Here is a 133,829-nt window from a genome sequence, read left to right on the forward strand (position 1 = left end):
GACAACATGGTCAACCACAGTCGCTCTGATTTCATCAGTTATTGTGTTCCTGACTCCCCTTTCTCTTCCTTTTCCCTGTCCTCTCCTTCTCCTCTTGTCATGCCCTGATCTGTTTCACCTGTTCCTGTGATTGTCTCCACCCCCTCCAGGTGTCATTTATTTTCCTCAGTGTATTTATTCCTGTGTTTCCAGTCTCTCTGAACCAGTTCGTCTTGTATGTTTTCAAGTCAACCAGTGTGTTTTTCCTGTTCTCCTGATTTTTGCATTCTCCTTTTTCTAGTCCTCCTGATTTTGACCCTTGCCTGTTTATGGACTTTGTACCCGCCTAGACTCTGATCTGGTTTTGACCTTTTGCCTGTCCACAACCATTCTCTTGCCTACCCGTTTGGATTAATAAACATTGTAAGACTCCAACCATTTGCCTTCTGTGTCTACATTTGGGTCTCGCCTTGATAACGCTGTCCTACTTCATCTCTTCCTCCTCTTACTTCTTCACCATCTCGTCATCCTCTTCCTCCTCTAGTTTTCACCCCTCTTACTCTCTGGCCAATATTGGCCTCCATAGTTGTCCAAACCAAATGTTTACCTGTGGCCTATTATTTTTTAATTTAATTTCACCTTTTATTTAACCAGGTAGGCCAGTTGAGAACAAGTTCTCATTTACAACTGCGACCTGGCCAAGATAAAGCAAAGCTGTGCAACGCAAACAACAACACAGAGTTACACATGGAATAGACAAACATACAGTCAATAATACAATAGAAAAGGTCTATATACAGTGTGTGCAAATGAGGTAGGATAAGGGAGGTAAGGCAATGAATAGGCCAGAGTGGCGAAATAATTACAATATATCAATTAAACACTGGAGTGACAGATGTGCTGAAGATGAGTGTGCAAGTAAAGATACTGGGGTGCAAAGGAGCAAAATGAATAACAATATGGGGATGAGGTAGTTGGATGGGCTATTTACAGATGGGCTATGTACAGGTGCAGTGATCTGTGAGCTGCTCTGACAGCTGATGCTTAAAGCTAGTGAGGGAGATGAGTCTCCAGCTTCAGTGATTATTATTATTTTTTTTGCAGTTTGTTCCAGTCATTGGCAGCAGAGAACTGGAAGGAAAGGTGGCCGAAAGAGGAATTGGCTTTGGGGGTGACCAGTGAAATATATCTGCTGGAGCGCGTGCTGCGGGTGGGTCCTGCTATGGTGACCAGTGAGCTGAGATAAGGCGGAGCTTTACCTAGCAAAGACTTATAGATGACCTGGACCCAGTGTGTTTGGCGACGAATATGAAGCGAGGGCCTGGCAACGAGAGCATTCAGGTCGCAGTGGTGGGTAGTATATGGGGCTTTGGTGACAAAACGGATGGCACTGTTATAGACTGCATCCAATTTGCTGAGTAGCGTGTTGGAGGCTATTTTGTAAATGACATCGCCAAAGTCAAGGATCGGTAGGAGAGTCAGTTTTACGAGGGTATGTTTGGCAGCATGAGTGAAGGATGCTTTTTTACAAAATAGGAAGCCGATGTTAGATTTAATTTTGTATTGGAGATGCTTAATGTGAGTCTGGAAGGAGAGTTTACAGTCGAGCCAGACACCTAGGTATTTGTAGTTGTGCACATATTCTAAGTCAGAAACGTCCAGAGTAGTGATGTTGGACGGGTGGGCAGGTGTGGTCAGTGATCGATTGAAGAGCATGCATTTAGGGTTTTGCATTTAAGAGCAGTTGGAGGCCACGGAAGGAGAGTTGTATGGCATTGAAACTCGTCTGGAGGTTAGTTAACACAATTTCCAAGGAAGGGCCAGAAGTATACAGAATGGTGTCGTCTGCGTAGAGGTGGATCAGAGAATCACCAGCAGCAAGAGCGACATCATTGATGTATACAGAGAAAAGAGTCGGCCCGAGGATAGAACCCTGTGGCACCCCTATAGAGACTGCCAGTGGTCCAGACAACAGGCCTTCCGATTTGACACACTGAACTCTATCTGAGAAGTAGTTTTTATAGCGCTCAAGCTCTGATTTTTAAGTGAACTTATCTAAAAGTGTTTTCACATGTGTCAATGTGGAAAGGCAATTGGTGAAATAGTGTAGCAATGCAGAGACCAATGTTTACAGTTTTGCTAGAAGTGTGTTATTAATTTGCAAACTGAGTATAAAGCAGTGAGTTGTGTTTACAGTTTTGCAAAAAGTGTGTTATAAAATTACAAACTGAGTGTAAAGCGGAGAACGTGCATTGTTTGGCACACATAGTAAATGCATTGGCTACAAGTGTTAATGGTTTCAGAGAGAGTGCGTCAATAATCACTGTCAGTGTTTAAGCATTATTTTTTTTAAATGTCATTGGTCCCTTGGCACTCCTGTAAATCTGAAAGCATCAGGTGGGTTTGAGGCAATATGGTAATTGCTTCACTTTGCCCTGGGTGGAATTTTCAGCAGAGTCCACACATTTATTCAATGATTTTAGATCTGCAGGAGTGCCTAGGGGTAAGCAGTTAGGATTTGATTTGGATGCCAGCAATCCAGAGGTTAACATGTTACAGTATGAGGTTTCAAAGGGTCTCTCTATAACTGTGAGTGGCTGTTATAGACCCCCCTCTGCTCTCGGTGATGCATTTTCTTCTTTGATGCACCTTATGTTTAAACTTCTTTACAGTGAAATGATCTTGATTGGTGTTCTCAACTGGTGTTGGTTAAAGCCGGTGTCTGATGATTTAAAAATGTTTTGTAATTCTATGAATCTTGCCCAGTTAATTAACTTGTTGCGACGAGCAATCCCGTATCCGGGAGCGTAATTATAGCCTCAAGCTCATTAGCATAACGCAACGTTAACTATTCATGAAAATCGCAAATGAAATGAAATAAATATATTGGCTCACAAGCTTAGCCTTTTGTTAACAACACTGTTATCTCAGATTTAAAAAAATGCTTTTCAACCATAGCTACACAAGCATTTGTGTAAGAGTATTGATAGCTAGCATAGCATTAAGCCTAGCATTCAGCAGGCAACATTTTCACAAAAACAAGAAAAGCATTCAAATAAAATCATTTACCTTTGAAGAACTTCGGATGTTTTCAATGAGGAGACTCTCAGTTAGATAGCAAATGTTCAGTTTTTCCAAAAATATTATTTGTGTAGGAGAAATTGCTCCGTTTTGTTCATCACGTTTGGCTAAAAAAAAGAAAACGAAAATTCAGTCATTACAACGCAAACTTTTTTCCAAATTAACTCCATAATATCGACAGAAACATGGCAAACGTTGTTTAGAATCAATCCTCAAGGTGTTTTTCACATATCTTTCGATGATAAATCATTCGTGGCAGTTGACTTTCTCTTCTGAAACAAATGGAAACGTGCATGCAGCTGGAGATTACGCAATAATTTCGACGGAGGACACCAGGCGGACACCTGGTAAATGTAGTCTCTTATGGTCAATCTTCCAATGATATGCCTACAAATACGTCACAATGCTGCAGACACCTTGGGGAAACGACAGAAAGTGTAGGCTCATTCCTGGCGCATTCACAGCCATATCAGGAGATTGGAACACAGCGCATTCAAAATCTGGGGCATTTCCTGTTTGAAATTTCATCTTGGTTTCGCCTGTAGCATTAGTTCTGGGGCACTCACAGATAATACCCTTGCAGTTTTGGAAACGTCAGAGTGTTTTCTTTCCAAAGCTGTCAATTATATGCATAGTCGAGCATCTTTTCGTGACAAAATATCTTGTTTAAAACGGGAACGTTTTTCATCCAAAAATGAAATACTGCCCCCAGAGTTTCAAGAGGTTATTAACTCATCCACTCGTCCAAATCTTAAATGCCCAGATAAATCTACCCTGATTGATTTGATATTGACAAATGCTCCACATAATTATTCTGCAGTTGGTGTTTTTTCAAAATCAAAAAATCAAATCAAATCAAATGTATTTGTCACATAAACATGGTTAGCAGATGTTAATGCAAGTGTAGCGAAATGCTTGTGCTTCTAGTTCCGACAATGCAGTAATAACCAACGAGTAATCTAACCTAACAATTCCAAAACTACTACATTATACACACAAGTGTAAAGGGATAAAGAATATGTACATAAAGATATATGAATGAGTGATGGTACAGAACGGCATAGGCAAGATGTAGTATATGGTATCGAGTACAGTATATACATATGAGATGAGTAATGTAGGGAATGTAAACAAAGTGGCATAGTTTAAAGTGGCTAGTGATACATGTATTACATAAAGATGCAGTAGAGGATATAGAGTACAGTATATACATATACATATGAGATGAGTAATGTAGGGTATGTAAACATTCTATTAAGTAGCATTGTTTAAAGTGGCTAGTGATATATTTTACATCAATTTCCATCAATTCCCATTATTAAAGTGGCTGGAGTTGAGTCAGTGTGTTGACAGCAGCCACTCAATGATAGTGGTGGCTGTTTAACAGTCTGATGACCTTGAGATAGAAGCTGTTTTTCAGTCTCTCGGTCCCTGCTTTAATGCACCTGTACTGACCTCGTCTTCTGGATGATAAAGGGGTGAACAGGCAGTGGCTCGGGTGGTTGTTGTCCTTGATGATCTTTATGGCCTTCCTGTGACATTGGGGGGTGTAGGTGTCCTGGAGGGCAGGTAGTTTGCCCCCGGTGATGCGTTGTGCAGATCTCACTACCCGCTGGAGAGCCTTACGGTTGTGGGTGGAGCAGTTGCCATACCAGGCGGTGATACAGCCCGACAGGATGCTCTCGATTGTGCATCTGTAAAAGTTTGTGAGTGCTTTTGGTGACAAGCCAAATTTCTGCGCCTTTTTCACGACGCTGTCTGTGTGGGTGGACCAATTCAGTTTGTCCGTGATGGGTACGCCGAGGAACTTGAAACTTACTACCCTCTCCACTACTGTCCCATCGATGTGGATAGGGGGCTGCTCCCTTTGCTGTTTCCTGAAGTCCACAATCATCTCCATTGTTTTGTTGACGTTGAGTGTGAAGTTATTTTCCTGACACCACACTCCGAGGGCCCTCACCTCCTCCCTGTAGGCCGTCTCGTTGTTGTTGGTAATCAAGCCTACCACTGTAGTGTCGTCTATAAATTTGATGATTGAGTTGGAGGCGTGCATGGTCATGCAGTCATGGGTGAACAGGGAGTACAGGAGAGGGCTCAGAATGCACCCTTGTGGGGCCCCAGTGTTGAGGATCAACGGGGTGGGGATGTTGTTACCTACTCTCACCACCTGGGGGCGGCCTGTCAGGAAGTCCAATACCCAGTTGCACAGGGCAGGGTCAGAGTTTGGAGGGTACTATGGTGTTAAATGCTGAGCTGTAGTCGATGAACAGCATTCTCACATAGGTATTCCTCTTGTCCAGATGGGTTAGGGCAGTGTGCAGTGTGGTTGAGATTGCATCGTCTGTGGACCTATTTGGGCGGTAAGCAAATTGGAGTGGGTCTAGGGTGTCAGGTAGGGTGGAGGTGATATGGTCCTTGACTAGTCTCTCAAAGCACTTCATGATGACGGAAGTGAGTGCTACGGGGCGGTAGTTGTTTAGCTCAGTTACCTTAGCTTTCTTGGGAACAGGGACAATGGTGGCCCTCTTGAAGCATGTGGGAACAGCAGCCTGTAATGATTTAAGTGACCATTGTGCTGTTGTTGCTGTTAGAAATACTAAGGTTCCTAAGACAAACCCACGTTTTATTCGTAAGAGAAATTTGAAGTGTTTTAATGAGCAGGGTTTCTTTCATGATTTGTTTTATTTTGACTGGAGTAAGATTGAGTTTATCCCTGATGTAGAAACTGCCTGGAAATTCTTTCATTATGGTTTTTCCCAAATAGTAAACAAACATGCCCCATTCCGCAGGTTCAGGGTTAAAAGGTGGGATAATCCGTGGTTTTCTTCTGAGCTGTCTTGTATTATTCACGACCGTAATCTAGCCTGGGCTAAAGCAAGGAAGTCATGTTCTGATGCTGATTAGCTTATTTTTAGGCAGTTATGAAAAAGTGGTATTTTCTTCTCAGGAAGGCCAAGTCTGAATATTTTATGTCTGTTACCACTGATAACCTGAATGACCCTAGTATGTTTTGGAAGGCTATTAAGTCTATTTCTGGTAATGTTAATGAATTACCGTCCTGTGTTTTGAAGGACTCTGTTGCTGTTTATGACAAAACTGAAATGCTGAATTGTTTCAATGAGCACTTTGTATCATCTGGTAGGCTGTTTGATTCAGTGTCCTCTGTCTCTGCACAACCCTGTGTGGATGAACCAGTGAGAGTATTCGGCCCCCTTAAACTTTGCGACCTTTTGCCACATTTCAGGCTTCAAACATGAAGATATAAAACTGTATTTTTTTGTGAAGAATCAACAACAAGTGGGACACAATCATGAAGTAGAACGACATTTATTGGATATTTCAAACTTTTTTAACAAATCAAAAACTGAAAAATTGGGCGTGCAAAATTATTTTTTTTGCCCAAACCATGATGCTGCCACCACCATGTTTGACAGTAGGTATGGTGTGTTCAGGGTGATGAGCTGTGTTGCTTTTACGCCAAACATAACGTTTTGCATTGTTGCCAAAAAGTTCAATTTTGGTTTCATCTGACCAGAGCACCTTCTTCCACATGTTTGGTGTGTCTCCCAGGTGGCTTGTGGCAAACTTTAAACGACACTTTTTATGGATATCTTTAAGAAATGGCTTTCTTCTTGCCACTCTTCCATAAAGGCCAGATTTGTGCAATATACGACTGATTGTTGTCCTATGGACAGTCTCCCACCTCAGCTGTAGATCTCTGCAGTTCATCCAGAGTGATCATGGGCCTCTTGGCTGCATCTCTGATCAGTCTTCTCCTTGTATGAGCTGAAAGTTTAGAGGGACGGCCAGGTCTTGGTAGATTTGCAGTGGTCTGATACTCCTTCCATTTCAATATTATCGCTTGCACAGTGCTCCTTGGGATGTTTAAAGCTTGGGAAATCTTTTTGTATCCAAATCCGGCTTTAAACTTCTTCACAACAGTATCTCGGACCTGCCTGGTGTGTTCCGTGTTCTTCATGATGCTCTCTGCGCTTTTAACGGACCTCTGAGACTATCACAGTGCAGGTGCATTTATAAGGAGACTTGATTACACACAGGTGGATTGTATTTATCATCATTAGTCATTTAGGTCAACATTGGATCATTCAGAGATCCTTACTGAACTTCTGGAGAGAATTTGCAGCACTGAAAGTAAAGGGGCTGAATAATTTTGCACGCCCATTTTTTCAGTTTTTGATTTGTTAAAAAAGTTTGAAATATCCAATAAATGATTGTGTCCCACTTGTTGTTGATTCTTCACAAAAAAATACAGTTTTATATCTTTATGTTTGAAGCCTGAAATGTGGCAAAAGGTCGCAAAGTTCAAGGGGGCCGAATACTTTCGCAAGGCACTGTAAAGCCCTGAAATCCTTAGATCAGTGAAAGCCTGCAGGTCCTGATCTTTTGAATCCCTGATTTTTAAATCTGGCAGCTGATTTCATAGCTGAACCACATACATGTCTGTTCAATCTAACCCTGGAATGTAATGAAATCACGAAAATTTGGAAATCAGCATTTGTCCTACCACTTTTAAAAGGGGGAGATCCAACTCTTTTAAATAATTATAGGCCAATCTCAAAGCTGTCACCTATGGTGAAAATAATTGAAACCCTTGTGAGTGAACAGCTAATAGAGTTTTTATTTACTAACTCTATTTTATCAATGTACCAATGTACCAATTCGGGAAGAAGCATAGCACAATTACAGCAGCCATGAAGGTTTTAAATGATATCACTGAAGCCCTTGACAAAAAACAGCACTGTGTCTCACTTTTTATTGATCTCTCTAAGGCTTTTGATACAGTTGATTATGCTATACTATGGCAGAGATTGCCGAGTGTAGGTCTTTCAGTGCATGCAGTTGCATGGTTTGCTAACTATCTGTCCTAATAGAACTCAGTGCACTCAATTTGATGGGGTTATGTCTGTTAAATTGTCTGTTCTGAATGGTGTGCCACAAGGCTCTGTACTTGGTCCTCTCCCATTCACTATTTATATAAATGATTTAGACAAAAATGTAAAAAATGCGCAACTTAATTTTTATGCTGATGACACTGTTATTTACCGTTGTGCCTCATCTCTTACAAAAGCTTTCCAGAACTTGCAAACTGCTTTTTATACTGTTCAACATACCTTGTGTCAATTGAAACTAATGGTGTTTTCTAAAGCAAGAAATAGACCTCTGAACCTTTCACCTATTACTACCTGTCAGGGCAAGGAGATTGAGGTTGTAACCTCATGTAAATATCTTGGAATTTTAATTGATGACGGCCTCTCTTTTAAATTGCATATTCAACAACTTACAAAAAATTGAAGCTGAAATTGGGATTTTATTTTAGGAATAAGGCCTGTTTTTCATTTGAAGCCAGAAGGAGGCTAGTTTCAGCTACATTTATGCCTTTACTAGACTATGGGCATATTTTATATATGAATGCTTCCACTCAGTGTTTGAGATCAATTGACACCCTTTACCATGGCACTTTGAGATTTATTTTAAACTGCAAAACCCTTACGCACCACTGCACTTTGTATACCAGAGTTGGCTGGCCTTCTCTAGTCACTTGTAGGCTCAGGCACTGGTATACTTTTATTTACAAAGCCATTTTGGGTTTACTGCCTTTTTATTTGAACATTTTTATTGTTCAGAAATGTGGTGGGTACTCTCTTCGTTCGCTGGACTTTTCCTGCTAACTGTTCCAAATGTACAAACTGAATTTGGTAAAAGGGCTTTTATGTATTCTGCGCGATCGTCTTGGAACGCCTTACAAAATACTTTTAAACTGGAAGAACTTGTCCCGATTGGTATTTTTAAATCACTGATGAATGATCTTGAGACTGATTCCCTGACCTGTCAATGTTTTTAATTTGCTGTTTTTGATTTTGTTATACTCTTGTGAATTCTATGGTTTTTACTAGATTACTTGTAGTTCTTCATGTTGTTTGTCTGTAATTTTTGTAATGACTTGGTGCTTCCTATCTTGGCCAGGACGCTCTTGAAAAAAGAGATTTTAAATCTCAATGAGCCCTTCCTGGTTAAATAAAGGTTTAAAAAAAATGCTTTCAGGAACAATCGACAAGACAGTTGGACTATTGTGTCAATGTGAGTTATATCTTCTCTTCAGTTAAAGTTTCTTTACTGTTTTATGTTCTCACATGGTGTGTCTGTCTGCTTGTCCACTGTATCTACTGTCTGGAACACCACTTGTTCCCCTCTCTAACATATGGCAGTCTTACCAAAGTGTTTGCTGCCTTATCCGTATTTTGTAGTATGGGTTTTTAATCAGGAGTTAAACCTCGTAATCTATTTAGAGTCAGTATTTAATGTGGGTCCCATGTTGACACACCACATTTAGAGGGGGCCGGATTATAGAATGAATTTGGGCAACCGTAAATGAGTGTTTTTTTTTTGCAAAGACGACGCGGGGCCAGTTGAAACCTACATACTCCATCAGATCTCCCTATGTGTGATTGTTTGTCCCTTTCTACCCTACTGTATGTCGACGAGAGGTTAATGTCAGATTAGGCCAAACAGCACGTCTAATTGTGGTGTTAACATATTTCCCTGTCAGCCGGGGCAATGGTTTTTTCAAACAAGTGTTTTTGAGTGATAACAAAACCTCACTTTGATCTATAGAGACAGGGCCGCTGCCAAGAAAATCTGTCCATCAATTAGATGTGAGAAAATGCCTATGAAGGGATAACAAAGCAGGTATCTTTAACCACATTATTTTAGACTCCCTGTCCCTTAGAGCAGGGGTGGGCAACTCCAGTCCTAGAGGGCCTGATTTGGTGTCACACTTTTTCTCCAACCCTAGCAAACACAGCTGATTAATCAAATTGCATACTAAACTGAAGATCATGATCAGGTGATTGTTGAAGTCAGGTGTGTCAGCTGGGGTTGGGGCAAAACTGTGACATCTATCAGGCCCTCAAGAGGAGGGGAATTGCCCGCCCGTCTTAGAGGGATGAACAACCTGACGTTATTGGTGGCCCAATGTAAGCATGCTTTTTACCTGCATGGTTAAGCAACTGCCAGACAACCATATGAGTGGCAGAATGTACCTGTACTGGCTGCAGTTCTCATCAGCAATCAATCCATCAATGTTTGCGTTAGCACAGTTTTTCTTTGCCATGCATGCTATTCGCTTAATAGCCAATTAACCAAACTATTTTACTGGAATGTCAGGGGAATCTCCAGTGCTGTAAACAAAGAATATGGCCGAGATTCAATGCATGGAGCTGCACTATAATTGACGTTAAAAAGTCATTTTAAAGGTTATTTAAAAGGAACAACTGTATTGCTCTCTTAGACTGAATCCTGGCCTATGTCTTCCGAATGGTTGGGAAGGGCAAGGGTTGTGTTCATTAGGCACCAAACTGCCTAATGAAGAAAACTGACTGAAAGAGGGACTTCCTGGACATGTTCAATATGAATCGCGGATAACATTTTCCACTAATGACCATGACCCAGGTTACACTGCTGTGCATCACCCTCCTGTATCTGCAGTGTTTTGAGCGGTCCCTCACCCATGTAGCTGTAATTTCCTGTCATGTAATCAAAAAAAACTTTTCAGAACCCTTAATCCCCACCTCCTTTGATGGAGAGCTTTGGTCACGCATGCTTTCATATGGGGTCAGGAAGTCATTCAGTGTCTCTGTTGGAAATACTTTGAAGAGGTGTTCTTCCTCCCTTTCATTGGAGGAGTCATTGATTTAACATGACTGTTATGTGTAAGTTCTGTGTAGCCATGTAAAACAATACTTCCCCTCTCTTCCTTTCCACACAAAAATGGCCAACCATTAGAGAACATGTCGTGGATTTACAGTGGGCATGTTTGAAATTAACCTGTAATCTATTGTAGGAAATCACCACTGAATAATCACTACAGAGGAAGTAGTGTTCAAGTAGGTGCTTCACAAGGGGAATACTTTGACAGAATGTTTCAGGGAAATATGGAACTTTACAACGGCCTTTGTTGGGCCAATAGTTGACAAATACAGTATTCAAAAGGTTCATATCTAAATCACACTGCTGGCTCAAGCAATGTGCATTAAGGCACTGAGATTAAATAATGCATGAGATAAGTCACACAGCATCCTCTCTCAAAGCAAGGTACAATGAATATAATGTAACATAATGCAGTTGGTGGACTACTGCAGTGTTGCGGTGCTGCAACCCTCCAGATGCCTTCTCTGTTTTCTGTTGATCTCTTGTCCAGTTGCAGCGCCCACCTTCACATGAATGATTTAGAGCAGGCACCGGAGAAGAACACTCTGGCTTGCACATTTTGTGCCCTGCATGGTCCTCTGATAGTACAGCTGCTCCATGGATGTTAACGAGACGTTCGGTGCAGGGGACTATGTCGCATTTCATTCCTACTAGTACATTTCATTCCTACTAGTACATAATGCGTACCTACCATTGCAAAACCACTGCCTTGCGCACAATTAGCGCTTTACTCTAGAAGAAAAGCAGGCTACCGAAAACAGGTTGACTTCTTGTGTTTGTGGGTTATTTTTGAGCAGAAGTGGTAGATCACTTCTGGGAAAGATTCTGAATGTGTTTGAAACGTACAGTACAGTACTGCAGTTAGAAAGATGACCTGGTGGCTAGGGAATTTGGATAATGAAAACAAGGGAAGCATTGTGTCTGAATTTAGAGTAGGGGACATAACCGGGAACTGACCCCTATCAAGGTGCACTTGACCCTGACAAACTGTAGAAAAGTAATGTTTATATTCTGTGATGATTTTTCCTGTAATCTTAATTTTAGGATTCATAATTCTTTGTTGATGAGAGTCCTAAAAGAGAAAAGTAATCGACATCAGCATCAGCAAAAAAACTTGCTTCTCACTGAGCGACAGATGCATTTCTCATATTTGGAGTCCGCTTTCAATATCAAGCAATACGTTGATGGCAGGGGTTAATTAGAAACACACACACACACACCATACACATGCACACAGACACACATTCTAAAAATGAAAAAGTGTCCACAGTCATCATATTCTTCCCATAAAGGGTGACAAAGCTCTTATTTTCACTGTACAATACTGTACATAGGGACTGAAGAACCCTGAGCAAGAGTCTGCTTGTTTTGGAGGCACTACCTCATCCCATTGAGTAACAGTCAGTTAGTGAACAAAGCTCCCTAACCAGGTTTTCTTGTCTACTCTTCCTGGGGTTAATCGAAAAGCAGGATAAGATGACTTCAAGATTTTAAATGCGGAACCTGTGGCCTTGCCATCATGATTATATCAGTGGTTGATAATGTAACGTTCTATTTTACATGACATGGCTAAGCCAGCTCGGGTTATAAGACCAACGTGACCCAGTTTAATATTTAATCGTGAATAATTAATTAAAAACAGTGTAATATAACGTTTATGGTAAATAACCAAAAAACTGTTGTGAAACCCATAATTTACAGATGGTAAAGCCTAAAATTTGCATCACTTACATGAGTAGCATAGTGTTTGTGATTTTATACAATCGCCTGATAGGCCTATTGCACATATAGTATCATGACATATAGTGTCATGTGTTGGCCAAGTGCCAAGCAATGGGTTCCTTTGCACGTCATAGAGGGCTCAGTTACCGCTGTTGCCAAACGTAATGATATTTAACAGTGAAGATTGCGATTCATATCAAGAAAACTGTGGCTCTGCACGCCTGCATAGGGTTGCAGAGCTACGGGTAATATACCAATGTTTACCAGAATCTTCAGTAATATTGGTAATGAATAGAAAATGCATGGCAATCTATCATTGGTCATTTATACTAATAACTTTTATAAAATGTATTCATATGGAGTATTCATGTTTTATATCTGTGTCCATATTGTCCATGAATTTCAAGAGATAATAGCCTAATTAATGAAAAACAATTGCATTATTTTAAATTGCCTCTGCAACTCATCCAACTATTGACTTTTTCGCAACTGCCACCAGTTGGACGCCAAAACATTGACAACAACTAGATATTGACATAATAAAATACAAATACAAATACAAGTTTGTAAAAAAATATAAAGGATATTTAATGCTGTAGCCCTCATATTAAACAGCAATGGTATTTACTAAGTTGATGGTTTATATTTAGGATAATATTTTACAGCTTTGTCATTCAATTGTTTATTTAAAAATAATATTATTTCATTATTTTACATGTGATAAGACCAGAGAGAGGGCCCGAGATAATTACACCTGTAACAATCTGCCACTAGATGTAGGCCACTAGATGTAGGCCACTAGATGTAGGCCACTAGATGTAGGCCACTAGATGTAGGCCACTAGATGTAGGCCACTAGATGTAGGCCACTAGATGTAGGCCACTAGATGTCCTGTGATGGATTAAATAAAATCTTTGAAAGATACCAAAATTCTGATAGTTTACTGGTAAACGTCGAAGGTTCCAAGTAATATACCTTCACTTTGCAATGCTGTGCCTGCACGTGCATGTAAAAATATATGGGTATATTTGTCCAACATAAACATTACTCCAATTAACCATTAACTTGCCCCAAAGAAGCACCAAGCTCCAGCTGTTGACACACATTTTGACACTTGAAGACAGGATAGTGGTTTTGATTAGATGGCTGCTTATTTTTAGCCATTACAATAATATACAGTGTCATAATAAAATGTAGCATTTGACAGAATATACAGTTCAAGTCAGAAGTTTACAAACACGTAGGTTGGAGTCATTAAAACTAGTTTTTCAACCACTCCACAAACTTCTTGTTACCAAACTATAGTTTTGGACATCTACTTTGTGCATGACACAAGTCATTTTTCCAACAATTGTTTACAGACAGATTATTTCACTTATAATAAATTGTATCACTATTCCAGTGGGTCAGAAGTTTAGATACACTAAGTTCACTGTGCCTTTAAACAGCTTGGAAAATTCCAGAAAATGATGTCATGGCTTTAGAAGCTTCTGATAGGCTAATTGACATAACTTGAGTCAATCGGAGGTGTACCTGTCGATGTATTTCAAGGCCTACTTTCAAACTCAGTGCCTCTTTAATTGACATCATGGGAAAATCAAAAGAAATCAGCCAAGACCTCAGAAAAAAAGTTGGAGACCTCAAGTTGGGTTCATCCTTGGGAGAAATTTCCAAATGCCTGAAGGTACCATAATAATCTGTACAAACAATAGTACGCAAGTATAAACACCATGGGACCACACAGCCGTCATACCGCTCAGGAAGGAGACACATTCTGTCTCTTAGAGATGAACGTACTTTGGTGCGAAAAGTGCAAATCAATCCCAGAACAACAGCAAAGGACCTTGTGAAGATGCTGGAGGAAACAGGTACAAAAGTGTCTATATCCACAGTAAAACGAGTCCTGTGTCGACATAGCCTGAAAGGCCGCTCAGCAAGGAAGAAGCCACTGCTCCAAAACCGCCATAAAAAAGCCAGACTACGGTTTGCAACTGCACATGGGGACAAAGATTGTATTTTTGGAGAAATGTCCTCTGGTCTGATGAAACAGAAATAGAACTGTTTGGCCATTATGACCATCATTATGTTTGGAGGAAAAAAGGGAAGGTTTGCAAGCCAAAGAACACCATCCCAACCGTGAAGCTTGGGGGTGGCAGCATCATGTTGTGGGGGTGCTTTGCTGCAGGAAGGACTGGTGCACTTCACAAAATAGATGACATCATGAGGGAGGAAAATTATGTGGATATATTGAAGCAACATCTCAAGACATCAGTCAGGAAGTTAAAGGTTGGTCGCAAATGGGTCTTCCAAATGGACAATGACGCCAAGCATACTTCCAAAGGTGTGGCAAAATGACTTAAGGACAACAAAGTCAAGGTATTGGAGTGGCCATCACAAAGCCCTGACCTCACTCCGATATAATTTTTTTCGTCAGAACTGAAAAAGCTTGTGCGAGTTAGGAGGCCTTACAATCCTGTCTCAGTTACACCAGCTCTGTCAGGAGGAATGGGCCAAAATTCACCCAACTTATTGTGGGAAGCTTGCGGAAAGCTTCCCAAAATGTTTGATCCAAGTTAAACCATTTAAAGGCAATGCTACTAAATACTAATTGAGTGTATGTAAACTTCTGACCCACTGGGAATGTGATGAAAGAAATAAAAGCTGAAATAAATCATCCTCTCTATAATTCTGACATTTCACATTCTTAAAATAAAGTGGTGATCCTAACTGACCTAAGACAGACCTTTTTTACGAGGATTAAATGTCAGGAATTGTGAAAAACTGAGTTTAAATGTATTTGGCTAAGGTGTATGTAAATATCTGACTTCAACTGTATGTGCAATGAAGGGGAATCTGAACTCGGTCACTGAGTTCATATGGAGCTGTCTATACATACAGTAGGCTAAGCTTTAAGTAAAACTTGCTCATGCACCGTGAGCTTTTTCCACGTTTTCCCTGCAATATGGCTATAGCCTACTGTATAGGTAATGGTTATTATCACAGCCATGGCGGCCATCAATAAACTATGACTGAAGTCCTAGAATTTAGATTATTACAGGCTAAGGCTATACAATGCTTACATAGTCTATGCATAACCAATGCAAACATTTTTTTAATGAATAACAATATTGCTTGCCTTGTATGGACGACCTAAAGTGGAGTTCAACAATACTTCTGAGCCAAATCCCTGTTTTAACAATCCTATTTTAGTTCCAAAATTGCATATTGAAACATTTACATTCGACTGGGTTATAGTTCGTTAAGTAGGTCAGCCAGTGGAAGGCATTTTATTGTTCATAATTGATTATTTTGAGTATAGTTCTATTGTAGCCTAAATGATAGGCTACTGATGTTACATGGTCATATGTATGAATATGAATGTGCAAGCCCTATATGTAGAATATGTATATAGGCTATATAGCCTATATTTTTTTTATACAAATCCTAAATTGTGTAAAAAAATATACAATTTGAAAATAGATCAATTATATAACACCAAATTGTGTTATCTTATTTGCGCTTTTGCGCATATGATTTACTGCGGTATCAAGCGGTTGATCTAGTGTTCTTGGTAGAAAGGCGATACAACAAGTTAATTGAAATAAAATCTGTTGGAAAAAGATACTAGGTTCAAGATGAGTCATAGAAACGGCATTGTTCCTCGGAAATTCAGTCGATGACCATCGCCGAATGAAGAGGGAGTTCATATGGCTGTCCACTATCTGTCAATGTTGTAAGCTTGCCTGGTGCTGCCGACACGGCGCGCATAACAACCCATTTAGTTACCATCATTGCACTGCTTCTTGTCCCCTCCCCTCCAGACATAGACAACAACACACACCTTAATAATAGGGGCGCGCCTTCGACATAGCCGGCGACCAATAACCCGTCTGTCTGGACTGAGACCAAGGGGATGAGCGCTCGCCGAGGCCCAATCAGCGCTTTTGTGTTGCCTGCCGGTGCCGGGGACTGGTCGCGAGGAGCTACTGCAGCGCTTCAGGATCTGAAAGAGAACCCCGAGCTTGTGGAACCCGAGGGGAAAGTCGAGTCAGGTGAGTCCGAGGATATGGATAAGGCCTAGCTGAGATGGAATATAATTTTTGAAATTGCGGCGGCAGGATTTGGATTCTTTCGGTTGGAGTAAACTCTCATTGGGTAGTAATAATCGCATCCAAGGTTATGGGGGGTGATAGGAGAGGGGGGGGGGGGTGATAGGAGAGGGGGGGGGGGTGCTGCAAAGACAGACAATACAATAACATGCTTCATATATTGATGCAAGCTGATTTGCAAGCGACCAACAACCAACGGTTCAAAGTGACTAATCAAGGTCTGGGATCATTTGATAGGCATATTTTGGATACATGTCGCGCTTTGTGATAAAGGACTCATGTGAAAGAAACAAAAGTTTAGAGAAATATTAAAGATTCGTGCAATGGCAACAAATCCGTTTCATTGTTTAATTTCGCGTCTCTGGGGGTTAACTCAGATTGGCGGAGAAAGCCCTGCGTGTGCCGGGGTGGATACACAAGCAAAGCATGTGCAGACGGTGAATCCTCTAAGTATACACAAATATTTCGCTTTAAAACACCTTGTATGAAGCATATCCGTGTGTAAGACCAACGTAGTTGTAGACACAAGACTAAAGTGATAGCTTCACAGAGCTGTGTGGATGAGGTTACGGTGCACTGTAGTTGAGGCTGTACAATATATATTTTTTTTAAATCCGAAAATCTATCAGCCATATACGTAAGTGAGGACGTTCTTAACTTGTTCCATATGCACTCAAATGGCTGCCTGACGCATGACATGTTGTAAGACTTGAAATGTAATTCTAACGCGAATGCATGCATTGATTGTCACCAAGGGGCAACCACTGATTAGCAGCGGTAGATGTCTAGATGACTTTAGGAAAGAAACGCAGATCAATAGCTAATATGGGCCGGCTATTATTCTCGGTGCGGCAGACAAGTCAATAGTGAGACAGCGCCTAATTTATTTAGATAGGCAGACTGGGTAGAGCTGAGTCTACTCAACTGGGCCAAGCCTAACTGTCTGATCCTTATGCGGCTTTGGCAACATTTTGGGGAGTCCGTGTGTAGACTCTCTTGCCAGGCATCTGTTGGAATATATATATATACATTGGTTCCCACTGAGAATAGTTTTCACCCATTTATTAGCCTATCGATGGGATTTCCAAAATACTTGGATTGAATTCAATTTAAATTATTCTACCCTTCCCTCGTTGAATTACTCTCTAAGATTTAATCTGACAGCGGGAGCGCAGTGTCTATGTAGGCCTGGCTATTGCCTGCAGTTTACAGAACAATGTAAGGAAAAGTCTGCTGAATTGATGAAGACTAGTTGGAATACAGGAGAGACCATTCGTAAAAGTTCCAAATAAAGCCTATATCCATAGCCACAGGAATTAGGGGTGCTAAGCACCCCCCTGAATAATCATAATTGAAAAAAAATAAAAAATACAAAATAATCATGTACAAAACATATTTTTCACAAAAATAGTGCACTGGGCCTTTTACATTATATATATTATACACGTTTGAAGCATCTCCAGCACAGGGTAAACCTTTTTTTCTCTGCTTTGGCAAAAAGGTAGCTGTATAATTAAGAACAGTATCTTGCAGGATTCAGTAGTTGTAATTGTAAGAGTTGTTGCTTTGTTCCTTTCTCTGTGATTGTCATTATAATGGGATCCAGAACAAACAAACTCAGTCCTCGAGTATTTACATCAGAAGGTGCAAAGTTATGGGCAAAGACACAAAACAACCACATCAAATTAAAAATGGGAAACAACCACTTTTTGTGCAGTATTAATTTACCATCCTTACAAACCACTTAATGTACATTACTGTATTGTAAATAGGCTAGTCATCTAGGTTTGTACCTGTAGACTTTCCATCAACAAAAAGAAAAACAATGCACAATATAGTAATTGAGACACCAAGTGATTTGAAATGAGATGTGATGATGTGGCTCAGTTGGCAGCATGGCACTTGCATCGCTAGGGTTGTGGGTTCGTTTCCCACAGGGGACCAGTATGAAAATGTATGCACTCACTAGTGTAAGTTGCTCTGGATAAGAGTGTCTACTAAAATGGAAAAGGAATGAATAGATCATTTCAGTTTTCACATAGAAATAAGTTGCATTTGCGAAGTATTTAAAGAAACTGGAAAACATATATATCAAGCAAGTATTTTTATATTCCGCAAGTATTATCAGATTAACTGATTTGTGCAGATAAGTATAAGACTCAAATTACAAATGCTGGTAAATACTAAAATACATTTCGTTTTTTTTTTTACATCACAAAAGTAGTGCTCTGGGCCTTTACTAGTCCTGTGTTAGCAGACCAATATAGACATCTTCAGCGTGGGCAAAAAAATAAAAAATTGCACCACCCCCAAACTACTTCCCCTGGCTATGCCTATATCTGTTCTATTTTGGGATCTCAACTTCAGAATGACGCAGGGGTACTCGGGCGCAATGAACAAGTTCCTTTTGGAGTTAAAACGCTGAAGCCAAGAGGAAGTATTTTCTTTCAGATCATAAATGGAAATAAGACATGCATAACCTACTGTAATCTATACCAATCCAAGATATGCAGGAATTAAGGATAAACACGTCTAAACATGGATCCTTCATCATGGGTCTTGTTGTCTGAATATTGTATTTTTGCTTATTTAATGTTCCCAGTCTTTATAGGCCTACAATACTCTTTGAGAAGTATTTCAACCTGTGCTTTTCCACCAGACACTATATTCTACCAAGTAATCCAAAAGTACAGTACTTTCTGAGCCCTGGAAAATCTAGTGCTCAGCTCTCTCTCTCTCTCTCTCTCTCTCTGTGTCTACCTACCTCTCTCTCTCTCTCTCTCTCGCTCTCTCTCTTTCTGTATGAATGAAAGTCTGCAGTCTGTGAATGGGACTCCCTGGTGTTGAACACTGTCTAGCAGTATGAATGAATGGTTACGGCACTGCTTTGTCAATGATGGACCATCCATGGCCATGTCCTCTAATGTGTATCACTCTACCATCCATACGCTCCTTCCCATATGTGTATGGAGAGACCTGTGGCCCTGATCACGCTCAACTACATGGGGTAGAAGAGGAATCCATTACAAATCTCTTTTTTGGGTGGCTATGGCATATTCTTGAATTCTGTTCCTGATATAGAGCATCAATAGTTCATCATCAAGGAGGTTTTACCCAGTTTAGGTAGTATGTGACATATAATGTTATTTATTTATTTGATTTCTTTGCGGTTCTTTAACACAATTGATGTGCTCCAGTACACTGGCGCTGCCCGTGAAGGGATTTCACACAGTGTGCACACTTTAATTTCCATGGTGCCTTATCGCTACTGACTGCCTGGTGTCGCAAAGCCCATGAGGCCTCTGTCCTCCTGCATTTCTGATGCGACATTGTGCCAAGATTCAACCCTGACAAGTTCCTATTGATACAGATTCAGTTCCGCAGAGAAAGGTATGCTATTGCCTTGATAAATGTTCCACTGGTCGGTTTCTGTAGATGTGTATCATCAATGCAATATTTCAGATTGATCACAGATTATGGCTACAGCCAGTCCCTTGGCTCAGTAGAACTTGCCGATTGAATTTTTATCATCCGCTAAAACTATCAGGTTCTGCATCATTCTAATTTTAAGGATAAGCAACCGCTTCCTCTCCTGGGAACAAATCTGTTCCAAATAAACATTGCTTATAAATGAGATTTTAGGCCTATATCGGACAAACTGGGCAGTTTTATGTAGGCCTTTATCATTTTTTGAGGGAAACATCACAAAAGCACTCAATGTAGGTGGCCTTGGCTGTGCTTCAGGGTTGTTGACCTTGGTCAAAAGAAAAAAAGGTTTGAAAACGGACGGGCTGCCCTTTTAAACGCCCCCTTTGTCCCAGACACAACAAAGTGACAGCCTCTAAATAAACGACCAGTGCACCTGCGGTTGGATAACAATAAACCAGGTGCCCTCCACTGATGTGCTTAGGATGCAGTCACAATGACCTCTGATGAAAGGTTCATGTGTTGGAGAAGCTTCAATGTTGAATATCCTAATATTGATCTCATGACCTTCAGAGGGAGGGGATTTGTCTCTCATGGTGTTGGGAAAAAATACGGTGTTGATTGCACTCACCCATTGATTCAGACACTGTGCTTGTGTTTCAAGAGACCTGTGTGTGTGTGTGTTTGATGACCCTACTACCATGTTGGCATGTCCAGATTGACTCAATGGCCCTGGGTTGGGCAGGGGACTGATGTGCTCTCTCTCACAGATAAAGCATGTGTGTCCTGACACCAGCTGTTCACATTCCCTGTTGGTTCTATACAAAAGCAGAGTCATGACAACACCATTACCTCAGACTTTCCTATGACAGAGTGTACAGGAAAGCTCTCTGAAAAATATCATGAGTGTACGACTTATTGGTCTGGAGAAGCTATGGTCCGGCAGCTTTCCCACTTAAGTTTTTATCAGAGCTGATTATGAGGGGGTAGGGTATATTTTAAGACCGTGGCCTTTAATGTTTTACTTAAAGGAGGTCAAATTTGCGGTTGAGTCAGTCAGCTTTGGTACCACTATGTTGCTATGTTATTGTCCAGCATTCAAAAGTTGGCCTATGTTTTTGAGCTCAAAAATATTTGCAGTGCAAAAGGATTGTCATACCCAACACAGCCTGTGGTAAGTTCTGAAAGCTGCTGTGTCCAACAACTCCTTCCTTGTGTTTTCAGTCATGGGAAGAGGGATCCTTAGCACCCTATTAAAATCTATGCTCATTTAGTGGTCCATACTTATTTGAAATTAAAAGATAAATGCTCTATGTTCGAGGGGAGAGAAATCTGTATAATTAGCTCTTAATCAGGAAAATTTAGTTTCTTTAAGAATCCGCCCAAGTGAAACTCCTTTGAGGGCAAGAAGCCTTGTCGGTAGCTGGCACGTGGCGCTAATTGATATGTGTGATGGTAATGAATGCATGTAAAGTGTAACTATAAACAAGGGATTTATCTTGCATAGCAACGTGTGTACAACGGGAGTGTGAAAAAATGTCTTCACAGGCTTCTAATTTGTTTCTGACATACCCAGGAATAATGTTTTGCAAGCGATATCGCAGTTGATTCACATTGCGATTGTGCACATTCAAGCTTGTACGGAAAATTGAGTATTGAGAAGATCACTGTGATGCAGTGTTGGTTTTAGCCATTTTCTCCCTTTCTACGGGTCATGAAAGGTCAGCCCAGCTACTGATGTCCCGTTAATTACATGTGTAGTTTGTGTTATGTTTTAACCTATTTAACCTGTGCTGTTCCTTGAAATAATTGTAATTCAAAGCAGTACCGGTCCAAGCCAATGAGTAAGCCTTCAGTTTTAGTGAGAGCCAAGGCATTCCCAAAGAGGAGTGTTGAGGCATGCATTGGGGGATATCCTTGCTTGTAATGTGGGTTCTGTTCAGTGGAAGTCCTGAATCAAAAATGGGTAGACTAAATGAAATTTCCAGCAGCTGCAGGCTTTACATGCTTACACATATCCATTGGTTTACCAAAATCCGTCATTTTGAATCCAGAGGTGAGAGGGGAAGGTAATTGGCTAGACCTTCCTGCAGATATTACACTGGTTGTTGGGGTGGCAGGTAGCCTAGTGGTTACAGCGTTGGGCCGAAAGGTTGCTGGATCGAATCCCAGAGCTGACAAGGTAAAAATCTGTAGTACTGCCTCTGAACAAGGCAGTTAACCTACTTTTCCCCGGTAGGCCGTCATTGTAAATAAGAATTTGTTCTTAACTGACTTTCCTAGTTAAAGGTTTAAGTAAATAAATAAAGCATTTTTCATTTTTTTTATTTTATTACATTGGCCCATTTGTTGTCAATTATAGAAGAAAGTACCTTACTACTCACCTTGGAATGCCCCTTCTTTCAATGGGCAAAGCAACCTTAACCAGCAAACTGAGAAGAGTATCAATTTAATGAATTAGCAGCATGGGATGTAATTGGTTTGTGAATGGGTCTCAAGAATGCTTGGTTTTGCGTGTTAAGTGTGTGTGTGTGTTTGGCGTCGCATCCTTGTTAACACCTGAATCGGGGTGGCTGTGTTCAGTGGGCTTCACGCAAGGCTTATTAAATCCTACGCAGAAACAAACAGCCCAGATGAATGGCTCCCTGCAACTCTTAATTAGCGGGCCGCCCCAACGTTTCGACTCGATAAGCTACAGCGGGAAACGCAGCAAAACGCAGTTGTGGAACACGTGGTCACCAAGAATCACCAGGTCTCGGCTGACTCATACCCTTTCACACTACCATGCCCACCCGAACCTTGCTGTGCTGGAATATATATTTTGTTTTCCAGTATAGTTCCAGCAAAGATGGTGGATGCGTAATCAAGCCAGCCCAGTACGACTTGGCTCAGATGAGTAGTGTGAACAGGATAGCCTTTAATTGGTTCGATCAGACGAAACTGAGACCTTTTAAATGACTCCTTTCATAAGAACATTTTAGGTCCACGGGGGTCCTAATGCCACCATGTTCTGTTGTGTTGGACCTCTGTGTCAGTGACCAAAAGGTTAAAACACGTAGGGCACCATGATGGCTAATTGGCACCCTTGTTCTGGATGAGTAGTTTGCCTCTGTTGGCTTTCACAACATCCCCATTTCTGGGTGTTCCTCGTTGGGTTAATTATGTTTTTTGTTAAGATGAGCTTAAAATGCAAATGAATGGACTACAAAGGTAGGCTGGGAGGTTGGCACGAAGTGGGTGAGTTGGTAAAATGAACGATAATGAAAGGCTGATGGACTGAGAGAGAAGTGGTTCTATGCTCGGTCCGTTGATCATTTGCATGACACTCGAGTGAAGATGAGTTGACAGTGGAAAGAAGATGTAGGGATAACAAGGCTACAAGAAAATGCAACTTTTACTTTGGTGTGTATAAAGTGCTGCTTAATAGACTTGTAACATCTCCATTTAGGTGAGAAGACCATTATGTACCAATATCCCCTCAGACTTGGTTTGATGAAGAGAGGTGGTGATATGTATGCAGGTTTTGTATCAGGAACTTGCTTGCTGTATTGGACTCATAGACTGAAGTGACACTGTAGATTGACATTGGTAACTCACTTCCCACCTGTCAATGCAAAGATGGTTCCCTTCTCATACCACTTCCCAGATTCAACAGGCAGTAATTTCTCAGATTTTCTCAAGGTTGATTGTGCAGCTGCAGGGCTACACTACTGTAGCTCTCCTTTTGTTGCACTGTGTACATTTCACATCTGAAAAAAATACCTTTTGAAAATTGCTTAGACAGGAAATCACTGTGACTCCCTGCAAAAAAACAAATTATTTCAGTTTTATGTTGTGCCATGTCTTGTTAAATGAAGTGAATTTAATTGTATCCTCCCACAATGTTTTTTTTTTGGGGCGGCAGTGTAGCCTAGTGGTTAGAGCATTGGACTAGTAACCGAAAGGTTGCAAGTTCAAATCCCCGAGCTGACAAGGTACAAAAGCTGTCGTTCTGCCCCTGAACAGGCAGTTAACTCACTGTTCCTAGGCCGTCATTGATAATAAGAATTTGTTCTTAACTGACTTGCCTAGTAAAATAAAGGTAAAAAATAAATAAATAAAAAATAATTATAAAAAAATCCACAAATTTGCCATTCACACATCATACCACTTTGACCCTGTGACCTTTTGTAGAACGTGTATCCTGTCACGGCTTTGCTCTTTTGACCTTTTCTCCCTGTGTTGAACTGTTGTGTCCCATGTTCCCAGGGGGAAGTGTCCTGGCTGTCATGTGTATCCCTTATCGTCACCCAAACACTGTCCCCTTCATTTACTGTATCTGTAGTGATGTCAATGCTGTTACGATTCAGCCGGAGATGTAAAGTAGTGTGAACAGAACTGGTTGGTAAACACTGAACGCAAGTTCAGTCTAGTTATAGTTGAATTTCTTTGCTCTCGCTGTCTTAGTTCTCTACACTAAGGTCAGTAGGTGAAGGAGAATCTTGCACTCCATTTTTCTGTCAATAACTGTGCTGTTATCAATGGCGTCCATCTTGGACTCTCCTTCAGGACAGCGTTTCTCAACGTATGTGTTTGATTCCAGCACCACCTGATTCAACTAATCAGTCCAGCCTTTGATTTGTTGAATCCGGTGTGATGAAATGGAACAAATAGCTGCAATGGTTGGGGGTCCCCGAGGACTATGTCCTAGTCGTCTTCACCCACAGCCCCCCCCTCTCATATGAGCATGTTTATGCACTGGAACAGATTGCTATTCTACCCCTTGAGTTATTTCCTCATCCGTGTCCTTTATGGCAGTGTCAGCCCACCATGATTACAAAACTACGGTTTACCTTCTGCAATAGGGCACCTTTGTGTGGCTGTGGCCAGACCTCAAATGTATTTCGTTCGTACAGTTAGTGGCGTCAGCCCACAGAAGGCATCGGAAACGAGCAAGATGTTTTCATATGCTCTGTCTTGTAGCTACCTTCTCTCTTCCTTCCTGTAACCTATTTTCACCTGGCCCTGTATAGTGGGATCTTGTGTTGTCCTTTGTGTGTATGTGTGTGAGTGTATACGTGCCCATTACTCTTAGGTTGAGACAAGTGATTCTGCTGACGCTATCTCCACTTGATGAAGCATCCCTCCCGTAAGAGTGTCAGTTGTGTGATTCAAGGGGTTAGTGCTCACAGGGTTTAATGTAGAAAATCAGTCTGGGTGCGTCTGTGTTGATGTCTTCACTGTACCTATTATTCTCTGCTCTCCTCTCATTTCGTGGAAGACATCGATACCCCCACTGCCCCATTCAACCCCATTTTACAAATCTCTCAGCTACCTCAGTCTTTCCAGGCCTAAGTTCCAGCATTCCCCCCCCCCCCTTTTTTTTTGTTTAAACAACGAATGCCCCACCCTGTGGTCTGAAGTTCCGCAATGATCCCATTTTGTCAAGGTGCCAGGTTTTAGAATCAACGTCTTGCAAGAAGTAGATTTTCCTCTTTCTGCCCTGAAAGCACAGGGGCTTCATTGCCCCTCCCCCATCCCCTCTCCCTCCCTCAGACTTTTTCTCTCTCCCTGTCTTCGTGTGACGTCCTGACCACTAACGGCTACATATTAAGAGATAATTCCATACCCTGAGGTTACAAACCGGCTTAGACTGGCTCTCTCACGTTTTTGACTGTGCTGGGTACTCTGGGTAATAAAAAAAGAAAAGTGAACAGAATTCTGACTTTTTTTTAAAGGAACAGGAGACATTTATGCCAAGAGTGACATTAAGTCAGTATGCTGTGTCTGAGAAACACAGGCACATCCACAAATACAAATGGTGGATGGAGTAGACAACAGATTCTCATCACAAAATATGGTAATCGTGGGGATAGCCACATATTCTCAATGAACGAGACTCAATTCATTAGAGTAGACTTGTTTGCATGGTGAACCAATGACTTGAGATGGTTTCTGATGCCCTCTTAAAATGCACTTATCTTTTGTTCCACCCTTGCCTCTCCAATTCCTCCTTGAGGAGGCAGAGTACCTCAAGAAACAGTGTCACCAGTCATTGTTATGTAGTTCCATTACGGTAAGGTAGGTCAGGGAGAATCCAGTCTCAGTGAAAATTGTAATTAGTTCATCTGTATGCTAACCTACTGTATACGCCACAGTGCTGCATGTCAGCATGCCCTCTTAAAGTGAAAGGGTTCCATGCTTGATATGCACACAAAATCAGAATCTATAAAAGCACAACGTCATGTCCATATGACCAACACTCAAAAATGAAACTCATTGGTCTGAATAGACTGGAAAACAGCATGATATTTCAGTAGAAACATAGATGGAGTATCAATGTTTTTTTTAACACATTTTATGTTAGATAAATTATAAACATTATCAGCTAAATATTCACACCTCAGTACCCAATCATTTTCTAATTTGAGCGTATCATGGTTTTCTATGAAGTGCTGAATAAAAGATGGGTTCCATTGAAATGAATCCCCAGTCAGGTTCAATTAAATTAATGAAATGAGTTTACGCTCAAATTCAATGTAGAGACGTTACTGGAACTGGAGGTACTGTAACCAATTTCATTTCGATCCCAGTGTATAGGTATGTGTCCAATCTGTTTGTTGTATTATGGAATATGGTGTTTAGGATAAGTTTTATTTATTTATTTATTTTTTCCCATTTATTTTTTTCCATTCGCACTACCCCCAAGCACGGAAAATCCCACACCTGTCTTTGAGACAACACATTTTGTTAATGGGCATTCTTCAGAACCCATCTGACCCATGTGACCATGGGTTATGTAATTTATATCTTTCCCAAATGAAACATGGGAAACTAGCCTATGCCGTAGGGCCTCGGGTGAGCTAGATTTGTTCTCAGCAATGTAACCTAAACTTATTGGGTCCTGGACCAATTTGGTCTGTGATTGGTAACCATGATGACCCATTGGGTTCTTGTCCGTTACCGCCCGTATGGTAGTCTCCAAAAACCCAGACGGTGAGGCAGCCCTGCCGTCTGTCGGGACTTATTGGAATTAAATCCTGGATTGTGTTCATTTGGCACCAACTGGAAGAAAAATGACTGAACTGAAGGGAAGGACAACATGGACTTGTCCAGTAAGAAACGTACATTTTTGTTTTGTGTTGCAAAAATATTCTCAAAACAGTTTAAAACTGATGAACACAACCCTAGTTGAAGATTCATTCCTTTTCTCGATAATGCTGCTACTGCTTGCTGCTCACCGCTGATGGTCCCTCAAGGCCACTGTCGAGCTCCGCCATGTCAGCTACCTCAGGGCTTGCGTTTGTGCGCTCGACTCTTTGTCTCCAAACTTCACACCCCCACACACTTCCTCCACTCTGCCCCCTGCCACTGCCCACCCCTCCACCCCTCTTCACCACCACCCTCCTCCTCCTTCCTAGCCGCCCCTCTCTCCCTCCCTCAGGCGACAGCAGAACAGGAATTGATTAGTGGCATGGCTTAAAAATAGAAGGGGGTCGGTTGTCATGGCGATGACCACAATGAGCTGTTGTCTTGTTTAATGAAGACCAGGGGTGTGTTTTAAGTATTGTGGCTGAGCAGGGGTAGTGCGAGCGGGAGGAGAGACGTAGGTGTGTATCGATGTGGGTGTGTTCGCTGCCTGAAGGAGAGATGTGCGTTTGGTGTTCAGTAGATGAGGGAGACTTGCTTGTATTTTATGTTAGTGTGCAGGTGTGCACATATATGTTTGTACAGTTGAAGTCGGAAGTTTACATACTCCTGAGCCAAATGCATTTAAACTCAGTTTTTCACAATTCCTGACATGTAATCTTAGTAAAAATTGCCTGTTTTAGGTCAGTTATGATCACCACTTTTATTTTAAGAATGTGAAATGTCAGAATAATAGTAGAGAATGATTTATTTCTTTCATCACATTCCCAGTGGGTCAGAAGTTTACATACACTCAATTAGTATTTGGTAGCATTGCCTTTAAATTGTTTAACTTGGGTCAAACATTCTATAGGATTGAGGTCAGGGCTTTGTGATGGCCACTCCAATACCTTGACTTTGTTAAGCCATTTTGCCACAACTTTGGAAGTATGCTTGGGGTCATTATCCATTTGGAACACCCATTTGCGACGAAGCTTTAACTTCCTGACTGATGTCTTGTGATGTTGCTTCAATATATCCACATAATTTTCCTCCCTCATGATGTCATCTATTTTGTGAAGTGCACCAGTCCCTCCTGCAGCAAAGCACCCCCACAACATGATGCTGCCACCCCTGTGCTTCACGGTTGGGCTGGCGTTCTTTGGCTTGCAAGCCTCCCCCTTTTTTCCTCCAAACATAACAATGGTCATTATGGCCAAACAGTTCCCTTTTTGTTTCATCAGACCAGAGGACATTTCTCAAAAAAATTATGATATTTCTCCCCATGTGCAGTTGCAAACCGTAGTCTGGCTTTTTTACGGCGGTTTTGGAGCAGTGGCTTCTTCCTTGCTGAGCTGCTTTTCAGGTTATGTCGATATAGGACTCATTTTACTGTGGATATAGATACTTTTGTACCTGTTTTCTCCAGCACCTTCACAAGGTCCTTTGCTGCTGTTCTGGGATTGATTTGCACTTTTTGCACCAAAGTACGTTCATCTCTAGGAGAGAGAACGCGTCTCCTTCTTGAGCGGTATGGCGGCTGCATGGTCCCATGGTGTTTATACTTGCGTACTATTGTTTGTACAGATGAACGTGGTACCTTCAGGAGTTTGGAAATTGCTCCCAAGGATGAACCAGACTTGTGGAGATCTACAATTTTCTTTCTGAGGTCTTGGCTGATTTCTTTTGATTTTCCCATGTCAAGCAAAGAGGCACTGAGTTTGAAAGTAGGCCACAGGTATACCTCCAATTGACTCAATGATGTCAATTAGCCTATCAGAAGCTTCCAAAGCCATGACATAATTTTCTGGAATTTTCTAAGCTGTTTAAAGGCACAGTCAACTTAGTGTATGTAAACTTCTGACCCACTGGAATTGTGATACAGTGAAATAATCTGTCTATAAACAATTGTTTGAAAATTACTTGTGTCATGCACACAGTAGATGTCCAATGTGACTTGCCAAAACTATAGTTTGTTAACAAGAAATTTGTGGCAGTGGTTGAAGAACAAGTTTTAATGACTCCAACCTAAGTGTATGTAAACTTCTGACTTCAACTGTATTTATTTGGAAGCCCCCCCCCCACGCCAATTGTATGTGGATGTTGTTGCTTTTGAGATGTGAGACTGATTTTCTCTGTCACAGTCTAGCCCTTGATAGGCTTACTCAACCTGAGGGTAAACAAAAACCACCAAATGAAATGAGATGTTGTCAGTCTGTCAACATCTCACGGTTGCAGTGCTTACTATTGACTTTGAACTCACATCCTCTTATCCATAACTCCTGAGCAGTTCAAGCCAACCAATTACAACTCTGTTGCCATGGGCGCAATCTGCCAAATTGGCCTCATTAGTGTCAGAAACTAGCCGTATGCAAATTCTGGTCATATTCCCAGCAGAGCCCCCCATCTGAGTAATATACGTCAGTGTGTGGGTCGATCAGGATGTAGGTCCAATTAGTACATTAACCAATGAGCTGAGCTGCTGCCTCCTGCCCAGACCTCCCATTGGCTTTAAAAAAATTGCTGTGCCTTGTTGTTTTTGCTATTCCCTGACAACTTTATCAGCACAACATTTATGATACGGTTGACCTCAAATTCCCTTTCTAACAACAAAAATGTGTTACTGATCAGTCCTAGGCTATAGTAACATTATATATCTACATTTGTGCGAAAAGAGCACATTAAATGTGAGCTATGGACTGCCACCTTTTGTCCGTCTAATGTGAACTTTACTTGTGATCTGTGTCTACCAAACTCACAGCACTGATGGTCTTTCCAGAAAATATGTATTTTTACATTTTTAGATTTTATTGTGTTGATGAATTGATTGTATATTTATTTGTAAATGGGATCAAATAATTCAGCATTAGCTGCTATTGATACCATGTAATGTTGCTTCATTGAAAAGAATGTATGACCTATTCTCTCTATCTTGTAGCTCAATCAATTGGCCCACTTACCATCACCAGTTTGTTTTTCTATGTAGTTGCACAACATTTAGTGCAAAAGCCAAGCTAGCGGTATACCTCCCAGCAACTCGTAAAGCTAATTGGCGCATTGTTCCAATTCTCTGCCCTGCCTTAGTGTGCCAGTGAATTTGTCAATAATCCGTTTTTAACAGATTTGGTGACTAATGAAAATGGGCTAGTCTACATTTCCTCTCCGTTTTCTTGAACGATGGGATTCAGACGTTCTCGCTGTATGCTTCCACTTTTCTGCTGACAACATTTGCAGATCCAGGTAGTTTTCCAACCTGCATCAAGGTTTATTCCAATCGTGAGATCAATACTAATCAAAGTATTGATTTCTATCAGCTAGATTCGTTTTTTATTTTTATAAACTCATCAATCAATGTTGATTTGAGGTACTAAGCCTGGAAACCAATATAAGGTTATATAATTACTAAGGAATGGGTATGGAGCTCTTGTCGGAAACCTTTGTAGAAACCAAGCTTTGGCCCCAAATGAACCCACATCTCTGGCATTTTGGTGCTGCTCACCATTTGGTAAGCTCATGTTCCCCTATAATGCATTTTCCTTAACTATAAGCACTATAAAAGAAAAAAAGGTGGCTCATCTGCAAATGCTATTACACCGAAGAGATCTTATTGAGTGAAATGGAGGGAAAGGTGGAAACAGGACGTCTGCAACGCCAGCGTTTCTGACCTGTATGGTGTTTTGTCTCCTGCAATACATCTCCTGCGCCGTTACGAGGTGCATGAATGGCTGCAGCATGAGATCATGAAACCAGTGTCTGTTGCTGAAGTAATATTTCTGCTTTATGTGCCCTTGGGGATGTCGCACTCTCGCCTGGTGCGTTGTCGCCTGTGTAAGCGAGTTCACAGTGTCTGTGCCCTGCTGTGCAGAGCCCCATCGGACTGCTCTCCTAATCACAAAGGATTGGCTGTTTGTCGTGACGACCTTCAACCCCGAGCAGGGCAGCTCAACTGCCTTAAATCTGGACTTTGTCTCCATTGTGCAGAAATGCGGGTCTGCCGGCGAATGTTAATCATAAATATCCCTCAGGAGTTCAGAGCATACAGCTACGCTAATGAAAATAGGCCCTTATCTGATCCGTTGATACTAGGGTCGCAAACGGCCTGTGGAATTCAGAAGAACTCCAAATCTGAGGATGCGTGAGGGATACTCGGGGATTACAGCCAATTTAAACACCAGTCACGTGTAGGAAGCTATTTTCAGCAACTCAAATCATATGACAAAATTATATGACCTCCACATGATGTCATTATTCCAATAGCATTATTGCCATGTTCAACTGGCTAATAAATGTTCACCAGTTCGTGAAAGGTTCATAGGAGTTCTCTCAGAAATCCATCAATCACAATGTAAAGCCAGTATTTCTATGTTCCATGTTATTCCTCAGACAGTTTATATTTATCTGTGGTACAAGCACACCACCCTATGTCTATAGTTACTCTATCCTGCTTTGGAACTGGGAATGTGGAACTAGAGATTAGTCAGCCATCAATGGCCATGGGCGCTGTGCTCAAATTAAAGATGTCTGCCCTATAGCCTTAGAGAAGCTGACTCATGCCAACACTTACCTTTTCACTTCACCGACCATTATCTTCAACAAATAGGTGCCTATTCCTCATCAGCATTAACTTCCATGAAACACTATAATACAACTTTGAATGAAGTTTGTTTATTATGCAAGCTAGTTAATCAATTAGACTCCTTTTAATTTCAGCATATGTACATAGTTGTGGCACTATCCCTCCAAACCACATACAAGGCCAAGGGGGATCGCAGGACTGGATTGTGCGTTTCCAGAAAGTTCCCAGAGCCCAGCAGCCACCTCGCATCCCCAGAGACTTGAAATGCTCACCCTGTCTGACCCTGTGACAAGGCCAGGCTTTTATAACTCCTAACTGGGTCACAGCCCAAAGCTTTGTGATACCATACCACAAATTACGTACATTACTTAGAACACCATACATAAGTGACTTATAAGGCCATGGTGATAACGGTAATGATACAGATGATTTGTAATGACAAATATGTTGACTCGATTAGGGATTCAGCCCCAGAGCATTTCACAAGGGTGAGTGTCCACTTGTGTTATGGTGATGGCGGCCATTTTGTGTGCCTGCAATACTCGCTCGGCATCAGATGCGGTGAAGAGGAAAAGGATTAATCGAGCCAATTGAGCTGGTGGGTGATCAGACAAGCTGGATGGGTAGAGCCAGAGATTTTTTAGGAGTTTGGCCAGGATCACAGGATAGAGATGAGGGGGCAGGGTGGTGTTGGCACCGCCCCCCCCCCGCGCCTCTGCGATAAGCACCCCTACCATCAGACGAACGTAACGGTTAATAAATATATACATATATATATTAGTAAAAGAGGATGCTCTCATAGTCTTGTGTGAAGTTGAGTCATAAGGGGGTGAAAAATGTCATTCTGCTCTTTCTCTCCGTCTCTCTAGCCCTGGGTGGAAGATGCAGTGCCACCAGCGTTTTGGGTTGGGGAAGGTGGGGTGCAGGAGTTGCGTCAGCCAAATGAAGTGGCATGATGCAGATCATGTGAAATGAGCTGCGGATTCCACCGTATTGTTGCAAATGGCCTTATTACTGTTGTGCCCCACCATCTGGAATTTGGCCTGTTTGGTAAACTCTCCAAACCAGTTATGTCTAGTAGCATAGGACGATTGATTGTGTGGACGTTTTGACGTTAAGGTGTCTGGAGGTGGTGGATTTTTGGGGTGCAAAATAAAGAGGCGGACATTTTGCTGTGTGTGTGTGTGTGCGTGTGTGTGTGTGCGCTCTGATCTGATCGACAGGCAGCAGTTGTGTGCACATAAAGAAAATGGTGTGTGTCGGTGAGGGGGATGGTGGGAATTAATGGTTGGCATTATGACAGGGTAGCGTGTCAAGAGAGCGTTTTTCGTATTTTTTTCTGCTCGATCTTCCTCTGTCCTCGCCCCAACCCTCCCACCTATCTCTTCCTCACACATCATCCCCCACCACGCAGGCACACGTGCTCACACACTTTTTTAGATGGGGGTAGTGTAATGTAAATGCATTCATAAAAAATAAAGCCCTCCGCTGTCAGTACCTTCGAGGGCCCCCAAAATGTAAGCATGTGTGTTTATTTTTACAACGAGGGGGGAGAGATGGGGGGGCAGGCATACTTCTATTTTTTGGGGAGGGGGGGGGTGCAGAGGAAGGGAGGAGTCACTTATGCACACTTCTTTGTGGTGTGGCACAGCTGTAGTAGAATGCTGGAGAGGGGAAGACGAGGGTGGAGCATGGATGAGGGGAGGTTACAAAAGAGTGCCTTATTTAGGAATGGTCTGTTATGTTCCAGTGACAAATCTTTGGGGTAGGATGCTCGTCTCAGCCCACTTACTGTCCCTGGGTTCTGACTGCTCCGTGTGTGTGTGTGTGAGGGAGTGAATGACAGGGTATATTTACAAAAAATGTGATTTTCTTTCAAAAACAAGGACATTTCTATATATACTACCGTTCAAAAGAAAAACACTTTTTTTTGTCCATTTAAAATAACATCATATTGATCAGGAATACAGTGTAGACATTGTTAATGTTGATGTAAATGACTATTGTAGCTGGAAACGGCTGATTTATAATGGAATATCTACATAGGCATTCAAAGGCTCATTATCAGCAATCATCACTCCTGTGTTCCAATGGCACATTGTGTTAGCTAATCCAAGTTCATCATTTTAAAAGGCTAATTGATCATTAGAAAACCCTTTTGCAATTATGATAGTCCAGCTGAAAACTGTTACTAAAAACTGGCCTTCTTTAGACTAGTTGCGTATCTGAAGCATCGCTGGTGTTTTGCGTCTACTATTTAATGAAGCTGCCAGTTGGGGACTTGTGAGGCGTCTAGTTCTAATATATCCCATTTAGCAGACGCTTTTGTCCAAAGCGACTTACAAGTCGGCTGGGGCCACTACTTTTACATATGGGTGGTCCCAGTGGGAATCGAACCCACGACGCTTGGCGTTGCAAGCGCCATGCTCTACCGACTGAGCCACACAGGACCCTCAAACTAGACACTCTAATGTACTTGTCCTCTTGCTCAGTTGTGCGCCAGGGCCTCCCACTCCTCTTTCTACTCTGGTTAGAGCCAGTTTGCTCTGTTCTGTGAAGGGATTAGTACACAGCGTTGTATGAGATCTTCAGTTTCTTTGCAATTTTTCACATGAAATAGCCTTCATTTCTCAGAACAAGAATAGATTGATGAGTTTCAGAAGAAAGTTCTTTGTTTCTGGCCATTTTGAGTCTGTAATCGAACCCACAAATGCTGATACTCAACTAGTCTAAAGAAGGGCAGGTGTATTGCTTCTTTAATCAGCACACAGTTTTCAGCTGTGCTAACATATTTGCAAAAGGGTTTTCTAATGATCAATTCGCCTTTTAAAATGATAAACTTGGATTAGCTAACGCAACATGCTATTGGAACACAGGAGTGATGGTTGCTGATAATGGGCCTCTGTACGCCTATGTAGATATTCCATAAAAGAAATCAGCCGTTTCCAGCTACAATAGTCATTTACAACATTAACAATGTCTACACTGTATTCCTGATCAATTTGATATTATTTTAATGGACAAAAAATGTGCTTTTCTTTAAAAAACAAGGACATTTCTAAGTGACCCCGTGTGTGGGTGTGTGTGTGCGTGCGGTGCGTGCGTGCGCACACGTGTCAATGGCAATGTGAGGTGAGGAACTCTGCCCAGAGAGGGGGGGTGGGGTAAATGAAAAATGGCGATTTGGGGTAAAGGGGGATGATGTTCTTGTCTCAAATTATCTCTCCTCCCTCTCTTTCTTTCTTTTTCGATTCCCTTAGCTGCTGCTGCGTTGGCTGGCAAAGTGCCCAAAGCCATGAGTCTGTCACGGAATGCGCGTGTGCAGGTTTCTGTGAAAGGAGGGATGGGAGGGCGTTTAGGCGGAGGGATAAGGGGGAGAGTGGTTGGGGAGAAAGAGTCTGGTTTGTGTAGCAGCTGACTGAAACAGCCATTATATTATGTAAAGGCAGACGGGAGAACAGTGGGGGCAAGACTGACGCGCACCACAGAAGCCGCACTGATTGGCTCGGCCTGTGCCATTGTTGGCCATGCGCGTGCTTGTGCTCTTTTTTTAATTTTTATTTTCTGTCTCTCATTAGAGGTGGGTGGCTTGGCATGGAGGTTGCAAGGGTGTTTATACATGAAATGGAGACTGTGATTCACATCATGCCTTTTGAGGCATCCAAAATGAAACGAGGCGAATGTGCACTCGCATTGCCCCGACACTCCCTGCGTTCTTATTATTGAGGAGGGGATATTACGTTATCGTAAAAGATTCCTCACTTTTTTTTTTACTTTTTAAAGAGAACGCTTCAGATCTGGAGATGATAATATTGAGATGTAACAGAATGACAGGCTGAATAGATTTAATGGTGCCAGCCAGAAGAATAAGATAATGCTATAGACGAGGGGGAATTATAGAAAGACATCACAAGGAATAATCCATTAATAGGGAAGTGATTAAGCGATAAAAGGGGCCAATTAAATCTCTTATTTGAATTCCAATTGATGAGGCGCTCGCTACATGCCATTTTTGTAAAGTTAGATGTAGGGCCTTTGGGATGAATTAGACAATGGTTCCTGTACAACGCTGCAGGGGAACTACTAATGGTGATGGCACAGTCTTACAAAGGTCAGTTCGAGGCAGGTGTTTGCATACTGTGACCCTTTTGTGAGCCAAATCTTCTAGCGAGATTCAGTGCTGAAGTTGAGAACATTTTGGACTAGAAAAAGAGTCTTCGCACTCTTCGAACAATGCACATTTCAGTCATTTCATGTGCCAAGCTTTTGACCTTTGTCAGAGCATCTGACTCTCTGATCGCTTAAAACAGAATGTGACTGTTTTGAGAAGCCAGTGAAACAAACTTGCCCTTGAAGAGCCTGACCTCCACATTGCCCTTCACTTGGCAATGACCAGCAAGCATTACTTTGACAGTTGAAATCACAGCAAATTGGGAGCCATTTTGTCTTTGAGACCCTTAACTTTTGGGCATTACTTTACTGGTGGTGGGTACTTCTGGCTCTTTATTTGGTTTCAAGTTTTGTGAGACTCATTTGCACCAGGACTAAAACCTTAGTGCTAAAGTGGTAGGCTATAAACGGAATACTTCACAAGAAAGTAGACCATTGGTATGTGTTGTGAGGACCAAGGATTCAGTGTAACACAGTCACCAGTCTTCTTCAGACGGTGTGTCTGGAGACTGTTTTCTTCTTACCAGACCTCATCAAACACCTCCATCTCTGTGAGGTCAAGTGCGAATCAGACTACATCCGTCAACATGGCTGAACACACATAGCGGTTACAGTCTAGCATCCTCTGTGCCTGTCACCAAGGCGAATAAGGTCAGAACGTCAGCAGAAAAAAACGTACTATACAAGGTTGTCCACTGTTGACATATCTATTTATTATGGCCATTAAAATGTTAGCTATTCAAATCAGATCCAACATTATTATGAAGGGTCTAGAAATCAAAGGTTTAAAAACAATCAACAATCAATCAAATTAAAGTCCTATGCTGCTAGACAAAACTGGTTTGGAGAGTGACGACTCATGTTTTCTCTTAAATCCGCAATCTGGATCACTGCACAGCCTCCTGGAGTATCTAGATCATTTCTCTAACCTCTCTGGATTATAACTGAACTATGATGTACCATATTGCGTATTAGATCACAAAAATGTAAACTTTTTCAGATTCCTGTGTAGTTACCAATAAAATAGTTTGACGGTGGACATACTCGATATTCATATAAATGATCTCACTACAATACATTTTTCTAGAGTTATCAAAAATGGATAAGATCTTGCTACCACGGAATGGTAAATACCTGTCTTTTTGTGGAAAAATCTCCCTGATTAATTATTTAGTCTTCTCCTAACTTACCGATTTACTTACAGTGCATTCAGAAAATATTCAGACCCCTTGACTTTTTCCACATTTTGTTACATTACAGCCTTATTGTAAAATGAATTCAATCGTTTTATTTTTAAATTTTTTGATGTTGAAATTTTTGCAAATGTATTAAAAAAAAGTCCACAATTACATACAGTGGGGGAAAAAAGTATTTAGTCAGCCACCAATTGTGCAAGTTCTCCCACTTAAAAAGATGAGGCCTGTAATTTTCAGTATAGGTACACTTCAACTATGACAGACAAAATGAGGAAAAAAAATCCAGAAAATCACATTGTAGGATTTTTAATGAATTTATTTGGAAATTATGGTGGGAAATGAGTATTTGGTAACAAAAGTTTATCTCAATACTTTGTTATATACCCTTTGTTGGCAATGACAGAGGTCAAATGTTTTCTGCACCTGAGCTCAATTAAGTCTCATAGCAAAGGGTCTGAATACTTATGTAGAAAATGGTATTTCTGTTTTATATATAATACATTTGTCAAAAAATTGTCATTATGGGGTATTGTGTGTAGATTGAGGAAACTTTTATTTAACCCATTTTAGAATAATGCTTTAACGTAACAAAATGTGGAAAGGGGGATGGGGTCTGAATACTTTCCGAATGCACTATATGTGGCCCTGCCTACACCGAACAACTTGTTTATTTTAATTATATTGGCAGAAAATAATCTACATTTATTTTGGCAAGCCAGACAAAATTCAATGGGCTTATTTTATATAATGAATATGAATTCGGAGAGGGCTTTAATGATTTAAATATTAAAGCATAGAGAGAGGTTCAAAAGGCTTCAGTCATACAATAGTTATACTTAAATCCAAACTTGTTCTCTAGCAGATTAGTAAGAATGGCTCACCCCGTTTAAAAAAAAATAATAATAATAAATGTTTGTTTTTCCCTTTATCCAGATTACAACATCCTCCACTTTCAGTTATTTGAAAATGAAATAATGTACAAAATGTGTTCTTTTTTTAAAACAAGTCATAGAAAGCTGGTTGCAATTTCAGTTTCATCCACCAGAAAAGACAGAACAGATGTAATGGTTAACTTATATTTTAATTGATCTAAAAAATGTCTACTTTTTCTTAATGATATCATGAATAGCACTGGTGGAGTTATGTCACACATCGAGCTAACAAAATGACAACCAATTGATTGCAGCATTACTGCAAAAATGGAGGAGGCAAGTCAAATGGGGGAGAAGCTAAGGAACTTGTCTGTCAGCCCTACATTATTGACCAAAATTAGTATAACATGTTTCGAGTGATAAATAAAAAAAGTATACCAGTTCCATTTAATAAGGACCAAAAAATTCACATCTACGCCATTCAGGTTGCAAAATATTTCATAGATTTTCAATGTGCCGATTCCATGCTGCGTGGTTTATGAATTTATGCACAAACAACGCCTGATTCAAAACTTATTGTTTCAATTTAAATTATAATACAAAATTCTTGCAACCAATACAATGTTTTGTATATGGAGGATACAATCATCCCAGCTCTGCAGATTTTGCTGCAAAGACACAAAATCATTTGATCACTTGTTTTGGTACTGCCCATATGGAGCTTGTTTTTGGTCACAGCTTCAGGAATGGCTGAAAATAGCAACATGTACCTAAAACTAACACTGCAAATAGCACTGCTGGGTGATTTGAAAATCCGTAGTCAATCGATCAATAATCTAATAATACTCTTCGTAAAAATCTAAAAAAATTGATTTCGAATGTATAGCAACTATGACAATCGAATGGTTCAGAACTGTTGTGAAACATTACAGCATAGTTGAAAAAATATATGGCAAGAAGAAATCAAAAGTGGGTGGTTTTCAGAGATAAATGGGAGGTGCTAAGAGTAGCGGAAGGGCGGGACTAATGGAAAAGAAGGATAAGTAAGGTCACATGTATATGTATACTTTGGAAGTAAAAGTCAAAGTATTGTTGTCCATTAGTTTACTCTAATTAGAGGGGTGATAGAGTTAGGGGAATATAATAATGAAAGAAAATACATTGAGCACGAATATAAATGCAACACGTAAAGTGCTGGTCCCATGTTTCACGAGCTTGTATAAAAGATCCCATAAATGTTCCACAAGCCAAAAAATAGTGTTCACAAATTTGTGTACATCCCTGTTAGTGAACATTTCTCCTTTGTCAAGATAATCCATCTACCTAACAGGTGTGGCATATAATGAAGCAGATTAAACAGCATGATCATTACACAGGTGCACCTTGTGCTGTGGACAATAAAAGGACACTCTAAAATATGTAGTTTTGTCACACAACACAATGTCACAGATGTCTTTTGGGGGAGCGTGCAATTGGCATGCTGACTGCAGGAATGTCCACCAGAGCTGTTGCCTGAGATTTGAATGTACATTTCTCTACCATAAGCCACCTCCAACATCGTTTTAGAGAATTTGGCAGTACGTCCAACCGAACAACAACCGCAGACCCCGTGTAACTACCCCAGCTCAGGACCTCCACCCGGACAGTTGATGAAACTGTGGGTTTGCACAACCAAAGAATTTCTGCACAAACTGTCAGTAACCGTCTCAGGGAAGCTCATCTGCGTGCTTGTCATCCTCACCAGGTTCTTGACCTGATTGCAGTTGGCTTCATATCTGACTTCTGTGGGCAAATACTCACCTTTGATGGCCACTGGCACATTAGAGAAGTGTGCTCTTCACGGATGAATCCCGGTTTCAACTGTAGAGGGCAGATGGCAGACAGCGTGTATGGCGACGTGTGAGCGAGCGGTATGCTGAAGTGTCAACGTTGTCAACAGAGTGCCCCATGGTGGCAGTGGGGTTATGTTATGGGCAGGCATAAGCTATGGACAACGAACACAATTTAATTTTATTGATGGCAATTTGAATGCACAGAGATACCGTTGATACCTGATGCCCATTGTTGTGCCATTCATCCGGCGCTATCACCTCATGTTTCAGCATTATAATGAACGGCCCCATGTCGCAAGGATCCGTACACAATTCCAGGAAGCTGAAAATGTCCCAGTTCTTCAATGGCCTGCATACCCCCCAGACATTTCACTAATTGAGCACGTTTGGGATGCTCTGGATCGACGTTTACGACAGCGTGTTCCAGTTCCCGTCAATATCCATTGAAGAGGAGTGTGACAACATTCCACAGGCCACAATCAATCAACAGCCTGATCAACTCGATGAGAAGGAGTTCTGTCGAGCTGCATAAGGCAAGGCGGTCACACCAGATACTGCCTTTTCTTTTCTTCTTTTAAAAAGAAGTGTCTGGAGCCATCTGTATTCCCAGTCCCAGAAATCCACAGATTAGGGCCTAATGAAATTATATAAATTGACAGATTTTCGTTATATGAACTGTAACTCAGTAAGTCGTTAACGAACTGTTGCATTTTGCGTTCGTATTTTTGTTCAGTGTATATTTAAAAAAATGTATTGGGGGATTGTAAATTATGCGGAATATATCTGCAGTATTAAAGCTGATCTACCCTCTTAAAAAATAATAACTCTGTAGCATCATAATGCTACTGTCACTTACAGGCCCTGGCGCTTCCCCTATGAACATTTGTAATCTCTCATCTTCAAACCAGAACAGAAAGGGGAATGGGATGGGGAAGCATCGTGTCACAGAACACCTGCATTGAGGTGGTATGTGCGACTACAGACAAGTCATCCTCCATGGCGGTACGACTACAGCACTGTTTGACTGTTGGTGCAGTGCGCTCATGTATGCATCACTGAAGGCCTCATCTGTTAACTGAGAATGAACTTGGCTCTCCCCGCACATTGTCTGAATATGAATCGCAACAGTTTCTTAATTTGGATGGGTTTTCATCAGATACTGGCTGTATCTGCAATGGGAATCAATACATATATGCTGCCACGGGAAACTTATCATTGTAGAAAATCCTGGAAATACCTGAAGATCATAACAGAGCCATACATCCACAGATTTGAATGTAATCAGCGTGTTTTTCTGAAACATCTTGTGTTTATACTATCCTTTGATGTGCTGTTGTTTATGTTATGTTTGTATGTCTGGTTGGGATGTTTTATCTAATATATTACTGACAGCTATCTTGTGTTTTGTCTACGTATAGACAGCAGAAAGCATTTTGTAAGTTCAGTTCTGAACTGTCTGCTTATTGTTGGGTCTTTCTACCTCAGAAAGTCCTCTCTATGCAGAGCAAGATCTCAAGGAACCAATGCAGACGTCAGAGCACTATGCAGTGCAACGCCTGATAGTAATGCACTTAATCTCAGGTTTGCTATCTATGCTGACTGGAATACAAATGTATTGGGCAGATAGGGAGTTGCCAGCAGACAAAAGCCGACACACACTGTCTGGGGGTGTGGGTGTGTGTCCTCGGGCCTTCCCATAGCCCACCCAAGCGTGCTTAACTTAGTGTGACTGGCACGCACACACATGATCATTTAGATCGTTTGTACGTGACACATGGTCAAACCCGGAGCAGACTGTATGTATGCACACAATTTAACTCACGGGCACTTAAACACGTACGACCTCATGCGCATATGTTCTCCACACACATTGATCATCCACTATCTAGTATGATCTGGATTGCTACTGGCCTCTGAGTAATGTTTCTCCCTATGTGTGTATTATAGGACCGTTCTTTAGAATCTAAATCTTACGGCTCTGCTGTGACTGTACCGAGGGCTCATTTCATGTGCGTTATGAAGATGTATGTGTAAACACGTACAATCTGAAATTGCTGCCTTATTCAGTAAACATGCAATTACTGTGACAATGTGTGAGTTTTTTATTTTTTGGGGGACTTCCAGCTTGCATTCCTGACACAGGCTTTTGATTGGACCAAATGTTCAGTCAGTCTACTTATAGCAACCAGTCACATGACAAAGCCGTGTTTGTTAGAGGTCATTGGTTGCCACCCAGCCGAAGTCTTCCTCACTGATGTGATCCACATAGTAGCTCTGGATAAGAGCGTCTGCTAAATGACTTAAATGTAAATGTAAATGTAGTAACCACGCACAATTTGGCTCGCATGTGATTTGATTTGATTTGAAGTTTTCTGAGCAAAAATAAATACAAATTAAATGTGTTTTTTATTTTATTTTATTATTATTATTATTTTATTTTATTTTAATTGTTGGACTTAAGACTATTAAAAACACTAGCATATCTGCTCCAAGTGAAATGATTGATTGTTTTAGTCAAATATTATCTGTTTGGGCTTGCGGTCAATTTGCAGTCGACAAATCATTTGCAATTATGCTCCGCCACCCTGACCATCCGCTAAAGAAAAATCGGCCCACGCCCGAATCTAGTTGAGGATCCCTGTCCTAAAGAGATGTCTTGAGCACCACAATGTAGGTGACTTGAAAATGTCAAGTCAATGTGTAACACGCATTCATTTTATTTGTGTGTTCCTTCTCATGCATTCATTTGCTGGATAGGAACTTGTTTCAATATAACGACATGACATGAATAACCGTCATCCACTTGTTAACATAATTGTCAGTTAGTCACGGGTCAATGCACCTGATGTCATCTGGTGCTGTAGCAAAATAAGGACACCCCCATTCACTGAAGGTGGAAGAGTTCACTCTCACAGATTCACCATTGAGAATGATAATTCTCTAGGCTTTCAAATATTTTACAATTTCCCTCTTTTGAAAGACTCAAACATTTTTTTAAATATCTATGTTGACTTCAATATTCGTGCCTTCAAGTGGTGAATATGACTGGTATCTAAATGTAATGCTTGTGTATTTAGTTCATTCGATGCTGTCAGCGAGTTGCCTGATTGCGTAGTTAGTCAGTGGGCAGTCAGGAATATAGCAATCCCACACACTCATTTTTACATGGACACACACATAAAGAGCAACAAAGGCCCTATTTTCACTATAAAATACACAGCTCCAGGGCGAGACTGTTCGTTTCGAGGTGTTATCTTCACATAGGCCCCTACTCAACCATGGTTCATAACTATCTGTGATGTGTGAAATGCTTTCAAATATTTTGTTTGAATTGAATTGCGTTGAATTGAACCTCACGTTCCTCCCTCCCTTCCTTTGTTTCCAGGATGGAGCGGATGTCTGAGGAGGCGCTGCGGCTGAACCTTCTCAAGCGGGGCCTGGAGACGTCCGAGGAGCGTGAAGAGGCCCTGGCCAAGCGCCTTAAGATGGAGGGCCACGAGGCTATGGAGCGCCTCAAGATGCTGGCCCTGCTCAAGCGCAAGGACCTGGCTGCATTGGAAGGGGCAGCGGTGGCAGCCGGGTCCCTGGACGGCGGCAAAGGCGGACTGGGGGGGAGCCACCACCACCAGAGTATGCTGGCGGGCGCGGCGGCGGCCTATGAGGAGAAGATGAACGGGAGGCTGGGGGGCCACGGAGGGCCGAGTAAGAACGGCAAGGAGAATATGGTGGACGAACCAGTGGACTTCAGCGCCAGAAGAAGGTAAGAATCATATAATTAATCATGATTTAAAATGGACGAAGAACAGGTGATGGGTGGAAATGAGTCATGCAGAAGATGTGGACTTTGGAAGTGTATTTAGTTGGTGTGTTATGCAGATTTGAAAAACAAAAACACCTTATACACGTATTCATGCGATGCGCACTGCAGAGGACACCAGAAGAAGAATTATCACTGGAATATCACAGTGAATTATTGTAATGTTGGTCCCATTAATCCCATGAGGGATGGGTTGCCAACTAATGTAATTCGACATGTAATTCATTCATTGTACAATGCATATTGTTGTAACCTGTTTAGTATTGTGTTACTCAGTGTAGCTCCATGTAGAGGAGGCAATGCAGTGTAGCTCCATGTAGAGGAGGTAATGCAGTGTAGCTCCATGTAGAGGAGGTAATGCAGTGTAGCTCCATGTAGAGGAGGTAATGCAGTGTAGCTCCATGTAGAGGAGGTAATGCAGTGTAGCCCTATGCAGTTCTAAACAGCGTACACCATTCATCCTCTGTTGGACGTCATTCGCCGCTGGTCCCCCTCTCTCCCACCTCCAGCGATGTGGACCGTGAGCGACACACTCCGTCCCCGGACGTGATCATCCTGTCGGACAACGAGGCTTCCAGTCCCAGGGGGACGCCCCACCCCGAGGAGAGGCTGCACCAGGCCAACCTGGAGATCTTCAAGGTACGTTGTCACCACTTGGCCTGTGTGGTCTAGGGGTAAAAGCCACTGACTCTGACCCCGGCACACATGTAGACCAGAGTGGACATGGTTCGAATCTGTGCCACCGCCCTTCATACTCACACTCCTCCTACCTTTCCTGTCAGCCCTTTACTGTCCTATCCATAAATGTGTGTGTGTGTGTGTGTGTGTGTGTGTGTGTGTGTGTGTGTGTGTGTGTGTGTGTGTGTGTGTGTGTGTGTGTGTGTGTGTGTGTGTGTGTGTGTGTGTGTGTGTGTGTGTGTGTGTGTGTGTGTGTTCTAGGGGAAGACTGGCGAGGAGCGGCAGCAGATGATCAAGGCTCTGAGGGAAGAGCTGCGTCTGGAGGAGGCCCGTCTGGTGCTGCTCAAGAAGCTTCGGCAGAGCCAGATCCAGAAGGAGAATGTCGTGCAGAAGGTTAGTACCAGAGTTGACGCTAATACCATTCCGTATTCAATTCAGAAAGTTGATTGAAATATCGTTATAGAAAATGAGACCCAGCACCCCTAGTTTGTGACAATATATTGGTGTTACAATAACCTTAGCCAGCTACCTCACTTTACAATGGATAATCACCTGGTAAACAAAAATCGCAATCAGGGACGCATTATCGCTAAAATCAGCATCAAATATCATAATGGCTCCTATATCCCACAAAATACAGGCACCGAAACAGCCTGATACTAGTGAAATGGGAATGGCTCAGCAGGTAGCAGTGTTACCTACGTCCCCTGTTTGAAGTGGTAGTGAGATTGTGCTGACACACAGGCTAAACATCTCAATGTCTCAGAGCAGGAGTAAACATGGCAGAGATCAGTGGCGTTATTGTGTGCGTCTCTGTTTTGAAAGAGAGAGAGAGAGAGTTTTGCGTGTGTGTTCGTTCGCCTGCCAGACCTGACCCGGCCACGTGTAAAGCATGATATATGTACATATGTACATGATATACATTGCACAAATTGATTTGTAACGTCGGTGTGTAATGTTCTCTATTGTTTTTTATTGTTTTCTATTCTAACTGTTCTATTCCAACCCATACAGATACCAGTGGTCCAGAATACCCCCTCTTTAGTGCAGCCATCCCCCATCCACAGTTCACAGGGGATGGGAAAGCTGCCGGTGCGCCCTGGCATGCATACCCCGGAGCCCCAGAACTTTCGCAGTGTACAGGTGTGTGTGTGTGTGTGTGTGTGTGTGTGTGTGTCTGTGTATTGCAGTGATTTTGGCAGTAGCCTGACCGGAACTCTACCTGCACCTCGGGTCTGAGCCAAACCTGCTATCCACAGCTCCAAGAACATTGTTGCTCCTTCAGTTGGAACGTCTTGTAATGCATTACATACCAACACTGTAGGATCAATACTCAAAGCTAATTTGTGTTTGAAGGCTTAGGCAAATCTATTTCACTACTCTTTGGATCATGTTTGTGTTTAGAAAAGTATATCGTTCCTGGTTAGGATGATATCTTACATCTATGTTAGGAAGACATTGTTAGGAAGTCATTGCCATGATCCCTTGAATTGCACATGGGTTGGTCAGGTCAGCTTTTTATCTAAGCTGTTCACTGTCTGTCTGAACTGTGACAATAAGGCCAAGTATCTATTGCCCTCTAGTGACCACAAACGGTACAACATATACCCATTCATAGAATCATTACATTCATGAATGACTAGCTCTCTCTGTTTCAATGGCACACGCCATGTAGCAAATGTGGATTCCTGATCAATTCAATTGCGGAATTAATTCAAATGCATCCAAATGTGTATTGTTCTCATAATTCTCCCCATTTTATTAACCCACTCCTCTTCATCACTTTCTCACCTTTTCCTGTCCCTCTTCCTCCTCTATCCCTGCTGGATATCCCTTCTCCTTCTATATCCTCTAACCTTTCCTCTCCTCTCTCCACAGGGTCACACAGTCATCAGGTCGGGGGCCAATGCCTCCCTGCCACCGATGATGATGTCACAGAGGGTCATCGCCCCCAACCCATCCCAGCTACATGGCCAGAGAATGACCTCCAAGCCTGGCATGGGCCGCTCCAGCACGGGCAGTATGAGCAACATCAGCTACCAGCAGGTATGGTGCCACCCCTCTGCACTCCACGTTTCAGTTAACACTGGTTGCATTCCGATTCTCTAACCTTCACCCATGAGTATGCACTCGGTCACGCCCCCTCATGCATTTAAAAGCATTGGATCATTGCAAGCATGACTGGAGGATGTTCCCACTATATTCCTTATACCACTTCATCCCTTGAGCATGTTCAAATGTCATAAAAGCCACCCAGAGGACCATTCCGTGTGAATAATAGCAATCACTTCATCTTGTCTCACTGTCTTTCCACTGTGCCCCTTTTCTCTTGTGTGTTGAATGCACCACAGGCCACCAGCCAGCAGGTGGCGGCGTCCCAGCGTTCGGGTTCCTCTGCAATCTACATGAACCTGGCCCACATGCAGGCGGCAGGGGCTGGTGGTGTGGGCGGTGTGGGGATGGGCGGCAGTGGGATGGGCGCTGTCAGCCCTTCCACCATATCGAGTGGCACAGGTGGCGGCAGCAGCTCCGGCGTGAGTTCCCTGGCGGACCAGGCCAGCAGCCAGGCGGCAGCCAAGCTGGCCTTGCGCAAACAGCTGGAGAAGACCCTGCTGGAGATTCCCCCACCCAAGCCTCCGGCCCCACTGCTGCACTTCCTGCCGTCGGCCGCCAACAGCGAGTTCATCTACATGGTAGGCCTGGAAGAGGTGGTGCAGAGCGTCATCGACAGCCAGGGTGAGCCACTGGACAGGCACCACTACAAATCTACAAATCACACTGCATCCCAAATAACTACTCATTATATGATCAAGATTAGTGATTCTGCACCTCACCATACTGTCCAGTGAAAATCTAACTGGTTAAAGTTCATATTCTGTTAACTCATACCCAAATAATGTTGTTAACTCATCCTATACTCATATTTGTGGCCAAAGCATACATTTATGAAAATAATGAAACAACTTTGGAAGGAAACTATTTTGTAATTAATTATAGGTAATATTTCATAGACATCTGTAAACACAGGACAGTTAGTTTAAACTGACCCCCTGAAGAATCAAAACCTTTAATAAATGCCTCTCTCCTGCCTCTCATCAGGTAAGCTGCGGGGGACGCTGTCGCGCATGGAGCCCTTCTTCTGCGGCCAGTGCAGGATCGACTTCACACCCCACTGGAAGCAGGAGAAGGGTGGGCGTATCCTCTGTGAGCAGTGCATGACGTCCAATCAGAAGAAGGCCCTGAAGGCGGAGCACACCAATAGACTGAAGAACGCATTCGTGAAGGCCCTGCAGCAGGAGCAGGTTAGCACGACCCCTTTTAACAGGGCTTTAACAGGGCTTGCTCTACAGTGCATTTGGAAAGTATTCAGACCCCTTGACTTTTTCCACATTTTGTTACATAACAGCCTTATTCCAAAATGTATTAAATTGTTTTTTTTCCTCATCAATCTACACATAATGCCCCATAATGACAAAGCATAAACAGGTTATTAGACAGTTTAGCAAATGTATATATAAAAATGGATATCACATTTACATAAGTGTTCAGACCCTTTACTCAGCACACAGCCAAGACAACGCCTTCGGGACAAGTCTCTGAATGTCTGAGTGGCCCAGCCAGAGCTCGGACTTGAACCCGATCAAAAATCTGTGGTGAGACCTGAAAAAAGCTGTGCAGCGACTCTCCCTAACTAACCTGACAGAGCTTGAGAGGATCTACAAAGAAGAATGGGTGAAACTCATGTGCCAAGTGTGTAGCATCATACCCAAGAAGACTTTGAGGCTGTACTCGCTGCCAAAGGTGCTTCAACGAAGTACTGAGTAAAGGGTCTGAATACTAATGTATATGTGATCTTTCTGGATTTTTTTTATATACATTTGAAAAGTTACTAAAAACCTGTTTTTTCTTTGTTATTATGGGGTATTGTGTGTAGATTGTTTAAATGTTTTATTTTTAAATCAATTTTAGAATAAGGCTGTCATGTAACAGAATGTGGAAAAAGGGAAGGGGTCTGATCACTGTAATCTTATCTAAAAGACAACTGATCCTAGATCCACATTCCAATTTATGAATAGGTGCCCAGATTTTATTTTTCACATGTAATGGCATGGATTAAAGAGATACAGTGCTGTGATCAGGTACAGTGCCTTGCGAAAGTATTCGGCCCCCTTGAACTTTGCGACCTTTTGCCACATTTCAGGCTTCAAACATAAAGATATAAAACTGTATATTTTTGAATCAACAATATCCAAAAATTTATTGGATATTTCAAACTTTTTTAACAAATCAAAAACTGAAAAATTGGGCGTGCAAAATTATTCAGCCCCCTTAAGTTAATACTTTGTAGCGCCACCTTTTGCTGCGATTACAGCTGTAAGTCGCTTGGGGTATGTCTCAATCAGTTTTGCACATCGAGAGACTGACATTTTTTCCCATTCCTCCTTGCAAAACAGCTCGAGCTCAGTGAGGTTGGATGGAGAGCATTTGTGAACAGCAGTTTTCAGTTCTTTCCACAGATTCTCGATTGGATTCAGGTCTGGACTTTGACTTGGCCATTCTAACACCTGGATATGTTTATTTTTTAACCATTCCATTGTAGATTTTGCTTTATGTTTTGGATCATTGTCTTGTTGGAAGACAAATCTCCGTCCCAGTCTCAGGTCTTTTGCAGACTCCATCAGGTTTTCTTCCAGAATGGTCCTGTATTTGGCTCCATCCATCTTCCCATCAATTTTAACCATCTTCCCTGTCCCTGCTGAAGAAAAGCAGGCCCAAACCATGATGCTGCCACCACCATGTTTGACAGTGGGGATGGTGTGGTCAGGGTGATGAGCTGTGTTGCTTTTACGCCAAACATAACATTTTGCATTGTTGCCAAAAAGTTCAATTTTGGTTTCATCTGACCAGAGCACCTTCTTCCACATGTTTGGTGTGTCTCCCAGGTGGCTTGTGGCAAACTTTAAACGACACTTTTTATGGATATCTTTAAGAAATGGCTTTCTTCTTGCCACTCTTCCATAAAGGCCAGATTTGTGCAATATATAACTGATTGTTGACCTATGGACAGAGTCTCCCACCTCAGCTGTAGATCTCTGCAGTTCATCCAGAGTGATTATGGGCCTCCTGGCTGCATCTCTGATCAGTCTTCTCCTTGTATGAGCTGAAAGTTTAGAGGGACGGCCAGGTCTTGGTAGATTTGCAGTGGTCTGATACTCCTTCCATTTCAATATTATCGCTTGCACAGTGCTCCTTGGGATGTTTAAAGCTTGGGAAATCTTTTTGTATCCAAATCCGGCTATAAACTTCTTCACAACAGTATCTCGGACCTGCCTGGTGTGTTCCTTGTTCTTCATGATGCTCTCTGCGCTTTTAACGGACCTCTGAGACTATCACAGTGCAGGTGCATTTATACGGAGACTTGATTACACACAGGTGGATTGTATTTATCATCATTAGTCATTTAGGTCAACATTGGATCATTCAGAGATCCTCACTGAACTTCTGGAGAGAGTTTGCTGCACTGAAAGTAAAGGGGCTGAACAATTTTGCACGCCCAATTTTTCAGTTTTTGATTTGTTAATTTTTTTTGAAATATCCAATAAATGTCGTTCCACTTCATGATTGTGTCCCACTTGTTGTTGATTCTTCACAAAAAAATACAGTTTTATATCTTTATGGTTGAAGCCTGAAATGTGGCAAAAGGTCGCAAAGTTCAAGGGGGCCGAATACTTTCGCAAGGCACTGTATTTGCCCCTTTTCTGATTTTCTCTATTTTTGCATATTTTTGATACTGAATGTTATCAGATCTTCAACCAAAACCTGTTATTAGATAAAGGGAGCTTGAGTTTACAAATAACAAAAAATATATATACTTATTTTATTTTTAGCCCTTTAATTATTATTTTTTTTAAACATTTACTTGACTAAGCAAGTCAGTCTAGAACAAATTCTTATTTTCAATGACGGCCTAGGAACAGTGGGTTAACCTTGTCAGCTCGGGGATTCGATCTTGCAACTTTTTGGTTACTAGTCCAGCGCTCTAACCAATAGGCTACCTGCCGCCCAAAAATGCTTCCTGTAGTTGTTGATCAGTCCCTCACATCGCTGTGGAGGAATTTTGGCCCACACTTGAATGCAGAACTCCTTTAACTCAGTGACATTTGTGGTTTTTCAAGCTGCTTGTTAACTGCTTGTTGCAAGTCCTGCCACAACATCTCGATTGGGATTAGGTCTGGACTGCGACTCGGCCATTCCAAAACATAAAATTTGTTGCCTTTTAGCCATTTTCATCTTAACCTGATTGTGTGTCTTGGATCATTTTCTAGCTGCATGACCCAGCTTTGTTTCAGCTCACAGATGGATGTCCTGACATGCTCCTGTAGGATTCTCTGATACAGAGCAGAATTCATGGTTCCTTCTAAGGCAAGTCATCCAGGTCCTGAGGCAGAAAAGCATCCCCGGGCCTCCTGATTGGCGCAGTGGTCGAATGCACTGCATCGCTGTGCTAGCTGTGCCAATAGAGATCCCGGCCACGCCGGGAGACCCATGGGGCGGGGCACAATTGGCACAGCGTCGTCAGGATTAGGGGAGGGTTTGGCCGGCAGGGATGATCTTGTCCCATCGTGCTCTAGCGACTCCTGTGGCGGGCCGGTTGCAATGCACGCTGAGACGGTCGTCTCAGACACATTGGTGCGGCTGGCTTCCGGGTTGAGCGGCCATTGTGTCAAGAAGCAGTGCGGCTCGGCTGGGTTGTTTCGGAGGACGCATGGCTCACGACCTTCGCCTCTCCCGAGCGATGGGACAAGACTAACTACCAATTAGATACCACGAAATTGGGGAGAAAAAGGGGTAAAACAATTAAGAAAAGCATCCCCAAACCATCACACTGCCACCACCTTGCTTGAGGTTCTTACTGTGGAATTCAGTGTTTGGTTTTCGCCAGGCATAATGTCTTCTAAAAAGTTATACTTTTGACTCAGCTGTCCAAATAACATTCTTCTAAGAGTCTTGATGATCATCCAGGTGCTTCCAGATGCTTTTTGGCAAACTTGAGTCAACATTTTGGACAAGTCAAGGGGTAACATTTATGTCTGGCAAACACTGCATTCCACTTTAAGAACCTCATAACAAGTGTCAAGTATAGTGGTGGTAGTGTGATGGTTTGGGGATGCTTTGCTTCCTCAGGACCTGGACAACTTGCCTTAATAGAAGGAACCATTAATTATTCTATATATCAGAGAATGTCAGGCTATCTGTCTGTGAGCTGCAGCACAGCTGGCTCTAGCAGCAAGACAATGATCCAAAACACACAATCAAGTTTACAGGAAAATGGTTAAAAAATGTTTTTCAGTATGGCCTAGTCACAGTCCAGACCTAATCCCAATTGAGATGTTGTGGCAAGACTTGAAACGAGCAGTTAATGCTTGAAAACCCACAAATGTTGTTGAGTTAAAGCAGTTCTGCATGCAAGAGTGGGCCAACATTCCTCCACAGCGATGTGAGAGACTGATCAAAAACTACAGGAAGCATTTGGGGCTGCAGTCATTGAAGCTAAAAGTGGCACAGTTATTGAGTGTACGGGGGCAATTACTTATTCACATAGGGGAATTGGGTGTTGCATAACTTTGTTAAATAAATACATATAATAAGCATCAATGATTTTTTACAAGTGTGTGTGTGTGTGTGTGTGTGTGTGTGTGTGTGTGTGTGTGTGTGTGTGTGTGTGTGTGTGTGTGTGTGTGTGTGTGTGTGTATGTGCTTTTGTACTTTAATTTCTTGTCTGTTTCTCTCCCCCACTCCTTGTTCCACAAATTATTTTCCCATCTGTTGTTCGTTGTCTCAACCCTTATCTGTTTCTCTCCTCATGTTTAATAGGAGATTGAGCAAAGGCTCCAGCAGCAGGCGGCCCTCTCTCCCAGCACAGCTCAGACAGTTCCCAACGTCAGCAAGGCCGAGACCATGATCCGACATCATGCCCTGCGTCAGGTAACGGGCCTACACTTAGACACCTTAATGTGACAGTTCACTGCAAAACCTTAATTTGTCAGCTGTTGTCAGACCTCAAAAGTAGACTGAAAATCTTAAGTGTTATTACATACAGCCGGGAAGATCTATTGGATATAAGAGTGACCTCAACGTACCAACATAATGACCAGGAAAACTACTTTCCCGAAGCGGCTCCTTTGTTCGCACCACCACCCAGGACATTGGATCTAATCCCAGAGGCCGACCCAAAACAACATCACTGCAGAAGAGGTAGACGGAGGGGCCTCCTGGTCAGACTTCAAAGGCGTGCACACCACCCACCGCTTCCGAGTATATTACTCGCCAATGTCCACTCTAGACAACAAGGTAGACTAAATTAGGGCAAGGGTTGCCTTCCAGAGAGACATCAGAGATTGTAACATTCTCTTTTTCACGGAAACATGGCTCTCTCGGGATATGTTGTCAGAGTTGGTACAGCCACCGGGTTTCTTCATGCGCCACGCAGACAGAAATAAACATCTCTCTGGGAATAAGAAGGGCAGGGGTGTGTGCCTCATGATTAACGACTCATGTTGTAATCATAACAACATACAGAAACTAAAGTCCTTTTGTTCACCTGACCTAGAATTCCTTACAATCAAATGCCAACCATATTATCTCCCTTCAGCAAATCCGACCACGACACCATTTTGCTCCTACCGTCCTATATGTAGAAACTCAAGCAAGATGTACCTGTGACAAGAATGATTCAATGCTGGTCTGACCAATTGGAATCCACGCTTCAAGATTGTTTTGATTACACGGACTGGGAAATGTTCTGGGCAGCCTCTGAGAATAACATCCATTAATACACTGATTTGGTGAGTGAGTTTATAAGGAAGTGCACTGGAGAAGTTGTACCCACTGTGACTATTAAAACCTACCCTAACCAGAAACCGTGGATAGATGGCGGCATTCACGCAAAACTGAAAGCGTGAACCACCTCATTTACCATGGAAAGATGACTGGGAATATGGCAGAATATAAAGAGTGTAGTTATTCCCTCCAAAGCAATCAAACAAGTGAAATGTCGGTATAGGGACATCGTAGAGTCGCAATTCAACGGCTCAGACACGAGATGTATGTGCCAGGGTCTACCGGCAATTACGGACTACAAAAAGAAAACCAGCCACTTCACGGACACCAACATCTTGCTTCCAGACAAACTAAACACCCTCTTTGCCCGCTTTGAGGATAATACAGTGCCACCGTCACGGCCCGCTACCAAGGTGTACCGGACCCCCTTCTCCACTGCCGACGTGAGTAAGACATTTAAACGTTTTAATCGTCGCAAGGCTGCTGGCCCAGGCGGCATCCCTAGCCGCGTCCTCAGATCATGCGCAGACCAGCTGGTTGGTGTGTTTATGGACATATTCAATCGCTCCCCATCCCAGTCTGCTATCCACACATGCTTCAAGAGTGACACCATTGTTCCTGTACCCAAGAAGGAAAAGATAACTGAACTAAATGACTATCACCCCGTAGCACTCACTTTTGTCATCATGAAGTGCTTTGAGAAACTAGTCAAGGATCATATCACCTCCACCTTACCCGCCACCCTAGACCCACTTCAGTTTGCACACCGCCCCAACAGGTCCAGAGACGATGCAATTGCCATCACACTGCACACTGCCATATTTCCATCTGGAAAAGAGGAATAGCTATGTAAGAATGCTGTTCATTGACTATAGCTCAGCATTCAACACCATAGTACCATCCAAGCTCATCATTAAGCTTGAGGCCCTGGGTCTCAGCCCCGCCCTGTGCAATTGGGTCCTGGACTTCCAGACGGGCTGCCCCCAGGTGGTGAAGGTAGGAAACAACATTCGCATTTTGTTGATCCTCAACACTAACGCCCCACAATGGTGCGTGCTCAACCACATGTACTCCCTTTTCACCCATGACTGCGTGGCCATGCACGCCTCCAAATCGATCATCAAGTTTGTAGACTACACAACAGTAGTAGGCTTGATTACCAACAACAATGAGACAGCCTATAGGGAGGAGGTGGGGGCATGCACAATTGAGAGCATCCTGTCGGGCTGTATCACCGCCTGGTACGGCAACTGCACCGCCCACAACCGCAAGTCTCCCCAGAGGGTGGTACGGTCTGCACAACGCATCACAGGGGGTAAACTACGTGCCCTCCAGGACACCTACAGCACCCGATGTCACAGGAAGGCCAAAAAGATCATCAAGGGTAACAGCCACCCGAGCCACTGCCTGTTCACCCCGCTACCATCCAGAAGGTGAGGTCAGTACAGGTGCATCAAAGCTGGGACCGAGAGACTGAAGCTGTAACACAGAGAAGCTGCTGCCTACACACAGACTTGAATCATTGGCCATTTTAATAGATGTATCGCTGGTCACTTTAAATAATGTCACTTTGATAATGTTTACATATCTTACATTACTCATCTCATACATATATACAGTATTTTATACCATCCATTGTATCTTGCCTATGCCGCTCGGTCATCGCTCATCCATATATTTATATGTACATATTCTTTTTCCATCCCTTTTAGATTTGTGTGTTTTAGGTCGTTGTTGTGGAATTGTTAGATTTACTTGTTAGATATTACTGCACTGTTGGAACTAGAAGCATAAACATTTCAAATCAAAGTTTGTCACTTGCGACGAATTTCACCTTACAGTGAAATGCTTACTTACAAGCTCTAACCAATAGTGCAAAAAATGTATTAGGTGAACAATAGGTAAGTAAAGAAATAAAAACCGTTGAAGACTTTTTGTCCTAGACTTGGCGCTCCGGTACCGCTTGCCATGCGGTAGTAGAGAGAACAGTCTATGGCTGGGGTCTTTTGACAATTTTTAGGGCCTTCCTCTGACAGCACCTGGTGTAAAGGTCCTGGATGGCAGGCAGCTTAGCCCCAGTGATGTACTGGGCCGTTCCCACTACCCCCTGTAGTGCCTTGCGGTCGGAGGCCGAGCAATTGCCGTACCAGGCAGTGATGCAACCAGTCATGATGCTGTCGATGTTGCAGCTGTAGAACCTTTTGAGGGTCTCAGGACCCATGCCAAATCTTTTTTGTTTCCTGAGGGGAATAGGCTTTGTTGTGCCCTCTTCATGACTGTCTTGGTGTGTTTGAACTATTCTAGTTTGTTGTTGATGTGGACATCAAGGACCTTGAAGCTCTCAACCTGCTCCACTACAGTCCCATCGATGAGAATGAGGGCGTACTCTGTCCTCCTTTTCCTGTAGTCCACAATCACCTCCTTAGTCTTGGTTACGTTGAGGGATAGGTTGTCATTCTGGCACCACCCAGCCAAGTCTTTGACCTCTACCCTATAGGCTGTCTCGTCGTTGTCGGTGATCAGGCCTGTCTGTTGTTTAGTCTGCAAACTTAATGATGGTGTTGTGGCTGGGAAGACACCTGCCAGTTGGTCAGTACATGTACAGAGCACACGTCCTGGTAATCCATCTGGCCCCGCAGCCTTGTGTATGTTGACCTGTTTAAAGGTCTTATTCACGTTGGCTACGGAGAGCATGATCACACAGTCGTCCGGAACAGCTCTCATGCATGCCTCAGTGTTGCTTGCCTCGAAGCGAGCATAGAAGTGATTTAGCTCATCTTGTAGGCTGGTGTCACAGGGCAGCTCGCGGCTGTGCTTCCCTTTGTAGTCTGTAATAGTTTGCAAGCCCTGCCACATAAGACGAGCGTCTGAGCCAGTGTAGTATGGTTCAATCTTAGCCCTGTATTGACGCTTTGCATGTTTGATGGTTTGTTGCAGGGTATAGCAGGATTTCTTGTAAACGTCCGGGTTAGAGTACCGCACCTTGAAAGCGCCAGCTCTGCCCTTTAGCTCAGTGCGAATGTTGCCTGTAATCCATGGCTTCTGGTTGGGGTATGTACGTATAGTCACTGTGGTGACGACGTCCTCAATGTACTTATTGATAAAGCCAGTGGCTGATATGGTCTACTCCTCAATGCCATCGGAAGAATCCCGGAACATGTTCCAGTCTGTGATAGTGAAACAGTTCTGTAGTTTAGCATCTGCTTCATCTGACCACTTTTTTATAGACCGAGTCACTGGTGCTTCCTGCTTTAATTTAATTTCGCTACACTCGCATTAACATCTGCTGAAGTTGTGTATGTGACCATGATTTGATTTAGTTGGCAGCGTTTGTAAACCATACTCCGGCACAGTATCATATTATGTTTTAAATTGTAATGTTACAAAAAAACAAACATTTTTTGACTGGACTAATGTGTCTAGAGGTCACTGATTTCCTCCACTTTCTCTCCACTCTCTGCTCCCTCAGGCTCCCCAGCCTCAGGCCTCCATGCAAAGGGGTCTCTCCAGCTCGGCGAGGGGCGTCCTCTCCAACTTCGCCCAGGCATCCCAGCTCTCCGTGGCCAGCGGCCTTCTGGGGATGACGGGGAAGCAGCGCTGCGGAGGAGGAGGTGGCAGCAGTAGTGGTGGCGGTGGCAGCAGTCGGATCCAGCATGATGGCCGTCGCCAGATCTACAACATCCCCGGTGGGTTTTTGAGAACCCCTTATGGTAACACTTCAATTAGGCCTAAAGCCTGCAGATACAGTGCCTTCAGAAAGTATTCACACCCCTTGACTTTTTCCACATTTTGTTGTTGTACAAAGTGGGATTGAAATTGATTTAATTGCATTTTTTTTGGTCAAAAAATACAAAGAGGAATAAAAACTCTTAAATATGAAAAACAAAACTCTAATATATCTTGATTAGATAAGCATTCAACCCCCTGAGTCAATACATGTTAGAATCACCTTTGGCAGTGATTACTGCCGTGGGTCTTTATCGGTCAATCTCAAAGAGCTTTGCACTACTGGATTGTACAATGTTTGCACTTTATACTTTTACAAATTCTTCAATCTCTGTTAAGTTGGTTGTTGATCATTGCTAGACAGCCATTTTCAAGTCTTACCATAGATTTTCAAGCAGATTTAAGTCTGACTGTAACTAGCCCACTCAGGAACATTCAACGTCGTCTTGGTAAGCAACTCCAGTGTATATTTGGCCTTGTGTTTTAGGTTATTGTCATGCTGAAAGGTGAATTTGTCTCCCAATGTCTAGTGAAAAGCAGACTGAACCAGGTTTTCCTCTAGGGTGTTGCCTGCGTTTTAGGTCTATTTCGTTTCTTTTTATCCCAAATAACTCCCTAGTCCTTGCTGATGGCAAGCATACCCAAAACATGATCCAGCCACCACAATGCTTGAAAATATGAAACGTGGTCCTCAGTGGTGTGTTGGATTTGCCCCAAACATAATGTTTTCTATTCAGGACATAAAGTTAATTTTTTTGACACATTTTTTGCTGTTTTACTTTAGTGCCTTATCGCAAACAAGATACATTTTCTTGAATATTTGTACTTTGTACAGGCTTTCTTTTACAGGCTTCTTTTCATTGTCAATTAGGTTAATATTGTGGAATAACTACAATGTTGTTGATCCATCCTCAGTTTTCTCCCATCACAGCCATTAAACTGTAACTATTTTAAAGTCACCATTGGCCTCATGTTGAAATCCCTGAGCTGTTTCCTGCCTCTCCGGCAACTGAGTTAGGAACGACGCCTGTATCTTTATAGTGACTGCGTGTATTGATACACCATCCAAAGTGTAATTAATAAGTTTTCCATGTTTGAAAGGGTAGTCAGTGTCTGCTTTGTTTTATTTTTACCCATCTACCAATAGGTGCCCTTCTTTGCGAGGCATTAGAAAGTCTCCCTGGTCTTTGTGGTTGAATCTGTGTTTAAAATGTACTGCTCGACTGAAGGACCTTAAAATGATCTGTATGTGTGGGGTACAGAGAGGAGGTAGTCATTAAAAAATATTTGTAAACACTATTATTGCACACAGAGTTAGTCCATGCAATTTATTTGTGACTTGTTAAGCAATGTTTTACTCCTGAACTTATTCAGGCTTGCCATAACAAAGTGGTTGAATAATTATTGACATTAGTAAACAATTCTAAAAACACAATTTAACTTTGACATTATGAGGTATTGTGTGTAGGCGAGTGACATAAATCTAAATTTAACCAATTTTATATTCAGGCTGTAACACAACAAAATGTGGAAAAAGTCAAGGGGTGTGAATACTTTCTGAAGGCACTGTATAATGCTATTATGTGTGTTTGTGTGTGTGTGTGTGTGTGTGTGTGTGTGTGTGTGTGTGTGTGTGTGTGTGTGTGTGTGTGTGTGTGTGTGTGTGTGTGTGTGTGTGTGTGTGTGTGTGTGTGTGTGTGTGTGTGTGTGTGTGTGTGTGTGTGAAATATATAGAAGTAACAGTCATGTTTGGAAACCTACTCATTCCAGGGCCTTTCTTTATTTTTACTATTTTCTACATTGTATAATAATCGTGAAGACATCAATACTATTAAATATCACATATAGAATCATGTAATAACCAAAAAGTGTTAAACAAATCAAAATGGGTGCTGTGTGGCTCAGTCGGTAGAGCATGGCGCTTGCAACGCCAAGCGTCGTGGGTTCGATTCCCGCTGGGACCACCCATATGTAAAAGTAGTGGCCCCAGCCGACTTGTAAGTCGCTTTGGACAAAAGCGTCTGCTAAATGGGATATATTATTATTATATTAAAATATATTTTATATTTGAGATTCCTTTGCCTTGATGACACTTTGTACACTCTTGGCGTTCTCTCAATCATCTTCATAAGTTGGTCACTTGGAATGCCTTTAAATTAACAGGTGAGCCTTGTTAAAAGTTCACTTGTGGTATTTCTTTCCTTCTTAATGCGTTTGAGGCAATCAGTTGTGTTGTAACAAGGTAAAGTTGGTATACAGAAGATAGCCCTATTTGGTAAAAGACCAAGTCCATATTATGGAAAGAACATCTTAAATAAGCAAAGGGAAACGACAGTCTATCATTACTTTAAGACATGAATAGTCAATATGGAGAATTTTTTTACGTTTCTTCAAGTACAGTCGCAAAAACCATCAAGCGCTATGATGAAACTGGCTCTCATGAGGACCGCCACATGAAAGGAAGACCCAGAGTTACCTCTGCTGCAGAGGATGTTCATTAGAGTTACCAGCCTCAGAAATTGCAGCCCAAATAAATGCTTCACAAAGTTCAAGTAACAGACACATCTCAACATCAACTGTTCAGAGGAGACTGCGTGAATCTGGCCTTCATGGTCGAATTGCTGCAAAGAAACCACTACTAAATGACACCAAAATGAAGAAGAGACTTTCCTTTGTCCAAGAAACATGAGCAATGGACATTAGACTGGTGGAAATCTGATGAGTCCAAATTTGAGAATTTTGGTTCCAACCGCTGTATCTTTGTGAGACGTAGAGTATGTGAACAGATGATCTCTGCGTGTGTGGTTCCCACCATGAAGCTTGGAGGAGGAGGTGTGATTGTGTGGGGGTGCTTTGCTGGTGACACTGTTAGTGATTTATTTAGAATTCAGCATGGCTACCACACCATTCTACAGCTATACACCATCCCATCTGATTTGCGCTTAGTCCCACTATCATTTGTTTTTCAACAAGACAATGACCCAACACACCTCTAGGCTATGTAAGGGCTATTTGACCAAGAAGGAGAGTGATGGAGTGCTGTTTCAGATACCCTGGCCTCCACAATCACAGGACTTCAACCCATTTGAGATGGTTTGGGATGAGTTGGACCTCAGAGTGAAGGAAAAGCAGCCAACAAGTGCTCAGCATACATATCCTTCCAGAAAGCATTCCAGGTAAAGCATTCCAGGTGAAGCTGGTTGAAAGAATACCAAGAGTGTGCAAAGCTCTCATCAAGGCAAAGGGTGGCTACTTTGAAGAATCCCAAATGTAAAATGTATTTAAATTTGTTTAAAACTTTTTTGGTTAATACATGATTCCATGTGTTATTTCATAATTTTGATGTCTGTTACTCTACAATGTAGAAAATAGTCAAAATAAAGAAAACCCCTTGAATGAGTAGATGTGTCCAATCTTTTTACTGTTGCTGTGTGTATAAATAGAGTACCAGTCAAATGTTTGGACACACCTACTCATTCAAGGGCTTTTCTTTACTTTGACTTTTTTCTACATTGTAGAAGAAGCTGCAATGCTGCCTAAAAACCCAGCAGCATTGCAGTTTTGACACAAACCTGTGCACCTGAACTTACCCCGTTCAAAGGCACAATACATGTCTCTCTTGTCTGAAGGCTTAACAATCCTTCTTTAACCTGTCTCCTCCCCTTCATCTACACTGATTTTAAGTGGATTTAGCAAGTGACATCAATAAGGGATCATAGGGATCAGTCTGTCATGAAAAGATCTGGTGTCCTTAATGTTTTGTACACTCAGTGTATAAATGGTTGTGGGATCGATTTCTCCAAGGGACCAGTATAATGTGTAAGGCTCAAAATAAGTTTTGTCTTTCTACAGTGCCTTGCGAAAGTATTCGGCCCCCTTGAACTTTGCGACCTTTTGCCACATTTCAGGCTTCAAACATAAAGATATAAAACTGTATTTTTTTTGTGAAGAATCAACAACAAGTGGGACACAATCATGAAGTGGAACGACATTTATTGGATATTTCAAACTTTTTTAACAAATCAAAAACTGAAAAATTGGGCGTGTAAAATTATTCAGCCCAATTCTTCACAGTGCAGGTGCATTTATACGGAGACTTGATTACACACAGGTGGATTGTATTTATCATCATTAGTCATTTAGGTCAACATTGGATCATTCAGAGATCCTCACTGAACTTCTGGAGAGAGTTTGCTGCACTGAAAGTAAAGGGGCTGAATAATTTTGCACGCCCAATTTTTCAGTTTTTGATTTGTTAAAAAAGTTTGAAATATCCAATAAATGTCGTTCCACTTCATGATTGTGTCCCACTTGTTGTTGATTCTTCACAAAAAAACTACAGTTTTATATCTTTATGTTTGAAGCCTGAAATGTGGCAAAAGGTCGCAAAGTTCAAGGGGGCCGAATACTTTCGCAAGGTACTGTATGTAGCACATTTTAAACATCTTCCAAATGGCTGTTTTTAATTCAGTCAGGATCATTATGAGATGATGAGATGATAATATGAGGGACGTACCTGCTTATGACAGGTCTTACAATGCATTATAATGCATTATACCTGAAGGTGATGCCCAATGTTGAGCATTCAAAGAAAGCGTAAGAGTGATACACGATGGGTTTTACACATTTTTCACAAAGATGGCCATACTGAGAGCATAAATAAAGTAGTTATTGCAATAATAATTGTCATACCTTATGATTGTCTAACAAACTCTGAAATCTCTGGTGAGGTGGACAGCAGGGTTGGGATTAATTCAACAAATTACATTCTAATTAAATTCCCTGTCCCTGTAGACTGAATTCAAAGTCCAGGTTAGTCTATGAATTCAGAGAAAATTCAATCCCTCCAAGTTCCAATGTTAGGTTATAAAATAATTGCCAATTCAATATTATCCACAACAATTCCACAAATTCCAATTAAATTCCCTCAGGCTGTTAGGCTGAACATGTCATTGTTCAGACAGTGTAGTTATACTGGACATAAAAATGCAACTTTTAAATAATTTTAAAACAAATCCTGCTGTCAATTTTTGATACTAAGTGCATTAACTGTGAAATTAAATTCCTTTTTTTTTTTTTTTTTACAATTCCAATTCAAACACACTAATTCCAATTCAATCATAATTCCATAACTTGAAGATAAAAGGTAAAATTGAGTATTACATTTTGAATTTCAAATTAAATTGGAATTGACCCCAACCCAGGTGAACAAAACAGACATAGCCGACTGGAACATTTTTTTCATTTTTAAATATGTTGCTGGTACAAAGGTTTTATTGAATGTGTTCCTCTTTCTTCCTCATTCTTTTTTCTCTCTCTTTCTGTCCTTTTTTAACTTCCCTTTCCTTGTTCATTCTCTCAACTTCTTGTTTGAACTCTGTCTCTTTCTCTCCTTCTCTATTATTCTTGATCTCTTTCTCCTTTTCTGTCAGGGTTGAACATTGCATACCTGAACCAAGGAGGGGTTGGGGCCCACAAGGGCTCCAGCTTAGCTGATCGCCAGAGGGAGTACCTGTTGGACATGATCCCGCCACGCTCCATATCGCAGTCCATCAACGGACAGAAATGAACCCCGCCCTTTACCCCCACCTTCCCAATTCTCTCCCCAAGGGCCACCTTCTCCAACCCCCCCCCCCCCCCTCTGCCGCCATGCCCTCACAAAAAAAGACCACCTCCCCCACCCCATTGCATGCAGTGCCTGTCCGTGTGCCTACCTAAACTAACCCATGGAAAACGACACAATCAGCCTGAGAAACGACACAATCAGCCAGACAAAAGACAACCAAACTGTCAGTGCATCTTCTCGACTTTCTTACTATAGCAAAATGATTTAGAAGACTCTCAAATAATTTGTACTACTATTATTGTCGCTGTTACTATTATTATTATGATAACTGTTACCGCTTCAGTTACTATTACTCTTATTAAGCTTTTTTATTGTTATGCTATGTAGAGCGCCTTTCAGTTCATACCTTTACTTTTATTTATTGGGGGGGGGGGCGACTATTGCAGGGTTGCTTTCGGATTTCATTGTTTTTCTTTTGGCATAATTGTATTTTTAGTTACTCCCCTTCTACACTCCATATGTATGGTTATTTTAGTTTTCAAAATGTTTAAAGCCACCTTCTGTTATGGATTGGATTCTGGTGAAGTTTCAACGCGGCAAAAGAGATGGACATATCGCTATGTAAGAGGGCGATCATGTGGAATGAACCGGATCTAACTGGACACTGGTCCAAATGACTGACTGCCCTGCTTTGAGTCGACCAGCAAAGATGACGGATCATAACCAGGAAGCACTATTCATATTTTTATTTGACACAGTATTAATGGAAGCGAGAAAATCCAGAAAGTGCACGCTATGGAGCAGATAGATTTTTAAAAAATCTATGAACTAAGCACAGGAAAGTCCACTGGTGTTTGCGGTGAGAAAAAAAAACTCTGCTATGTCACCGGTGGAGGCCAAGGCCTGCATAGAGAAGGAGCGTGGCAGCCATTTTGGACTGTGGCGTATCGTCCCATCTCGCTGCTTGGCACAGGCCTGAAAATGGGGTCATGAAACCTGCCCCCAAGATTCTCCATTGCCCCTCAATGCCTTCACTTTCAGAGTATGCAGAGACTTCAAACCTTTCTAAACCCAACTGTTCCTTGTGGTACCGCGAGGGAAATGAAGAGGACTCGAGCAGGAGGTGGCAGTGGCATGTTATTTGTTTTCTTGTTGATGTAGGGTTTCTTGATTTGTCGTTGTTTTTTTTGCGCCGTCTCCTGTAGAAAAGGCTGCGTATCTGTGAGGTACTTGCCCCAGGAGACGATAATTATCAAAAAATAGTGAACAGATTGAAACTATTCAAATATCTATATGGATTATGTATTGATGGCTAGCTTGAGAGAAAGGAGACTGAAATGGATTTATCTAGCAAATGGGATAGATGGATCAATCATTGTGTTCAGGCAATGCACACGAGATGCCTCATTCTCGAGGAGCACTTTTCTTATTATGAATAAAATGAAAATAAAAGGTTAAAAATTGTACAATTCCCAGGTACCCCAAGGTGCGGATGTCATCCGATTGTCTTCGGGAGAGAGAGACCATTGTCCAGAGTGTTCATGTGGACTGTATCAGACAACATTCAATTGGTTCACCCTCTTATCTTTTCAATGATTTGAACAGTTTTGTTAACGCTGGCACTGACACCAAATAGTTTTTATCCTTTTTCTTTTTTGTTGCTCCCCCCCGTTGTCCTTTGGGGCATCGGTCATACAAGCAGGGTCTCTCACACCTGTCAACACTCTTTTACCACTGCCACACACATTTCACCAGCAGCACTTTCTATGTTTGTCTTTCGGTTTGGTTTTGAAGTCAAGTTTGCTACACGTCATACAATACATTAAAGCAGTGTTCAGTAAATGTGCAGTATTACTCCGAGAGAGGTAGACCAGCAGATATTCAATTGGTTTAGGGTTTGTCTGGCTGGCATAGGAGATCGGTTTTTACATGTGTCTCCATGTAGAAGCTATAGGGAGTTTATGGCTAGTCTTGGGAAGATCAGACAGGGCTTTTAGTTTGTGCTTGGTTCAGCGTCACAGTTTTCAGTCTTTCAGGCTTTTAGCGGATTGTTGCATTATATACTGCTATAACCTATCTTTGCAATTTCACCTCTCACTGTATCAGGAGTTTAGGTCAACCGTTGGAACGACATAAAACATTTGCCCCTGTAGGCCATTGGCTCAACAGCGTATTATGTCTGTTTTTGGTCAAAAAGGTTATTGAATAAAGGGTTGGGGCACATCACCGTCCCAATGGCCATAGAGAGTCTTAAGTAAAGCCAAAGGACCATCGAAGACCCTGCAATAATATTGTCACTTAAAAATGTCTCACCTGTATTGTTCACTGGCCTCAAGAAAGAGTTTGGGGTTTTTCACCCTCTTATGCACTGACAACCTGTATGGTGTGGTTGTGAGATTATGACCTACACTGTTAGAGTGGAAGCTATGAGGAGCTGAACCAAACAAGATGGATTCTTTGAAATGGGGGTAATCTACTGATTTGGATCAATCTCAGGATAGTTAACACTACTATCACTGGGTGTGTGCAGTTTAGCAGGCCTGACATGACGGGCTTACATTTAGTCCTACGGCAGAGTAGTCTGAAAATTGGATACAAGCTCTACCCACTGGATACACAGATTTGGTGTGTCAAGTGCACTCATGCAGTGGCCTATGAAATCTCAAGTTCCCATTTCCTAGTTCTTGTAAGTTATTTATACTGAACATACACCAAGTCATTATGAAACTACCTTGGGTTTGATTGGCAGGTGCAATATGTAGATGTGAATGGAAGTTTACATTCAGAAGAGAAGGTTTTTTGTTGTTGCTTATACTATTGTCAATCAATACCTTCTTTTGTGGTTGGTTACTATAGGATGTCATTTGAAAAAATGTTTGTTGGGGTACATTTTCTTTCCCACCCCATCATATATTTGATTTGACTGTCGTTTTTTTTCTATGTCCTTTTGCTACAAAGCTGGACTTGTATATTGAAGATCCTTTCTCTCTCTTGCAGACTTTAATAGATGAATCCACACACCTTGGTAATTTCAACCACAATCTTTTATTTTTATGTCAAATGTTTTAGGGTTTTTAAATGTCATTCTTCTATTTCTGATGTCTCAATTCAGTTAATTTTTTTGTTTGGTTTGTAATGTTTTAAGTTTTCAAGAAAAAATCTAAAAAATTATCAAACAACATTTTATTGACTGAAATAAAAATGACACGATATTTGCTAGGTCAGAAGTAATAATGACTTATTGTACATAAGCTTTTTTTCTCCCTTCAAAAAAAAATGGTATATTGTGTAGAAAAGCAAACAAAAAGCCATGAATATAGTGAAGCTTGCCATTTCGTTTTGTGATCACTGTGTATTATTGTGTAACAAATGTGCAAAATGTATGGGATTCTCTTATTATTATTTTTTACACATTTTCTCCCTGGATGTCTTTTTTTGTTGTAGTGAGTAGTGTTTGCCAGAAAAGTGGTCATTGTTCTGATGGATTTAGATCTATTCCACAGGCTTTGAGCATGAAGGATGTCAAGTTCACGTATGTTTGTTGTATGTTCTATTAGAAACTCAACGCTGTTCAGTGTATTTCTTACTTTGGTTGAGCTCATGCAGACTTCATTTGTGAGGACGTGGCATGGGTCAAAACGCTGACGGACAGTACTACCCCGGGATAGTCATCAAATCCACAGATCTCTCTGTGTTTTGTTGATTTCAATTTCTGTACTGAACTACAGGGCTACCCATGTCTGAAATTACAAGTTAAAAAAGTTACATTTCCTTTGCTTTCTTCCATATTTCTATGAATATGAAAAGGTGACATTTTGTAATGCTCCTGCTTTCCATTGGAACATATAAGTTGTCAACAAAGAAAAATACAAAATAAAATAAAAAGTATTTGTTTTTAATCTAGTGTGCTAGGAGCTGTTGGAGATGAGTGAAATATTGCCCTCGTCACCATTTTGTTCTGGTCAACATCTGTTTTGGGGAATTTTCATGGAGTTATCAAACTGACAACACTATATTGACTGCCATATAAGTGAGTTAAATAATAATGGGGTTGTGTCTAAAACCTTTTAAGGCAGATAAAGCTGCCCATCAGGACAGTGTTCGTTATGGGGTTTACTAATCGTGATGTCATTCTGATGGAGGACTGATCACATTTCCTGGCTACACAAATGTATTATTTTATTGGTATAATTTCATTTACTCTTTGGCATTTTAGTTATTGTTGGAAATACAGGTAACTTTTTGAAGGGGAGGGAGGGGGGATTTATTGCAAATCATTTTCTAAATTTGATGTGAATATGCTGAAAGCGTTTCTTTTTATACATATAAAATTAACTGCAATTCCTCAGTTTGAACATTGCATAATGTTGATGTTGTATATTACATTTGTGAGAAAAAAATGACATTGATAATGACTCAATCTGTATCAATTGAATGGACATTGGGGAATGGGTGAAAAGATTAAAATGAATTTTGATCCTATAAAAAAAGCCCTTTTGTTTTATTTTGATTTCAAATGTAAATCCTGACCTTTTGCACATACTTGATATTTAACTGTCTTCAAAAAAACAAAACAAAAATGAAAGAATATTGATGCTGTTTGAAAACTGCCAGTTGGTTAATAATGATTATGCATTGACTGAAAAAATAAGCTAATTTTGGAGGAAATAACTTTGTAATATTTATCTCTTGCAAGCTATGTTTAATAAAGGATGGAACGATTTACTTCTGTAGTGTGACTTGTGCTCTGTTAAAGGAAATAACCCCAGTATTTCCTGTGAAGTCACTATAGGGGTAGATGTGAAATGTAAAGTAATTATTTGGCATTGCATACCATTTAAGAGTCTAACCTTTTCAGCATAACAAGCACAAAGCTAACAGGGAAATCTAAAATTCACTCCGAACTAAACACCACACCCTCATTTTCTCAATCAGTCATAAATCATTGTACGTAATATTGGCAAATAACAAAAAATGCTAGGAATAATCGCGCCATCAGGTGGAAGCACTGACCGGGCTATTTTGGGGCGAATGAGAAGAGCATCAATGTCTTGTGAGCTGTTTTTCCTTATTGCCCAGACAGAATAATTAATTAATTAACAATTACTACATTTTTTCCTATGATATGGCTCACCACAACTGCTCAAAAACACTAACACATTTTTGAGGGGAAATTGTATCATGGTAGATTAAATTGGAAACATTCCATATCAGTACTTGACAGTAGGGCGGAAAAATTCCTCAGAGAATATGTTTCATGAGACATTCAAGGCCGACGGAACACACGTTTACTCCAGTTGAAAACATCCGGCAGTCTGCACGTGTGGATTTATTCCTAAAATGTTGATGTTCTACAGTATAAGCTACATGTGTCAAGAGAAAAAAAGCAGCATATGTATCATAGCCTGCAGTTTATTAAAAGGCTCAACCTGCACGCTTCATCGTTAGCTTCATCGCTATCAAACCATTTAGGTAACGTTAAGTGGAAACAATACCATGCCAGAATGATACTTAGTGGCGAAATATAGATAGCTAGCTTGAATGCCAGCCAATACTAATGTTAGCTAGCTGGCTATACAACAACCACAATGCTGCACTGTAGAGGTCACTAAATGGTAGTTAAAATATCACGGCGAGCTAGCTAGATATTTTGCCTGCTAAAGAATGTGATGTAATCATGTGTGAAATTAATTCTCGAGAACTCAGGCCCATACAGCAGTCAATAGGGCAAGGGTGAAATGCAATAGCTACTATAACTAGCTTTCCTATTCTGTATGGACTCCCATGTAGTTATTGTGTGCTAGCTACCTGACTAGTTACTAGCAATTTATAAACAAAGGTAAATTGGGGCCCAAGTGTTGGGAACCCTGTCTCAAATGCTAGTTAGATATCCACAATACTGGCTGCTATGTGCATTTGTGTTTGTTAGGCTACGTCTATATCAGTTTTCTATCATGCATTTAGCTACAGACTCATCACCATGGCTGGAAGAGGCAGGGGTCGTGGAAGGGGTCAGATGACCTTCAACCTGGAGGATTTGGGCATAGGAAGGGGAGACAGCCTGCCCCCCACCACCTTTAAGCCCTCACCCCTCTTCCCTGTGAGTGTGCACATGGAGTCAGGGCTTGTAACATAGCCTAGACTTACCTTGCCGCTGTTGCTTATAGTGCTCTTGTCTTGAGAGTCACAAAATTAAAATAATTACAGTTATCTAATATTACTAGTAATGTAATGGATACATGTTTTGTTTTTCTCTTAGAGGCATTTTTTCTCTCTGAGGTACAATATCATTTGTATGGACACTGACTGGTTTAGACACACAGTATTGCCTACCATCCTCTAACTGGGTTGCAGTATTTTGAAATACTGTATAGTAATTTAAATGTAGTAATGTCTTTACTTAGTGCTAGTATTGTGGCGCTATAACAACCCAGCCTCTTGATCTGTTCCCCCTCCCTAATCTCAGCCCATGGCAGTCCAGCCTGTGCCCCTGCAGACAGGAGAGGAGGTGGAGTACATGCTGGCTCTGAAACAGGAGCTGAGGGCTGCCAACAAGACCCTGCCCTTCTATATCAGACGGGCCGCTCCCAAAAGAGGTAAGCCAGCACACACAGGATTGAAGGCAGCGTTAGCAATGCACAAAGTAAACGGCAATATCAGGGCAATTTCCACGAACAAGTAAGGGCATTGAAGCGTGAGGCTCTGCCATTTTGGTCCCATAGCTATCACATTATAGCTATTGAATTGCACATGCACAGCTACTCTATGATACTCGGTGAGTGCATTGTCTTGCATTGTGCTCATCTGCAACATCTGCGGTGCTGCTCGTTGCAATGTCATATTGCAGAGTCTCATTTTAAGGAGTGGAGAAATCATAGAATGTTATTAACCGTGATTGAGCTAAGTTCCAAAGTCATGTGGTTAATGTTATTTGTAAACATTTAAAGAAAATTGCAAGTTTTTGTTGTGTCATTTGTCGCGCGTGAAATAATTTCGTAAGTCCCTTTAGGTAACCAATTGATCAGCTGTCCATGTAAACCGGATTGTAAGGGCAAAGCATGTAAATGTTTAAATCAATCTATTATATTGTCAAAGTATTCACAATAATCAGGTTATTGAATGCATGTAAAAGTACCTAGTTATGATGGATGTTAATGTGTCAGACAAATGGTATAGAAGGTTTTGTAATGGAGTGTCATACTTGTTTTCCTTTGCTAGTATTATATGAGTAGGACGTTGTTAGTTGTAATTATGCTGTTGTTTCCATTGTAGATGTTGATCGCTACTCTGATAAGTACCAGAGTGGAGAGCCCAAGGACAGTGCCATCGAGTGGAGCCCAGGTGAGTAATGATGGGCTGGTTTGTGGAAATACTGGGGGTTAGAATCTGCACCCAACTGATCACAGAACAGCTGTCTCTTTCATTAACTATTTAGTTCTCTGTACCACTTTCCTGCTGCTTGTAGTCTTCAGCGGCAACGCCGAGCCAGGCTGAGTTTGTTCTTTTTCTGTTTTTTTTTCTTTTGATGCAGTGTTGGTATATGTCCAGCAGATGGTGCCAGACAAGTCCATTTCTGGTCTGAATTTGTCAGATTTTTTATCTTGTGCTGTGGTGTCATTATTCCTTATACCGTGAATAAGATCCATTATGGCGTGTTTTTTGTGATGTGTATTTTTCTGTGTTAACATGTTTCTCTTTTTCTATGGTTCTGTTTCAGACTGGAGCAGATTACCTAAAGAGCTTTGCATTAAAGTGAGGAAGCCTCTGGCTAAAAGTGAGTACTTTGTCTGAAAGGCCTTGAGATTTGTGTGTGGAATTCAAACTTTGTGGACGCCATGTATTGTTTTCAATTGAGAATTTATTTTCCCCCAGATACTCAATAAGTGAACTTTCATCCACATATTTTCTTAGCTACTTACTTTGGCCTTTGAATTCCTCGCGAAACACTTTTGAACCGCTTCCCACCCCTTTCTGTCAAGGGCTGTAACCAGGGTTTGAGTTTTAGCAAAAATGACCCCAGCCATTCTCAACTTGGCTGCTGTAGGTTTGTTCACCTTAGTCGTTCTACAAACACATCGCCTATTAGTTTTATAATTGTAATGTGATGTGAGAAATTGTTCACACTGACATGTAGCGTCAGGGACGAAATGGAAAACGTATGGCATTTTAGAACTTTGTTTGCATGTTAACCTAGGCCTATAGGGAAGATAGGCCATGTGAGGATGTTCATATTCAAACATATCATCATTTACATTTACATTTAAGTCATTTAGCAGACGCTCTTATCCATCATTTTTGTAAGTTCTTATCTTGTTTGATAAGATAAGTACATATTTTCTGAGGCCCAAGTTTAGGAAGCACTGTATTAACTTCTCTCTCTGCTTGCTTCCTCTCTCCTCTGCTACCTCCTGCATGAATTGCAGCCTGCCTCAGCCTCAACACTGAGTGCCACACGCCCACATCACTGTCTGTCTCAGTAGCCTACTCTCTGTAAAGGAAACCTATTATGAGAACGTATTGGTGTATCGTTTGCTCCTGCTGAGGTAGGATGAAGTAAGAAGCTAAGTAATACTAGCCAGAGACCTTCAACGTTACTGCAATAGAAGTCTCTGCCGGCAGCTAGCCACCTAACTGGCTGACATAACTGACTCTTTACCAATTGTGCATTATCCGAGGGTCAGTTTTCGTTTGGGGGATGTCTGTAGATACGAACGGAGTCGCGAGACGGTTTTAAAATGGCATTTTGTCCGAAGTCTCGCAAACGCACTTTCCGCAGCATCTCTCCTTGTTTACTCGAACTGACTGTGGGCTGGGGTATTTCGTTTCACATCTCAGGCCCTCATGAGGCCTGTGTCACGAGAGGGTGGAGTTAGCCTTTTGAGAGACTGGTGAATGTTTTCCTAAAAAGTCAAATCCAGGAGGCATATCCGGGGGACGCAGGTGAACATAACGAACAAACCACTGTTCATGCAACGCTGCTGTGTTTTTCACGCTCAACTATTTCCTGTGTGTATCAAGAATGGTCAACTACCCAAAGGACATCCAGCTATACTCAGTATATACAGTGCATTCGGAAAGTATTCAGACTCCTTCCCCTTTTCCACTTTTTGTTACCTTACAGCCTTATTCTCCAGTGGAATTTAATCAAGTTGTAGAAACATCTCAAGGATGATCAATGGAAACAGGATGCATCTCAATTTCAAGTCTCATAGCAAAGGGTCTGAATACTTATGTGTATAAGGTATTTACGTTTTTTATTTTTAATAAATCTAAACAAAAATCTAAAAACCTGTTATCCCTTTGTCGTTATGTGGTGTTGTGTGTAGATTTTTATTTAATTTTTATTTAATAAATTAAAGAATAAGGCTGTAATGTAACAAAATGTGTAAAAAGTTAAAGGGTCTAAATACTTTCCAAAGTGTGTGTGTGTGTATTAGAGGTCAACCGATTCTGATTTTTCGATACCGATTATTGGATGACCATAAAAAGCCGATACTGATTAATCGTCCGAGTTTTTTTGAAAAATGTATTTATTTATTTATTTGTAATTATGACAATTACAACAATACTGAATGTACACTTTTATTTTCACTTAATATAATACATCAATCAAATCAATTTAGCCTCAAATAAATAATGAAACATGTTCAATTTGGTTTAAATAATGCAAAAGCAAAGTGTTGGAGAAGAAAGTAAAAGTGCAATTTGTGCTATGTAAGAAAGCTAACATTTAAGTTCCTTGCTCAGAACATGAGAACATATGAAAGCTGGTGGTTCCTTTTAACATGAGTCTTCAATATTCCCAGGTAAGAAGTTTTAGGTTGTAGTTATTATAGGAATTATAGGACTATTTGTCTCTACCATTTGTATTTCATTAACTTTTGAATATTGGATGTTCTTATAGGAACTTTAGTATTGCCAGTGTAACAGTATAGCTTCCGTCCCTCTCCTCGCCCCTACCTGGGCTCGAACCAGGAACACAACAGCCACCCTCGAAGCATCGTTACCCATCGCTCCACAAAAGCAGCGGGCGGCCCTTGCAGAGCAAGGGGAACAACTACTCCAAGTCTCAGCGCGAGTGACGTTTGAAAAGCTATTCGCGCTCACCCCGCTAACTAGCTAGCCATTTCACATCGGTTACACCAGCCTAATCTCGGGAGTTGATAGGCTTGAAGTCATAAACAGCTCAATGCTTGAAGCATTGTGATGAGCTGCTGGCAAACGCACGAAAGTGCTGTTTGAATGAATGCTTACGAGCCTGCTGCTGCCTACCACTGCTCAGTCAGAATGCTCTATCAAATATCAAATCATAGACTTAATTATAACATAATAACACACAGAAATATGAGCCTTAGGTCATTAATATGGTCAAATCCGGAAACTATAATTTAGAAATGAAAACATTTATTCTTTCAGTGAAATATGGAACCGTTCCGTATTTTATCTAACGGGTGGCATCCATAAGTCTAAATATTCCGGTTGCATTGCACAACCTTCAATGTTATGTCACAATTACCTAAAATTCTGGCGAATAGGTTCGCAACGAGCCAGGCGGCCCAAACTGCTGCATATACCCCGACTCTGCGTGCAATGAACGCAAGAGAAGTGACACAATTTCCCTCGTTTAATATTGCCTGCTAACATGAATTTATTTTAACTAAATATGCAGGTTTAAAAATATATACTTGTGTATTGATTTTAAGAAAAGCATTGATGTTTATGGTTAGGTACATATTGGTGCAACGACAGTGCTTTTTTTCGCTAATGCGCTTGTTAAATCACCCGTTTGGCGAAGTAGGCTATAATTCAATGATAAATTAACAGGCACCGCATCGATTATATGCAACGCAGGACAAGCTAGATAAACTAGTAATATCATCAACCAAGTGTAGTTAACTAGTGATTATGTTAAGATTGATTGTTTTTTATAAGATACGTTTAATGCTAGCTAGCACCTTACCTTGGCTCCTTGCTGCACTCGCATAACAGGTAGTCAGCCTGCCACGCAGTCTCATTGCACTCCACCGATTTTTATGAAAACTTGAAATTGGCCCTAATTAATCAGCCATTACGATTAATCGTAATTAACCTCTAATATATACACAGTTGAAGTCGGAAGTTTGCATACACCTTAGCCAAATACACTTAAACTCTGTTTTTCACAATTCCTGACATTTTATCCGAGTAGAAATTCCCTGTCTTAGGTCAGTTAGGATCACCACTTTTTTTAAGAAATGTGAATTGTCAGAATAATAGTAGAGAGAATGGTTTAATGATTTCATTAATTTAATGAATTAATTGTTTATTTCTTTCATCGCATTCCCAGTGGGTCAGAAGTTTACATACACTCAATTAGTATTTTGTAGCATTGCCTTTAAATTGTTTAACTCAAGTCAAATGTTTTGGGTAGCCTTCCACAAGTTCCACAATAAGTTGGGTGAATTTTGGCCCATTCCTCCTGACATAGCTGGTATAACTGAGTCAGGTTTGTAGGCCTCCTTGCTTGCACACGCTTTTTCAGTTCAGCCCACAAATATTCTATAGGATTGAGGTCAGGGCTTTGTGATGGTCACTCCAATACCTTGACTTTGTTGTCCTTAAGCCATTTTGCCACAACTTTGGAAGTATGCTTGGGGTCATTGTCCATTTGGAAGACCCATTTGCGACCAAGCTTTAACTTCCTGACTGATGTCTTGAGATGTTGCTTCAATATATCCACTTAATATTCCTCCCTCATGATGTCATCTATTTTGTGAAGTGCACCAGTCCCTCCTGCAGCAAAGCACCCCCACAACATGGTGCTTCCACCCCCGTGCTTCACGGTCGGGATGGTGTTCTTTGGCTTGCAAGCCTCCCCCTTTTTCCTCCAAACATAAGGATGGTCATTATGGCCAAACAGTGTATATACTGTGTATATAATATATATGTACATGTGTATATAGATGTAGATACATTTATTCACAAGGTCCTGACCTCTGTGTTCTCATATGTTGTTACGGCCATACTTCTGTCTTGTGCCATTTGTTGTCATGTATGTTCTCCTTTTTTATCTACTTACTTTTCCGTTCTTCTCTTCTAGGACATCCACCCCACGTTAAACAGCCAAAGAAACCTCTTGTGGGAAAAGAGGAGATTCTCACCAAGCTGGAGGTTGGATACTACAGAAATTACTAACCTTTCTTCGAAAGACTAGAGATCATACATTTATTCCCTTTAGTTACTCCTAATTGAGGGAGATTTGCATATACCCTGCTCTGGTTTTGATGTTTCGTGGAAATTCCCACTCTTCAGACTCTCGAAAAGAAAGAAGAGGCGGTGAACTCTGAGGAAGAGGAAGACGGGGAGAAAAAGAAGACGAACGAGGAAGAAGAACAGCCAGAGGAAGAGGACTACGAGGAAGACTTTGAAGAGGTAAGGGGTATTGGCGACTGATGTGGCCCATTTACGTTTTGTAACCGTCTCCTCTTGGAACCTGATTGCTATGGTCAGGGTTTTATGTGTAAAAAATAGTTCAAATGCCAGTTGAGATAAAGGGCGGCGAGTAACACTGATGCTAACAACACTCATTTATCATAATAGATACTCAAACGCTATTCACAAAATATAGAAGTGCATAAACAGTGTTTAAGGTGTGTTTAGGCTTCTTAAAATCCACACCTTCTCATCAGAGGTCCATGAGCTGGTAATAGCCGTATTTTGGTGGTTAAACCCCCCCCCCTCATATAAGCCGAAAATAAAAACATTGCCAGGCGCATTGTCCAGCAGAAAATATCCTGATGAAAATACATATCTTCTATAAGTCACTTTGGCTATGCATGGAGATTGGTTCAGGTTGTCTTTCAATCATCAGTCGATTATTCCTGTCTGTCTTGAGCTCGTGCTCTTGCTTGCAAACTTGGCCACATTTTATCAACTGGATCCGGCCTTCAGTTTCCCGTGCCATTGAGTTTGTGACAGACATGGCTGTATTTACTCAGGCCGTAAGTGTTCTATGATGTTTTGCGAGATTCACCTCTCCAAATGAGGACTCACTGAAATGTCATGCAAGTTCACAAAGGGGGAGTATTTTGATTAAGTAAGATGCCTTCCTCTAATGTATGGTTGAATAGCTATGTCATACATGCTAAAAACAGTGCAAATTAAACTAGCTAGCTACTATACCAAGAAGGTACAGACAAGTGGAAAAATGAAGCGACACTGAAACAGAGAATGTTGACAAGCCAGCCGGACCGAGGGAGAAGTGCATAGAGCCATTGTTCCCTTGGTAGGCTATCATTACTCCTTGCATAGCTCAATATTAATTGCAACCGACTCGATTCCATATGTGGTGTCATTTGGCAGCGGGGCACCCTTGCAAATTCAAATCTGGTCTTACAGTGGGTCTCACAAGTTTTTCCTAATGGAAACGCTGCTTCTCATCTGCGTTCCAGGATACCGACTACATCATGTCTTACTTTGACAACGGAGAGGAGTTTGGAGGGGACAGCGAGGACAACATGGACGAAGCTACTTACTGAGAGACCGTGCGAGTGCTGATAACACCAAATAGACTAGAAGAGGAGGCCTTAAGTAATCGTCCCCGTGGACGCAGTTACAGTATTTGAATTACTTGTGGAGTCACTGGCCATGCTGCTGTTCAGCCATGACAGATATAGTCTAAAACATGGAAAGAACTATATGCTGCTGTCTGATAACCTAGGTCCAGGACATGGAAGGTGGTGACTGCTGTTGGAAACAGTTGCTCAATGTAGATGTCGAGGGAAAATACTCCGACTTGTTGTATGTGGTGGTCCCAAAGATACTAACTAGTCATGCTGACTGTTCCCCTTTCTTCAGCTATGTTGAGGTAGTAATGGGAGCGGATTTATTTACAGGCCATTGTGGCCTTTTATAACTTTAATAATTGATTTTATGGTTTTAATTAGCAGATAATGTGCAATTGTAGTGATCGTTTTTTTATGGTAACGGCATGTTTTAGAGAAAGGTAATTTAGCTTTTACAATTCCTTGGTGTAACAATCTTTTTTTTAAGTGTATACGACAATCAAAGTTTTTAAATACAGTTTTCCATGTCTTAGCTAAACGAAAAATGACCTTTTGTTCATTTTAAATATTTTATTTCTGTAATGTGACATTTCTGTTATGCGAGTTAAACATTTGAAAGTGTTGAATTTGATTCTCTAAATACATTTTAAAGAACCCGAGCAAATAGTTGTGTTTTGTATCAACCAGCAGATGGCATATTACTCCAAGGTAAATCAAGGGGCGGTTTGTGTTCACTGTGTGTAGTTGGTAGGTTATGCAGCTAACAAAAGAAAAGGTTATTCACCATTGCCAGGTAAAAGGCAATTTATAGTGGTGAGCTCCCAGAATGTTTTTTTTCTTCTTCTATTTCTACCCCTGAAATAGTGTGATCCTCCATTTCATTGAACAGGGTTTAACATTGTTGCCGTCAGCAGTGAAAAGAAAACCCTAAGGGCAGAAAGTTTCCATTGCGTGACAAGTTTTGAAAAAAGGCATTGTTTATTTGTTTACTCCCAAGTCTTCTGCTCTCTTACCATTGGATTTTGAGAAATTCTCTTTCCAAACAACATCAATAACACCACACCACGGGGTGGCAGGTAGCCTCAAGGTTAAAGCGTTGGGCCAGTAACTTAAAGGTTGTTAGAATCCCAAAGCTGACAAGTTGAAAAATCTGTCGCTGTGCCCTTGAGTAAGGCACTTACCACTAATTGCTCTTGGGACACTAGACAATGGTGACCCTGGCTGTGACCCAACTTCCTGCAGGTTTCTCAGGGGGAGTTTCTGTTACATACTTATGCGTAACAGGACAAGTATAAGCCGTCCCCTCAAATAATAATTATTATTATAAAAAACAATGCACAGTCTGTTTACTACTCATTTAATCATAATTTATAGATCGGCAGGTAAGGGTGCTGTTGAGCGGCTAAATGTGCTTTACCATTCTGCCATCAGATTTGCCACCAATGCTCCTTATAGGGAACATCACTACACTCCTCTGTAAACTGGTCATCTCTGTATACACATCGCAAGACCCATTGGTTGATCCTTATTTCTAAAACCCTCTTAGGCCTCACTCCCCCCTATCTGAGATGTCTACTGCAGCCCTCATCCTCCACATACAACACGCGTTCTGCCAGTCACATTCTGTTAAAGGTCCCCAAAGCACACACATCCCTGGGTCCGCTCCTCTTTTCAGTTCGCTGCAACTGCAGCTAGCGACTGGAACGAGCTGCAACAAACACTCAAACTGGAGAGTTTTATCTCAATCTCTTCATTCAAGGACTCAATCATGAACACTCTTACTGACAGTTGTGGCTGCTTTGCATGATGTACTGTTGTCTCTACCTTTTTGTGCTGTTGTCTGTCCCCTGTCATGTTTGTACCATGTTTTGTGCTGCCACCATGTTGTGTTGCTACCATGTTGTCATTTTGTGTTGCTACCATGCCGTTGTCATGTGTTGCTGCCTTGCTATTTTGTTGTCTCTTTATGTAGTGTTGTGAAATGTTTTGTCCAATATTTATATATATATATAATATTTATTTTTTTAATCCCAGCCCCCGTCCCTGCAGGAGGCCTTTTGGTAGGCCGTTATTGTAAATACAAATCTGTTCTTAACTGACTTGCCTAGTTAAATAAAGGCAGACAAGTGGGTTGAGACCTTGTGTGATTCAAAATCATCCTCACACAGACCTGACGTGATCCAGACGAGCCTACTGCGGCTGCACTCCATCTGCTCTGCTGCTGGCTGTACATCAAGGAGGTATACCAAATGCCGAAGATATTCTTTGGTATTTTTGTTTGAGCCATAGCACTTGTCACGTTGTGCACGTATGCAAAATGTGCATCTATGCAAAAGTGTTAGCTTACATGTTGGCATGGTTGCATCTGCAATCTTAGCATTCCCTCGTTGGAGGCTCTCGGGGCAACCTGGGTCCGGTGCTTCTCCTTTTCAAAGGCACGTTGTAGTTGCTAAGGGAGTTGTAGTTGCTAAGGGAAGTGATACCCATTGCTACAGTGTTGGGACCTAGACCTAGGGTTAGTTCCTTTTTAGGAACAGAAGACTGTAGTCAGCATAGGCTGTGCGCAACAAATTGACCGCTTGTGTGTGTGTAAGCCCACTCTGCATAGCCCCCTGGCTGCCGTTTAAAGAGGATACCCATAGACTTCCAGTCATTGCTCATTGGCTCGCAAAACTACCTCAACTTCCTTTGTACTGGGCACATAGACATAAAAATGGTATCGACAAGTTCATCTTGTATCACTTTTAAGTAGACCAAATGTTTCGGGTGTGGACTTAAACATTTACAGTTGTCCTTCCTACAGCAGCAATGTGGGCTCCTGAGTGGCGCAGCGGTATAAGGCACTGCATCTCAGTGCTAGAGGCGTCACTACAGACACCCTGGTTCGAATCCAGGCTGTATCACAACCGGCCATGATTGAGAGTCCCACAGGGCTGCGCACAATTGGCCCAGCGTCGTCCGGGTTTGGCCGGGGCGAGGGCCTCATTGTAAATAACAATTTATTCTTAACTGACTTGCCTAATTCAATTTAAAAAATACTTCCTTTCATCCAAGGTGTGGAAAGACATGTGAACAGCACAACTTCCTCAGACATTTGCCTGAACTAACCAGTTGAGCAGCAGTTGATGTTGCTTCAGATAAGGTTAACTTAGCATTCTATTGCCTATGGTTATGTGGTTTAGCCTGAGCTAAGGAGTACAGTTCCTCCAAAGTCATAGTTGCTGCAGTCTACTTGGTTTTCAGTTCTGAAAAGCGCAGCCTATATTGAGTCATGTTATAGGACGAGTTTCACATCACTAAGCATGTAGCTCATTTGTGCCTTCGCATACACAGACCTAACCCCTAGGAAAGATGTCCCCTCCCGCTATTGTCAACGCAACTCAGCAAGAGCGGGCGGCCTTCACATTCATAAGTTCAGTATGGGAACCATAGAGCCACAGCCAGCGGTAAACAAAGGCAAAGCTCTGTGGGCCTTTCTATTCGTGGTGGCAGCCCCACCTACTGTCACATACACAGAAGGAGTGAAGGCGACGGTGCTCCTTTGTCGGTTGGTCACACCGCCATGAGTTCTGTTTACACACCTGCATATCTCATCTGCCGAATGACTCTTCGCTGTGCAACGTGTTTTTCTTGGAGGGAAGACGGTATACTACACATGTGTGGCCCACGCACAGTTGTCTATAGATTGCACAGGATTGTTCTGGACACCATTTGTTTTAGGGTGAAACACCGCTCTATCAGGGGCTCTGGTGATAAATTTATTACATAAAACTTCATCCTGTGATCTTCGCTGAGTTGGTTCTGCAGTTGTGATACTGCTGGGGATTCAACTGTTCTCATCTTTGACTCATGTAACTCTTTTGATTGAGGGAAATAATGTCATTGAGTTTATGATTAAATGTCACCAATTCAGTTTCATCACTTTATTGTGCATTTTATCCACTGTCAATACAGAAGAGATTCTATTTGATTACTTTATTACCCAATTTGAGATTGAACCTAAATAGACGAGGACATGCAAACAAACTGCCTCTTGACTGATTCTGAAGAGTTTGTCGTCAAAATCACAGAATGCTCCTTCAAAACAAGGTTGTGTTAATTTGGCACCAAACAGAAAGGGAGTACCTGGGCTGTTGAGAGCAACACAAATGTTTGTTTTCCGTTTGCAAAATATTTTCCGTTGCGTGTCCCCAATGAACATGACCGTGGACTTGTTCACCACACTCCTTCCATGGGTATCCCACTTTCTGCCAATCGAACCATGCTGCTCCCCCTTGAATCAGGGTCATGGGACGTAACCAGAGAAGATTCTAGGGTCTGGCCAAGCAGGCAACAATTTACAGCTCTCGACAGCCCCTACATTTGAACTGCCTACAAGAATGTCAGCCTTATGGAGTGGAATGTCCTGTGTCCATAGTGCTGGCAACCCTTTTCACAACAAGCGACACCCTCCAGTTTTTACAAGGGCACACACTTATTTCTTTATCCACAACCTAGTGTTTGAACCATATATAGGTTAGTCCCTGTTACACTCTGTCCCCTACCATGCTCGTCCATTTTCTCAGTGTCTTCTACTGGGTTTATGTTTGGGTGCTATCTCAAAACATTTGGGGAAATAATTGGTGGTTGTTGATGCAAGCCTAACAGTGCAATAAGGCATGCTAAAAAAAAAAGGTGAGCGATATCGCGTTTCCTCTTTAAGGGCGGAAGTGGTATTGCGGTTTGCCTTTTGTTTATGATGGGAGAGAACATGGCTGGAACATTGTGTGCTGTGTACTCTACTGAAACCTTTCATGGGTGGGTGTCTGCAGAGAAAATGAACTCTTAGAACAATAGACTCATCAAACTTGTGTATAGGGACAAGCAATGGAAAGTGCTTGTTAAGAGTGTGATAGTGCAATGCATCTGACTGTTTTACTCCATGTGTCATTGTGTTTTCCCAAGGATATGGCACAATATTGTGCGGCTGCAATGCTTCCCTAGCTTTGCTATCACAACTGCTTTCCTTAGCAAGTGACTAAGACAACACATTTTTGCCTCCTCTGATCAGATGTAGTAGATTTGTACAATGCTTGTTCAGTCAAATCTGTATCTGATGGCGCAATTCCACCATCATCTGCATGGGGGCAGTATACTCTTCTGAACTATGTTCAAAACAGTTCATAGGAGGGGAACTTGTTGTTTATCTCACTTTCTCCCGCTAACCATGGAAGCAATGTGAGGTTATGCAACACATGTTGCTCTTTCTTTACTTAAAGTAATAACCATCATATGCAATCAAAAGAAAAGCATTTGCTGCAATATCTGTAGCTATGTCTGTACAAGGACGAAGGAGCATCCAACTCGGGCTGTAGCTGAGGTTCACTTGAATTATTTGTTACATTGAAGAAGTTTGTTATTGTGTCCTTCATGTCCCGTTCTGTTCACTCAGCACACCGTATGTTTGTGTGCGTGGCAGTGCACAGGTGTTCATAAGCTACCATCAACTTTGTGGAGGTTAGGGTGGACGTCTCTATTGTTAAACAGTTCATTGATAATGAGACTGACGAGGGCAATCGGGATGTGTGTGTGTGTTTTGTTTTTTGGTGCTTGCTAATTTGTTAGTTTGTTTGAAACTCTACCATACAAAAGATCTACATGAAATCCTGGACAACATGAAAGGACACCCTGCATTTGTACCTCCTATTGTAGTATTGTAGTAGTGGCACAAACTGAGACTACACCATGCCAAGGCAAGAGCTGTTTGAATGTCTGGTATCATACACAGAGTATCCAAAACATGTTCTTTCCATGACATAGACTGACCAGGTGAATCCAGGTGAAAGCTATGATCCCTTATTGATGTCACTTATTAAATCTACTTCAATCAGTGTAGATGAAGGGGGGGAGACAGGTTAAAAAGGATTTTTAAGCCTTGAGGCAATTGAGAAGGATTGTGTGTGTGCCATTCAGAGGGTGAATGGGCAAGACAAAATATTTGCCTTTGATCGGGGTATGGTAGTAGGTGCCAGGCACGCCGGTTTGTGTCAAGAACCGCAACACTGCTGGGTTTTACACGCTTAACAGTTTCCTGTGAGTATCAAGAATGCCCCACCTCCCACAGGACATCCAGCAAACTTGATACAACTGTGGAAAGCATTGGAGTCAACATGGACCAGCATCCCTGTGGGAAAAGCTTTCGACACCTTGTAGAGTCCATGCCCCGTTGAATTGAGGCTGTTCTGGTCTGACCCAATATTAGAAACGGGTTCTTAATGTTTTGTAAACTGTGTATATTTATTGGCCTAATCACATGCTTGGTGTTTCATATATCAAACCCCAATCGGTAGGACTGCAGAAATGTTGTGTAATTAGCTACTTCAACTATGTCAACGGCATCGGATGGTCCTGGTAGTAGACAGTGCCTCATTGTGTTTTCAATGACACCCAAAGACATAGAAATGTAGATACTAGATAAATACAGTTAAGCATTAACAGTAAGGGAATATCTTTACATTAGCATTACTGGAAATGGCCTCAACCCTGATTAAGGTTAAATCCAGTCTGTATGTGACTTAGCAAAGAAACCCTTTTGTTCTAGGCTAGTTCTGCAATGTTAGCCTGTTTAGAGGTTTTGTTTTCTGCCTGGCTGACCCAGCTGAGTTCTGCTGAGTAACACAAGCGGGTTAGGTTCCCAAGCACCTGTCATGCATGGAGGAGCTCATCACTAATCAATAAGATTTTTGCCTTGACTACCCTCATCTGTATCCACTGTAATGAGAGACTAGTTTTGACCAAGGCAGATGCGATGCGTTACAATGATTAAAAGAGTGGAGACTGATTTGAACTGAGATAATGGTCGTTTAGGTTGAGGAACTGAAGAAGAAGAACTGAGTTGCTGCTCGTCATTGGTGTAAATGCAGAACACTAACCAGTATCTTCTGCTCACATTCCCAGCATAAGGTCCATAGTAGACTGTCTGTACATTCAAAGATGACGTGTTAGTGTTATGCTCGTACTTATATTCCCCAGTGCCTGTACTTTCCAAGATTTCGCAACCAGGTCAAGTGTACAGACTCACGCACATGCCACAGCTAGTCTTGCAGCTCATCCTTTGGCTCCCAGAGGCTCTTTTCACAGGTGGCCATCCAATAAAAACACCATTTATTTTTTGAGCGTCATCACTGCTGGTCATCCAATCACTGCGCTGGCCCAATTGGATGCTTTTTCCACTGTTAGAGGGTAAGCCAGTCCTGGTAGCATGCGGGATGACCGGATGGGCTTATCTGATTTCAGCCTTCACATTCTACCCCCAGGTCACCAAGCTCTGACCCCGCCTTTCAGGTGACACAACATGGCGCAGGTTTCCACCACACTACTAAAACAAGACAGATGAAAGTAGAGGATGGAAGAGGGGATACAAAAAGGGGCACTGCTAGAATGCAGTAAGTAAAACAAAAAATAGGATTGGACCAATGAGAGTGAAGGGAGGGTGCACATGTCACCACTTCCCATGGTGTCACACCAGCCAGGGAGAGCTGAGCAGAAGGAGAGAGGAAGAGGAGGACGACAGGAGGAAAACAGCCATGTGATCCCTACAAAGTGTGCCCAAACCTAAGTTTACTGACGCCATTGTGTTCTTGCTGCTCTGGTCTGTCCATTAATCTGTTCTTCCCTAATCTATCAGTAGGAATGGAGAGAAAAGCTTGAAACAGCCGCAATTGTCTGCCGGACCATTACTACCCTTGTCCGAACCTCGTAAGAGTCAATTTAATTATGCTCTTATTTATGTCCTAATGGGCTGCCGTACTATTGCAGCTCTGGCTGTGAACTATGAATTCAGCCAGGCATACCTATAGAAAGGGAGTATCACAGGGTAACGGAGAGCCGTTACTCTGCACTAGAACTCCTGACCTCTTAGTTGAGCCCTACATCTTATACCTCAGGCCACAGGCTGACTTGGATGTCTGGCACTGCGCTTAAAATATGAGGCCGCCTACTTTGGCCACAGCAAAGTTATCCCCATATGGGCCCGGAGCAACAGCTCCAAATGACAGTGAACCAATTTGTGCCGTTAATTGTTTGATACTCTGTCTAACTGTGAGGATAGAAATAACTGGCGGCCAGTGTCATGTCTTTTTTATATAGTGATTCAAATCAGAGAGATACCTGCTTGTCAAGAGGCATCAGCTCATTTCCCAATCAACTTAACATTTTGCTTTCTCTCATGATGTCATGGCTTCAAAAAACATCAATCTGAAGTTTTGTGGGGCTGACAAAAAAGTATCTCTCGTTGGGGATATTTGGCTCACAGCCAATGTCTTTTTGGTCTGATAGACTCTGTCTTGTGACTGTTTTTTTTAAAAAGGAACGCTGTGACCTCTGCCATTTTATGAACACAGCCACTGGTGATTTAACGCATGTTTCCTCCTACTTTACTTGTCTTACGCTGTAAGATAAACTGAACTGAGTGTAATAAACAAATCTAAAAAATCGGGTTTCTGGTTCATGTGAAAGTCATCAAGCCACCATTGGATTATAATGTTTATGTCCTGTAATCAGTTTATGCTGTTAAAGGGGCAGACGTGGTAAGTCTCCCCTTGCTGAAGCTGGCCCTTATTTCCTATGCTGATTTGGTGTGGCGTGTTCATGTCTCCTGACTGCCACGAGACTACAGGCCAACAAACCACTTCCTGTTTCACCCACAGTGCAGAACAAGCAATTTAAAAGTGTTTCCTTTCAGGATGGACCCTGACTGTGGGAGGGTCAATGTTGGACATCCTCTGTTGGTTTTGTTTTACAGCTTTTGCTTCCTCAGGATTACGTCGTTGACATGGGCTTGCTACCCTGACACTGCACGCTCTTATTTCAACAAGCAAAGGAAATATTAGTGTTTACTCTTGCCAAGGTTGAATTAAATATAAAATATATCACATTTGTAATCGAATACCTCATTGTTGTTATTAACCGGGCATATGACGTAAAACCCATTTGACCCTTTCCCCTTGTCTTATGTTTCTCATATTTCCTCTGTTTTGGATATCTAAGAACACATAGCCTTTATTTCTAGGTTATTACATTACTATGTTGTGCTGATCCAGTTTCTTACAAACCTTTGAGGTTGATAATATAGTAGGTATGTTCTTTATAGAGGAATCACTGATCCTATGAAGGCCTTGTCCCCAGTTCTCATGATAACTTTTCTCCTTCGTGTTTTCATCCAATTACTCTAGGCATTAACAGTCGGCCATGGGAACAGCCTGGGAGAGATGAAGCCCTACGAGCTGTCAACACCACCTATGTGTGTGCCCGTGCCCTCGATAGAACTCTCGTTGATGGCAGTGGACTTCCTCAAGAGCAGCAGATCATTAACCTTTAATGCTTCTGAATGAGTTACCCTGTGATACTCCCTTTCTATAGGTATGCCTGGCTGAATTCATAGTTCACAGCCAGAGCTGCAATAGTACGGCAGCCCATTAGGACATAAATAAGAGCATAATTAAATTGATTCTTACGAGGTTCGGACAAGGGTAGTAATGGTCCGGCAGACAATTGCGGCTGTTTCAAGCTTTTCTCTCCATTCCTACTGATAGATTAGGGAAGAACAGATTAATGTTATACGGCATAGACCTATCAAGGTGGATCTGGACATTTCACATTGCTGTGAATGTAATGTCATGGATGTAGCTAAAGATACCATTACGTGCCATCTTTACTAGGAAGAGACTGGAAGTACACTGATATCGACGTAAGTGTAACTGTGTTTTGAGGGTCAGACCTCAATCTGAAGATTGATGTTACCATTGCCCTTTGAAGGGTTGTTACATCACACGTGGCAAAGTGAAGCGTACTCCATCTTATCCAACCAAATCATAAGCAGTTTACAGCCATTTGTATCCGTGAGCATATGGAGTATCCATGACAACAAAGCAGGCCATAGCCATATGCATTATCTTGGATGAGTACATGGAAAAAACAAAACGACAATATGATGAAATTTTGCCGTGAGCCATAACAGAGTGAAATTCTCAGAACAACGCAAGGTCAGTAGTGTGTGGATAAAGGGACTGGTTTTCTTCCGTCGAGGCCTTAATGATGTCACACTCTGTCTGAGTGATATATAGACTTCTAGTCCCCCAATCCCTGACCTTTCATATGGGAGGATTCCAGTTTTTCTTTTCTGATGTCCTGCAGTACAGAACAATAACTTAGCAGCTGCATCTGAGCAGCTTCCACATTGACAAATCTGGGTCCTGAAACAATTCCTGTAATGTCATGCAGTCATTCAAACAAATTAAAGTACAGTCTACATTTTTCTTCAATGGAAACCATTTTATCTGCCTGTCTACTATCATTTCAATCCATCTTTGTTTCCTCAAATGGCTAATTCAAGACCTATAGTTCCTTCCATTACAGCTTTACAGAACAGTGGCATGGGACTTCCAGGTCTGTTTCCCAGACGTCCTGTCAAAACCCTCCATGCTCTGTAACCTCTTTATTCCTTTCATTAAAGCTTCTCTCTACCACTAAGAGGGCCTATCAGTGACATATCGTTATTCTGCCCCTTTGCCAAGCCCATGTCAACAAGTTGACACTGAGACAACTCAACCCTGACCCATAATGAGACAGCGGGCACATCCGCGCTCCATACTGCCACAACCAGCAAGGCTCAGCAGGCCATGATTGATGCTGATACTATTATTAGCCTAGGTCAGAGGGACCATGTCATGGTATTGTGAGAAGGGCATTGTTCTGCGAGTTACAAGGCACTTTTAGAGGTAAGGGAACTCTCTGGCACATGCAATGCTGTCTAGAGCTTAAAAACATCCTCCAGCAATTTCTGAACTTTTACTGTTGAAATGTGATATCTCATGTATAAATACAGTAAAGTACACATACTAAAGGGTAAAAAAAAAGTATCATTTTGAGCAAAATGGTATTGTGTTTTAGACACAACTGCAAGCTTCATTCAGGTCTCATGGGGATGTGTGATGTAATCGGCATCCCCTCTTGCTTGAGGGACAATAAAGAACAAATAGAGAACAGGATACCCGGACCATGAGGATACCCTGACCATGAGGATATCTGGACCATGAGGATACCCTGACCATGAGGATATCTTGACCATGAGGATACCCTGACCATGAGGATATCTGGACCATGAGGATACCCTGACCATGAGGATATCTGGACCATGAGGATACCCGGACCATGAGGATACCTGGACCATGAGGATATCTGGACCATGAGGATACCTGGACCATGAGGTTACCCGGACCATGAGGATATCTGGACCATGAGGATATCTGGACCATGAGGATATCTGGACCATAAGGATACCTGGACCATGAGGATATCTGGACCATGAGGATACCCGGACCATGAGGATATCTGGACCATAAGGATACCTGGACCATGAGGATATCTGGACCATGAGAATACCTGGGCCATGAGGATACCCGGACCATGAGGATACCCGGACCATGAGGATATCTGGACCATGAGGATACCTGGACCATGAGGATACCCGGACCATGAGGATACCCGGACCATGAGCATACCCGGACCATGAGGATACCCGGACCATGAGGATATCTGGACCATGAGGATACCTGGACCATGAGCATACCCGGACCATGAGGATACCCGGACCATGAGGATACCCGGACCATGAGGATACCCGGACCATGAGGATACCCGGATCATGAGGATATCTGGACCATGACTTTAGTATGACTTTAAAGGGACATTTAGAGTGGTATATTTTCAGGATATGTCTATTTTCTAAATCATCTGTTGTGGCAGTCCAACTACCAGCATGTGACTCAATCCTAAATGAATGGAAAAGGACATTGAAATGCAGTTGCATTACAGTTGACTGCCGTGTTTTGCAATGTTATCAACAATCAAGCAGCACAGGGAGGTCATTATCAGATAACTAGGGCGGAGCTAGACTTTGCGAGGGGAGTTAACCTCATGGTGTCTCTTGTTTTGCTCTTTTTCAACTGGTGTGCTGAAGCTTCAGGTAAACGGCACATTCTGATCCCTCACCGAGTGTGGGAGGCCTGTGTTTGCTCAGTCTTCCTCTGCAAGCCTCTGCACGTCCACACACAAATATGTGCACACATACACCACATGCACGCAGGACACACACACGCACACTCTGTGCACATTCGTTAACGATCTTGCCCAAGATGTTTTGATTCTATCTTGACATTTTCTTAAAAGAGAACCAAGTGTATTCTGGTCATAGATAGACCCTTTCATTACTGTGATCCAGACAGAAAATGTGTTAATAGCCAGTTTCACATACATGGATTAAGCCTAGTGTAGTTTAGTCCTGGAATAAAAAGCTTATCTAGACATTCTCCACTGTACATCAATTTCGGTCCAGGAATAGGCTTAATCTGTGTCTGTGCGAAACTGGCCCCATAGAGTTCAACCAGGCAAGTAGCTACAGATTATGTCTGTGTGTTGTTGGTTGGGCGGAATAGCAGGTACTTTCGCTTACTTCTGCAGAGGGCATGTACTGTACATGACATCATTTAAGACATGTGACTGCACCAGCCCTCATCCTGTTATATCTCTCACCAGTCCCTGTGTTGCGTTTTCTCTTTTACAGTTTTGCTGTGTTAGCGGATCAAACAGGTTTAATGCAGCCTGAGTCTCATGACTATGTGTAAGTTAGCACAGTCCTTGACCATGAAAGCACCTTCATTAAAGAAGACGTGGTTACTGCTACGGGATGTATTGTAGTGGTTCAAGTGTGAAAGAGTGTGAAAGAGATGTCAAAAGATGAGGCTTTGATTTCAGCAGTCATTTGTTGTAACAAAATGTCTTATGTTACCTTTGATAAGCATTTGAAGACTTGCTTATCGAACTATTTAACTGTCTGATTTCCACACCCTTTGAGTGAAAAGAGACTCATGGTCAAGAGATTCATGACTGGAGCAAATATCTTTTCTCCCTCTTCATTAAACCCCATTTTGCCATGGCATGTCACACAGAATAGAGAAAAGTACTCACTACATATGTTTAGCTTAATTATTTAACTTTTCCAACTTCACAATTTACTACAGCGGGCACAGTAAAGTAAATGGGACACATCAGAGTATGGTTTCAGATGAGTTCCGTGTTATGCCATAGACAGGTTGGTTGTTTAGCAACAACACCAACACGTGCTCAACTATGGGGCAAAACTGACAGGATTGGCTTAGTTTGTTGACAACATGTATATTTCGTCGACAATGTTTATTGAAAACAAATACACGTTTCCAATGAGCACTTGTCTCTCAAATACATCGCTACCGTTGTTGGTTAGCTAGCTAGCAAATGTTTGTCATGTTAGCGTAGACATGACATCAGTCAAAACAACTCAAACCAAGACATGGTATCAACAGCAATATAAAACTAGCTGAAACGGGCCACCTACGATTCCCCACATGGCACCTTCTTGTCATTGTTGCTAGCTATCAGGCCATTCAGAATCACAACACACGGCCTTCTGCCTGTCTATAGATAGAGCATATGCTAGAAGACTTGGCCCATATAACTGCCGGATTTGTGTCTACTCAATCATGGAGATTCTTCAAAGTAACCACCCTTTGCCTTGATGACATTTTTTGCACACTCTTGGCATTCTTTCAACCAGCTTCATGAGGTAGTCACCTGGAATGCATTTAAATTAAAAGGTGTGCCTTGTTAAAAGTTCATTTGTGGAATGTCTTTCCTTCTATACGCGTTTGAGCCGATCAGTTGTGTTGTGACAAGATAGGGTTGGTATACAGAAGATAGCCCTATTTGGTAGAATAAGCAAAAAGAAACGACCGTCCATTATTACTTTAAGTCATGAAGATCAGTCAATCCGGAAAATATCAAGAACTTTGAACGTTTCTTAGAGTGCAGTTGCAAAAAACAATAAGTGCTATGATGACACTGGCTCTCATGCCACAGGAAAGGAAGACCCAGAGGGACCTTCCTGCGGAGGATCATTTCATCAGAGTTACCAGCCTCAGAAATCAGCAATTTACTACACCTTAGATTGCAGCCCAAATAAATGCTTCACAGAGTTCAAGTAACAGACACATCTCAACATCAACTGTTCAGAGGAGACTGTATGAATCAGGCCTTCATGGTCGAATTGCTGCAAAGAAACCACTACTAAAAGACACCAATAATAAGACGAGACTTGCTTGGGCCAAGAACCATGAGCAATGGACATTAGACCGGTGGAAATCTGCTCATTGATCTGATGAGTCCAAATTTGAGATTTTTGGTTCCAACCTCTGTGTCTTTGTGAGACGCAGAGTAAGTGAACAGATGATCTCTGCATGTGTGGTTTCCACCGTGAAGAACGGGGGAGGAGGTGTGATGGTGTGGGGTGGTGACACTGTCAGTGATTTATTTAGAATTTAAGGCACACTTAACCAGCATGGCTACCACAGCATTCTGCAGCGATACGCCGTCCCATCTGGTTTGTGCTTAGTGGGACAATCATTTGTTTATCAACAGGACAATGACCCAAAACACACCTCCAAGCTGTGTAAAGGCTATATGACCAAGAAGGAGAATGATGGAGTGCTGCATCAGGTGACCTGGCTTCCACAATCACCTGACCTCAACCCAATTGAAATGGTTTGCAATAAGTTGGACAGCAGAGTGAAGGAAAAGCAGCCAACAAGTGCTCAGCATATGTGGGAACTTCAAAACTGTTGGAAAAGCATTCCAGGTGACTACCCCATGAAGCTCGTTGAGAGAATGCCAAGCTGTCATCAAGGCAAAGGGTGGATACTTTTAAGAATTAAAATATATTTTGATTTGTTTAACACATTTTTGGTTACTACATGGTTCCATATGTGTAATTTCAGAGTTTTGACTTCTTCACTAATATTCTGCAATGTAGTAGAACATAGTAAAATAATGAAAAACCCCTGAATGAGTAGGTGTGTCCAAACTTTTGACTGGTACTGTATGTTCTGTTCAGTTTGAGAAGGAGAGCATGAAGATGAGGACCTGCGGTCAACTTTGATAGAGTTATTGACCTCACAATAAACCAGATTTGAGTCATTTACGTTGTAGTGTTGAAACTTGAAGCACAATCAATTGGAAATGGACAGCTCATGTGGCTGAAATTCTAGTAGGCCTAATTCACTAACAATTTAGTGAGCTTTGTGTTGGAGCCTAATTTATTCCTATTTAAGAAATAAGAGGTTGGCCTACCTGTTTGACAACAAAATTAGGCTATATGCTGTTATATTCATAGATTTGTCGGTCAATTCCTCCACCCAACATGCACTCTTAAATTGCCTAACCCTGCCAGTGAAGGGCTGTTGAGTTAAAACCAAGACTCGAATTGCGAGGGTATGACATAGGTCTACTTTTTATTAAAGAAAATGGCAGAAGAAAGTTAAATGGATCCGATAAAGTTATCTATAACAGCACTTTGGTCCGCGATGCTTTATGCTAGAAACAAGATGTAAAATACTTGGAAAAGACTTGACCCAGATGCACATGGGGATATCATTGTTTTGTTTCTTTGACATTCAGAGGCTGAGCTTCAACCTTCTTCAGCTGTGGAGACAAAACATTTACTTTGCTTGGGAAGTAATGTCATTCTGTCACTATCAATCGATTACGCTATTTACTTTCTGTACAATAGAAGATGTTTAATCCCAGACAGTTTTTAGGAGATTACTTGTGACCTCTCGTTTGGTTAAGCCACAGAAGAAGAGTAGCCAGCAATTAAAGCTAACATTTTTGCTGCATCGGTAGGCCCTCTCTGTCTGGGGTGGAAAGGTAGGCCTAACTTTTGAAAATGCCATGCTCAGATTTCTAATGATGTCTCAGATTGAATTATTTGCAAACAGGGACAGTTTCTTTGCAAACAAGACACACTGATTTGTCATTGGAGAACATAAATATATATATTTTTTAAATATTCTGCTAATATGTAGAATTGCATGTCATTTTTTTCTCGGACTTACAAATAAGATGATAGATTCATTCAATGCTTTTACTGTAAAAGAGATCTTTCAACCCATACTCTTGTCGACAGTGGTCTGCAAACCCACAACCTTTGGCCTGCAGCCCTGTGCTCTGTCAAAATCCCTGCATTGTCATGTATTTGTATTTATTATGGATGTCACGTTCTGACCATAGTTCTTTTATTATGTCTTTGTTTCAGTATGGTCAGGGTGTGAGTTGGGTGGTTTGTCTATGCTCTTTTTTCTATAATTTGGGATTTTCTGTGTTCGGCCTGGTATGGTTCTCAATCAGAGGCAGCTGTCAATCATTTGAGTTGTGGGTGTTTGTTTTCCGTGTCAGTGTTTGGTCCACACGGTACTGTTTCGGTTGAGTTATTTCACGTTGTTGATTATTGTTTTTGTTTCAGTGTTCACGTTTCTTATTAAATATCAAGATGAACACTTACCACGCCGCAGCGTGATCCTTTGGTCCTCTCCTTCATACGACGACCGTTACAATGGATCCCATTAGCTACTGCCAAGGAAACATCTGCTCTTCAGTTATATATTTTTTAAACATTATAATACATTCACAACAGATTTCACAACAAATTAAGTGTGCGCCCACAGGCCCATACTCTACTACCACATTTCCACACACAAAATCTGTGTGTATATAGTGCATATGTTAACATGTGTGCGTATGCATGTGTCTGTGCCTATGTTTGTGTAGCTTCACAGTCCCCGCTGTTCCATAAGGTGTATTTTATCTGTTTTTTAAATCTAATTTGACTGCTTGCATGAGTTACTTGATGTGATATAGAGTTCCATGTAGTCATGGCTCTATGTAGTACTGTGCGCCTCTGATATTCTGTTCTGGACTTGAGGACTATGAAGAGACCTCTGGTGGCATCTCTTATGTGGTATGCATGGGTGTCCGAGCTGTGTGCCAGTAGTTCAAACAGGCAGCTTGGTGCATTCAACTAGTCAATACCTCTCACAAATACAGGTAGTGATGAAGTCAATATCTCCTCCACTTTGAGAGCCAAGAGAGATTGACATGCATATGTTAGGTCTCTGTGTACTTCCAAGGGCCAGCCGTGCTGCCCTGTTCTGAGCCAATTGCAATTTTTTAAGTACCTCTTTGTGGCACATGACCACATGACTGAACAGTAGTCCAGGTGCGACAAAACTAGGGCCTGTAGGACCTGCCTTGTTGATAGTGCTGTTAAGAATGCAGAGTAACACTTTATTATGAACAGACTTCTCCTAATCCTAGCTAATGTTGTATCAATATGTTTTGACTATGAGAGTTTACAATCCAGAGTTACTCCGAGCCGTTTAGTCTCCTCAACTTTCTCAATTACCACATTAATCTTTACAATATTTAGTTGAGGTTTAGTGAATGATTTGTCCCAAATACAATGCTTTTAGTTTTTGAAATATTTAGGTCTAACTTATTCTTTGCTATCCATTCTGAAGCTACCTGCAGCTCTTTGTTAAGTGTTGAAGTAATTTCAGTCGCTGTGGTAGCTGACATGTATAGTTTCAAGACATCCGCATACAAAGACTGGCTTTACTCAAAGCCAGGGGCATGTCGTTAATAAAGACTGAAAAATGTAAGGGGCCTAGACAGCTGCCCTGGGGAATTCCTGATTCTACCTGGATTTTGTTGGAGAGGCTTCCATTAAAGAACTGTGTTCTGTTAGACAGATAACTTTTTATCCACGTTATAGCAGGTGGTATAAAGCCATGGCAAAAGTTTTTCCAGCAACAGGCTATGATCGATAATGTTTTAAATTCCGTCTCTCACAGTTGAAGTGTACCTATGATAAAAAGTACAGACCTCTACATGCTTTGTAAGTAGGAAAACCTGCAAAATCGGCAGTATGTCAAATACTTGTTTTCCCCCTGTATATTCATATTATTATTAGTATTGGATAGAAAACATTTCCTGGTCATGCACATTCCACATAATATCGACTTGCTTCGGTAGACACAAAGGAATTCTCCGGTTGGAGAAATTTATTGAAGATTTATGATAAAAACATCCTAATGATTGATTCTATACTTAGTTTGGAAAGTTTCTTTGACCTGTAATATAACTTTTTGAAGTTTTTGTCCGAAGTGTTTGTCCAAACACAAGAACGTTTGGATATGTGTACCTAACGCTAACAAAAGCAGCTACTTGGACAAAAATAACGGACATTATCGAACAAATCAAGCATTTATTGTGGAATTGCGATTTCTGGGAGTGCATTATGATGAAGATCATCAAAGGTAAGGGGATATTTATCATGTAATTTCTGGTTTCTGTTGACTCCAACATGGCGTCTAATATGATTCATTTCCTGAGCGCCGTCTCAGATTATTGCATGGTTTGCTCTTTCCGTAAAGTTTTTTTTAAATCTGACACAGCGGTTGCATTAAGGAGAGGTATATCTATAATTCCATGTGTATAACTTGTATTATCATCTACATTTTTGATGAGTATTTCTGTTGAATTGATGTGGCTATGCAAAATCACTGGATGTTTTTGGAACTAGTGAACGTAACGCTCCAATGTAAACTCAGAATTTTTTTATATAAATATGACCTTTATCAAACAAAACATACATGTATTGTGTCACATGAAGTCCTATGAGTGTCATCTGATGAAGATCATCAAAGGTTAGTGATTAATTTTATCTGTCACTTTCTGACCCTAGTTCCTTTGTTTTGTCTTTGTTTATATGGTCAGGGCGTAAGTTGGGGTGGGCAGTCTATGTTTGTTTTCCTATGTTTGGTTTCTGTGTTCGGCCTAGTATAGCATGTGTCGTTCGTTGTCTCTGATTGAGAATCATACTTAGGTAGCCTAGGTTTCACTTTTGGCTTGTGGGTGTTTGTTTTCCGTGTGAGTGTTTGGTCCACACGGTACTGTTTCGGTTTTCGTTCGTTCACTTTATTGTTTTGTATTTCAGTGTTCAGTTAGTTTCATTAAATATTACATCATGAATACTTACCACACTGCGCTTTGGTCCGATCCTTCTTCCACCTCTGAATGCCGTTACATAATCTCTATTTGTGCCTTTTGTGACTCCTCTCTTTGGCTGGAAAAATGGCTGTGTTTTTCTGTGGCTTGGTGGTGACCTAACATAATCGTTTGTGGTGCTGTCGCCATAAAGCCTATTGGAAATCGGATACTGTGGTGGGATTAACAACAAGATTTCCTTTAAAACTGTATAAAATACATGTATGTTTGAGGAATTTTAATTATGATATTTCTGTTGTTTTGAATTTGGCGCCCTGCACTTTCACTGGCTGTTGTCATATCATCCTGTTAACGGGATTGCAGCCCTAAGAAGTTTTTAAGAATGCCTCTCCCCAAAACAAAAGAAGCTATGTCTCAAGACCAGAGCCTGAACTGATCAGTGTTCAGGGGATGCTTGCATGCCGTCCTCGCATGGCAGCCGCATGCGCACGCCCTTCAGCCAATCAGAGAGCGAGTGATAGTACGTGTCGGCCAATGGGGGCTCACTTCATTTCTGTTGAGGATATGCAGAGAGGAAAAGGCTGAGTTCACCTCAAGCGTGGGCCTGTTGTACTGTAGCAAATGTTCTGAAGGTCAGACAAATTCTATCACTTCATACAGTACATGAAGTGTTTGTTAGTCTTCTAAAACAATATAACCTTTACACATTTAAATCAACTTTAACCTGTGATAAATTCATTTTTAGCCCATTCCTTTTCACCGTCAATTCCAAATATATTTCAATTAGTAATTCCCCATTTAATCAGTGAAAAATATGTACAACAAGGCTCTACTTTGACTTTGATCATCCCTGCCGTAAGATCCTATACTGCTATCAGATCAGCTCTCCTTTCTCAGCATTTACACTGACCTGCCCAGTTCCCTATTTCGGAGTCAGACTGGGCTATAATGGGAATGAAAGGGGCCATGCTTACATAAGAGGAAAACAGTTACCCTATACTTGCTCTGATGTGCCACACTGTGACTCTAGTTATCTAATGCCCATGTCAAAATGGTTGTCAAGTTTAACATTCACCTACCCATCAAATATCCTGTGTGTCATGTAGTCTACCTACAATAGGACTACATCACTAATTAGTCAATTGAATAATTATTCAATTAGTCTTAATTGAATAAGGCCTTAGGGGTAGTCTTGGGTCAGTATTTACAATGTTCAATAGTCAAACTTGTAGAACCGAACTGTGATGTAATGTAAAGCCAGCATGCCAAGTAGGCCTACGCATTTTTGTGGACATGCTCTCCCTTGGGAACATGAACGAGAAAGGCACAGAAAGGATGATTGCACAGTTTGATGGGTGTTTAGATAGATGGAAATCGGTTGCCCTGCCAGTATGATGGCTTATGACAGTCTTTCACAGATCAGGCTTCATTGTTATCTTACACATGCTTTTTTTCTATCACACATGTGCTCCACCCATCTCTTTGTACAATAAATATGTTATATATTTGTAAATATGTTATACATTAGAGTCTATTGTAAACCCTTTTATTTAAAACTCTATTGTGTGCCCTGCCATTTATCGAGGTCTTTCAGTGGTGCCGAAACCTAATAGTCGTAAAAGTATGTCAATAACTGATCAGAGATGCTGTTTGTTTTCTATAGCAGCTAACTAGCACATGGTGGCCTGGATTCTCTCAACCAGCTGTAATAAAAGCAGAACAGAGAGGAGGAGGAGGAGTAGAGAAGAGAGGGAGGCTTGCTTGACTCAGGCCCCTAGAACATAAACAGGAAATCCACAAGTGGGAGGGCAGGGATTTCTTGGGAAGGGTGTGGTGAACACGTGCTGAATGAATGGGAGCCCTCGTGAACAACCGGTTAGACCAATCACAATGTGAGTGATCAAGGGCCTGAGCCAATGAGAAGACCTATAAAGAAACCAGAGAGTGTGACTGCTGTTTTGAGTATGATGGTTTAGTATCATCAGAGGGTTTTGTGTTAGAACGAGGGCAGGGTTGTGTGTTGCAATGTTTACATTGAGGCTTATTTCCAAAGGTATTCAGAAAGTGAATAGAGTTCCAAGGAATCATTATTGTACTTTGTCTTAATTGTGTGACATCCTGGCATATCTTCCCACAAAATGTCATTATATTTATTGTATCATACCTGCTTATTTCTGAATATGGAATGATCACTGAAGCGAAAGATATATACCAGGGACTCCAAAATCTGATTCAAGATTGACTAACATAACCACACAATGGGTACAATTCTTGTGTCGGTGACTGAAAGTTAGCTGCAAAATGAACTATTTCTACAGTAGCTTCAGCGTTCACAGTTTACTTGCCTGGTCAGGCGAGGAAACTGGATGGGGAGTATTTCCTTTTTTCCTCGAAAAACGGCTGGACATATCTGGGAAAGAGACCAGTGTGAGTGTGCGTGTGTTGGGAAGTCTTGAAGCACAGGCCATAGTAGTCAGGGCATGCCAGAGCAGCACTGAACAGGGAATGAGAGCATTGCAGCAGACAGACTAACCTTGTTTGGTCAGAGAGAACGGATAAGAGAACATTGGGTACTTTGACATGGCGCTTCTCTCAGCTTTACAATGCTGGCCAAGCCTTTGGTCACAACACAATACTTAACACCAACAGGTATAATATATTATGATGCATTTATAATGCATTGTCAGACTTGCCATAAGTACGTATGACATCCTTACTAAATAACACCCATTTAGAGTCCAACAATTTGCTACATAGACATAACATATCATACAGGAATCCTTAAAATAATAACACATTATAAAAGCTCATACATGTTTATAACAAGTTAATAAAGCATCATGTCCGTCAACTTTACGTAAAGTAGTTCCATTTTATCCATCGTCTCCCTTAAATAACACTTTTACATGAATAATAGCTCATTTGGTAGATCATGGCGCTGGTAGCGCCAGTGTAGTGGGTTCGATTCCCGGGACCACCCGTACGTACAATGTATGCACGCATGACTGTAAGTCGCTTTGGATAAAAGCGTCAGCCTATGGCATATTTTCTAATGCATCCTTTCTGACAGTTTACCAAATGACTCATCACTTCTTTCACAGAAAAGCTATAGGGAACACAAATAATCACTTTCTATTATTATTAAAAGTTTAAGGACATTTTGCATGGTGACTTTGTGTTTGTTACAAATGGATGAAAATCAGTTTTAGTCTGTCATTTCAATTGTTGTTCATTGTGAAACAATTGAATGTCCCAACAGGATATGCCTGAATGGTGAATGGTAAGGTGACTAAGATGTTCCACATATACAAATGTTCTAAAATAACAGTCAGAGGGAAAGAGACTTCTAAAGTACCTTGGTTTCTGATATTTGCCATCACTACGGATGTCCTCTTTCTAGTGCTGACTCAACTTGTTTCTGATTGGTCAGAGGTCTAAATCACTTGCAACATCATTGTCTGAGGCAAGTTTCACTTTTCTGAGGCCAGTGCCACTTGCACTCTGCATGCACAGCACTTCCCAGAGCTCTGTGTCAAGCTGGATTTATAATGGGATTCATAATGATGAAATTCTTGATTGATTAAAATGAACTGGCAAGTAAGGCATTGTCACACATGGGGGGCCCCTGTCCGAATTATTTCCCCCTTCAGGAATTTTCATTGAGCAAACACTTAGAAAAGGCAACATCTTTAGCTTTCTCATAAACAGCCTCAATTGCAGAGTTCAGTTGACAAAACTATACGTTCAATATTTATTTATGACTTAACTTTATCTAGTTTCAGAGTTTTGTTTTTCTTACCGAGTTATATAACTTTTTGTGAGATTAACATACTGCGACAGACCAAAAACTTTAATGAGAGATGTGGTGATAGACTACTGGAGCCTGAGGCATGTTATATTGCGAAATAAGAGTCTTTCTTGAAATAGTTGCCTTTGAATATGGAAAGTAAATGCAAAATGAGTACCAAAATTCTCCTTCACCACCACTGTCACAGAAATCCCCCAAGAGAGAAAACTCCAAGCTAACCAGACAAAACAACAGTGAAACTCCAACATGTCACTGAGAGGTAGTGACTACTCGATTATTCCCATTAACTGAGCTAATCCACAGCTACAACAGTTTTTCCCCATGGCCAAGAGCCAAAATGATGGCACGTGTGTTTGTGTTAGTGCATGTTTGTATATTTTTCTCTGTTTGGGTGTACAAAAGAACTCTCTCTCTCTCTCTCTCTCTCTCTCTCTCTACGAAGCCCACAGAAAACCATACGCCATCCTATTCACTCTGTAGCCTCTAGACCATGCCATGCCTCAAGATGATTCTGCAATCCGCGAAGACAAACAAGACAGTAGAACAATTAGTGCATTTACTTTGTGTCTCAACCTCTTTGGCACGGGGCCAAAGAAATGTATGAAACTCAAGACGTGTTCTTCCAAACTGTCAGTTGCCAAGCAAGTGTCTGGGACATGGCAGCCAATGGGAAACTGCATGAACAACTCCCCTTAACCAATCAGAGCTCTGATAAGGAGCGAGTGAAACGCCTTTAGCTACCTGAGATAAATACCAAACTTCCCATGTTGTTTTTGCTTCAATTACCTTGAGATTCACAGAGCCAAGCCATATAATCAGGCTTTCTAACCTCTCAAACAAGTTTTTATAGTGATGCTGTTTTGTAGTGTTGTCAAATGATTTCTTTCAAAAAGTTAAAGTAAAAGGTTGATGAAACCAAAAATCAAATTGTTCCTTTCACTTTCTTTTATACCCTCTGTTTTTAATCTAATTTGACTGGTCGTGAACTTGGCACTGTGACACACTTCCATGAATTGATTGCAGGTGTAATAATACTTTCTCCCATGCTGGGGCCTCAGAGCACTAATGAACGCCGTATAAAATGAGCCCCCACTTAATCCAAGGATTTCAATGTCTTAATCAACAGGCTGGTATCTGACAGGGTGCACACTTGCCCTGTCCTTGCAAAGACATTCCAGCACAGAACGGATGGCTCAGCAATAGGAGATAACTCACAATGCTTGCATTAACAGATGCATATTTAAAATAGATTAAACAGATCTAAGTTGCATCATATTAATGTGGTCCGGTGGTGCTGGTTGCAATGGCTAGCTTTACACCTACTGCCCTGGGGTTCAGTGGAGTGGAGTGTCTTCTCTGTGACGTCATTCTCAGATGAGTTTCCTGAACGTTTTGTGACTTTTATGGTCCTTTATTTCTCTTGACGACCCAAACACACACCACTCGTAGAACCGCTTTATTTGATGAATTTGGTTTGTTCATTCACAGAGGATTGACTGTCAAATTGATGTTGTTCTTTTTACTCTATAATGACCTGAGCTTTTACTGGACCTATAGAGAGATGTGGATCTTTATCAATAACCATGCAGTTTCTGTGTAGATCTCAATACACATTTTTGGGGATTGATTAGGGACAGAATACATTTCACAAATGTCTCAGAAATAGAATCCACGTTGTTCCTGAGAATCTTTGCATTGCCAACTGGGTGAAAGGGAAGCTGGTAATGAGATCAGTTTAAATGGTGCTACTCAGTCAGACTCAGTTTGATATAATTCTCTCAGACAGATCCTAGAACAGGTCTCATATTACGTCCTCTCGGCTCAGGGGGTCGCTGGACATGACCTTGTTTGTTCCACCTGCCGATGAACGTTCCAAAACAAATGCATTTGTACCACGTGTTGCATGTCACCCGAGTGCCTGGATTTAAAACGTTTTAAGCAATGTGATCTCCACTGTGATGTCGCTGGCTCCCCAGCAGGTGATAGAAACTGGAGAACAGGTTTATCTTCTGTCACCTTTGTTCCACATGGAGTAATTGAACGTAAAATAGGGCTCATCAGGACAGTTTGCCCTCTTACACAGTTCACATACTGTAGTCGCAGCTCATGTTGTTCCACAGGGCATTCAGTTCCATTTGTGACGGGGATGCTGACGATATGCCTCTTCAGAATTGAGGGATTCTGAGTTGAGTGTTGAAACAGAGAGTTGAAACATTACAAAGTGGTTACCCCTGGTCAAAAGCTGAGGGATGGGGCTGGATAAAATGTAACTACTCTCAATTTATGCTATGGATGCCAGGACTGGCCATCCATGATATACAACTTATAGATTTAAGCATGTTTTGAGGCTACACAATATTTGTTTACTTTTGCTATGTTTACAAAACATTGGAGTGAAACAAGCTTATATTTTGGGTTCTGACAGGGTATGAAAGTTTAACTATGCTCAGCATATTCTCCAAGAATCAATGGGTATATATATATATATATATTTTTGGACTTATAAATTAATGATATATGTATATATATATATATATATATATATATATATATACATATATCATTAATTTATAAGTCCAAAAATTGATGTAGCAACTGCAGATTGCCACTTTAAGATTCATTTTGTTCTTTCCATAGACCATAATGCAACAGTTCAACTAATAGTTCCACAAATATCTGAAGGGTCTCAAGAAAAAACCTTAAAAGTGGAGTTCTCAGTTTGATTAAGGGTTTATAGGATGTAGTGGAGAGTTTGAAATTGTTTAGATCAAAATATATTATTCGTAAGCATTTTTTATTTATTCTTTTTATATCTCAGGTGGGTTGTACCAAAAGATTGTTCGGAATCAATGACGTCTAACAGAAAATTCTACTAAAATAACTGTCACATTTCCAAATTCCAATAAGTTTCTGGCTCCATTCATCTACACTTTACCTCCTCTCACAAACACAATAAAATACCCATGGAAATAACATGAACCTGGATCCTAGCCTTGTGAGGTGGGGGCATGTTAACAAGGTTGGTACTGTTTGATACTATCATTACAACAAAGCCAAGTGTCATTAGTTGGCGAAGAGAGGGTCGGAAATGCTCACACATAATAGGGAAGTGGTGATGGACCTGGCCTCACTTGGACCCTCTCTCGTGTCTGGTTTCTCCTGTCTGTAGTTACCTGGACTGCTATTTTGACAGCTAGGGGGTTGGGTAAGGGTAAATAGGTGAGAGGTCTGAAGGGGAGTCTTCCTCTATTCTAAGAACAGCTGCAGGTGGAGAAAACAAGTGTTGGGTTGCTCATATGGTGTCTGTACGGGCTCACTAGCACACTGACCAATGGGACTGCAGGGGTATGTTGTGGAATCCGAGAGGAAGAAAGTAAGGAGCTGCTCACACACTAAACTGTTTATATAAGCAGAGGTCCACACAGATAAGATTTCTGCCCTTGTGCTTTGTAAAGTACTGTTTGCTCCCAGTGCCCTATATTTCCCATTGAGGAGCACTGTTTACAGCACACGCTATGTACGTATATACGATCACAGGTTTTGTTTAGGGATAAACACACGCAAGAGTTATCTAATGACAGCAATGTTGACACCTAGCAATAGCACGTCAATTGTGGCCATAGTGTTGTCCTCTTCATAGCCTGGTATGACCATGTGAAAGATGACCATACTGTACCACCGGAGATATCTTTCCACACTCGGATGAGAAATAGCTTCCGTCCTATGCCAAGGGAACATAGCGAGGCTTCCAGTAGTGTTTCTAAGAACTGGCCTTAGAGTTCAGTTGTTTTAAGGGGGCCTGGTTTATTTGCATACATGTTTGAAATACATATGGGTGGTATACCCCATTCATAACACTGGATCGCTGGTCAGCCAATCGATTGTGAGATAAAAGAAAAAAAGGGGCTGCAGACAGCTTTGGTGGTGGCTCAGTCATCTATAGATATATACACTGTGTACAAAACATTAATAACACCTGCTCTTTCCATGACATAGATTAACCAGGTGAATCCAGGGTGAAAGCTATGATCCCTTACTGATGTCACTTGTTAAATACACTTCACTCAGTGTAGATGAAGGGGAGGAGAGTTTAAAAAAGGATTTTAAAGCCTTGAGACAATTTAGACATGGCTTGTGTATGTGTGCCATTCAGAGGGTGAATGGGCAAGACAAAATATTGAATTGTCTTTGAACAGGGTATGGTAGGAGGTGCAAGGCGCACCGGTTTGTGTCAAGAACTGTAACACTGCTGGGTTTTTCCACGCTTAGCAGCTTCCTGTGTACCAAGAATGGTCCACCCCCTAAAGGACAGCCAGCCAACTTGACAGAACTACTGGAAGCATTCGAGTCAACAGGGACCAGCATGCCTGTAGAATGCTTTCGACACCTTATAGAGTCCATGCCCCGACAAATTGAGAGCAAAAGGAGGGGGGGGGGACTCAATATTAGGAAGGCATTCCTAATATTTGGTAGACTCAGTGTATCTGGCTCTTTCAAGAGATGGTACTTGTTTTCATAACGATGACTCTGGGGGTGGATTGTAGGGGTAGGAGTTGATTAGTTGGGTTACAGCAATCTCTCTTCTACACTGCGATTATAAAATCCTCAGAAGCAGGCTGTGTCTGAATAGCCTTCCGCTGTACCCAAACTACAAATAAACTCTCTCATGACAACAACAGGTGTTTCTACTTTTAAAGAGCCAATGAACATCTAGATTGGCACGTGGGTTTTTCTGTTGCTCATTAGAAAAAAGTAGCTTTCAGTCTTGGATGTGTTTCCTAACCAAATCCATGTTTGTTTAATGATGGTTGTCCTCCATGAGACAATGTAACTTATTTCACTTCCTCAAAATCCCCAGAATGAATCTAAGATAATTCAAGAAATCTGTCATTCATTTTGACGTTTTTCCGAAGATGTTTTAGTTACACAATTGTACATCGAACTAAGGTGTTTGGTGCAGTATTTCGCAACAATGTTGGAGCTGCTAGGCAGGTCTTTCTCACTGTCTATAGATGGGTCAACTGACAACTTCACGAAGATGATGTGCACACTTCAATGGGGCAGAAGTCCTTGTTTTGTTGTGATTCTGGACAGCCAAATAGCTACCAACAATGACAAGAAACTGCCATGTGGGGAATCGTAAGCGGCTCGTTTGTATCTTGTTCTTGACACTATGTCTTGTTTTGAGGTGTTTTGACTGATTTCATGTCAATGAAATATGGCTACAATTCACTGTTGGCTAACCAACCACTGTAATGATGTATTTGAGAGATAGCAAGTGCAAATGTATTTATGTTTTTAATAAACATTGGAGACTAAATATACTGTAGTTTACATGTTGTCAACAATCTAAGCCAACCCCTTCTGTTTTGCCCCATAGTTGAGCATGTGTCGGTTTTGTTGCTAAACAACCAACCCAATCTATTTATTTTATTTTTATTTCACCTTTATTTAACCAGGTAGGCTAGTTGAGAACAAGTTCTCATTTGCAACTGCGACCTGGCCAAGATAAAGCATAGCAGTGTGAACAGACAACACAGAGTTACACATGGAGTAAACAATTAACAAGTCAATAACACAGTAGAAAAAAGAGAGTCTATATACATTGTGTGCAAAAGGCATGAGGAGGTAGGCGAATAATTACAATTTTGCAGATTAACACTGGAGTGATAAATGATCAGATGGTCATGTACAGGTAGAGATATTGGTGTGCAAAAGAGCAGAAAAGTAAATAAATAAAAACAGTATGGGGATAAGGTAGGTAAAATTGGGTGGGCTATTTACCGATAGACTATGTACAGCTGCAGCGATCGGTTAGCTGCTCAGATAGCAGATGTTTGAAATTGGTGAGGGAGATAAAAGTCTCTAACTTCAGCGATTTTTGAAATTCGTTCCAGTCACAGGTAGCAGAGAACTGGAACGAAAGGCGGCCAAATGAGGTGTTTGCTTTAGGGATGATCAGTGAGATACACCTGCATGAGCGCGTGCTACGGGTGGGTGTTGCCATCGTGACGTGACCAGTGAACTGAGATAAGGCGGAGCTTTATCTATGCTATTGGATAAAGAGCAATCACCGCTGCTACACACAATACCCCATAATAACAAAGTGAAAATAGTTTTTTTGTGCCTCGACAGAATCCTGAGCTCAATTTCAAGTCTCATAGCAAAGGGTCAGAATACTTATGTAATAAGGTATTCCTTTTTTTTATTTGTAAGAAATGTGTAAACATTTCTAAAAACCTGTTTTGTGTGTAGATTGATGGGGAAAAACATTTATTTAACACATTTTAGAATAAGGCTGTAATATAACAAAATGTGGAAAAAGTCAGGGGGTCTGAATACTTTCCGAATGCACTGTACATATAGTTATCACCAGTTATCTTCAGTGAATGTTTCAGATACAGTAGATGCCAGACATGGATACTATAGTATTATTATATCACAGTCAATAGTCAGTCCTCTGAATACTGTAACAAAGAGTCACATTTTGGCCACTCAGAGATGGGAAGGGCTGACTCGTCCTTTGGCATTGTCTTTTCCTTGTGTTCCTGGACTATTTGCCATGCAGCTCCAGGTGTCAGAGAGCACATAAATTAGGGCTGAGCCTTCAAATCCCCCTGGACAGAAGCTGTACATGGACAGCCTGTGTCCAATATAGGAAAAAGATGGCCCCCACCACATGAGAGTACCTTCTTGAGTCTTCAGTCCAATTTATGGAACCCAACTTATTGTCCTTGGTCCCATGACATCAGGTGTGTCTTCCGTGGGATCGTTGACAATGTGCTTTTGACATCCAAATGCCCCTAGGTACACATTTCTTCAACCAAGCTCAATAAAACATAATTCTTTGTTAATTAACAGCAGAAAGATTACATCAGTTCAATCAGTTCTCAACATTTGATGAAACATTATTAAAGTCAAGATTTACTAGTCACAGTGTGGCTTCATAACACTAAACAATACATTAATTGCAATCGGTGCCCACAAACTGTTAGGGCCTACATAAAGCTGTCCCAACAGCAGTGTTTTCTTTTCATGGAGTGAATCCTTACCACCACTACACCTGGCTATCAGTAGAGCCTTGTCTGGCAGTGAAACAGTTTATTCAGCCCCATTAATGACATGGGACAAGGACAACCCGGCCTGCGCCACTCGGGAGGCCCCCTGATTTCCTTATATGAACTGAAACTCAGTAAAATTGTTGAAATGGTTGCATGTTGTGTTTATATTTTTGTTCTGTAGAAACTTGGTTGCAGTTTCTGTGCTACTTGTTTAAAAATGCCATTACAGTTTAGCTAAAACCATGATATTGTTTGCCAGTGTTAGAGTAGCCTGTCATTTTGGTCATTTGTGTGGTATTAAAAAATATTTGTCTAATGTCTCCAGTCATGTAAAATGACATAGAATTGCTTGAAATTATTTTATGAGTCATTTTTGCTATCAGCAATCTCACCATGTCAGAATCAGATCAATGACGGAAAAGTGAAAAGAAGGAACAGTAGAACCATCTCATCATTGATGCTGCTTTTAAGGGTTGATAATTATTCAACCCCGTTGAGTTACCACTGAACATGTATCTAACTTGAATATTTTACCTATGTCCATTTTCAAATTGATTCATTTGAATAGATCAAATACAAATTAACCGTTGAAGCGGTTATTCAATACAGTGTATCGTAGTTTAAGGCAATTTTCAACACCATTTGTGATACAATTTGCTGATGGCCACCGTTTAATTTCTTATACAGTGCCTTGCGAAAGTATTCGGCCCCCTTGAACTTTGCGAACTTTTGCCACATTTCAGGCTTCAAACATAAAGATATAAAACTGTATTTTTTTGTGAAGAATCAACAACAAGTGGGACACAATCATGAAGTGGAACGACATTTATTGGATATTTCAAACTTTTTTAACAAATCAAAAACTGAAAAATTGGGCGTGCAAAATTATTCAGCCCCCTTAAGTTAATACTTTGTAGCGCCACCTTTTGCTGCGATTACAGCTGTAAGTCGCTTGGGGTATGTCTCTATCAGTTTTGCACATCGAGAGACTGAAATTTGGCCACCCTGTGTATGGCCACCCTGTGTATGCTGTGTACTGCAAATGAAATAAGCTACTACTATCCGTACAGCTACCCTTTGGTCTCAACCAAGCCCATCCCTGCTGAGCCATGCTATTTGTCACTGACTATTACCAATGTGCTATCATGTGAATGATTGCTGCGAGAGCTCCACTTAACAAGGAAATAGATTCATTGGTTCTATCGAAGTCATTCCAAAGGGTAGCTTTAACAGTGCAAATTAAATGTGACAATACTATATCACTCATATTGTCACGTCCTGACCTTAGTTCCTTTTGTATTTTTCTATTCTAGGTTGGTCAGGGCGTGAGTTGGGGTGGGCTTTCTATGTTTTGTTCTTGTGTTTATATTTCTATGTGGTTGGCCTGGTATGGTTCCCAATCAGAGGCAGCTGTCAAGCATTGTCTCTCATTGAGAACGATACTTAGGTAACCTGTTTTCCCACTCTTGTTTGTGGGTGGTTATTTTCCGTTTCAGTATTTTTCACCATTCGGGACTGTTTCGGTTTTTCTTTATTCGCTTGTTCGTTTGTTTCCTGTGTTCAGTGTAATAAATATGATGAAAACTTACCACGCTGCATATTGGTCCGATATTTCCTACTCCTCCTCAGAAGAGGAAGACGACAACCATTACAGAACCAGAGGAGCAGAGGGTTCTGGACACCTGAACATGGGAGGAGATTTTGGACGGTAAGGGACCCTGGGCACAGCCTGGGTAATATCGCCGCTCCCGGGAAGAGCTGGAGGCAGCTAAAGCCGAGCAGCGGCGTTATGAGGAGTTAGCATGGCAGCGCAACAGGGACGAGAGGCATTTATTGGGGGGGGCACACGGGGAGTGTGGCTAAGTCAGGTAGGAGACCTGAGCCAACTCCCCGTGCTTACCGTGGTGAGAGGTGGACCGGGCAGGCTCCGTGTTATGCCGTGAGGCGCACGGTGCCCCCAGTAGGCAGGCATAGCCTGGTGCGCTACATCGCAGCTCCTCGTATTGGCCGGGCTAGAGTGGGCATCGAGCCAGGAGCAATGAATTCGGCTCAGCGCATCTGGTCTCCAGTGCATCTCCTTGGCCAGCGTTATATGGCACCAGCCTTACGCACGGTGTCCCCGGTTCGCCAGCACAGCCCAGTGCGGTCTGTTCCACCCTGCCGCACTTGCCGGGCTACGGGGAGTATCCAGCCAGGACAGGTTGGGCAGGCTCGGTGCTCGAGACCTCCAGTGCGCCTCCACGGTCCAGTCCATCCGGTGCTTCCTCCACACACCAGGCCTCTGATGGCAGTCCCAGAGTCTCCCTCCTGTCCAGCGCTGCCAGAGCCGCCCGTCAGTCCGGAGCTGCCAGAGCCACCCATCTGTCAGGAGCTTCGAGAGCCACCCGTCAGTCAGGAGCTGCCACCTCCAGTGCGCCTCCACGGTCCAGTCCATCCGGTGCTTCCTCCACACACCAGGCCTCTGATGGCAGTCCCAGAGTCTCCCTCCTGTCCAGCGCTGCCAGAGCCACCCGTCAGTCCGGAGCTGCCAGAGCCACCCATCTGTCAGGAGCTTCCAGAGCCACCCGTCAGTCAGGAGCTGCCAGAGCCGCCCGTCAGTCAAGAGCTGCCAGAGCCGCTCGTCACTCCGGCACTGCCAGAGTCGCCCTTCACTCCGGCGCTGCCAGAGTCGCCCTTCACTCCGGCGCTGCCAGAGTCGCCCTTCACTCCGGCGCTGCCAGAGTCGCCCTTCACTCCGGCGCTGCCAGAGTCGCCCTTCACTCCGGCGACGCCGGAATCTCCCGTCTATTCGGGGCATGCTGCAAGGGTCCCCAGTCCGAGGTCGGCGGCGAGGGTTGCCGCTCCTAAGGCGCCACCTAAGTGGGCCGAGACTAAGGTGCAGTGGGGTCCACGTCCCGCGCAAGAGCCGCCACCGCGGACAGATGCCCACATAGACCCTCCCCTATGTGGTTAGGTTTAGCGGCCGGAGTCCGCACCTTTGGGGGGGGTACTGTCACGTCCTGACCTTAGTTCCTTTTGTATGTTTCTATTTTAGGTTGGTCAGGGCGTGAGTTGGGGTGGGCATTATGCAAGAATGGGCTGCCATCAGTCAGGATGTGGCCCAGAAGTTAATTGACAGCATGCCGGGGCGGATTGCAGAGGTCTTGCAAAAGAAGGGTCAACACTGCAAATATGACTCATTGCATCAACATCATGTCAATAAAAGCCGTTGACAGTTATGAAATGCTTCTAATTATACTTCAGTATTCCATAGTAACATCTGACAAAAAAATCTAAAGACACTGAAGCAGCGAACTTTGTGAAAATTTATATTTGTGTCATTCCCAAAACTTTTGGCCATGACTGTATAGTATGCTTATTGGTCATAGAATGGATATAATTAGTGTGACAAAAGTTTCCGGATGTCGTACTGCACCGTGGACACTATTTCCGTGCTTTTAGTGCAATTCTTCTTTTTCCGATTTGAAGAAAATGGCAGAAAATATGCAACCAAAGTCCAGGAGAGCGGATACAAATTGATTGCTTTAACTAATTATGACAAATGTTAAGAAAATGTTGAGCAATATAATAAAGTAATGACTTTTCAAACAAGTTACTGCTGTCTTACAATTTGTTAGCTATGCTATCCTTACGAACCGCATTGCATATCCTTACAGCAGTATATATCGGTATTTTATCTTCTGTAGCTACCTAATGTTAGTTGGCTACTAATACATATAACTTGTCAGTATAGTAACAATATGCTATCTAATTAACTACCCAACATTTATTGACTTGATTATTCCTCTCATTCTTAGTTTGTGGTATAGTCGTTGTGTGTTCTCGATGGACGTTTGGGTGTCTTCGTAATTCGCTCTGACTATCTACTCCGATTTCAGAGCACTCTCGCCCGTGAGTGTACCAGTGCCAGAGTGCACCAGTGCCAGAGTGCAAAATAACTGATGAATTTACGAACGCTCAACACAAGTTGAATATGGTCGGTGTCATTAAACATCGGCAAAAAAGCCTAATTAAATTGTTGCTAGCAGCACAGTTACATTCACCAGTGCTCTGGATAACATGAAATCAGCCTAACCATCTCTGCTAGGGTGAGTAAAATGATCAGAGTGAGGCGTTCTCTCATTTGTGTATGAAAGTAGCTTGCTGGCTAGCAAGCCAGTTAGCTTGGGTGCTTGACTGCCGTCGTGAGGTCAGAACGTTCGGATCAACTCCTCGGCCAGACAATCCAGTGTTGGCTCTGAATTTACAAACAGACAATCTGACAGCACTCTGAATTTGCCAGACTGAATTTAATAACAAACCCAGAATTTTGTTACGCTAACAAGCTAACAAGGTGTTGCAAAGCAACAGCATCAACTTCTGGTAGACAGGCGAAGCGGTAAGTACACAACTGAATGGATACTGTTCATTTACAGTATACTAAAATTAACTTTTATTATGTAGTATATACTCATTAAGTATGTAGTATACAGTGTGTTAGTATGGCTATTCAAACACTTAGGACTAAATCATATCAGACTTTTAAAGTGCATTTAAAGTTTGATTTAATTTGATTTAGTCCTTTTCTAGGACGTGAGTCCAACATATCAATTCTTAATTTGTAGAACAACTGGAATTAAAGCCAGACTACAGGCTCCATTCAATCTGTATAGCTGAAGTGTTAATTGCACAATTTCCCAATGAGCCGACATATGCAGTGTTTACCATGAATGCAGTCTCTAATGCAGGAGCACTGCCTTTAAATTTCAATCATGCTGTAACGCTGAACTTCCGCGATACGGGTTGAATAGAGCCCTAAAACTGTGTCACAGATGTAACTATCCAATGTAACGTATACGCAGAGAGTCAGGAAGCAGGTGCAGAAATTGAGTTTAGTAATAAGAAACATGAAGATTAACAAAACAGGAGTAGCGTACTGAATATAAACAAAAACCAATATTGTCTGAAGACTGAGGCTACTGAGGGCTAAATAAAGGGAAAGTAATCAAGGTAATTATGAAGTCCATGTGTGCACAACAATGCGGGGCAGGTTTTTCGTAATGATGGTTGCCAGGTGTGCATAATTTGGGTGTCCAGGACCGGTGGTTAGTAGACCGGAGACGTTGAGTGCCGGAGAGAGGGAGTAGGCGTGACAGCCAAGCAGAAGATACATCTCCTTCAAATGTTGGTATTTGGTTGCGTTGACAACCAAGCACATTTCAATATCACTTTTGAAATACAATAAATATCCAAGCAGAAGACACATCTCCTTCAAATGTTGGTATTTCGTTGCATTGACAACCAAACAGAAATTGTCGACAAGTTAAAAAATTATATGTTGGATTCACGTCTACAACTCAACCAAAAATAAAAATTCAAGAATGGGATTAAGCCAGTCGCTCAGATGGAACTATCCAAGTGGTAGATCCACTACCGGTCAAAAGATTTAGAACAACTACTCATTAAAGGATTTTTCTTTATTTTTACTATTTTCTACATTTTAGAATAGCACTGAAGACGTCAAAACTATGAAGTAACACATATGAAATCATGTAGTAACCAAAAAAGTGTTAAACAAATCCAAATATATTTTATACTTCAAATAGCCACCCATTGTCTGATGCAGCACTCAATCACTCTACTTCTTGGTAAAATAGCCCTTACACAGCTTGGATCTGTGTTGGGTCATTGTCCTGTTGAAAAAAAACAAAAGATAGTCCCACTAAGCCCAAACCAGATGGGATGGCGCATCGCTGCAGTATGCTGTGGTAGCCATGCTGGTTAAGTATGCCTTGAATTCTAAATAAATCACAGACAGTGTCACCAGCAACGCACCCCAACACCATAACACCTTCTCTTCCATGCTTTATGGTGGGAAATACACATGCGGAGATCATCCGTTCACCAACACGCATCTCACAAAGACACTGCGATTGGAACCAAAAATGTCCAATTTGGACTCTAGACTAAAGGACACGTTTCCACCGGTCTAATGTCTATTGCTCATGTTCCTTACCACACGCAAGTCTCTTCTTCTTATTGTTGTCCTTTAGTAGTGGTTTCTTTGCAGCAATTCTACCATGAAGGCCTGATTCATGCAGTCTCCACTGAACAGTATACCCCATTCGTTCTAAATGTTCCATTGCCATACTGGCTGGCAACGTTCTTATACCTTGAATGTGAGCTAGCCAACTACGGCTAACTTACAGTCACGTCAACCAGTGCAGACAGAATAACAACAGTAGCTGCATTTGTTTAATCTGTTTTGTGGTGGCATTTATTTGATACATCCATAACAATGAGCTAATCTCTTGTTAGGACACTGTTGTTCAGAAGAGCTAGCCAACAACACAGCTAACACAATAACTTCAAACTGAAGCTGAAAAAAGTGCAAACTAGCTGCACTTTGTTTCATTTGACCTTTTTTCAATTGACATTTCTTTTGTATATCGTTTCTTTTGACCTTTTTTCAATTGACATTTCTTTGTATTTATCCATACAAATGATGAGTCATGATTTAGACTGGCTGAGAAACGCTGACTGCCTCTCTCTCTCTCGTCCCGACTCCTGACTCCTACACATCCATTACTATGGGACAGTTGGAGATCGAATTTGAATATTGAAACAGGCAGTAATGTCTATACAAATCTCCACTGTTGAAAAGTAAATGTTAGTCTAAGTGACATGTGAGATAATCTCTAGATGCTTTTTATAGTGGAGATCAAGTTTATAAATTGCCTGGCTGGGCTGATGAGACAGTGGATTGCGCAGTCAGATGGAACAGAGTAAATAGGCATTTTAGCGTCATAGATTTAGCCGGTGGTAACATGTGGAATAGACACCGGCTGGAATGCGCTTTTAATCAATTAGCATTCAGGATTAGACCCACCCATTGTAAAGAATCATATAAACCATGCATGTTCAAGATCGCATGCATATGTCATTGCAGGTCTGTGGAGATCTTCACAATTGCATTATTAGCATTTGAACTTTGCTGAACTTTGCTGTGGTCAAAACTACAGTGATAGACATTTGGGTGACAACTAAAGCAAAAATCTGAAATAGTTTTTCTATTGGAATTTGGTTGTGCTTTTAGATGGTAGAAAGCATAGTGGTAGATTGGAAAATCAGCCAACTTTGGGCTATCTTTTTGAGTGGGTGAATATAGGTTGTAATCTTAGTGATTAACGTCTCAACCAAATATTAACCAACTATCCACGTTGAAATTATGTAGTGTGCCCACTGGGAAGTGACTCACACCCCACTGGGCACAGACGTCAATTCAGCGTCTATTCCGCGTTGGTTCAACATAATTTCATTGAAATATTGTGGAAACAACATTAATTCAAACAGCGTGTGCCCAGTGGGACAATACTTTACCCTGGTGAGTGGGCTGTCAGAAACGTGTCCCCTTCCTTGACCTCATGGTAGCAGAGCTGTTATAGGAGGCATGGTCAACAACAAGGGTCTGAGATGAATGACCTGAGGTCAAAGACTGTAGAAGGTCAAAGGTCAGTGACCCAATTGAAAAAGACACATGCCCGAAACATATTCTTGCTTATGTGCCTTTTTGCATGTGTCTACCTTCATTGCCATACCTCTGACCAGCCTTTATCCACTATGAAGGTTGCTGTAAATTGTTGTTCAGATGTATAAGATGTGGAAGTTGTTATGAGTGGGGAATATGTCTGAAAGGCCTTGCTTTTCCCAGGACATGCAGGGCATGTAGCCTACTGTGTTCGTTCAGTGTCCCTGTGTCTGGCATCCTAGGTTTAAAACAATACCTCTGTCGGTATGAAGAACAGCCAAATATAGCTGTTGCACACCCCAGGTCTGATTTTAGCTTCTGGGGATAGGGTGCATACTATGACTGGTTTGTAACTATGCAGGAGTTCCATCCTAATGTGTTGGCACCAGTGGTGTAGTGCTATTTTTTTAGGTGCAGAGAGCCTTAAGAATATATATAATTTAGACATAATTTCTCTATCAAAGTTTGTACCAAATTTGGAATATTAGTTGAAATGTCTGTGTATGCCCAAACATATTGTCTCAAGAAAATGTAATATGTTTAATACCCTCAAACACCAAGTTAGGCATACCTAATTTCCAAATAGGCCATCATCACTGTCAATTGTAAATTATAATTCTTCACCTTTTACTGGTGAAATGTCCAAATTGTGTCTGCATGCCAATCATTTGATCTTAATCAGTTTCACGGGAATATGCGCTGTTGAGAAAATAAATGTGACTATTCAGCTTCAGTTAACCATCCTAAAATCTCACTCGACAGTAAGTGTTTTTGGTGTAACAGGAACGTTATAGGCCCACTATGCTATGCTATTATATTCGGTTCTGTTATGTAAAATATCATTATGTGATCTTGCAGGACACTTCAGAATTTTTTTCCAAGAAATATTTTTACCAGCTCAGTGGATATAGAGCTGCAATATATATACTTTGCCAGGGAGGCTTTATTTCAAGGGAAGCAATCCTTAAAAATGTTTTTGCACACTTTAGTCTTCAAAAAAACACTACAGTGAATACTAGTATTTATACCATATACCATAGTATTTTTTTCACGTGGATATATCTGTTATCTGCTGTTGATTTTTCTTCCACAGCAACCACGTTAGCCGTACCCACTCATTAAGTTCAGAATGGGCAAGTACTGGTGACTCAATGGGGTGGAACGATCTCAAGGGAAACAGTCATTAGCCGATATGCGTTGGTGCGTTTCAACCATTTCAGTTCACCATCTGCTAATTCTTTGGTCAACCATTAACTTTGGGAATGTTTTCATCCATCCTATGCCACCCTCTTCCTTTGACCCTAGGGAAGTTGTATGCACCTGAAGGCTGTACATGTAAATGCCTACCCACGACATATAACCAAGCCAAACAGTTTGCCCATGTACATTAGTGTAGACGTTGGCAGAAATTGCAATGGACAAGCATGGCACGGCACGAAGATGGGCACATGTACTACGAACATAGGTAGTTCTTGTGAGGCAAGCCTGAATGCAAACGAAGGATGCGCCCAGGAAATGTCCTTGTCAAGGTCTCCCCAGGTCATGTGACCACTAACCCTATGGTGTCTGAATGCCTCACGGATCTCAAGTTAGGCTCAACCCCATATATTCAGACAGAAAGTGAAAATGAAGCACATGCTTTAGAGGTTGTCAGAGAAGAGGGGGTGGAGTGTGGTGTACTATACCTTGTCTGCTGCTGCTGGACAGAAGATAAGCGATGGCCCTTATCACTTGACCCACAGAAGTAGCACTCATGCACGTCAGCACCGAAACACAGAGTAGAAAACATGCTTTGGAAAAATTTGTTCATGCGTGGACTCTCAGTCTTGACTGCATGCATCACTGATCAGACAAGGCCAAGAACAATTAAGGAGTTTTCTCCAAACTTCATCTCTCTTCATCTTTCATCTTGTCTCCCTCAGTCGATTGTTAAAAGGCCAAATTACCAAAATAGTCTGGCCACAGGCTTGTAGGATAACCAACACATTTAGGTAACAGAGTATAAGCAAAATTACATGACTTTGGATTCCCGCGCTAGAGACAGACAAAACTGAGAAAACCATCTAATTGGGGACATAGTTGAATAATTATGAGATGAAGGGGTAGAAACCTGGTGAAAACATAATTGGGATCACTAGACATGGAGGTAACTTGAAAGGATAAAAGGACAAGATTCCCAAAGACGATGCATTCGCCCCACTCCCATTTGAAATGCCTTTCAATTCTTCTCTGGGTAAACAGTGAGTATTTCTGTTTGTCTGGACTTATTTCATGAAGGGAATGTTTCCAAAGAATTGTGTTTATCCTTGTTCAGTTTTTAGGGCAGGAGAAGTTTTAACATCCAAGGCAGGGATTCAATCTGATCGTGGATTTAGACAATGCCCCATTGAAATGTTATTTCCAATTGAGCAGACATATACAGTGCCTTGCGAAAGTATTCGGCCCCCTTGAACTTTGCGACCTTTTCAAACATAAAGATATAAAACTGTATTTTTTTGTGAAGAATCAACAACAAGTGGGACACAATCATGAAGTGGAACGACATTTATTGGATATTTCAAACTTTTTTAACAAATCAAAAACGGAAAAATTGGGCGTGCAAAATTATTCAGACCCCTTAAGTTAATACTTTGTAGCGCCACCTTTTGCTGCGATTACAGCTGTCAGTCGCTTGGGGTATGTCTCTATCAGTTTTGCACATCGAGAGACTGACATTTTTTCCAATTCCTCCTTGCAAAACAGCTCGAGCTCAGTGAGGTTGGATGGAGAGCATTTGTGAACAGCAGTTTTCAGTTCTTTCCACAGATTCTCGATTGGATTCAGGTCTGGACTTTGACTTGGCCATTCTAACACCTGGATATGTTTATTTTTGAACCATTCCATTGTAGATTTTGCTTTATGTTTTGGATCATTGTCTTGTTGGAAGAAAAATCTCTGTCCCAGTCTCAGGTCTTTTGCAGACTCCATCAGGTTTTCTTCCAGAATGGTCCTGAATTTGGCTCCATCCATCTTCCCATCAATTTTAACCATCTTCCCTGTCCCTGCTGAAGAAAAGCAGGCCCAAACCATGATGCTGCCACCACCATGTTTGACAGTGGGTATGGTGTGTTCAGGGTGATAAGCTGTGTTGCTTTTACGTCAAACATAACGTTTTGCATTGTTGCCAAAAAGTTCAATTTTGGTTTCATCTGACCAGAGCACCTTCTTCCACATGTTTGGTGTGTCTCCCAGGTGGCTTGTGGCAAACTTTAAACAACACTTTTTATGGATATCTTTAAGAAATGGCTTTCTTCTTGCCACTCTTCCATAAAGGCCAGATTTGTGCAATATATGACTGATTGTTGTCCTATGGACAGAGTCTCTCACCTCAGCTGTAGATCTCTGCAGTTCATCCAGAGTGATCATGGGCCTCTTGGCTGCATCTCTGATCAGTCTTCTCCTTGTATGAGCTGAAAGTTTAGAGGGACGGCCAGGTCTTGGGGGATTTGCAGTGGTCTGATACTCCTTCCATTTCAATATTATCGCTTGCACAGTGCTCCTTGGGATGTTTAAAGCTTGGGAAATCTTTTTGTATCCAAATCCGGCTTTAAACTTCTTCACAACCGTATCTCGGACCTGCCTGGTGTGTTCCTTGTTCTTCATGATGCTCTCTGCGCTTTTAACGGACCTCTGAGACCATCACATTGCAGGTGCATTTATACGGAGACTTGATTACACACAGGTGGATTGTATTTATCATTATTAGTCATTTAGGTCAACATTGGATCATTCAGAGATCCTCACTGAACTTCTGGAGAGAGTTTGCTGCACTGAAAGTAAAGGGGCTGAATAATTTTGCACGTCCAATTTTTCAGTTTTTGATTTGTTAAAAAAGTTTGAAATATCCAATAAATGTTGTTCCACTTCATGATTGTGTCCCATTTGTTGTTGATTCTTCACAAAAAAATACAGTTTTATATCTTTATGTTTGAAGCCTGAAATGTGGCAAAAGGTCGCAAAGATCAAGGGGGCCGAATACTTTCGCAAGGCACTGTATAGAGTGGAACATGAATGTGGTCTCTGCGAATGCGGGAACATTGCTTTTAAAACCTGCATTGCAGACAAAGTGCAATCGGATTGAATCCCGGCCCAAGTATATATGCTCATTATCGTGGACTCTAGAAAATCAATGTCTGTCATATCTGCAAGGTTTTCTCTTAACTCAAAGCTACTCCATCCCCTATTTATTGATGGATATGGACTCTCTCCGTGTGAGATAAAGGCACTCAAGTAGTTATTGGGGTGTTTGGTTGCAACAAGTTCTCAATCTTATGGTAACTTATGTCATTTTTTACAGTTAATTGACACTGAGAATTTGAGAGATATTCACAACCAAATCTCACCCAAAGGGAAGACTTTTCTTGATGGGCAGCCCCATTTTCCTTTGATTTGCTTTAACCCTCCTGCTGTGTTCCGGTCGAATTGGACCGATTAACAAGTTTTCTCTCTGAAAAATGTAGTTCATTTAATCTGATTGTCATAAGGTTCCAATACTTTGTCCATACAGGGCATCCGAACACACAAAATACATTTAGATGATTTTCATTACATTATGGGTGTTTATTTACTTTTGTACACCTGTGGTGTTCCCAGTCAAAAATGACCAGCCATTAGAAATGAATGGGTGAGACTACAACTAGTGTATAAAATTGAGTTCAGGCACATGCCCATTCTTCAGATGGACACACTTCCTCTCCCAGACTCCCACATGTACTGTATGTGTGTTTGAGCACACACCTCACTCCACTTCTTGGCTTCCATGCCAACCCCGACGGGAACCTTTCCCCAATAGAATCTTTACCCCATGGGAACCACACCTGTTGGCATTCTTACAAACAATCACAACATTGTCTCAATAATATATGGAACTTTTCTCGTAGCTCTGGTATATAAAACTTTTTTGAGGCCTTGCTCACAATTCTTTCTTTTGTCAGCACAATGACCAAACAATATACTGTATGTGAGGCTCTTGATCATATCTTTGATCATGACACTGGTGAGGAGAGGCCAGGAAACTGACAGTAAAGATGCATTAGAGGAGGAAGTGTCAGATGTTGAAGACAACACAGAATATGATCCAGACCAAGAGACAGCCGATGTGGAACAACCCAGTCATGAGGAGGAGGGCCCTGCTGAGGTTGTTACATTCTGGTCAATAATGGGAATTTGTCCTGGTCTTCATCCCCACGAGAGGAGAGGTCGGCTGTCGGCTGAAAATGTTATCAGGATTATCCCAGGGCCAACTAGATACGCCATATCCCGGGTTGAGGACATACAATCGTGCCACTATTTAAACTTTTTAAATGGTTTCAAAACAAATGTCCTTGTTAAACTTTGACACAAAGTAGTCTGTGATAAATAAATGTTTCATCTGAGTGTTTGTTATAATCAAATGAATCCATTATGCTTTTTTTTAAACTTAAAAACGAGTTGTATGAGCTCAGGTCAATGAGGCCTACAAGCCATAAATAGCAAATAGAAGTTCAAAACTTCTATTTGTTAATGAACTAATGTTCACAAGAACGTAAGTTGATAAGATCTAACACATAATCAGCTATAATGAATTAACATGAAATTAACAATAGGGGGGGGTTAAGGGTCACATCCTGTGCAAGGCATTAGGGCTTTACTCAATCCTCAGTTCTGATAGTCCCAATATTATATTCATACTATCACAATAGTTTGTGATAATGTGCCCAATTTTTTTTTTTTTTGGGGGGGGGGGGGGGGCCCTCAATAGTCGTGCAACGGTAGTTCCACAAGTTCAATAAAATAAACTTCAGTATTAAGGGTTAGGAAATAGAATTTGGTGGAAGCAAATATTTCAGAAACATTGTAAATTCTAGGGGCTGGAATCAAGCCACTTTAAAAAATGTAAAGAATTTCCCGATTGAGCTGACATAGGCAGTTTACCATGAATGCAGCTATAGCTACTTATAATTTAAAAATGCAGATCTTACATAATACTGCAATTCAGATTGAGTCCAGTCGTAGGCTTTAAATTACAATTCCCTTTTCAGAGAAGGGATCATCTCTAGAAGCAACTGGAGCTTGGCTATACAGTGTAATGATTGTCGTCATGTACCACATGATTTAGTGCAACTTTTTATTTATAGAAAACAGTCTCATACAAAAATGTCCATTTACAATATGCACAAAATATAAAAGATTCATTGCATTCTCAGAGATAATTTTACAACATTTATTCAGCTTAGGCATCCCACAGTGAAACGCTTTCTAAGATAAACCCAAATATATTGTCAATATTATTTTCACACAAGGTGCATTTCCGCGATGTCTTATGCACAAAATACACCCCCGTTTGTCTTGTGATTCAGCCCTCATTTGAAATACAAAACTATTTGAGCCCTTGCTGTTGTGATACCACAACAATATATCGGTGGTTCAGTTGGAGACACACCCAACAAAACACGGGAGAAACAAGTCTAAACCATGAGATCTCCTGTAGGAGGAGGTTAGAGCAATATGCATCCATAAGAAAATTGAATACCATAGAAGACACTGGTACAGAATATATGACTCTGCATGATTGTCCTTGGGAAGATATATTCAACATGTCCTAACACAACATTGCTTGCTTTTATTTTAGAAGAAATAGAATTAGGAAAAAAATATGCTTCCTCAGATGAAATCCCACATTTGTGAAATACAGGAATTATATGGAATGACGAAACACCATGAAGAACACACCCAACAAGCAAAGAGCTTATTCATAATCAGTCAGGGACTTCTCAACAAATGCTTGGCCCCAGTGGGAAACTCATGGAGATCACATGGTTTATAAAGGACTATAAGATCCCTCTTAATTTCTTAACATTCATCTCTTATGTATTAAGAACATTGAGGGTATTGGAAGGAGCAGCTTATTCACACCAAGACGTCGCAAACCATGAAGTCTGCAGTGTCATGCTCAGGTGCAGAAACCTGAACAGCAACAGTCCAGGAGGAAACAGAACCAGATCCGCTTAGGAGGTGCTGCAAAGATGGCTGACAGCGCCAGCACAAGAAAGGCCTCTTGCCTCGTGACCTTCACATCCTCTTCTTTTCTCGATGCAGGGCCGGCTCCGATACGAGACACCACATCACTTCCCAAAGTCCGTCCAACACTAGTTTGGATATTCTGCTCCTTTTCAAGTGAGCTAAGTGCCAGAAGTGGCCCTTGTACAGTGGACCAGAGTTCTGGAAGCGCTGAGGTATTTCAGCAGACCTGCAGCATGCGAGTGTTGCCATTGAACTCCTCATCAACCTGAAACCGGCGAGAGACACTTGTGTTAGATCACCTGCTCATCAATTCAATCACAACGAACTAGTACCATCATGGAGATAGTTTATCTGCATTTATTTTCAAGACACTCACCTCAGAGTAGGCAGGCAGGGGTGGAAACTGGAAGGCTGAGGAATGCATGAAGATGGGGCTGTCGTCGCCGTCGTAGTCATTCAGCAGGGGTGTGAGGGGCTGATCCAGGCGGCAGTCGCGGGTGACATCGCAGTAACTGGGGGGAGCAGAGGGCATGCGCAGGGACACCCAGCTGGCTGAGGCATTGCTGACCGAGCCGTCTGTGCTGCTCACGCTGTTGGTGCGGCTGCCCAGGCCAGCTGTGCCGATGACCAGCGGCAGTTCCAGGATCAGCTTCTCGCTGCCTGGGATGTGCATGTAGATCTGGAGGAGAGGATAACGGTTAGAAACCAGACTTGCTGAGTGGCCATTTCAAAAGGCTGCATGTCTAACTAGTGCGGACACTTGGCTCATCCTCTTACCTAATTGAAATGGTGGCGGATTTAGAGTAATTAACATACTATTATAAGCACGTCTATGATAATAGCGACGAGTTAGTTTAAAGGTTAATAAACACTTCATGTGACCAATGAAAGGCCATTGATACTTGAAATGGCTGCTTACCACAAACCCATTAGCACTATCCTATTATGCTAATTCGAGGGGATCAAGATGCTCACCATGAGGGCGTACTCCACACGGATGATGTTGCAGCCCAGCATGGAGGGCTTGATCTTGGGCACACGGATGGTCTTGCCCTGCCAGGCATCGCACATACCGGAGATGATGTGGTTGCCACGCACAGAGGAGAGCTTCTGACGGAAGACCTTTGTCCTGCCATTGGCCTGGTAGGTGTGCTTGGAGATGATGGCTGCCTTGGGCACCACAATACGTGAGCAGGTGTTCTCAAACTTGGCACAGATGCAGATGTCTTCGCCCTCACAGAACCCCTTGCGATCGATCTTGGCGTTGAGGGACACCTGGCCGTCGGGAATGAACATGCAGGTGACCTTCTTCTCCTTCATGCCACCTGTAGGAGACTGAAGAGGGAGAGAAAGAAACTGGTTACACATGGGCTCACTATAACAGATGTTTAACCATGCTTTTGAGAGCTCCAATTCAACACATCTATTCCTTCATGTTCACAAATGCCAAGTTTTCTAAATTGTTTAAAGACTTCTAGGACCTATGACTTGAATTTCATGAGGTCAAATCTGTCCATGCTTTACAAGGAAGACTGCTGAGCAGGATGAGGCACAGGTGCCCAACCTGAAGCATCACATCTGGGCATGTCACAACTAATTCTAAAGGCTGGTTGAAGTTAACACTCAAGGGAAACACCTGATGCAGACTGCTCACTCTTAATGCTTTCAGATTGTCATCTGTTGTGTATCAGCAATACCATTAAAAGGTGAGTTTCCACAGAGTTCAGGCGGCTAGTTGGCTTGCACCTCAGCTATTTTTACTTTTGCAGTTCAGGCTTTGTGATAAGTGAGAGATGAACTCACCAGCAGATCTGGGGTGTTCACATCCAGGGGCTCCTCCACCTCAAAGTGCTTCTTGCACTCCAGGGCAGGTTGAGCAGGCCTATCCATCAAGGCCTTGACAAAGTACTGGACATAGCCAAACTTTCCCTTGTAGGAAGACACAATCTGCCTGTGGGGAAACAAAAAGATAAGGCAGAGCCACATACAGAGGAAGCTTTATATTGTATTGACTTACTAAAACACAGGCCAATGCAAAGAGACTTACCCTTGCTGGGGGAGCTCAAATCCAAACATGTACTCATACTTGTTGCCAGGTCTTAGGACAACTGATCCATCATGATCTGAAATTGTTAATAAAGTGTTTTAATAATGGTGATTTGCCTGTAGTCGAAACGGCAAGATACATGGTTGCTTAAAAAAAAAAAGTTAGACTATCAGCTATGTTAATTTCTAAAGCCTAGTGTTGGAGGTTTGCCAAGAACACCATGCTACCCTCAGCCTAGTACTGTGAAAGATAGATGATGTTTTTGACACCTTAGAATGGGATTCCCTGTATACACTCCAAATATACTGCTCAGCCACTGCTGCCAGCAGCTTTTGTATAGGCGAGTCATTCATTCCATGCAATTCAACTCTGAAGTCAATGACTGATGTAGGAAACACTTTTAGTTTAAAACAGCTCATAACTGCTAGGTAAATGAACTTGATACTTCACATGAATCTGTAATTCGAGCCTTACAGCGACAGTCACATTTGAAATGCATGTAATAATCACAAACTGATCTTCGTCTACTATGCGTATCTTACGTGGCTAACATTACACTTGAAAATAAGTTATTCATCATATTGATTTTACGGAATAATTCAATGAGGATCTTACCAGCTGGGTGGTCAACAAGTTGAACAACTTCTTCGTATCTCAAGTACTCATTCTGCTCTCTGCATTTCTGCTTTCCTTTGGCATATTCCACTTTGGCGCATCCAATTCCGAGTACCCTCATAGCCGAGACTCTGGTCACCTCCGCTACTTCCACCACGATCCTCCCGGCTACTTTGTCTCCACTGCAGTAGAAAGCCTTGCTAGCATCGCTGAAAATGACCTCGAAAGTCTTCACTCTCTTTGGCATAGCAACCATGTTTGCTATTTAGTCGATATCCAAGTCTAATAGTTACACTGCAAGAAGTTCAGAGTTATTCCAACTCCAAATCAATGTTTTGTTGTTCAATAAGACGGTCAATATAATTAATTGATTGAGGTTTAATGAACTACGACTATGAAGCAGCGCTAAAAGATTGCTTTGGTGTAAGCCTATCCACAAGTATCTCCAACCAACTGTCAAGTTAACTTTAGGATCTACAAACAAAGGAGGAAGGCGCAGCTTTTATATGAAGAGGCCAGCCAGTGATTCACCAGCGTTGTTGATCGCTTCAGCTGAGCATGTGGAAGCAGAATGCACAGCATGGCTCAGCGCATGAACATCGATGTTTGTGTCGTCTGCAACCAATCAGCGCCCGGGAACGGCGCGTGGACACCTCGTGGCTGAGAGGATAGAGCGAGTGCTCAGCAGCTGTCACAGAGGAAGGGTTTATGGAGGAGTGGCTAGATTCTTGTTTGTAGCTTTTTACAGTCTGTGGTCTTTTGGAGAGCGAAATTAACTTCACAAGCCTGTGACAGGAAGGATAACTCTTAAATATATTAATTAGTATAGTTTTTTTTTTACAGCCCCGTAGAGGTACATTTTGTTCAGATTTGACCCTCCTGGGAGTGGATAAAGAAGTGTCATGGCACTACAAACTACACTGAGTGTACAAACAATTAGGAACACCTGCTCCTTCCATGACATAGACCAGTGGTTCCCATCTTTTTTTCAGTTATTGTACCACCAACGGAATTCTGCTCTGCCCAGAGTACCCCTGAAGTATCCCCTCATGTGCATTTTACCAGTAGGCCTATGGTCTCAGGAGTCTTCTCAAGTACCCCCTGTGGATAGGCTAAGTACCCCCAGGTACCCCTGGTTGGGAAACATTGACATAGACTGACCAGGTGAAGGCTATGATCCCTTATTGATGTCATCTGTTATTAAATCCACTTCAAGCAGTGTAGATGAATGGAGGAGAGAGGTTAAAGATGGATTTTTAAGCCTTGAGAGGAAACAAAATCAAATATTATAGGTCGCATACACGTTTAGCATGAGTTATTAAGGGTGTTGCGAAATGCTTTTGTTCCTAGCTCCAACAGTGTAGTGATATCTAACAATACACAGAAACCTAAAAGTCAAAGAATTGAATTAAGAAATATTAGGACGAGCAATGTCAGAGTCCGGAGAATAAATGCATATATATATATATATATATACACACACCTACTCATTCCAGGGTTTTTCTTTATTTTAAATATTTTCTATGTTGTATAATAATAGTGAAGATATCAAAACTATGAAATAGCACAGGGAATCTTGTAGTAACCAAAAAAGTGTTAAACAAATCTAAGTACATTTTATTTTGAGATTCTTCAAAGTAGCCACCCTTTGCCTTGATGACAGCTTTTCACATGCTTGGCATTCTCTCAACCAGCTTCATGAGGTAGTCACCTGGAATGCATTTAAATTATCAGGTGTGCCTTGTTAAAAGTTAATTTGTGGAATTTCTTTCCTTCTTAATGTGTTTGAGCCAATCTGTGGTGTTGTGACAAGGTAGGGGTTGTATACAGAAGACAGCGGTATACCAGGTCCATATTATGGCAAGAACAGCTCAAATAGCAAAGAGAAATTACAGAAAGCTTCTTCAAGTACAGTCGAAAAACCAACCAGCGCTATGATGAAAATGGCTCTCATGAGGACCGCCACAGGAAAGGAAGGCCCAGAGTTACCTCTGCTGCAGAGGATAAGTTTATTGGAGTTACCAGCCTCAGAAATTGCAGCCCAAATAAATGCTTCACATAGTTCAAGTAACAGACACATCTCAACATCAACTGTTCAGAGGAGACTGCATGAATCAGACCTTCATGGTCGAATTGCTGCAAAGAAACCACTACTAAAAGACACCAATAATAAGAAGAGACTTGCTTGGGCCAAGAAACATGAGTAATGGACATTAGACCAGTGGAAATGATGGTGTGGGGGTGCTTTGCTGGTGACACTGTCAGTGATTTATTTAGAATTCAAAGCACACTTATTAACCTGCATGGCTACCACAGCATTCTGCAGCGATATGCCATTCCATCTGGTTTGCGCTTAGTGGGAATATAATTTGTTTTTCAACAGGACAATGACCCAAAACATACCTCCAAGCTGTGTAAGGGCTATTTGACCATGACCTGGCCTCCGCAATCACCTGACCTAAACCCAATTGAGATGGTTTGGGATGAGTTGGATCACAGAGTGAAGGAAAAGCAGCCAACAAGTGCTCAGCATATGTGGGAACTCCTTCAAGACTGTTGGAAAAGCATTCCTCATTAAGCGGGTTGAGAAAATGCCAAGAGTGTGCAAAGCTGTCATTTTTTTTATTTTACCTTATATTGCATATTTAAAATAAAGAAAAACCCTTGAATGAGTAGGTGTGTCCAAACATTTGACTTGTACTGTATGTATATATGATGGGATGTATAGAAATATGGACCAAAAGTATGTAGACACCTGCTCGTCAAACATACCATAACATTAATATGGAGTTGGCCTCTCCTTTGCTGCTATAACAGCCTCCACTAGATGTTGGAACTTTGCTGCTGGGACTTGCTTCCATTCAGCCACAAAGAGCATTACGCCTCGATCACACTGAAAGTGTCATTGCATGTTGGTACACCAGAAGTGTTTTCATTTCCATTGGAACGCTGTGTTTTTATTGCAGCCATGCTTTGCAGAGGCAGTTGCAGTGCGTTCTTTGTGGCGCATGCATTGGATTTATCGAATGTGTGTATCAAACTGTATGTGTAGACTGCTTGACAGAAATGGTAGCAGAAGTTGAATGTTGCGCTTTTGTTGCACACATGTCCAGATGATGCTGCAAACCATTTTGCGCAATGACGCTGTCGGTGTGATCGAGGTGTTTGTGAGGTCAAACAGCCACAGACCATTATTCCTCCTCCACCAAACTTTACAGACCAGACCATTATTCCTCCTCCACCAAACTTTACAGTTTGCATTATGCATTCAGGCAGGGAGCGTTCTCCTGGCATCCACCAAGCCCAGGTTCGTCAGTCAGACTGCCAGCTGGTGAAGCATGATTCATCACTCCAGAGAATGTGTTTCTGCTGCTCCAGAGTCCAATGGTGGCAAGCTTTACACCACTCCATCCAATGCTTGGCATTGCGCATTGTGATCTTAGGCTTGTGTGCGGCTGCTAGCCATGGAAACCCATTTCATGAAGCTCTCGACGAACAGTTCTTGTGCTGACATTGCTTCCAGAGGCAGTTTGAAACACAGTGGTGAATGTTGCCACTGAGGACAGATGATCTTTACGCACTATTCTCTTCAGCACTAAATGGTCCTGTTCTGTGAGCTTGTGTGGCCTACCACTTTGCGGCTGAGCCGTTATATGTACATAGGGCAGCAGCCTCTAAGGTGCATGGATGAGTAACTTGGTGGTAGCCAGCTAGTGACAGCGACTAAGTTCAGGAAAAGGGACTGGGTGAAGGCTGGCTAGTGATAGCTATTTAACAGTCTGATGGCCTTGAGATTGAAGTTGTTTTTCAGTCTCTCGGTCCCAGCTTTGATGCACCTGCTCTGCCTTCCTGTGACACCGGGTGCTGTAGATGTCCTGAAGGGATGTCCTGAATGAGACATGGATTGTGTATGTGTGGCATTCAGAGGGTGAATGAGCATGACAAAATATTTAAGTGACTTTGAACAGGGTATGGTAGTAGGTGCCAGGTGTCAAGAACTGCAACACTGCTGGGTTTTTCACGCTAAACAGTTTCCCGTGTGTATCAACAATGGTCCACCACCCAAAGGACATCCAGCCAACTTGACACAACTGAGGGAAGCATTGGAGTCAAATGGGCCAGCATACCTGTCGAATGCTTTCGATAACATGTAGAGTCCATGCCCCAACGAATTAAAGCTGTTCTGAGGGCAAAATGAAGCTGTTCCTAAAGTTTTGTACACTCAGTGTATGTCAGACGTGTTGGGAAAACCAAAAGTTGTTTGCGGATAAGCTTGCTTTTGAAATATTTTTTGTAAAACTATTTGGTCATGTTTCTACGTAGGCTTGCCCATGCCTACAGTTAGTGGACTAAACTCCACTCCATGTTGATACTTCAAAACATTTGTGACACGCCCAGCTTGTATCTATGTTTGTCCTCTGTAGTTGTGTGCCTTTCTTTGTTTGCTGGAATCCATACTTTTTCGATAAACGTTAATGAAATACCACCAACGACTGTTTCCTTGTTGAGATTCAATTGGCACATCCACATTTGCACGGAGCTGCCATCTTAGAGCAACAGCAACGAGCAAACAGTCGGTGGTTGTAGTTTATTAATGTTTTTAGAAAACTCTATCAGATACTAGGTGCACCCTCTAGTGAGATACCGTAGCATGACATTTAAAAAAAAAAAGTAAAACACCAAACATGAGTCTAACTAATGTTGGGTTGAAGACAGACTTGGTAAACAATTTCAGGATAAAGAAGGGTCACACACATAGCTCATTCTTGAACTTGTTTGGAATATCCATTGCAAAACCACAGCTGGTTTCGTGCCAATTACATAATGTGCGAGTAAAGTTTGAAGAGACGTCGACTGCGGATGCTTTTGCTTTGACAGCGGTTGTTTATGACAGGTGCTTTCTTGGAAGTAAGAAAACAGCAGACTCAAGCAATGTCAATGTTTGACTGCTGGCTTCCTATAGGTAGTACTCATACTGTAAGTTTGACCTATTAATTAATATGACCCACAATATAGAGTTCCAAATAGTTATGGATTCTTAAGTTATAAAATGTATATAACTGGGCTTTACCTACATACCTTGCTTTTTTCTGTGACGTCATTTAAATGCTAAAAAGTTATCAAGACTTCAAGTGTTCCCCGTCAGCCCTAAAATCTGAGACATTAGATTGTTTGATTAGATGTCATGACTCATATTGTACCCAGATAGCACACATATGTCTCACCAACGTTAGCCTGATGTTTACATGATACATCGGGAAGATGTAGTATGGAGAGCGTTTGGTAATTGGCAAGATCTCAGTGAGACGTATGTGTGCTATCTGGGTATTGAATGGTCTAAATTGGTCAAATTGCACCAGATAATCTGCTTCACCCACATTTTACTGGTGGTTGAACTTGAAGGTGAATCAGAAGTGCAGAGAAAGTTTTTTTCCCATGTTGTTTCCCCTGTCACCACTAAAACAGTGATCACATTGCACCATCTAGAGGCAAAAGTGAGCCTGCTATATCTTATGTCAAACCCTGCATACCAACTGGTCAAAAGCCTAGTTTATACCTGCGGTATATTCATTACGTCGTGCAACAGAAAACACTTCCCATTTAATAACCTAACAGAAACAAACAGAGCAAATGGAATGAAGGGACCTACCTGTCCAATAGAAACTCTTGTTTTCGTTGCAAAATATTTTCCGTTTATACACCCCTGGTTCTAACATGGATCCTGTGACCTGATCTTACCCATATTCTGATTGTGCCCACATTTTCAGGCATGTCTGTACGTGGTATTTTATTTCCAGCCATTGTCTCATCTCACTCTTCACATTGTGACCAGATTTCCTGGTCCTGTATGATGCATATTGAAGCCCTAATTCAATGTTGTCAGCTGTAAAAAAATTTAGAGGGCGGTATAATGATGATTTAAATCAAATAGTATTTTATTTGTCACATGCGCCAAATACAGTTGAAGACTTCACTGTGAAAAGCTTACTTACCAGCCCTTTCCCAACAATGCTGAGCTAAAAAGTATGAAAGATTTGTAACACAATAAAATAACAATAAGGAAGTGCATGTGAAGAATGTGGGAGTGTGAAATTATGTCTCTATGTGAGTCTGTGTGGCATCAATATGCGTGTGTGTGTGTTTTGTATGTGTTAGATTATGTAGTGTGTGTATGTGTGTGTTGGTGTGTCACAGGACCAGCATTATGGGCGGGCCTTACGAGGCCTGGCCCACCCTACCACTCCTCGCCCATCCAAATAAAATGTTGAAATATTGATAATTTATTTGACCGAGACACACGCTGACAGAAAGACGAGTTAATCTCTGAACGAGCTAAACAGTACCCCTCTGTCTTAGTAGGTGTAGACCATGTGTCTGATGCTGTCTGAACAAAAAGTGTATAGCATCTCGTACTATTTCTGGAGAGACAACGTCAGATACAGGACTACATATAGTAAGACAAAGGGGTGCTGTTTCGCTCATCAGATGCTTTCTCTGGTGAGAGAGATTCTGCAGAGAGGAAGAGGCGAAGCGAAAGCACTTACTCTCGCCATAGTCTGTCCAGAATAAGCCCGATGCATTTATATGGGCATAATATGCAGACTTAAGCTTGACGCGTGCCTTACCGCCTTTGGGACAATAACTCACATTGTTAGGGCGGAGACATGGGCATCTCATCATTATATACAGAACTCTGATTTCAGCCTCTTGCAAATCGGAAAGGAATGTTGGCTGGCATATGCACAGTGCACTATTAGGATGGTGGCTTCCCCTAACGTATACAAGGCACTCCCCCGACCTCCTTTCAGTAAATTTGACCACGACTCCATTTTGTTCCTCCTGACCTTATAGGCAGAAACTCAAACAGGATATACCTGTGACAAGAACTATTCAACACTGGTCTGAATCCATGTGTCAAGATTGGTTTGATCACACGGACTGGGATATGTTAAGGGTAGCCTCAGAGAATAATATTGATGTATACTCTGATTCGGTGAGAGAGTTTATAAGGAAGTGCATTGGAGATGTTGTACCCTCTGTGACTATTAAAACCTACTGTCGTGTCTTTACTATCATTAATTAAATGAGGACTTTTAGTTTTTATTAAAGATTCCCTGTAATTATTATTATGCGATTAAACTGAGTAATCATGTAACTGTAATGCAAGTGAGAGTACTCGGAGTGTGGTGTCAGGAAAACAACCTCTCACTCAATGTCAACAAAACAAAGGAGATGATTGGGGACTTCAAGAAACAGCAGTGGGAACACCCCCTTATCCACATTGACGGACAGCAGTGGAGAAGGTGGAAAGTTTTAAGTTCCTCGGCGTACACATCAGGGACAAACTGAAATGATCCACCCACACAGACAGTGTGGTGAAGAAGGCGCAACAGCGCAACAGCGCAACAGCGCCTCTTCAACCTCAGGAGGCTGAAGAAATTTGTCTTGTCACCTAAAACCCTCCCAAACCTTTACAGATGCACAATTGAGAACATCCTGTCGGCTGTATCACCGCCTGGAATGGCAACTGCACCGCCCACAACCAAAGGGTTTGAGGGTGGTGCGGTCTGCACAACGCATCACTGGGGGAAAACTAACGGCCCTCTAGGACACCTACAGCACCTGTTGTCACAGAGAGGCCAAAAAGATCATCAAGGACAACAACTACCCGAACCACTGCCTGTTTAATCCGCTACCATCCGGAAGGCGAGGTCAGTACAGGTGCATCAAAACTGGGACCGAGAGACAGAAGTTACCTTTCAATCTAAATGCCATCAAACTGTTAAACAGCTATCGCTAACACAGAGGCTGCTGCCTACATAAGACTTGAAATCATTGGCCACTTTAATACTGCTACTTTAATAATGTTTACATATCTTGCATTACTCATCCCATATGTATGTACTGTATTTTTATACCATATATTGCATCTTGCCTATGCCACTCAAACATTGCTCAGCCATATGATTATATGTATATATTCTTATTCCATCCCTTTACTTAGATTTGTGTGTATTAGGTAGTTGTTGTGGAATTGTTAGACTACTTGTTAGATATTACCGCACTGTCAGAACTACAAGCCCAAGCATTTTGATACACTCGCAATAACATCTGCTAACCATGTGTATGTGACCAACACAATTTGATTTGAGATATTCATATGTTAGTCACAGATACAGTTGACGTCGGAAGTTTACATACACCTTAGCCAAATACATTTAAACTCAGTTTTTCACAATTCCTGACATTTAGTCCTAGTAAAAATGGTCTTATGTCAGTTAAGATCACCACTTTATTTTAAGAAGGTGAAATGTCAGAATAATAGTAGAGTGAATGATTTATTTCAGATTTTATTTCTTTCATCACATTCCCAGTGGGTCAGGTTACATACACTCAATTAGTATTTGGTAGCATTGCCTTGAAATTGTTTAACTCGAGTCAAACCTTTCGGGTAGCCTTCCACAAGCTTCCCACAATAAGTTGGGTGAATTTTGGCCCATTCCTCCTGACAAAGCTGGTATAACCGAGTCAGGTTTGTAGGACTCCTAGCTCGCACACACCTTTTCAGTTCTGCCCACACATTTTCTATAGGATTGAGGTCAGGGCTTTTTGATGGCCACTCCAATACCTTTACTTTGTTGTCCTTAAGCCATTTGCCACAACTTTGGAAGTATGCTTGGGGTCATTGTCCATGTGCGACCAAGATTTAACTTCCTGACTGATGCCTTGATATGTTGCTTCAATATATCAACATCATTTTCCTTCTCATGATGCCATCTATTTTGTGAAGTGACCAGTCCCTCCTGCAGCGAAGCACCTCCACAACATGATGCTGCCACCCCTTGCTTCACGGTTATGATGGTGTTCTTTGGCTTGCAAGCCTCCCCCTTTTTCCTCCAGACATAAGGATGGTCCTTATGGCCTAACAGTTCTATTTTTATTTCATCAGACCAGAGGACATTTCTCCAAAAAGTACGGTATTTCTCCCCATGTGCAGTTGCAAACTGTAGTCTGGCTTTTTTATGGCGGTTTTGGAGCAGTGGCTTCTTCCTTGCTGAGCGGCCTTTCAGGTAGTGTCTATATAGGACTCGTTTTACTGTGGATATAGGTACTTTTGTACATTTTTCCTCCAGCATCTTCACAAGGTCCTTTGCTGTTGTTCTGGGATTGATTTGCACACCAAAGTATGTTCATGTCTAGGAGACATAATGCGTCTCCTTCCTGAGCGGTATGACGGCTGCATGGTCCCATATTGTTTATACTTGCGTACTATTGTTTGTACAGATGAACGTGGTACCTTCAGGCGTTTGGAAATTGCTCCCAAGGATGAACCGGACTTTTTTTTCTGAGGTCTTGGCTGACTTCTTTTGATTTTCCCATGATGTCAAGCAAAGAGGCACTGAGTTTGAAGGTAGGCCTTGAAATACATCCACAGGTACACCTCAAAATGACTCAAATGATTTCAAGTAGCCTATCAGAAGCTTCTAAAACCATTACATAATTTTCTGGAATTTTCCAAGCTGTTTAAAGGCACTGTCACGCCCTGACCATAGAGAGCTGTTTATTCTCTGTTGGTTGGGGTGTGATAGTGACTAGGGTGGGTCATTTAGGTGATTAATGGTTTATGTTGGCCTGGTATGGTTCCCAATCAGAGACAGCTGAATTTTAAGTGGTTAATAATCTGTCTGTAAACAGCTGTTGGAAATATTACTTGTCATGCACAAAGTAAATGTCCTATCCGACTTGCCAAAACTATAGTTTGTTGACAAGAAATTTGTGGAATGGTTGAAAAACAAGTTTTAATGACTCCATCTTAAGTGTATGTGAACTTCCGACTTCAACTGTACCTTAAAAGGTAGGAGCGTGGATCAGAAAACCAGTCCGTATCTGGTGTGACCACCATTTTCCTCATGCAGAGTTCCACGTCTCCTTCACATAGAATTGTATCAGTGTCACGTTCGTTATAATGAGTGGACCAAAGCGCAGCGTGAGTAGAGTTCCACAGGTGAAACTTCAAATAACAAATAAATAAATGAACGTGCAGTTTGTAGCGCACATAGCACTAAACAAAAACAATATCCCACCACGCAGGTGGGGAAAGGACCACACTAGGTATGATCCCCAATTAGAGGCAATGATCATCAGCTTCCTCCAATTGGGAACCATACTCACACCAACATAGAAATTAAAGACTAGAACACCCCCTAGTCACACCCTGACCTAAAACACCATTGAGAACCCCGAGGGCTCTCTATGGTCAGGGCGTGACAATCAGGCTGTTGATTGAGGCCTGTGGAATGTTCTTCCACTCCTTTTCAATGACTGTGCAATGTTGCTGACTATTGGAGGGAACTGGAAAACGCTGTTGTCCCCGGCGATCCAGAGCATCCAAAACATGCTCAATTAGTGATATGTCTGGTGAATGTGAAGGCCATGGAAGAACAGGGACATTTTCAGCTTCCAGTAATTGTGTACAGATCCTTGAGTCATGCATTATCATGCTGAAACATGAGGTGATAGCGGCGGGTGAATGGCACGATAATAGACCTCAGGATCTCACCACGGTACCTCTGTGGATTGAAATTTCCATCGATAAAATGTAATTGTAACCATGTGTTTGATGTATTTTATACCATTCCACTCATTACCAGAAGTCCATTCTCCCCAATTAATGTGCCACCAACCTCCTGTGGTGTAGGCTTATGCCTATTTAGGAATCCTGCAATTTGGGCAGCACGCTTATAGCTGATTGAGTTGCGGCTGTCAGTGAAAAGCATCTCAAATGTGTGTGTCTTGAGTATAATTGAAAAAGTTCCAACAAAAACAAGAGGAGGGGTGGGTAGCAATGATGTGTAGAGGAGACCGGG

The 133,829-nt window shown here is 41.7% G+C and overlaps 3 protein-coding genes and 1 non-coding gene across 6 annotated transcripts; 2 read left to right on the forward strand and 2 right to left on the reverse strand.

The window, feature by feature from the left end:
• Positions 1 to 16,378: 16,378 nt before the first annotated feature.
• Positions 16,379 to 67,151, forward strand: LOC135552106 (transcriptional repressor p66-beta-like). 2 transcript variants are annotated; one of them, XM_064983516.1, is made up of 11 exons: positions 16,379 to 16,562; positions 43,184 to 43,558; positions 44,125 to 44,254; positions 44,555 to 44,686; positions 45,308 to 45,436; positions 46,172 to 46,339; positions 46,645 to 47,029; positions 47,393 to 47,595; positions 52,169 to 52,279; positions 56,604 to 56,844; positions 62,293 to 67,151. In XM_064983516.1, exons 2-11 carry the CDS (start codon positions 43,185 to 43,187, stop codon positions 62,427 to 62,429), a joined length of 2,010 nt encoding a protein of 669 aa, XP_064839588.1. In that variant the 5' UTR covers positions 16,379 to 16,562; position 43,184; the 3' UTR covers positions 62,430 to 67,151. The 2 variants fall into 2 exon arrangements, with proteins under 2 accessions (XP_064839588.1, XP_064839589.1); XM_064983517.1 differs by having other exon boundaries at positions 16,380 to 16,562; positions 56,604 to 56,820.
• Positions 34,105 to 34,180, reverse strand: trnaa-ugc (transfer RNA alanine (anticodon UGC)). The gene has a single exon. It is a non-coding gene; the product is annotated as a tRNA-Ala (tRNA).
• Positions 67,152 to 67,693: 542 nt separating the features above from the next.
• On the forward strand, positions 67,694 to 76,622 carry LOC135552107 (DNA-directed RNA polymerase III subunit RPC7-like). Of its 2 annotated transcripts, XM_064983518.1 has the most exons (9): positions 67,694 to 67,898; positions 68,391 to 68,526; positions 68,893 to 69,022; positions 69,699 to 69,767; positions 69,958 to 70,002; positions 70,144 to 70,200; positions 74,506 to 74,576; positions 74,718 to 74,837; positions 75,857 to 76,622. In XM_064983518.1, exons 2-9 carry the CDS (start codon positions 68,407 to 68,409, stop codon positions 75,941 to 75,943), a joined length of 699 nt encoding a protein of 232 aa, XP_064839590.1. In that variant the 5' UTR covers positions 67,694 to 67,898; positions 68,391 to 68,406; the 3' UTR covers positions 75,944 to 76,622. The 2 variants fall into 2 exon arrangements, with proteins under 2 accessions (XP_064839590.1, XP_064839591.1); XM_064983519.1 differs by lacking the exon at positions 69,958 to 70,002 and having other exon boundaries at positions 67,695 to 67,898.
• Positions 76,623 to 119,389: 42,767 nt separating this feature from the next.
• On the reverse strand, positions 119,390 to 123,453 carry LOC135552109 (thioredoxin-interacting protein-like). Its single transcript, XM_064983520.1, has 6 exons — positions 122,962 to 123,453; positions 122,347 to 122,422; positions 122,103 to 122,250; positions 121,275 to 121,634; positions 120,676 to 120,978; positions 119,390 to 120,564 (listed from the first exon to the last, which is right to left on the reverse strand). Exons 1-6 carry the CDS (start codon positions 123,215 to 123,217, stop codon positions 120,517 to 120,519), a joined length of 1,191 nt encoding a protein of 396 aa, XP_064839592.1. The 5' UTR covers positions 123,218 to 123,453; the 3' UTR covers positions 119,390 to 120,516.
• Positions 123,454 to 133,829: the final 10,376 nt, after the last annotated feature.

Source organism: Oncorhynchus masou, chromosome 13, assembly GCF_036934945.1.
Source record: "Oncorhynchus masou masou isolate Uvic2021 chromosome 13, UVic_Omas_1.1, whole genome shotgun sequence".
NCBI classification, from domain to species: Eukaryota; Metazoa; Chordata; class Actinopteri; order Salmoniformes; family Salmonidae; genus Oncorhynchus; species Oncorhynchus masou.

Bases quoted from the DNA above. Each gene is read 5' to 3' on its own strand.
- LOC135552106 (XM_064983516.1), top strand. From the start codon at position 43,185: ATGGAGCGGATGTCTGAGGAGGCGCTGCGGCTGAACCTTCTCAAGCGG. The intron at 44,255-44,554 runs GTACGTTGTCAC...TGTGTGTTCTAG, and splicing joins CCAACCTGGAGATCTTCAAG to GGGAAGACTGGCGAGGAGCG. The intron at 52,280-56,603 runs GTAACGGGCCTA...CTGCTCCCTCAG, and splicing joins GACATCATGCCCTGCGTCAG to GCTCCCCAGCCTCAGGCCTC.
- LOC135552109 (XM_064983520.1), bottom strand. From the start codon at position 123,217: ATGGTTGCTATGCCAAAGAGAGTGAAGACTTTCGAGGTCATTTTCAGC. The intron at 122,423-122,961 runs GTAAGATCCTCA...TAACAATTTCAG, and splicing joins ACTTGTTGACCACCCAGCTG to ATCATGATGGATCAGTTGTC. The intron at 122,251-122,346 runs GTAAGTCTCTTT...GTTTCCCCACAG, and splicing joins TTTGAGCTCCCCCAGCAAGG to GCAGATTGTGTCTTCCTACA.
- LOC135552107 (XM_064983518.1), top strand. From the start codon at position 68,407: ATGGCTGGAAGAGGCAGGGGTCGTGGAAGGGGTCAGATGACCTTCAAC. The intron at 68,527-68,892 runs GTGAGTGTGCAC...CCCTAATCTCAG, and splicing joins AGCCCTCACCCCTCTTCCCT to CCCATGGCAGTCCAGCCTGT. The intron at 74,838-75,856 runs GTAAGGGGTATT...TCTGCGTTCCAG, and splicing joins ACGAGGAAGACTTTGAAGAG to GATACCGACTACATCATGTC.